At 42.9% G+C, this 144,179-nt stretch overlaps 1 protein-coding gene across 2 annotated transcripts; it reads left to right on the plus strand.

The window, feature by feature from the left end:
* Positions 1-29,131: 29,131 nt before the first annotated feature.
* Positions 29,132-109,486, plus strand: csnk1a1 (casein kinase 1, alpha 1). 2 transcript variants are annotated; one of them, XM_068043441.1, is made up of 11 exons: positions 29,132-29,471; positions 29,634-29,740; positions 39,587-39,713; positions 52,398-52,496; positions 57,933-58,016; positions 70,392-70,531; positions 74,385-74,463; positions 85,755-85,829; positions 86,728-86,834; positions 90,429-90,577; positions 105,910-109,486. In XM_068043441.1, the coding sequence occupies exons 1-11, from the start codon at positions 29,349-29,351 to the stop codon at positions 105,915-105,917; spliced, it is 1,098 nt and encodes a 365-aa protein (XP_067899542.1). In that variant the 5' UTR covers positions 29,132-29,348; the 3' UTR covers positions 105,918-109,486. The 2 variants fall into 2 exon arrangements, with proteins under 2 accessions (XP_067899542.1, XP_067899543.1); XM_068043442.1 differs by lacking the exon at positions 57,933-58,016 and having other exon boundaries at positions 29,133-29,471.
* Positions 109,487-144,179: the final 34,693 nt, after the last annotated feature.

Genomic DNA, 144,179 nt, shown 5'->3' on the forward strand with positions numbered 1-144,179 from the left:
TTTTAAAGAACAGTCCATGCTTTGTTCGACACTGATTACAGTACATCTGTCTAGTATATATTAAAAATGGGAAGTGGTTTCAACAGGTAATATCTGTAGGTGGTGCTGTGATTAAGCTTTTATGCCCTTGAATGTTACACACAGTCATGCATTGAACTCAAGCTCTTTACGATGATTCTTACTGCAGTACTTAACAATCACCATCATCATAGTGCATTTCTTGGAGAAGAGCAGACATCGTGCTAAAGGTAAAAGAAAGAACTTGCATTTATATAACACCTTTCACAACATGAGGGTGTCCCAAAGCACCTTACAGCCAATTAAGTACTTTAAGTGTTGTCACTATTACAAACATATGAACAAATGAACATGACAGGTAGGAAAAGACCAGCTGGTCCATCAAGCCTGTCCCACGCTCATGATGCCTAGAGCATCATGACTAGACATTTCCTACCTCCCATCACCCACACTTCCACAGCATGTACTCTCCTGAGAGAAGCAAAGAAACGGATGTGTGAATGATTTGGACTTACAATACAGAAGTATGATGTCAAAGTTCACAGATGATTCCAAGTTGTGGGGGGAGTAGGTGGGTTGTTGATGCGTCTTGGCATAAAAATAAGGTAGTCACTAATACGTGCGCTTTGAAAATCAGCTATATTAGGCAGTGGAAGCAGTAGTTGCAATATATCCAGTACAACATCAACATAAATCAACATAAAAGCTCAAAAATTGCTGTTGCAAATAATAATGGTCAAGCCTTTAACATATTCATATGCTGGACGGTCACAGACTGAAATATTAACTCTGCTTCTCCCTCTACAGATGCTGCCAGACCTGCTGAGTATTTCCAGCACTTTCTGTTTTTATTTCAAATTTCCAACATTCACAGAATTTTGCTTTTATCATATTCATATGATACTTTCTCTGCTCCTTTCATGGAGGCATTAATCCATTTAAAGCAAATGGGTTAACTCCTGCATGAAAATAGCAGACAGAACAATGCCATATAAATATGTTAAGTATCCATTTGCTAATATCACCAACTATAATGTCTAGGTTGTAATGAAATGGATTTCCTTGCTTTGCAACCCATGTCTACTGCACAAGAATAGACTTTGGAAGGCAGCAGCCCTTTCAAAGTGAATGCAATAGTCAATTATCTGTTTCCTCTGTAGAGATCAAAGTAAAAGGAAGCTATCATATTCGTTGCTAAGAGGTACATACCAAGAGCCTTCATAAAAGTCCTCCAACTTTCCATAATGATGATATCCAATGAGAAATCTCCACTCCATCTGATTAAATGTTCTTTCTACATCTAGGAAAAGTAGTCTAGACTATTCATATTCATATTATAAAAATGGTGTATTATGATCAAAAGTATCTCCCATTATCACTTAATAATCATCCATCATATATTTTGTTCAAATTGTCTGGAGTTATATTGAAGAAAAACAGAGTTCAATTAGAACAGTTGGGATAAACCAAATTTGCTGTTCAACAGTGACGCAAATCTGTATAATATGCAATTACAGGAGTTCTTTTTAATATTGTGACCTCCTATGTTAAGAGAGACTGTCATCCTCAATCACTTTCATCAGTATATGAAGCAGGTCACAAGATCACAAAGTCCGGAAGATAAATAAGTCAGTTGGGAAATAGGGAAATTTAAAAATCTGTAGGGTTTCTTATTTTTACAGCTCCTGAACTTCACTTGAGACTGTGAAGATGTCATCCAGGCATCAGTTAATAGTTGACCATAAGATTTTGGTCTTCTATGCAAACTATATATTTGAAACTCTTGGTTAATCATCCTGTTATCTGTGGAGACTTAACCATCAACCAGGCAATATTAGCAATAGTTTGGCGCTACTGTTGTTGACAAGCATTGTTTGGTTTGTTTCAATGTTCATTAAATCATAGAATCATAGAAAGAATTATACATGTTTACGGCACAGAAAGAGGCCACTTGGCCTAATCCCACTTCCCTCTGGGTGAAAAACTTTTTCCTCATTTCCCCTCTAATCCTTCTACCAATCGCTTTAAATGTATGCCCCCTAGTCATTGACCTGTCTGCTAAGGTAAATAGGCCCTTCTCATCCACTATATACAGGCCCATCATAATTTTATACATCTCAACAAAATCTCCCCTCAGCCTCCTCTGTTTCAAGGAAACCAACCGCAGTCTATCCAATCTTTCCTCTTAGCTGCAATTTTTCAGTCCTAGCAACATCCTCATCAATCTCCTCTGTACTCTCTCTAGTGCAATTACATCTTTTCTCTAATGAGGTGACCAGAATGGCACACTGTACTCATGTTGTGGCCTAACTAATGTTTTATATAGTTCCAGCAAAACCTCCCTGCTCTTATATTCTATGCCTCGGCTAATAAAGGAAAAGATTCCGTATGCCTTCTTAATCACCTTATCGACCTGTCCTGCTACCTTCAGGGATCTGTGGACATACACTCTAAGGTCCCTCACTTCCTCCACACCTCTCAGTATCCTCTCATTTATTGTGTAATGTTACTTTAAATCAGCTGACCACACCTTCTTCCCCAGAGAATAATAAACTTTTCAGAAATCCTTGAACTTGATTCATCGGTCTTTCTGCCATGAGGCGTAATAATTTATATTTTGATATTTCAAATTCAAATCTTTAAGTTTCAAGTTTCACTATTACATTCAATAATTTCCCTCCATAAGGATCATGAAATAATGGATTATATTTTCCTCTTAGTCCATAAAAGAGTTGATAACACTTTTAAAATTCTTATTTATGAAATGCTGCCAAAACAGGCAATCAAAATGCACTTGTAATAATATTTCAACAACTTTTAGGCACCTAATGAGTGTAACGTAATACTAACATAAATGATGAATAGTTCAGAATTGTACCTATTGAGTGTAAAACATTTGTGGACAACAGCTGAATGAAATTGAGAAAATCTTGATTTCTGCATAAGGCCCTGGATGTAAATGGAACTGTTTGGTATATTTAGATATATTTAGATGCACAGTAATACATTGCTTCCTCTTTCAATGTTTACAGTTGTTTCTTTGCCTTAGTGAAAGTTTTGTTTTAGAAGTAAGGATTCCACTTCAAACTACTTCTGATTTACAGAACCTGATCTTTTCGCCTTTTTAAAAACTTTGGTGCATCATGGGCTCTGGCTTTCTTCAGGTCTGTTGATAATTTTTTTTAAGTTCCAAAAAGGCAGACAGGAAACCCATTCCCAGGCCTCTCAGTGCCATTTTGTAAACAGCCACTTCAAGATACATGACACTGGACAGAACCTAATTGCCTCAACTTCCCATTTCCCCCACTTCTTCTATGGCAACGTCTCTCTACTTGTCACCTCCCTAATAAGTAGGTTGAGATTAGAAACTGATTGACTCCATGAGGAATCATGAGTAGAAACCTCCATCCTATGATGCACTAATATCCATGATTACAGTAAATGCTGCCCATGAATTTGTAACGACCTTTCATAGATAATTTGGTAAACCAACACAAGGTCTATCTACTGTAACAGCACATATAACACATGCACAGATATACTCTGGGTCAAAGGATAAAGAGGATAAATCTATATGCAGTAAAGTTAAATGCCACATGAGGGCAGATGTGTATAACTCTTTCAAGCAATAGATCAAAGTTACAGCTCAAATACAAAGTACAAAAACTTGCTTGCTTTGCCTACCTTTTAATATTAATAAAATTAATTCCAGTTTAAATAATCAAGTTACCTGCTACCTCATTATCCAAAAGAACAGAATATATTTTTGGAAGCTAAAGTAACAATTGCATGAAAGCAAGAAACTACAAGTACAACTTGTTCCCATTTAATCAGAATAAACTGCGATGTTGCACAAAGCTGTTTAGAAAATACGAAGGCACATTTCAGTACATTCTATTTTTAAAATGGAGCTACATGTGAGGGTGCAAAGTTGTAGTGCTATAAATTAAGTTATTGCAAATAATCTAAGAGGATAATCTAACCATACAAATAACACAAAATGTTGTTTAGTGTAACAATCCTGTTGCCTTATGGGCTGTTGCTTTCTGCATTAAACAATATTTAATATTATCCTGTTTAGGCTAGAAATGTTGTACCATCATTTATTCAACTCCATAACAACATTTATTGTGTACAAATGGATTAATTTCGGAATGGAGATATGCCAGTACTGAGACTCATCTTTTCAGGGTTGGCCTTCATACTATAAGATTTCAAAGGAGTAGTTGCATAATTACTCCCTTAATCTGAAGCCGGGAATTCTATGATGACAGACACAGAAATTGCCTGGCAACAGACGCCAAATGGGTGCTGTGAGTTGTGTCTGATTCATCCTGTTGGCATCTGCCCAGACATCACATTGGTTCGTTGTTTCATCTAAAGAGCTGTTGCACAATTTGAAGCTGTGGAAAACAGGCAGCACTGATCGAATTTTTAACCTGTAATTAAAATGAGTTGCTCTGAAAGTGGTTTCACTCTGTGAACAAATACAAATTTGGTTAAACACTGGTAATTGCTTAGAATCTACACAGAAAATGGCTATTCAGTCTAACTGCTCATTGAGCCTCAACCTACTCCAGCTACTTCTCACCCTATCCTGGTATCATAGGGACAGGAGTAGGCCATTCAGCCTGTCAAACTTGTTTTGCCATTTTATTGGATCATGGTTAATTTGTACATGAACTCCAATTATCCAGCTTTTCTCCATTTCCTTCATATTCCAAAAATCTATCAACCTCAGTCTTCAAAATTTTAATGAGTTAAGCATCCTCAGCCTTTTTGGGAGCAAATTCCAGGTTTCCAATAGTATTTGAGAAAAAATTTTCTTCCTGCTTTCACTCCTAAAACATTTGCAATTTTCCAAAGTCACTATTCACGAATATTTGGAAAATTATGATGAACACAATTGCAATATCCTACTTCTATCTTTTAATACCACAGGCTGGAAACCATCAGGCATTGGAGATTTGGCCATTTTAAGTCATATTTCTTTTGCTCCATTTACACTTGTTTTACTTACATTAAATCCAATAAGTTCCTCCTCTTGACTTTAGATTCCGTAGTAGAGCTGATATTTTTGATCAGTCCCTTTATTCCTTTTAATCATTGCATCTTGCACTGAGTTCTACATTCTTGTCACCCTGTTTAAAGAAAGCCTGCAAAAGATCAACCTTACTGAATTCTTTGAAGAATTCAAAGAAAGAGGAGGCAAGGGCAATGTGGTAGATGCTGTATACATGGACTTGTAGAGGCATTCAATAAGCTGCCACACAGAAGAGACTTATGACAAAAGGCAGTGCATGTACAGTCAGAAGTCAGGTAGCAGAATGAATTGAAAGATGGCTACAAAGTAGAAAATAGATGGTAAAGGGTAGAATGGTACAGGTGGGAAGTGGGAGCTATGCTGCAACCAAAGTTGTTCACTATATCAATATATAATTTGGACTCAGGAATTGGAGATATAGGCAGCATTTTATACTGTTGCCCATGGCGAGTTTGGCAGCGGGGAGAGCATTTAATTGGGTGGGATGGTGACAGGTGGGGACCCTGCCACCTTCCTGCTTCCACCCTGATTAAGTCTGTGGTGGGAATGACTGTGAATGACCTTCCTGCCCCACCACCAATTGAGCCCCTTAAGTGGGCAACTAATACCCAATTAAGGGCTTCTTCCCACTGCCGCCGATAGGAGGGCCTGTTGCCACCCGGGGAGAACAACAAACAAACCTGTGCGGGTTGCTTGCTAGCTCCCGGGAAGGTCCCTTGTTCAATGGCAGTGCCTGTTTGAGGGTTCGGCATCAGGAAGGGGGGGAGCCTGCTGAGAGGCACTGCCCATGCCCCTGCTGCTGACTCCACCTACACCCCCATCTCCCACGATCCCTACCCCGCAAAACCCTTCCCACCATCATTCACCTGTGGCCTGGGTTCATTGACAATCCTGGGCCTCGGCATTACCAACAGCAGCCACTGCCTCCCCGGTGGCACTGCTTAGTAAAAAAGCTGTCGCCCTCTGACTGGCTGGCAGCTCCCAGCAGGCGAGAATTCAATCCCTGGAGTCCCTAATCCCAGGGAAGGCCTGCTGCTGCCCAGTTTATTCCCTGATTGGCACGTAATGTGGTGGGCCTTCCTGTAAAGACATGAAGTGATGCATTTTGGGAAGTTAAACCAGGGCAGGGCACGTACAGTGAATGGCAGGGCCCTGGGAAGTGTTGTTGAGCAAAGAGACCTTGGGGTGCAAGTACATAGTTCCCTGAAAGTGGCAACACAGGTAAACAGGGTGGTGAAGAAGGTGTATGGCATGCTTGCCTTCATTGGCCGAGGCATTGAGTACAAGAGTTGGGACGTCATGTTACAGTTGTACATAACATTGGTTAGGCCGCATTTGGAGTACTGTGTGCAGTTCTGGTCGCCGCACTACAGGAAAGATGTGATTAAGCTAGAGAAGGTGCAGAAAAGATTCACAAGGATGCTGCCTGGTTTGGAGGGCTAGAGAGATTGGATAGGCTGGGTCTGTTTTCCCTGGAGCGAAGGAGGCCGAGAGGGGACATGATAGAGGTATATAAAATTATGAGAGGCATAGATAGGGTGGATAGCCAGAGTCTGTTTCCCATGGTAGGGGTGACTAAAACTAGAGGGCATAGATTTGTGAGAGGGAGGAGGTTTAAAGGGGATCAAAGGGGTAAATTTTTCACACAAAGAATAGTGGGTATCTGGAATGAGCTGCCTGAGGAGGTGGTGGAGGTAGGAACAGTAGCAACATTGAAGAGGCATCTGGACAGGTACTTGAACAAGCAAGGCATAGAGGGATATGGAATTAATGCAGGCAGGTGGGATTATTATAGATGGGCATTATGCTCGGCATGGACCCGTTGGGCCGAAGGGCCTGTTTCTATGCTGTACGACTCTATGACTCTATGACTCTATGACATGGGGCTCTTGCCTGTACTTCAGTCTATGGGTAAGACCCTGGTTGCCTCCATTAAAAACTGCCTATAGGGCAGAATTTTAGTGCAGGTGGGGGTGAGGTAAAGCCCTGAAAAGTGGCATTGGCTGTGGAATACAACATGATCCTGCTCATTTCCAGATTTAACCCAGGTGGGTTTGCAGGTGAGGGAGGAACCCTCATGGAGCTGTCAGGTAAGTAATTTCAATATTAAAATCCCCAATTAACTGAGGATTTAACCTAACATTCTGGCTTTAACAGCCAGCACACAGTTTTCCCGAGCTGTATGGAACTTGTCAGAGTCAACCAGGTGAGGACACAGTGGGGAGAGCTTCTTCAGTGAAACTGTCCAGCTGGGAAGCCTTCTAGGTGAAAGGCTGCTGCTCGCTTCTTGAAAGTCACTTCAGCTATCTTCGATTTCACTTACCTTGATCTGCACTTCCCTGCTGTTAGAATTCACTGTGGCATTGGAACAGCCTATGCAGGTCTATCTTGGACCTCTGAAGAGGAACAAGAGGAGAGGACCAGCAGCAGCAATGAGCAACAGGAGCTGCCTTCTCCTCAGCCGCTCCACAGGGCAGAGGGGATGGATACGGAGGTCCAGACAAAGGAGGCGAGACCCTCAAAATAGGGTAGAACAGGTAGAAGACCAGCTCCCTCGAAATATGTGAGCACTAGTGCTTCATGAGGCTCAGGCTTTCACGGTAGGTTGCACTAACATCTGCAGCCTCCTGGAACAAGACTTCCTTCCCAGTTGGGGAAGCATTGTCAGTGACCATCAAGGTAGCTATCATTGGATGGCCCCAACAATCACCCTGCCCTTCCATCCCCAGTTCTTTGCCTTTCCTTGGAGGGCATCGGAGGTAATGTTGCGGGAGTGAGAAGAGGAGCCATTGCAAGTGAAACTCTGGCTATGACTGGATAGTTAAGAATGGAACCAGGCAGGTGAAGTCCGGCCCAGCTGGACGATAGAGGAGAGACATTGGAGGAGGATGGTATGGTCAACCATGTCAAAAGCTGCAGAAAGGTTGAGAAAGATGAGGACGGATTGTTTACCACTCTCACAGTCCCATAGGATGTCATTTGTGACATTGATAAGATCCATTTTGGTACTGTGCCAGGGGTGGAAACCTGATTAGAGGGATACAAACGTGGAGAAAAATAGGCATGGATTTGTGAGGCGACAACATGTTCAAGGACTTTGGAGAGGAATAGGATATTGGAGAGCGAGCAGTAGTTTGCAAGGACAATGGGGTAAAGGATTTGGTTTTTGAGGAGAGGGGTTATGATGGCAGATTTAAAGGAGAGAGGGACAGTGCCTGAAGGGAGAGACCATTAACAATATCAGCTAACATGGGAACCAGTGAGGAAGTTGGGTTGGTCAGCAGTTTAGTGGGAATAGGGTCGAAAGAGCAGGAGATGGGTCTCATGGACATGATGAGCTTGGAGAGGACATAGGGAGAGATAGTAGATAACTAGAGAATCATGCAACTTCAGAGCTAGGGTGGGGGGGGGGGGGTGCATTTTAGAGGAAATTTGGCCCGGCGGGCTAGGGGAAGGAAGGAAAGTAGCAGTGCCAGCTGATCGAATGGTCTCAATTTTAATGACAAAGGTACCAAAACTAACATTGCAGTGTGATGATTTCCTTGGGTGGAAAATCATTCAACGGTGGAATGCAACCCACTGGCAGATAAGGCTTGTTCAAGGTCGAAGTAGCAGATTCCGGGAGTTGTGGGTGACGTGGAGTGGGGGGGAACAGGTGGCAAGTTGAGACTGGTAGCAGACCGGAAGATCTTTGTGGGACGTTGCAGAACATTTCTGCTACACCTGGCCCCACAACAATCATAAAATAAAATAAAACATTTAACCTTTTGGAGAGGCCTGCAACAGCCTCTTTAGGGACTACCCATTGGGACTCTCAATACTAGAAGAAAGTGGGACTAGCATACACCATGAATTTCTCCACAAAAATCCAATAGGCATTGAATTCTAATATTTGAACAGACTTCTGTCTGTTTTGAGTGTGAGTGTTAGGTGCCCATTTAAAGGCCTGTCTAAAAATTGATTCAAGCACAAAAATGTTCCCATCAGATCTTATGCCAGTCACACACAGAATCACACAAAATTGTTACAGCCCAGAAGGAGGCCATTCGGCCCATCGTGTCTGCACAGGCTCTCCTAATGAGCATTTCACCTAGTGCCACTGCCCTGCCTTCTCCCCATAACGCTGCACATTCTTCCTTTTCATATAACTGTTTAATTCCCTTTTAAATGTCTCGATTGAACCTGCCTCCACCACACTCTCAGGCAGTGCATTCCAGACCTTAACCACACACTGTGTGAAAATGTTTTTCCTCATGTCGCTTTTGCTTCTTTCAACTGTTACTTTAAATCTGTGCCCTCTCGTTCTCGATCCTTTCACGAGTGGGAACAGTTTCTCCCTATCTACTCTGTCCACACCCCTCACAATTTTAAATACCTCTATCAAATCTACTCTCTCCCTTCTCTTCTCCTAACTGCTCCAATCTATCTTCATAACTGAAGTTCCTAATCCCTGGAATCATTCTTGTGAATCTTTACTGCACCCTCTCTCACAACTTCACATCCTAAAGCATGGCGCCCAGAACTGGACACAATACTCCAGCTGAGGACAAACTACTGTCTTATACAAATTCAACATAATCTCCTTGCTGTTAAACTCTGTGCCCCTATTAATAAAGCCCAGGATACTGTAAGCTTTATTAACTGCTCTTTCAACCTGTCCTGCCACCTTCAATAATTTATGCACATATACACCCAGGTCCCTCTGCTCCTGCTTCCCCTTTAGAATTGCACCCTTTATTCTATATTGTCTCTCCATGTTCTTCCTGTCAAAATGAATCACTTCACATTCCTCTGCATTAAACTTCATCTGCCACCTGTCTGTCCATTCCACAAACTTGTCTATGTCCTTTTAACAGTCTACACTATCCTCCTCACAGTTCACAATGCTTCCAAGTTTTGTATCATCTTCAAACTTTGAAACTGTGCCCTATATGCCAAGGTCTGGATCATTAATATATATCAGGAAAAGCAAGGGCCCCAACACTGATCCCTGGGGAACTCCACTACAAACCCTCCTCCAGCCTAAAAAACATCCATTAGCCACTACTCATTGTTTCCTGTCACTCAGCCAATTCCGTATCCTATTGTCCCATTTATTCCATGAGCTTTAACTTTGCTCACATGTCTGTTGGAAGTCCATGTACACCACAGCAACAGCATTGCCCTCATCAACCCTCTCTGTTACCTCTTCAAAAAAACTCCAGCAAGCTAGTTAAACATGATTTCCCCTTAAGAAATCCATGCTGGCTTTCTTTAATTAATCCACATTTGTCCATGTGACTATTAATTTTGTCCTGAATTATTCTTTCTAGAATTTTCCCTGCCACTGAAGTTAAACCGACTGGCCTGTAGTTGCTGAGCTTGTCTTTACATCCTTTATTGAACAAGAGTGTAACGTTTGCAATTTTCCAGTCTTCTGGCATCACCCCCAAGTCTAAGGAAGACGGAAAAATTATGGCCAGTGCCTCCACAATTTCCATTCTCAGTTCCCTCAGTAACCTTGGATGCATCTCATCCTCTGAGTTCTGTGTAATCCTCCTTGTGTGATCTATTTATAAGGGTCATCACTAGCATTGGGTAAATGGCCTATTCCATCAAACCACGATTTAAATCCTCAGTAGTCATACAACAATGATGTATATGAAATAACTGAAAGTTCTCTAGTAAAACTTGTAAACAAAGAGAGAAACTTACAATTACCAAGGCAGCCATGTAATTTTTTTTTAGAAAAGTAAAATAATCAACCGGCTCTTCAATTATGAATAGAATTTGTTTGCCACAGTGACCTACACAGTGGCGGAAAAAGTGCTATGGGTACTTCAGAATGGGTTCTGTGCCTTGATTTCCCATGTGGTGAGTTCTGGATCTGAGCTGCCTGGTCCAGGCAGTCTGGGAAGGCATCTGGCAGGAAGAATGAACCTGCACTTATATTGCACCTTTCATGACTTCAGGATGTTCCAAAACACTTTATAGTTAATGTAGCACTTTTGAAATGAAGTCACTGATGTAACGAAGGCAACCAATATGCACACAGCAAGCTCCAACAAACAGCGTTTGTGACCACATAACCTGTTTGAGTGATGTTGGTTGAGAGATACTTGTTGGCCAGGACACCAGGGAGATCTCCTCTGCTCTTCTTCAAAATAGTGCCATGGGATCTTTTATGTTCCCCTGAGAGGGCAGATTCGATCTCAGTTTAATTTTTCATCTGAAAGACAACACATACGACAGTGTAGCAAATCCCTCAATACTGCATTGAAGTGTCACCAGGATTATGTGATCATGTTTCTAGAGTGGGGCTTGAACCCACAGTCTTCTGACAGGCAGATAATAACTACACTTTCTGTTTTTTGTTAATTTTATGAATTTCTTCTTGCAACCAAATTTGCCTTAATTTACTATAATTAAAAAGGAGAAATTTGAAACAAAATTAGATGAAAATTAGAAACTGTAAATATCAGATATACTCTGTATAGCCTGGGAAAGCAAAACTAAAATAAGGAGGGACGTGAGACAGGGAGGAGGAGTGTGAAGCTTGTATTTTGTTGAAGTATTCAGCTTTTATTTTACAGAATCTTCATGCCAAAATTAAAGTTTATGATCAATACATCAAGAAATCATTATCATATGGAGCTTTTTAGTTTTTTCAGTGTACTGTATACTTCTTTCTTTTCTTTTGGGCCTCCTTATCTCGAGAGACAATGGATACGCGCCTGGAGGTGGTCAGTGGTTTGTGAAGCAGCGCCTGGAGTGGCTATAAAGGCCAATTCTGGAGTGACAGGCTCTTCCACAGGTGCTGCAGAGAAATTTGTTTGTTGGGGCTGTTGCACAGTTGCACACTGTATACTTAATCAGGCTATTATTTATCAGGTTTTATTGGCTTAGTGCAAAAACTGAAAAGTCTAAGTAATAAATTTAGTGGCCACTTACAGACAGGAGATTTCTGGTGTTTGGTATTTATACCAAAACTGTAAAGCATTCTTAGTACACATATTTATGATTTTGCTGTGAATAACAATAGTGGAAACCTTCATCACCAGAGATCAAATTAAAATTGACATTTTCAGAGATGTATATCAGCCACCAATTCTGATTAAGGTTGATGCCTGTCCTGAATAAAACTAACGATGTGAGCGAAGATAACTTACAAAAGTGGAGAAAGTGAAATACTTCTAAAACCAAAACCAACAACAATTTTTATAACACCCCTAATAAGCAAAGAGATGTCTCATGGCACTTTACAGGGTGGTAGACAAAGGGGGGGGGGTTTATCTTGGCGATGGGGGTCTCAACCATTGGCAACGTGGTGAGAGCCCCTCATCATCTCCTCCGGAGAAGGCCCACTGAATTACGTGCCAATTGGGCACTTAAGTGGACAGCAGCCGGCATTCCCCAGGACAGAAGTCCCGATGACAGAAGTCTTTCTGAGAGTTGCGGTCAATCAGATGCTGGCAGTTCTTTAACTGAGCAGCGCCACTGCGGAAGTGGTGGCTGCTGTCAGTAGAGCACTACCAGAGGCGCTGGAACCAGGCCACAGGTAAGTCAATGCGGGAGGGGTTTTGCGGGGTGGGGATCATGGGGTAGGGGGGTGTAAGGGGGTCGGCAGCAAGGGCAGGGTGGCACCTTAGTGGGCCCTCCACTTCCCAATTCCACACCCCGGAGCCGGCAAGTGACCCGCATGGGTTTGCTTGGTGTCCTTGCCAGGTGGCGACAGGCCCACCCGCCACTTGGCTAATTCCGGCGGCAGCGGGATAAAGCCTTAAGTGGGTATTAATTGCCTCCAAACCTGACGCAGGGGAGAACATAAAATTCCTCCCCCGAGTAGGTACCAAGCAGTAGAATAAAAGGGATAAAAGAATGAATGGGGTGATAGGATGGTTAAAGAGGTGTTTGAGGAGAAGAATGGAGGCAACATAATAGAAATGTTGGTGAGAAGTTCCAGAGCATAGTCCATAGCAGCTGAAAGAATGGTTTTCACAGTAGAACAGATGGAGCAGGGAACAAAGATTAAACTGATGGAGGGTGTGTGCAGAAATGTATACTTGCTAAGCTAGGGATTTGAAGACAGGGAGGAGAACCTTAATTTGCTGGAGTGCATGGAGGTAGTAGATCACTGCAAGGTTTGGGCAATGGGGGTGTGGCCTTGATGCTCAGGAAGATATGTGCCACTCCATTTATGATGAGTTGTAGCTTGTGGATGGTGGAGGCAGCGAGTTTGATAAAGAGAGTGTTGATGAAATCAAGCCTCATGATAAAAGGATAGTTAGGGATTTTGGAAGAAGGAGGAGAGATGGAGGAGCAAAAGGAAGGATGTTAGAGACCTTGCTTTTCTTATTCTTCTACAGTAGATGTTCTACTATAATTTATTTTTGACAGTGGTCAAATGTCTATTGTGTGACTTTTAGGAGGTGAAAATGAATTGTGTTCTTTTTAGTTTGTTCTCAGGGTATGCGTGATGCTGGCAAGGCCACATTTATTGCCCGTCCCTAGTTGCCTTGAGAACATTGTAGTGGGCCTTTTCCTTGTCCAGCAGCAGTCCTTGTGGTGATCATACTTCCACAATGTTGTTAGGTAGTGAAGTTTAGAATATTGACCAAAATAATGATGAAGAAAGAAAGAATTTGCATTTATATAGTGTCTTTCAGACCTTGAGATATCCCAAAGCACTTTACAGCCAATTAAGTACTTTTGAAGTGAAGTCATAATGTTGTACTGTAGGAAAGCGACAACCAATTTGCACACAGCAAGGTCCCACAAGCAGCAATGTGTTAATGACCGGATAATGTGTTTTAATGATGTTGGTATAGGAATAAATATTGGCCCAGGACACCAGGAAGATCAGCCATGCTTCTTTGAAAAATAGTGCTGTGGGTTCTTTTGAGAGGACAGACAGGGCATTAGCTTAACATCTCATCTGAAAGACAGCATCTCCAACAATGCAACCTTCCCTCAGTATTGCACTGGACTACCAGAGTAAATTTTGTGCCCTCGTGACAGAATACTAAGTTACAATAAATATAAACAGAAAATGCTGGAAATAGGAGGCCAGGCAGCAACTGTGGAGAGAGAAGCAGAGTTAACAAATTCAGGTCTGTACCCTATTGTTAGAAATTTTGTCTCAACCTGAAACGTTGGCTGGACTTTATTCTTGCAACAGGGTTCTGGAAAAAGCGATGCTGAGATCGCTATGTCACCTCTTTTCTGGAAGGCCTGCCGAATCTAGTGTGCCAATTAGGCACTTAAGTGGACATCAATTGGCCTTCCACAGGATCGAGGACACCATCGCCAGAGGCGGTGGCTGCTGCTGGAGATGCACCTACTGGAGGCTCAGGGGTGTCGCTGGACCCAGGCCACAGGTAGGTCAGGGCGGGAGAGGTCTCGGAGGTGGGGGTCACAGGGGAAGCGGAGGGGGAAGGGGGTTGGCAGCAAGGGAAGGGGGGTACTTCTCAGCGGGCCTCCCCAACCGCTTCCCGATGCCAGGTACCTTGTTTAAGCACTAAGTGCTTTTTAACGAGAGACTTGCCCCCCTCCCCCTCCCCCCACCCACCACCAACGCCGAGAAACAGCCCACATGTTTTTCCATGCCGTGTTTCCCATACGGTGACAGGGATGAGGCCCTTAATTGGGGATTACTTGGCCAGTTAAGGGTCTCAATTGGCACTGGGGCGGAAGGTCATTCACAGGCATTCCCATCCCCAGACTAAATTTTCACAGCCTGTCAAAATGAACAAACTAGTCTTGGTTACTTACCATTAATCTCTCTGTCCCTTCCTGTCCCATTCTGCTTTTCTGTTTTACATGATTCTTCTGAAGTACTATCTGCTTCATCCTATAAAATTTTCCTGATTTGGAGATAACTGCCCTTCTGTTGGCTGCCCTGTCTTCAGATACATATTACAAGCAGGTGGAGAAGTTGCACAAACAGAGACCATCACAAGTCAAATTGTCTTGTGACAACTGCACTGTGAGAAATGGTCCGTTTTCCTGTTCCTGATTTTTTTACTGCCTTACCTCAATGCCCACAATAACAATCCTCTCCTTGAGTTTCATGGTTTATTGGATGAATTTGCACGCTTGATACAAAAATAGGTGGGAAGGCATATTGTGATGAGGACACAAAGAATCTGCAAAGACATATAGATAGGTTAAGTGAGTGGGCAGAAATTTGGCAGATGGAATTCAATGTGGGAAAGTGTGAGATCATCGATTTTGGTAGGAAGAATAAAAAGACAGATTATTTTTTAGATGGAGAAAGACTACAAAATACTGCAGTACAGAGGGATCTGGGTGTTCTTGTACAGAAAACACAAAAAGTTAGCATGCAGGTGCAGCAAGTAATTAAGAAGCCAAATGGAATTTTGGCCTTTATTGTTAGGGGGTTAGAGATTAAAAATGGGGAAGTCTTGTTCCAACTGTACAGGGTGTAGGTGAGGCCACACCTGGAGTACTGCGTACAGTTTTGGTCCCTGTACTTAAGGAAGGATATACTAGCATTGGAGGCTGTTCAGAAAAGGTTCACTAGGCTGATTTCTGGGATGAAGGGGTTGTCTTATCAAGAACGGCTAAACAGGTTAGGCCTTTATTCATTTGAGTTTAGAAGAATGAGGGGTGATCTTATTGAAAGATATAAGATTCTAAGAGGGCTTGACAGGGTAGCTGTAGAGAATATGTTTCCACTGGTGGGGGAATCTCGAACTAGGGGACATAGTTACAGAATAAGGGACCAAATATTTAAAACTGAGATGTGAAGGAATTCTTTCTCTCTGAGGGTGGTGAATCTCTGGAATTCTCTACCTCAGAGAGTTGTGGAGGCTAGATAACTAAATGTATTTAAGGAGGAGGTAGATAGATTTTTTGAAATCTCGGGGAGTCTGGGGTTATGCAGAGCAGGCCCAAAAAAGAAGTTGAGGCCTGGGACAGATCAGCCATGATCTTATTGAATGGCAGGGCAGGCTTGAGAGGCTGAATGGCCTACTCCTGCTCCTATTTCTTATGTTCTTATGTTCTTATGATACAGTGTGAATCCGCAGAGGTCATCCGATTAGGTTCATCTACTACACCGTGACATGGTGTAGCTAGCTCTATTCTGTCAACAAAAGATTGGCATTGCATACTAATTTGCTTGCGAGATAGCTAATACATTTGTGCTGCTCTCCATTGATGTTAGTATGCTTAGCTACTTTATTTATAGGGAGAAATGTGTTTTAAATTGGACAGTGTTTTCATGGCATAAGATTGGCTATACACTTTATATGCAGATTAATTTTGTCGAATGTCCATGGTGCAACATTTCGGTGCCTATCCCTGCCCCCCACCAACATCTCACCCGATTTTGTGCTCTCCCTGCCTCCAAACCTGCCGCAAGGGAGAGCATAAAATTCCCCCTGTTAAGTCATTTTCTCTTTCTACAGATGCTGCCTGACCTGCTCAGTATTTCCAGCATTTTCTGTTAACATTTCAAATTTTCAGCATCTGCCTTATTTTGCTTTTTAAATTAAGTTACAAGGATTGGTTAGAAGGACTTGAATACTTCAAGGAGGGCATTGAGCAGGCACACTATCGAGGGAAAGGTGTGAAGCAATATAAAAACGTTTCACTATTTTAAATTAAACTTGAAGTGAAGGAGACGTTGACATAAATAAACACTGTTGAAAGTAGATGCAGGACTGATTAATCACAAGTGATTAAAATATGGATGGGTTTTTGAGAAGGCTCTGAAATTATTCAAGATAAATTTAGATACTGTAATGGTGTGTACAAGATTTTCTGTGGACAATTTTTTTTTATTCGTTCATGGGATGTGGGCATCACTGGCCAGGCCAGCATTTATTGGCCATCCCTAATTGCCCTTGAGAAGGTGATGGTGAGCTACCTTCTTGAACTGCTACAGTCCTTGGAATGCAGCTACACCAACAGTGCCGTTAGGAAGGGAGTTCCAAGATTTTGAACCAGTGACAGTGAAGGAACGGCGATATAGTTCCAAGTCCAAGATGGGAACTTGCAGGTGATGGGTTCCCATTTGCTGCCCTTGTCCTTCTAGGTGGGTCGTGGGTTTGGAAGGTGCTGTCAAAGGAGTCTTGGCAAGTTGCTGCAGTGCATCTCCTAGATGGCACACACTGCTGCCACTGTGCGTCAATAGTGAACGGAGTTAATGTTGAAGGTGGTGGATTGAGTGCCAATCAAGTGGGCTACTTTGTCCTGGATGGTGTCGAGCTTCTTGAGTGTTGTTGGAGCTGTACCCATCCAGGCAAGTGGAGAGTATTCCATCACACTCCTGACTTGTGCCTTGTAGATGATGGACAGGCATTGGGAAGACAGGAGGTGAGTTACTCACTGCAGAATTCCTAGCCTCTGGCCTGCTCTTGTAGCCACAGTATTTATGTGGCTGGTCCAATTCAGTTTCCAGTCAATGGTAACGCCCCAGGATGTTAATAGTGGGGAATTCAGTGATGGTAATGCCAATGAATGTCAAGGGGAGATGGTTAGATTCTCTCTTGTTTGACATGGTCATTGCCTGGCACTTGTGTGGCACGAATGTTACTTGCCACTTATCAGCCCAAGCCTGGATGTTGTGCAGGTGTTGCTTCATCTGGACACGGGCTGCTTCAGTTTCTGAGGAGTTGCGAATGGTGCCGAATGAGTTTGTGGCTTCAAACCAGATACGTAATACAAGCTGACACTGCAGAGAAATATTGAAGTGGTGCTGCATTGTTGGAGGTGCTGTCTTTTGAAAGAAAAGTTAAAGCTAGGCTCCTTCTGCATTTCAGCTGAATGTAGAATACTGCATGGCATTTTTTTTTGAAGAACAGGGAGTCCTACTGTTGTTCCGACCAACATTTAACCCTTAAACAACACTACCAAGAACAGATTAAGTAGCCATTCAACATCTTGTTTTTTGTGGGACCTCGCTTATGAAGCAGTGATTATACTTCAAAAAGTAATTCATTCACTGTGAAATGCTTTGGGATTTCCAGAGGGCATCAAATTATTGTCTAAATGCAACTCCCTATTTTTATACAGGCTGAATGGCTACTCTTTACATCCATAAAAGATTCATGAGTAATTCTAGAACTGGTGGCATGAATCTACATCTTAATTATTGAGATTATGGACCAATGAGAGGTGTCACAGGTCCATTTCATTAAACCCTATTAATATTTCTCAACTTTGAAGAGCTGTTGTGATACATTCTTTTGGAATTCTGATGCCTTAGATGTCTCAGAATGATAGAACACAGGTCCATGTACTAAGTTCCAGATTCACCCACGGTCACAGAGAGGTGTCACTCTTTCAAGCATTAAAGTGCATGGAAACCCAAATAAGGAAAAAGGGGGAAAAAGCTTCAACTAAACAAGTATATCATAAACAACCTAAAATTATTATAATTGTTCCAACTATAGAGTTGGAATACTAGGGCACTGGCTAAAGGAACACTGCCTTTGTGGAATATTTTGAACTTTTTAAAAAAGTTGTTACAAATGCAACAGGAGTAAGTAAAAAAAAACTTGCATTTATATAGCATGACCACTGGACATCTCAATGAAATACTTTTGAAGTATAGTCACTATTGTAATGCAGGAAACATGACAGAAAGCACACAGAAAGCTCCCATAAACAGCAATGTGATAATGAAAAGATAAATCTGTTTTCGTGACATTGATTGAGGGATAAATATTGACCAGGACACCAGGGATAACTCCCTGTAGGGAGGTGATGTTAGAACTGTATAAAACACTAGTTAAACAACAGCTAGAGTGCTGCATACAGTTTTGGTCACCACATTACAGGAAGGATGAGATTCAACAACAACTTATATTTATATAGTGCCTTTAATGTAATAAAATGCCGAAGGCGCTTCACAGGAGCATTATAAAACAAAATATGACACCGAGCTACATAAGCAGATATTAGGTCAGATGACCAAAAACTTGGTCAAAGGGGTAGATTTTAAGGAGCATCTTAAAGGAGGAAAGTGAGGTTCAGAGGCAGAGAAGTGTTGGGACAGTATTCCAGAGCTACGGGCCGAGGCAAATAAAGGATTTAGCCACCAATGGTGGAGCGATTAAAATTGGGTATGCTTAAGAGGTCAGAAATAGATTCACAAGGATTTTGTCAATGAGACAAAAATTGACACAACACCAAAGAAAGAGATATTGGAGGGTTTTAAAGCAGAGGTGGAGTGATGGAGGGGAGGGGATTCCAGTTCTTAGGACCTAGATGGCTAAAGGCATGGCTGCCAATGGTGGGGCAAAGGGACTGGAGGATGCATGAATCCAGAGTATGAGAAACACAAAATTCTTGGAGGGTTGTAAGGTTGAACAAAGTTATAGATCTAGCGAGAGGCAAGGCCACAAAAATGTTTGAGCGCACGGATGACAACCTTAAACTCAAGGTGTTGGTGCTCCGGGAGGCAACTTGGTAGTACGTAGGGGTGAGTGGGACATAGTACGCAGTAGAATAGGGGGAGGGGAGCTTTGGATTTGCTGATGTTTATGCAGGGCAGAAGGTTGGAGGCCTGTCAGGAGAGCATGGGAACAGTGCAAGCCTGGAGGTAGCAAAAAGCATGGATGAGAGTTTCAGCTGCAGATGGGCTCAGGCAGACTAGATTGGACCGGAGGTGACTGGAACTCACTTTCACAGCCAAATCTCCTTCCTTAGCAATTGTCTCCGGTTCTGACTTATTCCACAAGGATTCAAATTGAAATTCCACCCTTCATATTTCGAATCCACCACAATTACAGATATCTCCCAGACATTCAGCATTCCTTGAACCACTGTTCTCGCCGCATCCTGAGATCTACAATCAATGCCATGCGCCATCACATGCACACTTTCAACCTCTCACTTCAGCAGCACCAGCTCATGATATCTCAAAGCTGTCCTGGTCTGCACTTTCATTTCATCCTTTGTCTTATCTGATGCTTTAACAAAAGATTTTTTTTCTTCCTTTGTGAAGGATCGCAAGCTTCAACAACGAGTGGGTAATAATGCCCCTCTGGAACTTTCTACCCCTTCACTTCCCTTTGACCCCATCCCTTCTTCTAACCTTACCCCTTGCAGTGTATTCACGATACTCTCTGACCTTCCACTCTCTGATCATGAGCGATCTGTCCTTAGCCAAGACCTCAGCTTCATCCCCTTACCTGTACACCCACGTGCCAACCCCACCTCCATACCCAACCTCCCACCCCTCATCTAATCTCATTGAATTCTGAGCTCAACATGATGCTGAGCTCTTCTTCTGTGCCTTCACCTCCGCCTCCACTTCTTTGCCCGAAGTCTTCCCCCACAGAGTGGACCCTTTTGCTCATCTCCAGTATTCTCTCTCCACCTGGACACCTCCCTCTGGCCTCTTATGCCCGCTTGATCTTTTCATTGAGAACTGCCAGCGTGACATTGGCTGTCTTAATTTCTCTAATACAAAAGCAAAATACTGCAGTTGATAGAAATCTGAAATAAAAACTGAAAATGCTGAAAATACTCAGGTAGCATCAGTGGATAGAAAAACAGAATTAATGTTTCGGGTCTATGTCCTTTCATCATCCCAGTTTAGTCTCCAGGACTGTCACTGACCTCATTTCCTCTGGCTATCTTCCCTCCATGGCCTCTAATCTCATAGTCCCCTAACCCCAAACAGCCTGTTCATACCTCCCGCCCAAGATCCACAAACAGGATTACCCTGTTTCAGCCTGTTCCTGCCCCACTGAACTGATTGCTTCCTATCTCAACTCTATTTTTTCCCTCTTGTTCAGTCTCTACCCACTTACATCCATTACTCTTCTGATGCCCTCCATCACTTTAATAGTTTCCTGTTTCCTGCCCCTAACCATCTCCTCTTCACCATGGACATCCAGTCACTCTACAGCACCGTCTCCTACCAGGACAGTCTGAGGTCTGGCTGCTTCTTCCTTGAATGGCGATCCAACCTGTTTCCATCCACCACCCTCCTCCGCCTGGCTGAACTTGTTCTCACATTGAACAACTTCTCCTTTAACTCCACTCACTTCCTTCAAAAAAAATGTATTGCTAATGGGTACCCGCATGGGTCCTCGCTGTCCCTGCCTTTTTTGTGGGATATGTGGAACATTCCTTGTTCCAGCCCTATTCAGGCCCCCTCCCTGATCACTTTTTCCAGTACATTGATGACTGAATAGGTGCTGTTTCCTGCTCTTGCCTTGAATTGGAAAATTTCATCAAATTTTCTTCCAATTTCCACCCTTCTTTCACCTTCACATGGTCTATTTCTGACTTCCCTGTCCTTCCTCGACTTCTCTGTCTCCATTTCTGGGGCTAGGCTATCAACAAATATTCACTATAAGCCCACTGACTCCCAGCTACCTTGGCTATACTTCCTCACACTCTGCTTCCTGTAAAGACTCCATTCCATTCTCCCAGTTTCTCCATTTCCATCACATCTGTTCTGATGATGCAACCTTCCATATCAGCGCTTCTGATATGTCTTCCTTTTTACTCAACTGAAAATTCCCCCCTCCACCACCGTGGTTGACAGGGCCCTCGACTGTGCCCATCCCATTTCCTGTACTTCTGCTCTCACCCCTTCCCCTCCCTCCCAAAACGGTATAGGCTTCTCTTATCCACACCTTCCACTGACCTGGCTCCATATTCAACGGATCATCCTATAGAGTCATTTACCACACAGAACGAAGCCATTCGGCCCATCAAGTCCATGCCAGCTCTCCACTGAGCAATCCATTCAGTCTCATTCCCCCGCTTGATCCCCATAGCCCTGCAAGTTTATTTCCTTCAAGTTGCCTTTGAAATAATTGATTGTCTCCACTTCCACCACACTTGTGAGCAGTTCGATCTGGGTTGTTATGATGGTGCTTCTATATTTTTTGTTAAGTTTTTTTTGAGGACTCATGTATTTTAGAATTATGGACATTGTTTTATTTGGGAAAACTGAAAAGGATTCCATGGATTTTTTTTCCACTGGGGTCATTGAAAGGACACTAAGAGGTCTTGTTTGTAAACAACCCTTACTGGAAGTCACCTGTCTTCAGATAAATACCCAGCAAGGGATTGTTGACTTGGTGGAGATGTTTACAGAGAACTGATAGGTCAAGAATTATTGGAGTCAGGAGGCTTGACTCTTGAGATATCGTTTTTGGTTTCACTTTGGACAGTGTGTTGGGGTGTGACCTGTTTTGAAGGGTTGGAAAAAACCAGCCAAGAGAGCAGTCACCATGAGCACCCTCTTCCCTCATTTTGAGAACTTCCTGAGAATCAAGTGTAAGAAATAGAGATCGGAGACAGAGTGAGAGAGAAAGGAGCACGGCGGGAGCGGAGGTTTAAAAAGTGCTCCAAAAACCCAGAGTCGGAGACCGGAGACATAGCGAGATAGAGAGGAGCATGGCGGGAGCAGCAGGAGCGGAGCAGGGAAAAACTGAAAAGTAACATCAGAGTGACATCACAATCAACAGAGAGAGAAGGGAAACAGAGAGCCGCCGGGGTGAGTATACAGGTAAGCTTTTAATTTAATTTAATTTAATTTAAATCAAACATAGCATCAAACATCACAGGCAAGCAGGTAGGTGATTGTAAAAGCAAAATATTGTGGATGCTGGAAATCTGAAATAAAAACAAGAAATGCTGGAAATACTCAGCAGGTCTGGCGGCATCCGTGGAGAGAGAAGCAGAGTTAACGTTTCAGGTCAGTGACCCTTCTTCAGAACTTGCATATATTAACTGAAATGAAACGTTAACTCTGCTTCTCTCGCCACAGATGCTGCCAGACCTGCTGAGGTATTTCCAGCATTTCTTGTTTTTATTTCAGGTAGGTGGTTGGTTGGGAAGAAGCTACCTGTTTGGTGAGTATCTGGGAAGTGATTAAGGTCCATTCTAATCCTAATGTTTAAAATAGTAAAGGAATTATTGGTAAGCTTAATAAAATATATTTAAAAAAGGAAAATAAAATAAATAATTGAATAAAATAATTAAGTAGTGAATTAAAACACATTAAGGATGGCAGGACAGGTGCTGCGTCATGGCTGCAGCACGTGGGAGCTCTTGGATGCCAGTGTGATCCAGGGCAAACATGTCTGCCGTAAGTGTTTACGGCTCGAAGAGCTTCGGCTCAGAGTCATTGAACTGGAGCGCGAGCTGCAGACACTGCAACATATCAGGGAAGGGGAATGTTACCTGGGCATTTTGTACCAGGAGGCGGCCACATCCCTGAGGATAGGGTCTTCTGATTTGGTCAGTGGTCAGGGACAGGAGAGTGTGGCTGCAGCTGAGGCAGGTAAAGGGACCCAGAGGTCAGGAGTGCAGGAGCCTCAGCCTTTGTGATTGTCCAACAGGTTTGCGGTTCTTTCAGCTTGTTTGGATGAGAGTGGGGGCTGCAGGATGGCTGAGCAACCTGACATTGGCACCATGGTACAGGAAGCCATTCAAGTGGAGGTAGAAAAAATGAATGTAGTGGTAGTAGGGGACAGTGTAGTTAGGGGGATTGACACTATTCTCTGCAGCAAAGAGCGAGAGTCCAGATGGCTGTGTTGCCTGCCTGGTGCCAGTGTAAACCGTGGCATGGAGTCAACTCCCCCTTGGCCCCTTTATTCCCTTCACCCACTTGATCCTGGCCGTCACGTGGGACTAAGTCCTCTTAATTCAGGCTCAGGCTGGGTGTTTGGGATATTGGGTTACAGGGGAGCCACCTTCTACCTAATCCACCGGCTACAGTTAATGGCTTAGTACAAAGAGGAGGAAACTCAGTCCTTTCTTTAACTATCAATTTACGTTATTCACGTTGTTGTACAATGTAAGAATAAGGCTTATACACGGTTAAACAAAAGCATGCAACTCAAACTGGGTTATACAGTTAATAACAAAGCTAGCTAGAATTGAGAAGCACACCCTTAGGTTCCTCTGACCTAGTCACAGAAAACAAAGGATAATACCCGAAAAAGGGGAGAGCTGACGCTGGCAAGGCGTTCCATTCTCTCTCTCTTTTACATCATTATCGTGTTGCTCACGCAGGGTCTTCCACTTCCGCGATGGTTGGTCTCCGGAGTTTCTCGCTGGCTCTATGCCCGAGATTCTCTATTCTTATTCTCTTTCTCATCTCTTCAAAACTGAGCTGTCTCTTTCCGGTTGATTTAAGCCTACTCACCTCGTTTGTATCTTCTCCTAATTGGCCCAGGCCCAAAGACCCCGGTATCACACCGTGTCCAAATAAGGCTCTTTTCCTGTGATCTCTCCTTTGTCTTGTCACATAAATTAATTAGTTCAAACTGGTTTTTACCAGCACAGGCCAGTGTCTGAGCTCCAGGTTACTATAGTTCACAAACAATCCAGCAGTTTGCAACAAATTCTGTACTTCTTGCAGCCCCTGGCCAACACCAGGGTTTAGGACATTTGCTCAGGGCTGGAGAGGAACTTACAGTGGGAGGGGGAGGATCCAGTTGTTGTGGTCCATGTAGGTAACAACGACATAGGCAGGACAAGGAAAGAAGTTCTGCATAGTCAGTATGAGGAACTAGGCACCAAATTAAGAAGCAGAACCTCAAATTGGCATACGGCAAATAAGATTACAGAAATTAATGCATGACTCTAAAGACTGGTGTGGTAGAAGTGGGTTCCAGTTCGTGGGGCACTGGCAACAGTACTGGGGAAAGTGGTGGCTGTATCGTTGGGACAGTCTACACTTGAACCATGCTGGGGCTGGTGTTCTAGCGAGCCTCATAACTAGGGAAGTAGAGTGGGTTTTAAACTGAGTAGTGGGGGCAAGGGATCAAATTTGGGAAGATATGGTAAATCAAGGAGTAGAGACAAGGCAAGAGAGAAAAGTTTTTAATATGGAAAATGATAAACTGACTGTGACAGGAAGGGACAGAGCGTACAAATCTAAGAGTAAATCAACAGATAAGGCTAGAGGTTACAAAAATAATAAAAGGACTAAACTAACGGCTCTGTATCTGAATGTACGTCGCATTTGAAACAAAACAGATGAACTGAGAACACAAATAGAAATAAATAAGAACGATCTGACAGCCATTACAGAGACATGGCTGCAGGAAGACATAAATTGGGACCTGAATATTGAAGCTTACGTGACATTTAGGAAGGACAGGAAGCTAGGAAAAGGTGGAGGGGTAGCTCTGTTAATTAATGATGATATTAACGCAATAGAGAGGGATGACCTAAGTTCAGGAGACCAGGATGTAGAAGCCGTTTGGGTAGAGATGAGAAATCATAAAGGCAAGAAGTCACTTGTGCGTGTGGTGTACAGGCCAGCTAGCATTAACCACACTGAAGGACGGGGTATAAAGGAAAAATAATGGCAGCTTGTCAGAAAAGTACAGCGATAATTATTGGGACTTTAACCTACATATAGACTGGAAAAATCAGATGGGCAGTGGTAGCCTAGATGAGGAGAACATATAATGTTTTCGGGATAATTTCTTGGAACAATACGCTCTGGAGCCAACCAGAGAGCAGGCTATAGAGTCACAGGCCGGAATTTTACGCCGCCCTATCGGGTTGGATGGTGGCGTGGGGGTGGCGTAAAAATGAGTGGCAGGCTTCGGGAGGCCTAACCGCCCCGATTTAGTCTCCGACCAAGTTTACGGAGGTCCGGCAGGGGGGCGGGGGGTGAGAAGCGACCCGCCCGCCCAAGGCTAATCAAGACCCTTAAGTGGCCACTTAACGGCCGCTTAAGGACCTTCGCCCGCCTCCACGTGTATTTTACCCATGGCAAGCGGGTGTGTTGGGGACGTAAAAGGCCGCCCAGCTGTAGCTGCCGGCCTTTCTGCTCCCGCGGTGGGGGGGCCTGACAATAGGGCACAGGGTGCCCGATTGAGGGCCGCCTCCGCCTCCCAACCCAACCCCGGGATCCAAGACGCCCCCCCCTCCCCCCAAATGATCACCCTAGCCTCACCACGGCACTACTGTCTACTATCTTCCAGTCTGAAAAACAACCATTTACTACAACTCGCTGTTTTCTGTCCTTAAGCCAATTTCTTTTATCCAATTGGACACTGACCCTCCTATTCCATGAGCCTGAATTTTGTTAATCAGCCATTTATGCAGTAATTTATCAAATGCTTTCTTAAAATCCATATAAACATCCATTGCATACCCTTCATCAACCTCCTCTGTTACTTCATCAAAAAGTTCAATTACATTAGAGGGCGGCACAGTGGCGCAGTGATTAGCACCGCAACCTCACAGCTCCAATGACCTGGGTTCGATTCTGGGTACTGCCTGTGTGGAGTTTGCAAGTTCTCCCTGTGACCGCGTGGGTTTTCGCCAGGTGCTCTGGTTTCCTCCCACAGCCAAAGACTTGCAGGTTGATAGGTAAATTGGCCATTATAAATTGCCCCTAGTATTGGTAGGGGAATTGAGGGAAGGTGGGGATGTGGTAGGAATATGGGAATAATGTAGGGTTAGTATAAACGGGTGGTTGATGGTCAGCACAGACTCGGTGGGCCGAAGGGCCTGTTTCAGTGCTGTATCTCTAAATAAAGAAAAATAAATAAATTAGTCAAGTGTGATCTCCCTTTTATAAATTCTGCACCATTTCTGCCACCTCCAGTCTGATGCCACAACCAAACACATCTTCTCTTCACCTCCCTTTTCAGCATTCTGAAGCATTCCCTCCATGACACTCTGGTCCACTCCTCAATACCCTTTCCCCTTCTCACAGCACCTTTTCATGCAAGCGCAGGAGGTGTAACACCTTCCCTTTCACCTCCTGTCTGCTCACCACGCAAGGCCTCAAACACTCCTTCCAGGTGAGACTGCGATTTACGTGTACTTTTTTCAATTTAGAGTACGGTATTCACTGTTTACGATGTGGTCTGCTGGACATTAGGGAGACCAAATGCAGATTGGGTTGCTTTGTGGAACATCTCTGTTCATCCTGCAAGCATGACCCTGAGATTCCTCTCATGCTGATCTCTCTGGCCTCGGCCTCCAGCAGTGTTCCAATGAAGCTCAGTGTAAACTCCAGGGGCAGCATCTCATCTTTCGCTTAGGCACTTTATATCCTTCCAGACAATTTCGGACCGTAACCTCAGCCCACATTTTGTTTTCTTTTTCTTTCTAGGTTTTGGCTTAATTTGTTTTTTCCTCTTGCTTTTGCTTTTGGATGGCAGCTGTTCATCATTCTGCCATTCATATCTCATCTAGACACATCTTTTGTTTCTTTACTTGTCCCATTCCTTTGTCCTTGCACCACCAACTCTTTTGTCATTTAATCTCTCCTGCCTTCCACCCTATGACTGACCTCCCCTTGTTCTTTTTCCACCCTCCCCCATTTCTTTTATTTCCCCAAAAAATTCATAACATTTGTAAAAATACATTTCATAACAATTCAAATTTGACATTACATAAAGTGCAATACAGATAAGTTTCTTTCAAAACAGCATGTGAGGTGCCTCGCTACACTTGCAATTACAGGTTACATATACAATGTACATTTACATTCCATGTCAAGCTTTTTCTGGTGCATACAGTCTGAGGGGTTTTACTTGGTTTTCAGCCCCTTGGTATACTATGGCAGGAGGGCCCTACACAGTGGCATTTCCCCATTGAGATTTTGCGGTGGCTGCCCGAACCTTTAATGCATCCCTCAGCTTGTAGTCCTGGACTTTGGAATGTGCTACTCTGCAACACTCGGTCATCGACAGCTCTTTACATCTTTTCATGAGTTGATAGTCCTCCAGAAGCAGTTGATGTTTATCTCGGTGTGCATCCCTGAGAACAGCCTATAGAGTACTGCCGTGCATTACAGAGTTGTGTGGGCTGAACCTCTCTTTCCAGACATGCTTTGTGAAGGCACATTCCGGAAGGAGGTGAGCGACCATCTCTTCCCCAATGCAGTTCATCCTCCCCCATTTCATCTGCTTCACACGTATTAGATTCCTAGTTTTTCCCAGTTCTGATGAAAGATAATCAGCCTGAAATATTAACTCTGTTTCTTTCTCCACGGATGCTGTCTGACCTGCATTTTCTGTTTTTATTTGAGGAGCCTTGTTTCCAACTAAAACAAGGAACACTTTTTCCTCATGAAGGCAGTGAACACCACCCCCACCACTTAAAGATGAGAAGTCAGAACAAGAACAAAAAGTCCCACGGTATGATGGGAGTTGTAGGCCCCTGCCCTTTTACCTCCTCTCTCCTCACTATCCAAGGCCCCAAACACTCCTTTCAGGTGAAGCTGTGATTTACTTGTACTTCTTTCAATTTAGTATACTGTATTCGGTGCTCACAATGGTCCTCTACACTGGGGAGACCAAAAGCAGATTGGGTGACTGTTTTGCAGAACACCTGTGCTCAGTCTGAAAGTACAACACCGAGCTTCCAGTTGCTTGCCATTTCAACACTCCCCGCTGCTTTTATGCCAACATTTCTGTCTTTGGCCTGCTCCAGTGTTCCAGTGAACATCTACGCTAGCTCGAGGAGCAGCACCTGATCTTTCGATTAGGCACTCTACAGCCTTGCGGACTGAACATTGAGTTCAGTAACTTCAGAGCCTGACTGGCCTTTTTTAATATTTTATTTTTTAACCATGTGCCCGTTTTTCATGTAGTCAGAGCTGCTCATTATTCTATTTACACTCTCTCTGGACTAATGCTTTGTCTTTCACCATAATCATTAACACGCCTTTTGCCTTTGTCCCAGGGCAGCTTTGTTATTTAATCTCTCCTGCCCTCTGCCTGATCAAACACCTTCCCTTTTGTTCTCTCCCCCAACCCCCCTCCCCTTCACTTGCTTAAAACCTAATTCTTTTCTAACCTTTGCCAGTTCTGATGAAAGGTCACAGACCTGAAACATTAGCTCTGCTTCTCTCTCCACAGATGCTGCCAGACCTGCTGAGTATTTCCAGCACTCTTTGTTTTTATTTCAGATTTCCAGCATCTGCAGTATTTTGCTTTTATTTTATTGTTGTAGGCCTCTCCCCTTTATTGTACTCTGGACTACAACTCCCACAACGCAAGGTGACCCCCACAGTGACGGCATCTCGTCATGACCGGGGGCGGGGCCACATCACCATGGCGATCAGCGCGAGAACGAGATGATGATTGTAAAAAAACCGGTGACGTCAGTCCTCCCCTCCCCCCCCACAAGCCTTTGCAAAGAAGAAAGAACTTGACGGTGAGAAGATGGAGCATTAGGGAGAGTTGGCGCTCGGGGAGGGAAGGAAGGAAGGAAAGAAACAGGAAACGGATCCGAATAATTCAGACAGGGAAAAGCAACACAACTGGGTGGTTTCTATATGTTCGCGACCTGCCTGTTGTCGTGCTGAGAGAAAAACATAACGAGGAGGATGGCTAGCGCCAGTGGTTCGAAAGCGGAATTTATCGTCGGTGGAAAATACAAACTGGTCAGGAAAATCGGCAGCGGCTCGTTTGGCGACATTTACCTGGCGATTAACATCACCAATGGGGAGGTGAGTGTCGGCCGGATCGGTGGGGAGGAGAGAATTCCATCTCTTTTACCGCGAATGTAACGGCTGACGTTTTTTCACCGACTGACGAGTGTTTCTTTCCCCCCCCCCTTCTCCTTCCTTCCTTTATTATTTTGCCTCTCCCCCCCCCCCCCCCGTTTCTAGGAGGTGGCAGTGAAATTGGAATCACAGAAAGCGAGGCATCCTCAGCTTCTCTATGAGAGCAAACTGTACAAGATCTTACAGGGAGGAGTCGGCATCCCTCATATCCGGTATGTTAAATCGATAAACTTTTTGTTTGTGTTGTGTGTGCTTTTTATGTAACAATTGCCCTTTTTTGGCGTTTGTGCGGTGGGCGACCTCCCTCTCCCTACCACCCATCCACCCCCCCCCCCCCCCCCCCCTCCGCAACCCCACCTCTGCTGAGTGAAGAGGCTGGTGAGAAGCATGAGGCGAAAAATACCCACTTCTATTATATAATTTGTTTTTTTTAAATCGAAACTGGTAATTGGGATTCGTGTATGACTATTATTTTTAAATAAAGATTGAATTTCACCCCAGCAATTACTTTGTGGCCTACTGACATTGTGTCTTTTTTCGAGTTGTAATTTTCTGTCGCCGTCAGTGCCTTTCGCCTTTTGAAAATCAATCCATAGACATCAGATTTTAAAAATTGTATTCTAAAGTTTTTTTAATTGTACTGTGACATGTTCAGTGCAGATAGATGCGTGGAATGGCTGCTCTTTTGTTGTGTTTTGTACGGACATGTCATAAAATGGCGGATCGACGTGATTAGGAGCAAGTTTCATCCTACTGGAGTTATATATTTTTTCCTTGGAGCCCCGGTTATTCCGTAATTTTTCCGACTGCCAGGATGTTTTCTTCTTAGCCATAAGTTTCCAAAAGGAAAGATGCCTTTTTTGTAGGTTAAATTGAAACTGTTTTTGCACTTTGCAACTTTTTGAATAAGTTTAAGGACTAAGGGAGCAACTTGGCAGTGAAGCTCCTCTGCACTTTTTGGGCAATAAGTTAGGGAAGGGACAGTATCTAGTTAAAAGACGATACTTAGAAAATTGAAGGAAAAAGTGGAAATCGAAAGGTGGGGGAGAGCTTTCTTTAAAATAAAAGGAAAACAGTGATTTTTATAAAGGGGAATTGTGATACCAAAGCAAAAGTTTTCACAAATATGAGTAGTAAAGGGGAATGTATGCCCATTAAATGCACATGCAGGAAACTATTGTGGGCAATAAGGAAATGAAAAACTTATTAAATTAGTACTTGATATCTGCTCTCAGTTGAGGAGGAGAACCAAGAGTGCAAGGAGCTTCAAAAAAAAAATCAAGAGGAGGAACTTAATGGATCTAATACAAGCTTTTTTTAAAAAAATGGAAAAGGTAATGCTTTGCTTTAAGATGGCTTCCATCCTGTGGTAATCAAAAAGGGTGCAAAATTGCAAAATCCTAGATTCAAGATTTGTGCCTATGCATTGGAAAATTGCTCCCATTGTTTAGGGAGGGAGGAAGACCAGACAATCAGGCCTGTGTTTAACATCAGTTGTTGGAAAGTTCCTGGAGTTTTCAGAGGCAAGGACTGAGCACTTGGACAAATATGAGCAGATCACACTGGCATGGATTTGTGATGAGTAAGTTGAGTTTTTTGAGGTCGTTGACATGGACTTCCAGAAGGCTTTTGTTGAGGTTCCTGACAGGAGATTGTTTGCAAATGGAAGTGCACAGAACTAGTGGGTAATAACAAACTGCTGGAAATACTCAGCGGGTCTGGCAGCATCTGTGGAGAGAGACAGAGTTAACCTCTCAAAAGTTGTCGACCTGGAATGTTAACTCTGTTTCTATCTCCACAGATGCTGTCAGACCCACTCAGTAGTTCCAGCATTTTCTATTAACGTCAGGTTTCTGGCGTTTGCAGTTTTTGCTTTTGGACTAGTGGCAACCTTGTGACATGGGTTGACAGTTGTAAAGAAACCTTCTCTTGTGATTGTTGGGATGTGAAAAGTGGTCGTCCCCAGAGATTGTGTCTTAGAAGGGATATAGAGTTGAATTTTCAGATTGGCGGATGACACCAAGTGAGGAAGCACATTAAGTTGTGTGGATGGGAGCAGAATTTACAAAATAAGTGGGCAAAACTATGGCACTTAAGTGCTCAATGTAGGACAGTATCAGGTCATCCATTTTCAATCTGAGAAATATTAGAAAGTTTTCTTAGAGATTAAAAGCTGTGGAGGAGCAAAGGGATTTAGGTTCCTGCGGAGCACACAACTAAAAGCTACTGTACAGGCAGAAAATGTGAGCAAAAATTGAAATGGAATTTTGGCTTTTATCTGGAGGGTGTTGAAGGAAGACGTGAGGAAGCGATGCTGAATTTTTGCAGTGTCTTGGTCAGTTCCCATCTGGAGTAGTATGTTCAGTTTTGGGCACCAAAGGGGTGCAAATTCACTGGAGCTTAGAGTTATGTTTGGAGGACTGGCTGCATAAACTATTTCCCTGGTTGGAGAATTCAGAGCAGAGAACATAATTTTAAAAGTCGAGCTAGACAATTAGAGTGAAACCAGGGACCATTTGTTCACACACAATAGTAGAAATCCAGAATTCTTTCACAGTCCCCAAAAAGCATTTGGATCCTAGCTCAGTTGAAATTTTCAAGACAGATCAATAATTTTGGATATGCAGGGGAATAGAGTTGAAGTGCAGATCAACCATGATCTAATTGAATGGAGTTGCAGACTTGTCTTTCTGTCTCTGCTAGTAATACCATCTTTGCAACATTTTAGATCTCAAGTGTTTTCCTGGAGGTCTGCTTTGTGCCATATTTGGATTACACATTTCTGTTGTGAATTGCTGTCCTGGGGATGGGGCAAGAGACTTGGGTGGAGGTTGCACAACATGTATTTTCAGTCTTGTACAAGGCCACATCATAGCCTGTGGGTGATACAGAATGCATTGTGGAATTCACTTAAGTTGTGACAGCTCAATGGCATTCTTTCACATGTACCTGCTGGGAAAAAATCATGAGATTAGGCAGTATGAATGTTGCCACTTGGATGTCTTGGGCATTTAGTAGGAACTGCTTGGTTGGGGAGGTTATTCAGTGACCTGGTGTTAATTTAATCTTTCAGTAAAGTTCCTGATTTGGAAAATTTGCTTTGACTTATTGGAACTCAACTCTTAACTAATGAGTTGATAACTTGGTTTATAATAATTTGGAGTAGTTGACAGTGGTAGACTGCAATAAGTTTATAGTAGATCAGCTAGATTAATTTTTTTGTCCATTTCTAATATCCAAATATGACTAGAAAACAGGGTTGCATAGCTCATCTATGTTAGCTGATATGAAGTGGAGTTGTGGAACCATTTGTAATTTGTCACTTGAGTAAAGAAAGGGGAAAAATTGGTCAGAATTTCTGAACTTAATAGATTATGCTACACTCTTCCTCCTTAAGCCTGACTACTCTTCTCCCTCCACCACCTCAAAAGATTGATAGAGCCTTCATCTGTGTCTGACCTAAACACACTTTTCCTGCCTCCATTTTTTTCCCTCATCTTGAAAGCCTCTTTCAACCCATTTTTTCAGCCGAGCCTCCAGTTAACATCGCTTCCTTGATGTGCATAACAAGTGTCGTGTCTTGTTGAAACAGCTTGAAGTGTAGCTAAACTGCTAGTTGCCAAATTTGTAGTCTATGGATATTGGGCACCATGTCATACAAGAAAGAGCTCCGCAAGTTTTACCATTCAGTCTGACAGTTTTGTTCTATTTGGGTTGATCTACATTCTGCAATGTAATGCAAATCATTTTTAAAAATCTATATTTGAATAGATATTAAACTAGATGTGCCACTCAGGTTTCATGGCCATTGTGGAGCTGTTAATAGTTGCAAAATACTGCTAAAGCATTTTTATGCACTGTTTTTGGACGATGGAAAATAGTTTGAAGAAAAAATGCTTGCAACATTCAATATGTTAAGTGTCTGGTTGTGGGTTAGTCTGTTGCTTTTTGACGAGATTTGATAGTTTGCCTTTTAAGTTTATGGTCTGGTGTTGCTTAGAGCCCATGCAATATGGATTAACTGTTCTGAAAAGAACAAAGACATAAAAGCCTGGAAGTGGGTTGCCAATCAACTTTTTCTGGTGTAATGCTTAGTGGACCCAAACACATCTCCAACATGGCCCATAAAATGTTTATATTTTAACATTTAAAATTTGTCTTCAATTCATATTGTTCATCAGGGTCTACCTTGTACTTCCTGATATAAGGCACAATTATCCGAAATAAGAACCTAATGTGTAGAATTGAGAATTCAAGTAAGTTTATGACTGGTACAGTATGTTGAGCTCTTGCACTATGCTGATATTGTTGCAATTCTAAAAGTGCTTTGAAACCTTTTCCTTGGACCGATCAAATGTAAAGATACTTTTTCAATATAGATAGGTTAAAGGAACTGCTGTATTTCTGTGCACATGCAGTTTAAGCATATTGTAGCATAGACTTTTGTTACTTTGCATGATCTAGAGACTGGATAAAAGGAAATGGTACCACCTGGTTTGAAGTGGAGTTGAACTTAAAACGCCCTTGGGGCAGTAGAGGTTCATCTGACAAACTGAATTGATTTAAGCTTTTTATCGATTTAAGAAATTGTGCTGTGTAGAAAAAGAACTTGTATTTATATAGTACCTTTCACACACCTCAAAGTCCTCTGTAGCCACTGAATTTTGAGAGTCAAGAGTACTGCAAGTTATAACTGCTACTAGTCCCTTGCAGCAAACCTTCCAATAAATGGGCTTCAGTTTAATTGAAGTACTTTGAAGTGTCACTGTTGTAATGTAGAGAACGGGGCAACCAACTTGCACGTGGCAGGGTCCACCAAACAGTAATGTGATAATTACTGAATTATTTTTAAAGGTATGTTGAGGTATACTGGAGAGATGTCCTCATCTCCTTTTTGAATCATGCCATGGGGTCCTTCGTGTCTGCCAGAGTGGGTAGATAGATTCTTGATTTAAGGTCTCATCAAAGGCGATGCCTTCAATAGTGCAAGTATGTTGACGGAGGCTTGAACCCACATCCTCTGACTCGGTGAGAGAGCTACTGCTGAGCAAAGGCTGACTGCATGGTTTAATGCATATTGTAGGTGTGCTGTAAGCTGTGACTGCAAAGCTTAATTGCTGCAATAAAATTCTAGTAATTAAACAAGCCCATTTATTGGAAGGTTTGCTGTAAGGGACAAGTTAGTAGAAGTTATAACTTGCGGTACTCTTGACTCTCAAAATTAGAGATATGAAATATTTTTCTTGCCAAATATCCCCATCAACCAGAAGGCATTGAACTTTCTTGCTGTATAGTTCCACAGGTGCTGATTACCCATGCCATTTGTAATTGCATTTTAACCTGAGTGTGGTATCTAATTCTACTATAGCGAGTGTTAGTTCGCACTATTCTTGACCAGTATATCGTTTCAACAAGGGTTACTGGATAAGGGAAGGATCCTGAGCAATTTTTAGCTCACTAACCAAGGATAGTGGGGTCATTGTGCCCATGGCCAAGAATGAGAACGGATGAACTGTACATCAAACTTCCTGTGTTATAGAAGCATTTAATTTTTGCCTCAAGCAGTAATAGCTCCTGCTGGATAAGGATGGTTAAGTCAAAATTGGGGCTTAAAAATTAAATGTATTAAATATTGGATAAAGTAATGGAACTGACTCTACACCAAATCAGCCAGAGGTTGTTTAACCTCATGCCAGTGGAATAAAACACATTGAATAGTATTAGTGAATAGTATACCAACAAACAAATTTCTCTGCAGCACCTGTGGAAGAGCCTGTCACTCCAGAATTGGCCTTTATAGCCACTCCAGGCGCTGCTTCACAAACCACTGACCACCTCCAGGCGCGTATCCATTGTCTCTCGAGATAAGGAGGCCCAAAAGAATATATGAATAGTATTCGTGTTCAGTTTCTAAAACATTGATTTGTCTTTACTATACGTGCAGATCCTTATCAGTAAAAATTCATGAAACTGGTGGTATATTACTTCGGGCTTTGAGTTGCTGATTAGATGCAATGAGTGTTGGACAACTAGTCTGTTCTCAATTAAAGATATGAAAGATATGTTCACTCCACCCAGATATGGCGCTACGTATTGGTGCTAAATATTTGAATTCCTTTTGGGTAGGTCAGTGCCAGCTGGTGAAAGTGCTGTAGTGTTATTTGCGCTCAAATAGATCAAATCAGATGTAATATAAGCCATTATGTGGAAGTCTTTTCACATTTTATTACTCCCGGTCTGGGGTTGGAATTGTATGGAAAGCAGTTCCATGTGATTTTAATGGAGAAAGGGATGGATATCCTTTGATAGTGTTATGTACTTTTTATAATAACTGGATGTCCAACTGCAGCTATTGAATCACTGCTACAATAATTGCGCTAACATGAATCCAATCTCTGGGCCTGAGCTGTCACCAGATTGAAGTCGGCGAGAAATCTTGATTTGCTTTTGTGTTGATACAGACCTCGACTGCAGATTAACTTTACACAGGGGTTGCTGCCAGTTAAGACCAAATTGCTTTGTTCCAAAGCACTAAATTAAATGATGGCTGTATCATTAGGCTGCGTTTTCTGACAACACAAACGTAGATGGCATACTGGCACATGTGTAATTGCAGCCTCATCAGCAGAAACATAACTGTCCGCGACGTCTCAGGCAGCTGCTAGTAATAAAGATGGCGCTGCTTAATTTGACACAAACTGAGTTGAACCTAAAGACACTCGCCCCTCAATGGTTGCCTCCACACCCCACCCGCAACATCACCCCGTTCCCTCTTGATTGCCGCTTCTGTTCTCCGCTCCTTCCTGCGATCGGCGCCTCAATCTCCGTGTTCGTTTTCCCACTCGCTTCTGTGTTCGCTGCTTCCCTTTGCCGCTCCTGTCTGCTCGCCACTCCACCTTGCTGCTCCGTCTCACTGCGCACATCTGTTTGTTGTTCCCTCCTGCTGCTCGCTCCCCGCCTGGAGAAGCAGTTGGGCGGTGGGGGGGGAATGCTAGCGACGAGGCAGGAAGTGAGCAGCAAGGTGGAGTGGCAAAGAGTCATGCGGGCGTGCGAGAGAATGGCGGGAGGGAGCAGGGAAGAGAAGAGGCAATTGAGGTGCCAATTGCAGGATATTGTTGGAGGGGATCGAGGCGGCGATCGCGGCCATGGAGGGATGAAGCAACACTCGGATGTCATTATGTGATGTCATTACATGGTGATGTTGATGCGTGCGTGCACAGACCCATACTGGCAAGCTGGCAAACGTTCAGATGCGTTGCTGCATTGTCAGGAGACACTCCGGTATCATTAAGACTTCGGAAGCATATATTTTATTTGAGTTATAGCTTGTCTGTAATAGGTCACTGCCCTGAAATTTGTTCTAGCCGGAGCACTTCTCTGCTTTGAAATTTCTTCTAGCGGAAATTATTTGAGATCATTTTAGAAATCTGGAGCATTAAACTTGGTGTAATTCATTTTGCAATCCCTCTATTGTCCTGTTGCATTGTTTTCTTCTGCAGCCAAAATTGAATCAGGCTCAAGCTCCAGTGTACTTTATGCAGGTTAAAATCCTTTCAGTAATTACAACTACAAAGAAATTATTTTACAAATGTGCTATCTCAACTTTACACTGGCATTTTTCATATTAACTTTAAAAATTTGGTTTGCTGGGGAGGGAGGGCTTGGCTCTGGATCAGAGATGATAGTTGTAGGAAAGAGTGTCTTGCGTAGACACTCTGGTCAGATATAAGATGGATTGGATATAGAGCAAACCTGCTCTGCAGCAGTATGCCTTGACCCCTTGAACATGCTCTCTTGCACATCTTTTCAAGTTAGGCAGATAAGAACAGGAGAAGGCCATTTATCCCCTTGAGCCAGTACTGCCATTCAATGAGATTATGGCTGAAGTTTTGATGAACCTTTGTAAAACAGTGGTTTGGCCTCTGTCTAATTCTGGGTATCATCCTTCAGAAGGCTGTAAAGAGGGCGCAGAAAAAAATTACAAGAGTGGTTCCAGGGATGAGGGACTTGAGTTACATGGATGGATTAGAGAAGCTAGGGCTATTCTCCTTGGAGAAATGGTTGGGAGGTGATTTGATAGAGGTATTCAAAATCATGAGAGGTCTGGACAGAATAGATAGGGAGAAACTGTTCACATTGACAGAAGGGGCAAGCTTCAGAGGACACTGATTTATTAAGTGATTGGCAAAAGAACCAAACGTCACGAGAACTTTTTTTTTGCAACGATTTGGAATGCACTTCCTGGAGGGTGGCATTGGTAGATTCAATCTTGGCTTGTAAAAGGGAATTGGATAAGCACCTGAAGGGAAATAAATGCTGGGCTACAGGGGAGTGGGACTAGCTAAATCAAAGCTGGCACTGGCTTGACGAGCTGAATGCCTCCTCCTGTGCTGTAACCATTCTATGCTACATGACATAACTCTTTGTTTGCCTGCCTTTTCCCCATATCTCTCAATACTTTTGGGTGACTGGAATCTGTCAATCTCGGATTTTAAATCGAACAATTGACCCAGCGTCAGCTGCTGTTTGTGGAAGAGAGCTGCAAACTTCTACCATCCTTTTACTGCAGATGTATTGCCTAACTTCACTCAAAGGCCTGGCTCTAATTTTTAGGCTATGCCCCCAACCAGCAGAAATAACTTCTCTCTATCTACCCAGGTAGTTCCCTTTTAGTTGCTTAAACTTTGATCAAATCACTTTAATTTGCTAAATTCCAGGGAATGCAACCCTGGTTTGTGTAATCTCTCTTTATAATCTAACCCTTGGAGTCTTTGTATCGTTCTGATAAATCTATGCTGTACTCTGTCTTTTGTTTAACCCATTATCAGATTTGCCCAGTTCACTGGACAGTCTGTCTCATCCTTTTGAAGTCAGGCTTTCCTGAGTCTAGAAGAACTTTAGCTGTTTAGCATTTATCCATTTCAACCACAGTATTGAACTCAAGCATGTTGGTGTCACTATTAGTTTAGTTTAGAGATACAGCACTGAAACAGGCCCTTCGGCCCACCGAGTCTGTGCCGACCATCAACCACCCATATTAGATAAATGTTCATGCACGTGACGCTGTTAACTAAATCAGGCGCATTATTACATCTAATAATGGCCTGCCTCCTTGGTTCTGAAGCGTATTGTTGCAGAACTTTACCTGAGCGCAATTAGCTACCTACTGATGAGCTCATCTGCTTATCCAATCCGTATGGAAGTTAAAATCCCCCATTAAAACCACTCGGCCTTTACTATATGTTTGTCTAATCTGTGCATTTAAATTAGCGATGATATTTGTCCTGAGTGTCTATGCCCACTAGAAAGTGGATATCAATGCCAAACATAGCTCACGTGGGTCCCTTACTTCTGATTAGACTGTTGTAGATAAAAGCATGCTGCACCGCAAAGCCGCCTTCCTGTCATCGTTGCTGTTCTTTGTGTTTGCTGCAAGAAGTTGCATGATGCTGTCTCCTGTTATTGTCTAGTTTCCAATGTATTAACCTTTTAGTGAAAGAACAGTCTGCTTTAGCTCCTTTGTTTAGATTTATATTTTCACTTCAATTTTAAAGCTAGTCGGGAACTTCTTTTGGTATATTGGTATAATGTACTAATTGTACAGAATTATTGCTTCTGTTGACTTCATACCTCAGACTGCTTTCAGCTTGGTAGTGGTAAAGACAGATCTGCTTAGTCTTACAAGAAGCCAAATTTGTGTAACTGCATACGGAATACATGTTATGTGGCACATTAATTTCATAGTAAAATATTGCTTATATTAAAAGTACCATTTTAATGTAATTGAATCGTTTTAGCTTCTAAGCATTATGCAAATGCCCTACTAGTTTTGAATATCCTGCCATTTCTTTTAAAGTGCTAAATTGAGGATGTGTTACATCATATTTAACCTTTTATTGAAAGAATATTCTAGAGTAACATTTTTCTTGGCTCATCTGTAATTTCAACAGACTTGCTTTTAATTCAAACATTTTTAATTTAGAATTGGCTTGCATAAATGTTCTGTCGTAGAATATAGAGATAAATACAAGCTAAGGATTTGTGAATTGTTCACACAGGTGGTATGGACAAGAAAAGGATTACAATGTCCTAGTTATGGACTTGCTTGGACCAAGCCTTGAAGATCTTTTTAACTTCTGTTCTCGCAGGTTCACGATGAAAACTGTTCTGATGTTAGCTGACCAGGTATGTAATCATGCAATAAATCCTGATTTGGATTTGCACGTATTTTGGATAAAGCTGCTGTGTAACAAGAGAATATACGGCACTGGAATGCTGTAGTTTTCAACTTGCGCACCTGAGAACCAAAGAAGGTTCATTGTGGTTGCTATAGTGTGCTATTCAAAATGGTATCCGAAGTATTGGAGTACCTTAATATTAAAGCATGATGCGTGGGACTTAATCGTTTGCACATATGTACGTAATAATATGAACAGCCATTTTGAGACCTCGGGGAAACCTCCTAGTAGAACCATCAAAGCAACTTTGGCACACTATGTAAAGGTGCAGCTGCAGAAACTGAAACCTCAGTGAACTCTGGTTGGGTGACTTCACTGTTCACACCAAATGTGGCTCAATAGCACCACTAACACAGCTGGCTGAATTCTGAGGGACATATTTCCCAGACTGGTCTGTGACAGGTGATGAGTGAACCAACATGAGTGGAAAAGCCTACTTGGCCTCGTCCTTACCAATCTTACCAATCTGTTGCAGATGCGTCTGTCCATGACAATATTGGTAGGAGTGACTACCGCGCAGTCTTTGTGGAGATGAAGTCCTGTCTTCACACTGAGAACACCCTCCATTGTGTTATGTGGCACTACTGCTGTGCTAAATGGGATTGCCTCATAACAGATCTAGCAGCTCACAACTGGGCATTCATGAGGCACTGTGGGTCATTAGCAGCAGCAGAATTATATTCCACAATCTCATGACCTGGCATATTCCTCACTCTACCATTACTATCAAGCCAGGGAACCAACCCTGGTTCAATGAGCAGTGTGGGAAATGATGGCAGGAACAGCATCAGGCATGCCTAAAAATGAGGTGCCTATCTGGTCACACGCAGCTTCCACAGTGACACTGACCACTCCCTGGTGTGCAGCAAAGTTAGACTTAAACCAAAGAAGCTTCATCACTCCAAGCAGAAGGGCCGCCTGCACATCAACACTAACAGAATTTCCTATCCACAGCTGTTACATAAGTTTCTAAATTCACTTGAAAAAGCCCTTCAAAACACTCCTACAGGGGATGCAGAGACCAAGTGGGCCCACATCAGAGACTCCATCTATGACTCAGCAATGACCACCTTTGGTAAATGTGAGAAGCAGAATGCAGACTAGTTTTAATCTCACTTTGAAGAGCTGGAACCTGTCGTAGCCACTAAGCGCATTGCACTGTTGAACGACAAGAAAGGCCCCAGCGAATTAGCGTCCGTAGCACTTAAAGTAGCCAGAAGTGCTGCACAAAGAACAGCCAGGCGCTGTGCAAATGACTACTGGCAACACCTATGAAGTTGTATTCAGCTGGCCTCCGACACTGGAAACATCAGAGGAATGATTGATGGCATTAAGAGAGCTTTTGGACCAACAATCAAGATTGCCCCCCCCGCCTCAAGTCTAAATCAGGGGACACGATCACTGACCAATGCAAGAAAATGGACCACTGGGTGGAGCACTACCTAGAACTGTACTCCAGGGAAAAAGTCACTGATACTGCCCTCAGTGCAGCCCAGTTTCTGCCAATCATGGCCATGCCAAGCCTGCTATACTCTCAGCACTCCATGAACTGTTTTGCCTGTGCTGGGATGAGGGAGCAGTACCACAGGACATGCGCGATGCCAATATCATCACTCTCTATAAGAACAAGGGTGACTGTGGTGACTGCAACAACTACCGTGGAATCTCACTGTTCAGCATAGTGGGGAAAGCCTTTGCTCGAGTCATTTTAAATAGACTCCAGAAGCTGGCTTAGCATGTCTACCCTGAGGCACAGTGTGGCTTTCGAGCAGAGAGATCCACCATTGACATGCTGTTCTCCCTTCGCCAGCTACAGGAGAAATGCCGCGAACAACAGATGCCCCTTTACATTGCTTTCATAGATCTCACCAAAGCCTTTGACCTCGTCAGCAGACGTGGTCTCTTCAGACTACTAGAAAAGATCGGATGTCCACCAAAGCTATTCAGTATCATCACCTCATTCCATGACAATATGAAAGGCACAATTCAGCATAGTGGTGCCTCATCAGACCCCTTTCCTATCCTGAGTGGCGTGAAACAGGGCTGTGTTCTCGCACCTACACTATTTGGGATCATCTCACTGCTGCTCTCACATGCGTTCAAGTCTTCAGAAGAAGGCATTTTCCTCCACACAAGATCAGATGGCAGGTTGTTCAACCTTGCCCGTCTTAGAGCGAAGACCAAAGTACGGGAAGTCCTCATCAGGGAACCTCTTTGCTGACGAGGCTGCATTAACATCCCACACTGAAGAGTGTCTGCAGGGACTCATCGACAGGATTGCGGCTGCTTGCAACGAATTTGGCCTAACCATCAGCCTCAAGAAAACGAATCATGGGACAGGGTGTCAGAAATGCTGCATCCGTCAATTTCGGCGACCACGCTCTGCAAGTGGTTCAAGAGTTCACCTATCTAGGCTCAACTATCACCAGTAACCTGTCTCAGAAATCGACAAGCGCATGGGAAAGGTGTCCACTGCTATGTCCAGACTGGCCAAGAGGGTGTGGGAAAATGGCGTAGTGATACGGAACACAAGTCTGAGTGTATCAAGCCTGTGTCCTCAGTACCTTGCTGTATGGCAGTGAGGCCTGGACATGTCAGCCAAGAACGACGTCTCAACTCATTCCATCTTCACTGCCTCCAGAGAATCCTTGGCATCAGGTGGCAGGACCGTATCTCCAACGCAGAATTCCTCGAGGCAGCCAACATGCCCAGCATATACACCCTACTGTGTCAGTGGCGCTTGAGATGGCTTGGCCATGTGAGCCGCATGGAAGATGGCAGGATCCCCAAGGACGCATTGTACAGCAAGCTCGTCACTGGTATCAGACTCACCGGCCGGCTATGTCTCCGCTTTAAAGACATCTGCAAACGCGACATGAAGTCCTTTGACATTGACCACAAGTCGTGGGAGTCAGTTGCCAGTGATCGCCAGAGCTGGCGGGCAGCCATAAAGGCGGGGCTAAAGAGTGGCGAGCCAAAGAGACTGAGCAGTTGGCAGGAAAAAAGACAAGTGCAAGGAGAGAGCCAACTGTGTAACAGCCCCGATAACCAATTTTGTCTGCAGTGTCTGTGGAAGAGTCTGTCACACTCGAATTGGGCTTTATAGCCACTCCAGGTGCTGTTTCACAAACCACTGACCTTCTCTAGACGCTTACCCATACTCTCAAGACCAGGAGGCCAAAGAAGTAGAATCTGGTGAGGCTGTAACACAGGACTCCATGCATGTTAAGCAGTGGAAGCAGCATGCAATAGACAGAGCTAAGCAATTCCTCAAACAACGGATTAGATCAAATCTCTGTAGTCCTGCCACTTTGAGTCGTGAATGGTGGTGGCCAATTAAACAACTAATCAGAGGAGGAGGCTCCCAAAAGCATTCCCGTCCTCAAGGTGGAGCCCAGCATGTCTGTGCAAAAGATGAGGCTAAAGCATATGTGACTATCTTCAGCCAGATTTGCTGAGAGATCCATTTCAGCCTCCTCCTGAGGTCCTCACATTCATAAATGCCAGTCTTCAGACAGTTCAATTCACTCCACATATCAATAACCGGCTTAAGGCGCTGGATACAGCAAAGGCTGCTATGGGCCCTGACAACATCCTGGCTGTAGTACTGAAGACTTGTGCTCCAGAACTAGCCCAGCCCCTAACCAAGCTGTTCCAGTACAGCTGCATCACTGGCATCTACCTGACAATGTGGAGAATTGCCCAGGTACAGACTGTGCACAAAAAGCAAGAACAATCCAGTCCAGCCATTTATCGTCCCATTAGTCTACTCTCAATCATCAGCCAAGTGATGGAAGGTGTCATCGATAGTGCTATCAAGCAGCATTTGCTCAGTAACAACCTGCTCAGTTGGGATTCCACCAGGAGTACTCAGCTCCAGATCTCATTATGGCCTTGGTCCAAACATGGACAAAAGAGCTGTATTCCAGAGGTGAGGTGAGAGTGACTTCCCTTGACATCAGGGCAGCATTTGAACTGAATATGGCATCAAGGAGCCCTATCAATATTCAAGCGAATGGAAATCTGGGGGGTTGGGGGGGGGAGAAACTCTCCACTGGTTGGAGTCATATCTAGCACAAAGGAAGATGGTGGTTGTTGTTGGAGGCCAATCATCTTAGCCCCAGGACATCACTGCAGGCATTCCTAAGGGCAGTGTCCTAGGCTCAACCATCTTCAATTGCTTCATCAATGACCTTCCCTCCATCATAAGGTTAGAAGTGGGGATGTTCACTGATTTCAGAGTGTTCAGTGCCATTCACGACTCCTTAGCTACTGAAGCAGTCGTGCCTGTATGCACCAAGACCTGGACAATATGCAGGCTTGGGCTGATGTGGAGCAATTACATTTGCGCGACACAAATGCCAGGGACTGACCATCTCTGAGAGCGAATCTAATCAATTATTTGCTATCTATATTAATGACTTAGGGGGCAGAGTGTAATATATCCAAATTTGCCGACGATCCAAAAATAGGTGGGAGGGCATAAGGAATCTGCAAGCAGATATAGATAGATTGAGTGGGCAAAAGCTTGGCAGATGGAGTTTGATGTAGGAAAGTGTGAGGTCGTGCACTTTGGTAGGAAGAATCAAAAGGCAGGCTATTATTTGAATGGAGAGAGACTTCAAAAAAGTGCAGCACAGAGGAATCTGGGTGTTCTTGTGCATGAAACACAAAGTTAGCATGCAGGTGCAGCAAGTAATTAAGGCGGCAAATGGAATTTTGGCCTTTATTGTTAGGGGGTTGGAGTTTTAAAATAGGGAAGTCTTGTTACAACTGTACCGGGTGTTGGTGAGGCCACACCTGGAGTACTGTGTACAGTTTTGGTCCCCGTATTTAACAAAGGATATACTGGCATTGGAGGCAGTTCAAACGAGATTCACTAGGCTGATTCCTGGGATGAATTGGTTGATTTATCATGAATAGCTAAACAGGTTGGGCCTTATTCATTCGAGTTTAGAAAAATGAGAGGTGATCTTTATTGAAGCGTACAAGATTCTGAGGGGGCATAACAGGGTACATGTTGAGAAGATGTTTCCACTAGTGGGGGAATCTCAAACTAGGGTACATAGTTACAGAATAAGGGGACACTCATTTAAAACTGAGATGCGAAGGAATTTCTTCTGAGGGTGGTGAATGTCTAGAATTCTCTACCCCAGAGAGTTGTGGAGGCTAGATCACTATTTGAAGAGGAGGTAGATAGATTTTTGAAATATCGGCTAGTTGCGGGCTATGAGGAGCTGGCACGAAAGAGGAGTTGAGGTCTGGAGCAGATCAACCATGATCTTATTGAATGGCGGGGCAGGCTTGAGGGACTGAATGGCCTACTCCTGCCCTTATTTCTTATGTTCTTATCTTCCCTTAACATTCAATAGCATTGTCCAGAAACTTAACTGGACCAGCCATGTAAAAATTGTGGCTGCAAGGACACGTCAGTGACTGGGAATTCTGCAGTGGCTAACTCAGCACCTGACTCCCCAAAGCCTACCCACCATCTGCAAGGCACAAGTCAGGAGTGTGATGGAATACTCTCCAGTTGCCTGGATCAGCAACACCCCATCCACCACCTTAAACATTCACTCCCTCCACCACTGGCACACAGTGGCAGCAGTGTGTACCATCTACAAGATGCATTGCAATAATTTGCTAAGGTTCCTTCAACAGCACCTTTGAGACCGGAGCCTCTACTATCTCTAAGAACAAGGGCAGCAGATGCATGGGAGCGCCACCTGACTTGGAGCTATGTCACTCCTTCACTGTCAAGGGGTCAAGATCCTAGGTCTCCCTCCCGCACAGCACTGTGGGTGTACTTGCATCATATGAACTGCAGTTGTTCAAGACGGTGGCTCACTACCACCTTCTGAAGGGCAATTTAGCGATGAGCCTTGCCAGTGATGCTCACATCCCAAGTCAAATTAAAACAAAAAAGAATCTGACTCTGATCATTGTTGGAGCACAAAGAACTGGATGTACTGCAGTATCAATGGACATGTAAGACTTCTATTACCCTAGTGGAGCATATATATGAACATACAAATTAAAAGCAGGAATAGGCCATTCAGCCCCTCGAGCCTGCTCTACCATTTGATAAGATCATGGCTGATCTGAATGCGGCCTGTCTGCCTCCATAACATTTAACTCCCTTGTCTACCAAGAGTCTTGTCTAACTCGGCCTTGAATATATTCAATGACCCAGCCTCTGCTGCTCTCTGAGGAAGCAAATCCCACAGACAAACTACTCTGTAAGGAACAAAACCACCTCATATCTGTCCCAAATGGGCGACCCTCTGTTTTAAAACTGTTTCATCCAATTCTAGTCTCGCCCATAAGTAGAAACATTCTTCCAGCATCTGCCCTATCAAGTCCCCCCCAGGATCCCATGCACCTAAGACTGTGTGTGCACATTCTAGGTTGATGAGACTGAACTATATTTAAGGCAGTTGAGGAATCCCATCTTGTACTTGTCTATTCCAATAGGAAGTGGTTGCAGCTCTGTTTTGGTAATAAGTGAAATTGTAGAGGTTGGTGGACAATATCTGCCTCTTTTCATCACTTATCAAGGTTAATAGCATTTCTGTGCACTGCCTGGAGTGGATTGGTTAGTTTGTCTTTTAGATGAGGAATTGGATGCTTTGACATGGACTGTGTTACCAATGAGACACAAAATTGATGGCCACTTAGACAAATATAGGTTCATTAAGGAAAGCCAGCACAGATTTGTTCAGGGAAAATTGTGTTTAATTTGAGTTTTTCAGTGAGGTAACGGGGTACATGGACTTCCAAAAGGCGTTTGAAGTGCCACATAACTGACTTGTCAGCAAAATTGAAGCTCATGGAAGAAAAGGGAAGGTGAAAAAATGGACACTATGTTGGCTGAGTTACAGGCAACAGTGTAATGGCAAACAATTGTTTTACAGACTAGAGGAAGATGAATAGCAGGGTTCCCCATGTGTCAGTATTAGGACCACTGCATTTCTTCAAATATATTCGCGATCTAGACTTGGGTGTGCGGGGCACAATTTCAAAATTTGCAGATGACACCAAACTTGGAAGTATTGAGAGGCTAGTGTTAGACTTCAAGAGGATGCAGACAGGCTGGTGGAGTGGGCAGACATATGGCAGATGCAATTTAATGCAGAGAAGTGTGAAGTGATGCACTTTGGTAGCAAGAATGAGGAAAGACCATAGAAAATAAAGGGTACAGTTGTAAAGTGGGTGCCAGAGCAGAGGGACCGGGGGTGGGGGGGGCGTTATATGTGCACGATGTGTTGAAGGTGGCACAGCAGTTGAGAAAGTGGTTAAAAAGGCATATGAGGCTCCTGGGCTTTATAAATAGAAGCATAGAGTACAAAAGCAAGAAAGTTATGATGAGCCTTTATAAAGCGCTGGTTTGGCCTCAAGTGGAGTATTGTGTCCTATTTTGGGCACCACAATTCGGAAAGGATGCGAAGGCATTGGAGAAAGTTCAGAAAAAGTTACATGAATAATCCGAGGATGAGAGACTCCAGTTAAATGAATAGAGTGGCGAAGCTGGGGCTGCTTCCACTTAACCTTCCACTTTTGGAGGATTAAGAGGAGATATGGTAGAGCTATTCAAAATCCTGAGGGGGTCTGGACAGAGTTAGATAGGGCGAAACTGTTCCCATTGGCTGAATAGTTGAGAACCACAGTGCTCAAATTTAGGATTTATTGAAAGGACCAGAGGTATGTGAGGAAAAATATTTTTATACAGCGAGTGTTTAGAATGTGGAATGCACTGCCTGAGTGTGGTGGTGGCTGATTTAATCCTGGCTTTCAAAAGGGAATTGGATAATCATCTGCAGAGAAGATTTGCAGGGCTACAGGGAAAAGGTGGGAGAGTGGGACTCGCTGAGTTGCTTTTAAAGAGGTGGATGGCCATGATGGGCCATTTGGTGGCCTTCTGTGCTGTAACCATTCTATGTGTCATTTAGTCAAAGGTGACGTGCACTCTTGAAAATGAAGAACTCCGTTGGGGCAGTGAATAACCAACCCTATGAAAGCCAGCTGTTTTAATAACATCAGAAATGGGATCAGACGTAGATCTTGAGCCTGCTTCGCTATTCATTACGATCATGGCTGCCCTTTTACATTAGGGTTGTCTAACCTTTTCTCATGGGGGTTGCCGGTGAGACAATTTGGGAAAGATAAAGGCATTAAAATGTATTTTGTTCATCAAAACAACATCAGCTGCATTTTTGTGAGAAGCTTTAAATGAGAAGACTAATTTATTGACTTACTTTCTGGTCACTATGTTGGACACTGATTTAGTGAAATACCTGACACTTTTGTGCTTGCACCAGTTGTTGTAGTGAGGTGGAGTATTCTGGTAGATGTCATTCTGTCAGAAGTGATCTTGATCTCCCTCCCTCCCTGTTCCTCCCCCCTTTGCCCGGGGACAGCAGTTTCTGAACGGACAGATTTGGAGTTTTTTTTTTTAAAAGGCTGCTGGAAAACCCCGAATCTCTCCGAAGTTCAGAAACTGCTGTTCCTGATCTCAGGATCTGTAGCTGTGAAACTGATTTCTGATCTTTTTTAAAAGTCAGTCTGACAATTTTGAATTTCTCATCTTCAGTCACAGACTCCTGGAGAGGATGAGAAACGGTCCAGGGAACAGTTTGTATCCACAGACCGGATGGAAACCTTTGGCAGGCTAGATCCTGGCTTGTGGGTTGTATGTTGGACAACCTTGTTCTACATCAACTCAATTTTCCCACCCTATTCTCGTAACTCTTGATTTCATTAGTGCCCCAGAGTCTGTGGATTTCTGTCTTGAATCTTCTCAAAGACTGAACATTTACAGTCCTCTGGCATACAGAATTCCAAAAGTTTGCAACCTTCCAAGTGAAGAAATTTCTCCTCTTCTCCATTCTAAATGGCTGACCCATTTCTCTCATACTATGGCACCTAGTTCCAGACTCTCTAGTCAGGAGAAAGAGCCTCTCAGCATCTGCCCTGTTAAGCCCCTTAAGAATTTTTAGTTTCAATGGAATCACCTCTCATTCTTCTAAACTCCAGTGAATATATGTCCATTTTACTTAATCTCCCCAGAGGACAACCCCCTCACCCAAGGATCAATCTCGTAACCTTTTGTTGCACCCCTTTTGAGGCAAGTATATCATTCTTTGGTTAAGGGGACCAAAACTATATACCATTCTCCAGGTGTCGTCTCTCCAAAGCAGCAAAACTTCCTTATTTATATTCTCCGCCCTTTGCAATGAAGGCTAACATACCATTTGCCTTCCTAATTGAAACAGCTTGCTCCTTCTGAATTGATCAGTTTAATAGCTTACTTGATAAAATCAATAACATTTGCAGCTTGGAAGGGTGCCATTTGGCCTTTTGTGTCAGCACCAGCTGGCGAGTGGCTGTCCAGCCTAATCTCACTTTCCAGCTCTTGGTCCATAGCCTTGTAGGTTACAGCACTTCAAGTGCGTATCTGTGCACTTTTTAAATGTTATGAGGGTTTCTGCCTCCACCAGCCTTTCAGGCAGTGAGGTCCAGATCCCCACCACTCTCTGGGTGAAAAAAATACCCCTTGAATCCCCTCTAAACCTCTTACTTATCCTAAATCTATGCCCCCTCATTATGGACCCCTCAATCAAGAGGCACAGGGCTATTTGCTATTTGGCCCCCTCATAATTTTATACACCAATTAGGTCACCCCTTAGCCTCCTCTGTTCCAAAGCAAACGACCCCAGCCTGTCCAATCATTCCTCATAACGAAAATTGTCCAGTCCAGGCAACATCCTCGTTTATCTCGTCCGTACCCCCTCTATTGTAATCATATCTCTTATAGTGCAATGACCAGATCTGCACTCAGTACTCCAGCTGTAGCCTAACTAGTGTTTTATGCAGTTCTAGCATAACCTCCCTGCTGTTGTATTTTATGCCCCAGTTAATAAAGGCAAATATCCTGTATGTCGCCTTATTGACCTGTCCAGCCACCTCCATTGTGTCCACACATCTCAGAATCCTACCATTTACTGTGTATTCCCTTGCCTAGTTAGCCTTCTCCAAATGCATTACCTCACACTTCTCCAGGTTGAACTGCATTTTCCACTGTTCCATTAACCTGGCTGGGCCATTGATAGTTTCCTGCCGTCTACAATTTTTGTATTATCTGCAAACTTCTTAACCATATCTCCTCTACGTTCAAGTCCAAATCATTGATATATACCACAAAAGCAAGGGACCTAGTACTGAGCCCTGCAGAACCCCACTGGAAGCAGCCTTCCAGTCACAAAAACACACATCGACCATTACCCTTTCCTTACTGCCTCAGCCAATTCTGGATCTAGCTTGCCACTTTGCCTTGGATCCCATGGGCTTTTACTTTTGTGACCAGTCTGCTATGTGGGACCTTATCAAACGCCTTGCTAAAATCCATATAGTTGACATCAAATGCACTACCTTCATTGACCTTCCTGGTTACCTCTTCAAACAATTCAATCGTTAGCCAGACACTGCCTTCCCATAACAAATCCATGCTGGCTGTCTTTGATTAATCCATGTCTTTCTAAATGAAGATTTATCCTGTTCAAATTTTTCCAATACATTAGGCTGACTGGCCTGCAATTGCTCATTCTATTCCTTTCTCCCTTTTTAAACAGTAGTACAGTGTTAGCTGTCCTATAGTCCTCTGGCACCATGCTTACAGCCAGAGAAGATTGGAAAATGATGGTCAGAGCCTGTGCTATTTAGTCGTTTGCTTTCCTTAACCTGGGATACATTTTGTCTGGGCATGGGGGTTTATCTGCTTTCAAGGATGCTAAACCCTTTAATACTAACTCTCAAATATTACTTACATCTAACGTTGTGGGTCAAAAGGAAATTTACACTCTAAGGTTCTTATGTCAAAAGGTGTTATTTCGAGATTCTGTTTCTAGTTCATGAGTTGATGAAAAGTGGGCTGATTTGGTCTAGAGACAAATTGGTCAGAAGATTTGTGGTTGATTAGTTTATTTGCTATAGTTTCCAGAAACCTATGCTTGGCAGTAAGCATACTGGTCATTTGGAATATCTGTTTCATCACTTGTGGACTAATGCAAAGGAAGCCTTTTGCATATGCCACCACCCTTTGACAGCCATGGTAGTCAACATTAAAAGCAGTTCTGTTTTTTGTCCTTCCAGTATTTTTTTAATGCAAGCAAATATCTGGGTCGATTTTGTTTATTTTCTCGCACCTTGGGGCAGATTTTTTAACTTGCTCAGGTGTAAAACTTGCATTGCTGATCAGCCACCTGTTATATTGAAAGTGTCCGATTTCCATTGATCATGGAGGCCACTTTTTTGTTTGGCTGTCAACTTGAAAATCAGCCCTCTTGTGTTCGAAGAGTTATAAAAGTTAGTGCTCATCAATGCTTGTGAGTAGGCCTTGATTTTCTATTTTTGCTGAATGCTTGGTTTAGTGTTCAAATGCCAGCGATTGAGCTATTTTCCTTTTATTTGTAAAATCATTACAAAAGCAATTTGTGCCATAGTCCACATCTAGTAAAGTTCTTTTTTTCTTTTTATGCAGTGACTTTCCTTGTCCAACTATTACTTAGTATTTATACATTTGTGTTGGTCATTGGTCCACCAGATGCTTTTTTGCAACAGTACTTCTAAATTAACTTTATCGTAGTTTGTGGCTTTAAATGTGGATGGAATGACATGATTTCACACATTCTATGATCGTTGCTTTCGGAAAAAAGGTATATTTAAACTGCAGGCTTTCATATGCCATGCACTTATTTCTTCAATGGTGTAGTATTGCACATTAGCATCTCTATAGGGTCGCTATAACTATTCACATACTTTGCAACTCAGTTACCTTTTTATCATCCGATTTCATTCTGTACCGTAAGAAATTCTATTAAGACAATTTGTGCACGTTGGCAAATGCTTTAGGTGATAAATTTGTGTTAGATCAGGATTGCAAAATTCAGTGATGCATGTGCAAAATATTCTGGTGGAGAAAAATAACAATTGCACGATCTGTCCTGTTTGTAACTACTTAAATTTTGGGGAATTCAACAAAGTTCTGATTTGGGTGTGTGTATTTGTATGCCTCTAGTCAGAAGTTGACAAACTGCATTCGAAAAATACAGCCTAGTGTATGCTGTTTCCTGGGTGTTACTTGGAAGCAAATAGAAATAGAAGCTGGAATGGGAAATTCTTCACTATAGCATAGCAGTGAAGAACAAACCCAGTGTGCAGAAATCTAATTGGCGTTTGCTGATATGAAGTGCATATATGGAAATCATTAAAACTACAAATACTTGAATGTTAATTAACGTCAGATATTTAAGCATCAACTTGTAAGGCTTGCTGCTTCATAAATACATGTGTTTTGGATTGGCGGAATTTTAAATGGGAAGGCAACAGGAAAGAAATGCAATCTTTAAATCTTAAACTCTTATGTTTGACTTTATAGACAATACACATGAAAGCATTTTTTTTTTTACCTTTTTTGATACATTCATGATCCATAGCCAGCTGTATACAGCTTTTAGTTCACTATTTGTGATATCCGTATGAGTATGGAATAATTTGAATCTTGGAAAGTAATATGAATCTAAATATGTTTTTGTTTAAAGCTGCAGGTTTTCTCATGTTTTATTTTGTTTTTCAGATGATCAGCAGAATTGAATATGTGCATACAAAGAATTTTATTCACAGAGATATCAAACCGGACAACTTTCTAATGGGTATTGGACGTCATTGTAATAAGGTTGGTATTAATCATATCAGGGACAGTTTAGCAGAAATCTAATTTACTGGAAAATATAGCCAAGTTAGAGCAGTTGACCTTTTTCCCCCAGCCCCAAAAAAAAACCTTTGGCCTATTTTAAATGCCTTCTCAGTTTAGAAGGAATTTGTTTCCATTAATACTGTAAATGCCTGTTTAGGGGACAGTAAATTATACTGTTCATTTTACTGTGACTCCGTTTAACTTTGCATCTCCTGTTTTAAAACATGATTATGAAAAATTGCAATAGATTTAAAGATGTGTACTTCAAAAATAAGATGCATGAAATGTTATCATATTCCTGTCCTGGCCAGTTAAATGAATGTGTAAAGCATTAGGAAGTTACATGGATTTCTTAACTTAAGGTGTATTATGTGGTTTTAATTTTACATGTCAACATACAATACAGCATGTAAAATAAATGAACAGGTCTTTCACCACCCCTTCCTCTGCGCCCCCAATAAATTGTAACACTTTATACCTGTTCATGTAATAGCATTGGGTTGTCTAGAAAGTAAATTTTCACTCTTGTTACATGTTCAGCATGTAAATATCTGCAGTGGAATTTTTGTATTACAAAATCTCTAGGCTTTTTTGTACCTAACATAGTAATGGTTTCAAGCAGAAGACCATTGGTCTATCCATAGAGCCATAGAGTTATACAGCACTCTTGTATATCCACAATATTCCCTTGGTACATTTCTGATAAACCTGAATTCCATTTGTCATTGAGGAGCTGCCTAGTTCCTTCGAGGCCCATTGAAGTTTTTTGTTCCATCACCTGTGCTGATAATCTCCACATACTAAAACCACCCTTTTAATAGAGAAGGAAGTTCCTCTTGTCTTTAATTTATAAATATGACCCCTTCTGCTGAAGTTCAGTAAAAGGCAGAAAAGCTGACTTGGATCCAATTTGCCCATACATTTCCTAATTTTAGACACTTCTATTTATATCCTCTGTTTCCACTTCTCCATAGAAGAAATACCCGGAGCAATCAGTTTTCCCTCAAACTCTGGAATTAACCATGTAGCCATTCTTGTAGGCATTTCAAGCTCAATGTCCTTTTATAAAGTAACGATCAAAACTGCATGCAATACCATGGATGTGGTCTTCCAATATGACTTATCTGAAATTGTTATACCCCTTGCTAGGTACCCCAACATTCTATTTGCTTTTTTTGTTTTAGCGACCTGGGAACATTGTGTTGATTGCTCATGACCTATCTTGTGAAATCCCAAGATCTCTTGTTTTCCATGAGGTCTCAGTGTGTTCCCATTTAGCACACGATCTGCCTCGACCTTTCATCTGCCTTATTTCCCGAATTAAATCTCATTTGCCGTTTCATCCCCCACTGAGATCCTTTTGAATTTGAGCATTGGTGTTCATAACTTCCCCCTCTCGATCATTTATAAAAAAATATAAATCACAGCCCTCTCACTGAAACTGGTGACTGATAACTGATTGCTAACCAGATACTACCCATGGACTACTATATGTTGTTTACCAACCACTTTTAATCCATTTTAGTGCACTCCCGTCTATCCTATGGGTTTAAACCTTATAAAATCCAGGTAGTTAAGTAAAAAAAAAAATGGGAGAAGATTAAGCAAACTGTTCATTTATTTCACATGGTTGTTGTGGTTGCTTGCCTCGTATCTATTTTAGATAGGTATGTGACTACAGTTAATTTGTACAAAATTCAAGGAGTTAAATGTGTGAATTCTTGAAAAATCTGTATAATGGTACTGGAATAATTAGTGATGTTAATTCCACATTCATTTCGTAAGGAATGAAGTTGAGCTTTGTATGTTTGTGTGCTTGATTGAAGTTTGTCATTTTTGAGCTTGAGCAGACAGGCAGCATTGGCAACCTTAAGCATGCTGCATTTGATGGTATATTGGATCTGTTTATAGCGACAGATAACTTTGGAGCGCCAAACAGCTTTTTAAAAAAAAAAATTTTTGAATGGTATTTACTAGTCACATTGATTATACATCAGCGAAGCATGATTTTCTTTTACCGTTTAGGTGCTGCAATCCCCTTTAAAAGTGTCTACCAGAGTCTGCCTGTATGAATGCCAACTTGGGCCTATTAATTTTTATCTTAAAGGAAGATTGTCTGCAAAGAAATTGCTTTCCCCTCTGATAGGCTATAAACTTCCTTTTCAGTTCATACCAAAGAGACTATAAGTGTGCTATTTTATTACACAGAAGCTGCTGTGCACCTTTTGGGATTTTTTTGTCTTGTGTCTGTATATGTGACATTCAAAATATTGGGGGTTTAAATTTCTGGGAATATTTAATTGTCTTTTCTCCTATGACCCTTCCAGCAAAGTGGTGACTTGTCTGGGGTACAGTTCTGTAGATGTTAGCCACTGAAATGGTGATGTGAGCCTGGGCAGAATGTGTCAACAGGCTAGTAGTTACCCGTGGTGTTTATCATTACCCCAATTTTATCTCCATCCAACGTCCATGTGTGCACTTTACTTTCCAGTAACAATTACTAGGTAGTAAGCAGGAACTGACATTTTACCCTCTGTTTTACCAGAGATACTGAGACTAGTTCTATTGCCCCTTTTTGGATCAATTAACTATGACCAGACATTGAACCTGGAACTTAAATAGTTTTTGTGTCAGTACCCTACTCGAAAGAAATGTAATTGCCAGATGAGCTACTGGCATTAATTTCTGGTGATTTTGTTCATCTTCCTAATCAAAAATCTATGCATGTTTCTGCACAATTTTGTAGATAGAAAGGGGTGTGAGAAAGATGCATTCACATTTTCTTCCTCCCTTTGGGAAGTGTATAACTTGCGTTCAGTACATGTCTCAGCAGTTCAGGTGAAGCTAGCTCTGTCTGGGAATTGCTAATCCATCACTCTGTGGGATCAGGTGGCCATGCCACCTGTTCTGGCGGTTTTCAGCTTGGATGAGGGAGGAGGTGAAATGAGCTAATTTTGAATTGTTTAAATGAAACCTTATTCCTTATGTCTGAGTATTGTAAGTTTTTGTCAGCATTTTATATTTTGTATCTCCAAAATTGTCAAAGATCAGCTGAAATTTGTGGCATTGAACAATGTGACTCATTGGTTGCTAGGCTTGGCAAATTGTTCAACCCAATTGTTTTGTTACCCAGAGTTGATATTTAAGCAACATTTTAGTTGTTTGTTTTTGCAGTCTAACGGCATATAGTATTGAAATTTGCCCTGTTAGCAACAATACAAGTATAATCTTATGTAACAAGTATATCTTAAACAGCAGCTCAGGATAAAAGGTCATATGCACCAGCAGACAGACTTCCTTTAATCACGACCATGCTTTTATTAATAAGTAAACTGGCATAATACAGTATGTACTACATGATAGATTACAGTGCGTCCCTTATTACAATCAACCTAAAAACTTAAACAGTAAAACACCTAAACTGATTCTGTATTCAAGTCCTGTCTGCAGTTCCCTCCTTTCTAACTACTTGCATATATTGCTACTATTTACGTTTGAAGTATACTTTTTGGGTGTTTTTAGGCCAGTTTTTTTGTGAGCTTTCTCAATGGTAATCATTTTTGTCCTGTTGTGATCTTAACTAGATCTTATAAGAAAGTCTAAATCAAGCAATCTGGACAGCCACATATTAACAAATAGTTATTCCTTACTATGCAGCATGTTTAAAGATAAAACACATTTTTAGTGATTTCTCTGCCTCTACCTACAGATACTTGTAGTTGAACCATACACAATAGCTGGGTTCGGGTTAACCGTGCTAAATTAGCTAATCTGAGTTAGGCAGCAGCTAAGAAGCTACAGTCAGCCTCAGCACCTTTGATTTGAAAGGTGACTATCAACCACGAATGTGCAGATATCAGGTGAGGTTGGGATCAGGCTTGGTTGAAGTACCCTCTGGCTGAATAGCCTCATGTGAACCTACAAAGGGAACAAGTGTTACTGGAGGGTGACTGCCTGTGGCGCAGTACTCCAGCTTGAAATCAACCTCTTTGAAGGGGAAGAGGAAGAAAAGTGCATTTTCAAACTCTGGAAAAAAGATGTTTGCATCCTTTTTATACAAATATTGTAAATGATGCATGTCCAGTATTGATTTTGTATTTAATACAAGGCCATAATCCTTCATAGTTTGCATTGAAGATTTTGTCCATTTCTGACACAATATTATAGGGAGATAAGGTTGACATGAGTTTTTCAGGAAATTTATTTTGGAAAAAATAAAGGTAACAAAAGCTTTTGTCATCAACAGGCTTTTTATAAATAGTATGGGAGGATTGGGTGACAAAATTACACCTGATTCTCTCAGCAAAATGAAATTGGAAATGCCAATGTAATAAGCAGAAAGCACTGTAGTCTAAGTATTGTGTAGGCATATTGTTCTTGCTAATCAATAACTTGAATTGTATGGAAATAATTGTATTTAAAGAAAAAGCAGACACAATTCTGTAGGTGTGACTTGTAAATAATGGTATGAGATCTGTGTTTAATTGAGGGGAGAAATTGTGCCAGTGATCCAGTGAAATGCTTATATTAAAAAAAATAATAATAATTTAGCATGCCTAATATTAACCATTCTGAATATTTGACCAAACTATTTTGCCTAAATGCCTTCTACCTCTTCCTTACTGAAGATCTTGACATTCGTTACATGATATATTTGGAGACATTTTCATTTTAATAAAAGTTGTAATGCTATTGTGGCCTTGAACCTATTTAGCACTGTAATCCTTGGAAATTGTAAATTCCGTAAGATTAAACATTCTCCTGTGTAGTAGCTGTTTATTGTATTTGCAATGTAGTTATGAATATCGATGAAATGCTGCATTAACAGTAATCTATTGATATCTCCTTTTCGTAATTTTGTTTTCTGAATTTGGAGATGCAACAATATTGTTGGAGCCAGAACAGCAGGATAGCACAAGTTTAAGATCATACAGAATTGTCAGCAGTACCTGCAGGCTTGATAGGTGCATGATGTTGATCATCTACCTTCTGATGTTGCCTAGGTGCTTTGTACATTAATAACTTAAGGCCATGGGTGTACTTGGCTAAGCTTGCCAAATGTCAGCTAATGTACTAATACAGGCATAGTGCTCAGTTTTCCTTTAACTGCCACTTGTTTTGCAGATGCAATCAAGTTATCTTGCTCCCCTGTTCATTGTTTTAGATTGAAATGGGGTGTTTTATTCCAATCCAGGATATCATTGTTTTTCTAAGCTTTTAATGGTTTTTCATTCATTTTGAATGCACTGTGGTGGTTTTGCTTTTAATTTAGAACACAAAATTGATAGAGCTGATGTTGGGAAGATGGATGGCATTTGGCTGCCCCTTCTTAAAAGCCTCCGTGTTGCCTGTCTGCGCTGGCCTTTCTATGTCAGCAATAATGTTCATGCACTGCCACAATCTTCATTTGTTCAGTGTTTAGAATCTCCAGTGGGGAAGAGGAAAAGAAGCATGACTGTTAGTCCTTCTCACGACCCAGCTTTCTCAGGATTAAATCAGGTCTGAAACTGTCTCCTACTCAAGCCAACCCAAAATTCATTTTTTCCAATCCGATTTAAGGCCACTATCTCTGTTGGCATTATTCAGACATAAGTGGTAAACGTGTTTGTTTTCTTGTTTGGAAATAAATTTCTTGTTCTGTTAATGACCAGATTGACCTTCAAATTCTTTTCCAGCTATGGTGTGCTATTAGAATTGGGCTGAAGTTTCACCATTTATGTATAACCTTTATATTTCTTTGTATCTGCACTCATTTTATTTTAGCCTTCCTCTCTTTGACTGAATTCTGGCTGGGAGAAAACAAACACGTTTGTTCGACCCCTTTGGCACTGGTGCTTTGTGAACCAGCTAGGTAGGAGGTGTATCCACCTTGAAGTCTGGATTTGTTAGCTTCCCACAATGATAACTGGCAAAATGGGGGCAGGTTGGAGTGTTGGCCTTCACTGGGACTCAGACCAGCCACCATTGAGGTGTTGGGTGAGTGCTACTCTACTTAGTCGTCATGTTGACTATAGTAACTTTACATTCCTTCGTGGTTCTGATAATTTAATTGTGACTTGAACTGGCATATTAAGCTTAAATGGGGATTATAGTTTCCAGTATGAAAATGCATTCAACAAAAACAATTGAAGAGAAATGCTTAGAATTGAACATTTTCTTCCCTAGACTATCAAGTTGCCTATTGAATGAGTAGTCTTTTATATCTTAGTTCCCTATATGATAATTTTTGAGGGATTAAGATGAATGTTTATGGTGGATGAGTGGTAACAGTGCCATCTAACCTTGTTTAGCCATTTTCCAAGTGTGTGTGGAAGTTAGTTTAGATCTTGTTTCTTTGTGTTTGGCAAAATGTAGGGTGTATAATCTTTTTTTATAGCATGTGAAGTATTTCATTTTGAATAAGTGGATGCTTTGTCAGGCAAGTTCTGAACAAGGATGGGAGGAGCATAGTAAAGCTACATAGAACAGGTGAACTTTGTAACCATTGTTAGGAAGAAAATAATCAGGGTTAAGCAGTGTTGGGTGAATGCTGAACATCAAGCAAATTGTACATTGGAATCCACATGTTTGTATGCTTCCAAGCCAGAAGTCTGAAGGATTGCTGCTTTTTTCCCCTCCATTCATTCTGCCTGAATTGAGCTTGCCTGTTTGGTGACTGACAAAACATTTGACTTATAATTTGTGATGTTTGGATATGTCCTGAAATTGGGGTTGCCCAGCATTTGAATTATGTAGATGAGAATTTTACAATAAAATGCAGTATGCAACACTGAATTCTGGCCATAAATACTGGACAAATGCTTTAATTCCGGTCAGTTACTTCTAATTGACCTTGTTTGCACCAGCCTATTTTATCTCCACTGGGGCTTCCTGCGAAGAGGAATCGGAAGGCGAGTAAAGTTTGTTCCTATCAATTTCTCCATTGCTTGTTCAGATTAGTAAAAGCAGTGGGACGTACTGATTGGCAGGAATCTTGCAAAGGAAGTTGCATTGTTTAATAGCCTATTTATACTGTAGGTTTGCCACTGATAAGTGGACTGTTAAAGTAGCAATGAAGTTTAAATACCATGAGGGAAGCTGTTTGAACCTTGATTGCTTGTTGTTCACCTATAACTTTAATTATAGTTGTCAGGCTTTTGATCTCAAAGCCATTCTTTGAAATGATTTGTAGTGGACATTTTATGACTCTGCAAATGGGAAACCTTATGGTATTTGGCAGAGTAGACATATTTAATGAGGTCAAAACACTTCAATTTTGAAGATGTTTGGGCTTGTAAATAAAAGGTAGAGGGGAAGGGAAAAGTAAACTGGTGAAATGCATATTTTATACAGTTTTTAAGTATACCTTTTGCCCTTAGAGTTCAGCAGTAATGATTTATTCATGTGAAGTACAGTGTTAACCAGGACTAAGCTTTAATGTCCACTGACCAATTTAATTTCATCTCATCAATCCTTATCACTTTACTGCATTAAATGCTTGACTTGCCCAAAAGGAAGACTTTGAACTATCCTGGTTAAAGACTTGCAGGTTGATAGGTAAATTGACCATTGTAAATTGCCCCTAGTGTGTAGGTAGGTGGTAGGAGAATGGTGGGAGGAAACCGGAGCACCTGGCGAAAACCCACGCGGTCACAGGGAGAACTTGCAAACTCCGCACAGGCAGTACCCAGAATTGAACCCGGGTCCCTGGAGCTGTGAGGCTGCGGTGCTAACCACTGTGCCGCCCAAATTCCAACTTTTAATTCTTGCTTGCTGTCACATTGTGTAGGTAACTAATAACTTGGTGATGGTAACAGGGATGACTGACTTGAATTGGGCCTATTTGTTATATTTTTGATCGCAAAGTTGTCTTATACCAGTGTAAAAAGAACTTGTGTTTATGTATTGGTTGATACCAAGATAGGTGACATTGTAAGCTGTGTAGATGGAGGCATCAAATTACCAAGAGATATTAATGGATTAAGTGAATGGACAAAACTCTGGCAAATGCATTTCAATGTATGTAAATGTGATGCCATTCACTTTGGACCTAAAGGGATAGAACAGGGTGCTTTCTAAATGGTGAAAAGCTAGAAACAGTGGAGGTCCAAAAAAACTTGGGGTTTCAGGTCCATTGATCATTCAAATGTCATGAACAGGTACAGAAAAGGCTAATGGAATGGTGTCCTTGATATTTGGAGGAATAGAACGCAAGCAGGTAGAAGTCCAGCTTCAGCTATACAAAGCCCTGGTCTGCCCATACCTGGAGTACTGAGAGCAGTTCTGGACGCCGCACCTTGATTTACTAGAATGATACCTGAAGTCCAAGGGTTAAGCTGCGAGGAGAGATTACACAATGTTGGCTTGTATAGCCTGGAATTTAGAAGGTTATGGGGTGATTTGATCAAAGTTTTCAAGATATTCACGGGTACAGCTAGGATAGATGGAGAGAAATGATTTCCACTAGTGGGGAAGTCTAGGACTAGGGGGCTTAGTGAAAACTTTAGAGCCAGATCTTTCAGGAGTAAAGTTGGGGAACACTTCTTCACGCAAAGGGTGATACAAGTTTGGAACTCTTTTGCAAATGGCAATTGATGCTAGATCAGTTGCTAACTTTAAAATTGAGATTGATAGATTTTTGTTAGACAGACTTGGGTATATGGAGTTATGTCACAGATCAGCCATTGAATAGCAGAGCAGGCTTAAGTGGGCTACTCTCTGTTCCAATGTTCCTATAATGTCTTTAACTTCCTCAGGAGCCCAATGGGGTACTTTCGGAAGTTGTCACTCTTGTAATGCGACAGCAAGGTTCCACACAGCACAGTTAAATCGCCAGAAAATCTGTTGTGGATGGTTGAGGGATAAATACTGGCCAAGAGACCAGATGAATTTGCTGTTTTTCTTTGAATAATACGAAGGGATCATTTGCCTCCACCTAGGGAACCTCTGTTTAATATCTCATCCAAAAGATGACACTACCTCCGTGCACTTATGTGCCAGCCTAGATCATGTGCTCATCTCTCTGGAAAGAGACTTGAACCCACAACTCTGACTTATGCTACCACCGAACCAAGAATGATACTTGTAAATGTAAGTTGTGCCTTCTGTGTTGTAAATCGAATGGCACCGAAACTAAAAAAAATGCGTGGGCATGAAGGCTCTCATTTGAATTAACACGCCTATTCAAACTACAAATTGCAATAAAATTCCTTTAGCCAATCAGACAACTCGTGTACCCTTTTCTTAAAATGCGCGTTGTAGCTCCCTAGTCAGATTATTACTAAACAATTTATGTATGAAAAAGTTGTAATACTTGGTCATGACATGTAACAACTTACGGTTACTGTCACAAGTTTACCATTTTTGTGGGGGTGGGGGCTGTGGTTGGTGACATTTGTTACATCTGTCCACAGTGTTTATGTTGGGGACAGATTGACTTTATTGCCCAGAATTGAGCAATCTATAGTGATGAGGTAACATTAGTAACACAGTTGGTAACTTGCACCCTTTAGAAAGAAAGACTTGCATTGATATAGTGCCATTCAGAACCGCAGGGCAGCTCAAGGTCCTTTCCAGCCAATTAAGTCCTTTTGTGAAGTGTGGTCACTGTTGAAATGTCGGAAAACTGGCAGCCGATTTGCAAACAGCAAACTCCCACAGACAGCAATGTGATGATGACCAGAAATTTTTTTAAACCGTCGATTGATCGATAAATATTGACTAGGAAAGCTTCCAGCTCCTTGAAATTGTGCTATGGAATCTTTAGCGTTCATCTGAAAGGCCAGATGGGACCTCTGTTTAACATATTTCAAAAATTGCATCTCTGTGCACTATCCCCCTTATTGTAGTGTCATTGCACTAGATTTTGATGTTAAGTCTCTGAATTGGTACTTGAACCCACAACCTTCTGACTTGAGCAATTGTGCATCATTAAAAGTACAACAGAAACAAAATTTGACAGTGCAGCACTAGAATAGTCTTTCAGACAGTATAGGAAGGGCTAATCTTTGGAGGAGCTAAATCAAATTTTTGACCAAAATTGAGTTAAATATTAAACTTGTAAAAAAGAAAGTTGAAAAATTTGCATACGGTTGCAGCATATTGAATGTGACCCATACAAATGTTTTTTTAGTTTAGTTTAGAGATACAGCACTGAAACAGGCCCTTCGGCCCACCGAGTCTGTGCCGACCATCAACCGCCCATTTATACTAATCTTACACAATCCCATGTTCCCTACCACATCCCCACCTGTCTCTATATTTCCCTACCACCTACCTATACTAGGAGCAATTTATAATGGCCAATTTACCTACCAACCTGCAAGTCTTTTGGCTTGTGGGAGGAAACCGGAGCACCCGGAGAAAACCCACGCAGACACGGGGAGAACTTGCAAACTCCACACAGGCAGTACCCAGAATTGAACCCGGGTCGCTGGAGCTGTGAGGCTGCGATGCTAACCACTGCGCCACTGTGCCGCCCATGTAACAGCGTTTTTATTGGGGGTGGAGGAGGGAGTCTAGAGACAGTTTTGTTAATTTTGCTATAATTCTGATAGCTATATCAGTAAATAGCAAACTGTACAATATATGGAGAACTTGGAAAGCTTGAAAACTTGCTTGTGATTTGGATTAATTGTACAAACTTTAGTTTATTACTGTAATATTTTGTATAATTATTATTGGTGTTGATGCAGGAGCAATATCCAGTGTGACACAGTGCCGCCTCACTTCTCAATTGAGGCAGCTGCAGCTATTGGGGGAGGTTTGTGGCTTGACAAAATAGACAATATTCCTGAATGCTTAATATCAATTCCTGGTTGATGCCAGGACCTTGGTACAAGTTGTTGGGTTATTGACCATATTAGATTCCTATCCTTTCCGCCCGAGGAGAAATTCCACTTCAGTTCTGTGGACCAAGTGAGCAGCAGCTATCTTTGGTTGATAGATATGGATAGTGACCTATTGGAAGAGGAAAGAGAGGCCCTTGGCACTTCCTACTATGTCAACAAGCATCTTCATGTTGTTCAAAATAAGGTCAGTTTTACTGGGGCAGCAGTGCATGCTGGTGTATAAGAGTCTGTATCCTTGTACTTTTGGACTGATTACTTTTTGGGGGGGCTAAACAGGTGGCGTCAGTTTAGTCTTGACAGAAAACCTTCAACGTGCTTTGATGACTGAACACTAAAGTTCACCCTTGGGCTCAGATGGGATAGATTCCGACAGGTGTGGTTTATCTTACTGAATTATTGCCCGTTATTTTAATTCCTGTGATTTTTCTCTGACCCAGGTTTAGACATAGTCAAATCATGCTGAACTTAACTGTTAGAGGTGCCCTGCAATGACGAGTTATTCTAAAGGTAGTAATTTGATGGGTCAATTTCTTTGCCTCAATTCCTAAAATGTAAATCCTTAACAGTTTTTAAACTTGGGACATTATTTTTCCCTTCCCTGCCTTTTTCTTTAACCTCCATTGGGAGGGCATGTCAACATTTTTGGGGTAGGAAATGGTCTCTTACCACTTAGGATATTTCCTGGGCTGGCTGTAATGGGCATCTGTATTTTTTAGAAAAACAAATTGTGGGGGTTTAGACTGACCTCATCCAATCTTTCACCCTGTGTGCACAATATTGTATGAGTACCGACTACCTTGCTGAATCTGCAAATGTCTTGGATGAAATGTACCTATTCTTACTCACTGGAAATTGATGTTTTGATGCTAGGTGCATTTTATTGAATGCAAGTGTAGCATTTTCTTACACACTGGAAATTGATGTTTTGATGCTAGGTGCATTTTATAGAATGAATCTTATTGGCAAGTCAGTATTGCATGTTTTAAGACCTGAGAAAAATATATTTAATAGCTCTATTTAAGCTTTATTTGCAAACATAATTTGAAAATGGTTTGCATTATTGTCCTTTAACTCTGTTCATTTCATGTATGTTAATGTTGCTGCATAATTGCTGGGATGTACGGTTGGAGTCAGTCATTTACAGCATAGAAGGAGGTCATTCAGCACACTAAGTCTCTACTGGCTCTCCATGGAGCAATGAGTCAGCCCCACCCTCCTCAATCCCCATAGCCCTGCAAGTCTATTTCCTTCAATTTCCTTTTGAAGTCATTGTCTCCACTTCCATCATCCTTGGGGGCAGCGAGCTCTAGGTCATTACTACCCACTGCATTTTTAAAAAAAAATAGTTCTTCCTCATATTCGCCCTGCATCTCTTGCCCAAAACCTTCAATCTGTGCCCTCTAGTCCTTGTACCATTAATTATTGGGAACAGTTTTTCCTTATTTAACTTATCCAAGTCTGTCATAATCTCATACATTTCTATTAAATCTCCCCTCGGTCTCCTTTATTCTAAGGAGAACAACCCCAGTTTTTCCAACCTAACCTTGTGAATAAAACCCCCATCCCTGGAACCATTCTGGCAAATCTCCTCTGCACCCTGTCAAGGACCCTCGCATCCTTCCTAAAGTGTGGTGACCAGAACTGGACGCAGTACTCCAGTTGGGGCCTAACCGGAGCTTTTTAAAGGTTCAGCATAACTTCCCTGCTTTTGTACTCAGTGCCTCTGTGTATGAAGCCCAAGATCCCATATGCTTTACTAACCACACTCAATATGAAGATCGATGCACATGCACCCCCAGGTCCCTCTGTTCCTGCACACTCTTTAGAACCATGCCATTAAGTATATATTGTCTCTCCAAATTTCTTCTGGGGCGGCGCAGTGGTTAGCACCGCAGCCTCACAGCTCCAGCGACCCGGGTTCAATTCTGGGTACTGCCTGTGTGGAGTTTGCAAGTTCTCCGTGTCTGCGTGGGTTTTTTCCGGGTGCTCCGGTTTCCTCCCACAAGCCAAAAGACTTGCAGGTTGGTAGGTAAATTGGCCATTACAAATTGTTCCTAGTATAGGTAAGTGGTAGGGAATTATAGGGACAGATGGGGATGTGGTAGGAATATGGGATTAGTGTAGGATTAATATAAATGGGTGGTTGATGGTCGGCACAGACTTGGTGGGCCGAAGGGCCTGTTTCAGTGCTGTATCTCTAAACTAAACTAAACAAAATGCATCACCTCACACTTATCAGTTTTAAGTTCCATCTGCCACCTGCCTGCCCATTCTGCTGGCCGATCTGTGTCCTGTTGCAGGTGGTTCATATCATCCTCACAGACACCAAACCTGGAGGTGTGGCATTGGCAAATTGAGGTTCTACTCTGTATTCCAAGATCCAAGTAATTTATATGTAGCAGAAAAAGCAGTGGTCCCAGCACTGACTCTTGGGGAGCACCACTATCTACCATCCTCCAGCCTGGAAAAACAACCATTGACTACGACTCACTGTTTTCTGTCCTTAAGCCAATTTTATCCAGTTGGACACTGATTCTCCTATTCCATGAGCCTCAATTTTGTTAACCAGCCTTTTATCAAACGCTTTCTTAAAATCCATATAAACAACATTCACTGCATTCCCTTCATCAGCCACCTTTTGTTATTTCTTCCGAAATTCAATTAGATTAACAGGCTCATTACGGCACAGAAGGAGGCCATTCAGCCCATTGTGTCTGCACCGGCTCTCCAAGTGAGCAATTCACTTAGTGCCATTCCCCCGCCTTCTCCCCATAACATTCATCTTTTTCAAGTAACTAATTCCCTTACAGAAAAATCTCATCACTCAGAAGCAAGAGTGCTACCAACTGAGCTACAGCCAACACAGCCATTTTATGTCTGGTAAGGCCGAAGATGTATAGTCAGAAAAGGTCGCAGACTGCATCCACTAGGAAGCTGTCAATTACGCCAGTTTTCCAAGCGATAATCGAACCATCTCAAAATACGGTGCAGGTTTCAAAGTGTCTGCTTTCATTAGTGACAATGCAACTTGTATGACAAAATCTTTGAAGTCTGTGCTGCCAGGTGTAATGCCTAATCACATGTAATGCACATATAATTTCTCGTCAGTGTGGTGCAGTCAAGCATGATCTGCCTTTTACAAATCTGTGCTGGCTATCCTTAATTAACTCTTAACTTCTAAGTGTGTGTTGACTTCCCCCCCGCTTATCGTTTCTAAAACCTTACCCACCACTGTTAAACTAACTGGCCTGTAGTTGCTAGGACTGACCTTACATCCTTTCTTGAATAACTGTCACATTTGCCACTGTCCAATCCTATGGCACCTCCCCCTTATCCAGGGAGGATTGGAAGATTATGGTAAGCCCTTCCGCTTTCTCCATCACCATTTCCTTTAGCAACCTGGGATGCAAGCCATCCTAGGTGACTTTATCTATGTTAAGCATAGCCAGCCATTCTAGTACTTGTGCCTCCCCTGCCTTCAATTTCTACCCTATCCATTGCTTCTACTTTCTTTGCTTCTTATATTTTGTCATTCCACATCCTTGGTGAACATGGATACAAAGTACTCATTAGGTATACAAAGTGACTCCTGACAACGCAGCAGCCCGCTGACGTCATCAGAGTGCTCCAAGCTGCGCACATGCGCAAATGGTCTCCTGCGCTCAGTGCGATGCTGCGCATGCGCAGCTTCCCACTTGCCAGGACTAATTGGTGCATGCGTGGGAGAATGTCACAGGTATTCGCTTCCCCCCACTCAGCTACTCTCTCCTGCCCTACTGGCCTCTCTTTTCTCTCTCTCTTTCCCCCCCCCCCCCCCCCCCCTCCCAGTCACTAGCACCAGGCCTTGATGCTTTCTCCCCCTCTTTCCTGGCTGATTGTTTCCGCTCCTGCCTCCCGGTCATCCCGCCTCCTGGCCGCTCGCTCTATGTCGCGCTGCTTCCCTCCTTGGCCACTCACTCCTACGTCGTACCACCCCTCACGGCGTGGTGAGGAACGATCAAATGTGTGAGAAAGTGGCCGAGAAGAGGGAAACGGCGTGGCCTGGAGCTAGTGGCTGGAGAGAAGGCGGGGGGGCGGAAGCGGGGAGACACTTTGTTTCATCATTATCTCTGTCGTCATCCAAGGAGCCCTGTTATCCGTTTCCTTATCTTTCGTCCTTATTGGAATGTACCTAGCCTACACCTGAAGCATCTTTTCCTTAAAGTTAACACATTGTTCCAGTACAGCTGTTCCTGTCAGTCTTTGGTTTCATTCTGCCCTGGCTCGATCCCTTCTCTTGGCATTAAGATTAACCCTCTTCCAATCTAGATGTTCTACCTTGTTTTGTTCCTTGCTTTTTTGCATTGAGTCTAAACCTTATGATATGATGGTCACTTTTACCCAAGTGCTCCCTCGCAGACACATGGAAATGAGGTGGGCCAAGTGGACCAAGCACAAATTTAAGTGATATAATATAAAGTTGAGGGTATTGCTAACTGAAATAATATGGCGCTGGTGGAGCTCTAGGTTTAAAAAAAAAAATGGCTGCCCAATTAAAGTTGATTATTATCTTAATTGAATTTTTGGGTGTAGAAGATTGATCAAAATTGGTATTGCATTTTATAGATATCGAAGTAATTGAGCTAAAGAATGAAAGTTTTATCAAGAAATTGTTATGGAGCTGACTTATTTTTTGCCGGACATTGTGTAAATTGTACCTCCATTGGTGTGAAACTGATTCCAGCATTGTCTTACTGGCTTATTTAGCCAAGTACCCATTCTTGGTGCAAACCTAAATGATGGTGATTGGCACGTTATTTGAGCATGGAGTGGAATTGGAACTGAGCCTAGTTCTATTCTTGCTCAATGCTCATGCATGTACCAGGATTCGCTGCTTAGTGGTTAGGAACATCATTGGGTGGCTGTTTTCCTGGACATTGTTACAAAAGTGCTTCCATTTTGAAATTTTTTTTTGAGGACTTGGGCTAAAACTGAAGATTCCGTGGATGTGTTTTTTTTAATCAAGTTAATTGAAAGGACACTTGTGATGTTTGAAAACAGCCTGTGCTGGAAATCATGTGCTTTAAGCTCAATAAACAACAGAAACCTTGGTGGCTTGGAGAAGATGTTTAGAGAAGCCATATGTTAAGGTTTATGGAGGTCAGGAAGTTGACTTTCTATTTGGGGTGTGAACTGTTTTGAAGACCGTTGGAGATCAACTCGCCAAGGAAAAACTACCCAACTCACATTTTTCTCTACGTCTTTGAAGAAACCCTGCAAAGATCCAGTGTGGGAGAGCTAAAATCCCTGGTGCTGCATCTCCTGAGAAGCTGGAAAAAACAAATTAATTCTCAATGCCCCCTGAAAAGAACTGCTTTGGAAAAGATCTGTGACTTGTCTCCCTATACCGGACGCCAGACCAAAAGGGACAACTGACTTCCTTCCAAATCTTCTCTTCAAAAATTAGCAAGTATTTGGTCAAAGTATTTTTTTGTCTTTTTTGCAACAGACCTCTGTGGAGAGAATTTCTGTTTTATTTCCAGAGCACTTTGTGTGGGGAATTTTAAAAGGGAGCTTTCATATTTCAGTCTGTGTGTTAATGCTTTGCTTCATTATGGATAAGTCTTGCTTGATAAACTGCTAATTTTGTTTATTAAAGAAACCTGGTTGGTGTATTTTATTCTGGGATAAAGAGTAGGATATATGATTGACCACATCGGTAACTAGGTAAGCATTTAAATATATGTTGTGACCCGTGGAGAAGTAGAACTAAAGGTGACTCTACAGTCCTCCCACCTCGGTTGTAACAACACTAACAACTGCGATAATTTAGTTCTGGAATTACAACCTCCAGTCTTCTGGGTTGTACAGCTTTGTGCTGCTCGCGGTAGTGTATCTTATCTGCTTAACCATCAGAGAATTAGGAAAGTGACCTTGGGTTTCAGTGGCTAACCTTGGGCAAAGGTGCTAAATCTAGAGAACAGGAATGCATGTTGAAATGTTAGGCCAATTGAGCTTGATGTGGAGATATATTACCCAAATGAATGTGAGGAAAAGACTTTTAATACACTTGCTGTCATTCCTCAGCTTGCTTAATGTTAAGAATGGATAAATGTTGAGCAATGTGAATGACCTTTGTGTGCAATTTTATGGTTTTCTTTCATTCACAATTTCTGAACATGTAACCAAACAGCACAAAGCGAAAAGTAATGGAACAATATCTGAAGTCTTATTTTGGTTACTAATTAGCTTTTAGCAGATTAAAACAGGGGGGAGAAACCGATATAAATATGATGCCTGCAAACACCAGAATTGTTGCCATCCCTCCTGGGCTGCTAAAGGAAGCCTTTGGCCTCCCCCAACCCTGATTCCTACTCACTACTACAGCTCCCACAAGCCCTGCCCATTGCCCCACCAAGCGTCCAGCATGTGTCACCACCTCTTCAGGGAGGGATGAGTTTGTTTTATTGTCACTGTAATTTGCAGTAACACTTCATAAATTTTTATTCTGGCTAATATACTCAGTTGAAAAATTGACCAATGTTATGCTTTGAACTGTTTCCAGCTTAACTTTTTTTGCAGCTAGCATCTCCATCAGTAAATGTATTTTATTTAAATTGGAAATCACATGTGCAAAGGACTTCTGTTTTCAAGGCTTGGAGGGAAACGTTTGTAATTAAACCATGTTCCTAAAAATGAAGCCTCGTGATCACTAATTTAGGTCCTTCTCTCTTGACTTGAATATCTTTTCAGATTTGCAATAATTCATGCCTATCACTCTTTTTTTTAAAAAAAAGTTATGGTGGGGACAACAAGCTATTTATGAGCAAAGGTTGGGTCTGGTTGTCAGTATGAAGAGTAAGAATTGTCAGATTTTAAATAAAGCACAAAGTCTTAATTAGAGTTTCCTATTTTGTATCTCAATATTCCTGCTGGCAAACTCCACTGTAGCCCAAGTTTTTCAGTATGATTTTGCTATTTTTATTAGTAAAATCGTAATCGTGTATTGCAAAATTAAAGCTAATGCTGGATTTCACTTTATGTTGTCTTGTACTTCATATTACAGCTGTTTCTGATTGACTTTGGTTTGGCCAAAAAATATCGTGACAACCGGACAAGGCAACACATACCATACAGGGAAGACAAAAATCTTACAGGGACAGCACGTTATGCCAGCATTAACGCACATCTAGGTATTGAACAGAGGTAAATATGTTCATTGGTATCGTTAATACAAAAATTATTGTTTGTTGGGATGGGAGGAACGGTGTTGAGCAGTGGTATTGTAGCAAATATCGGGCAAAAAATAGGAAATTGGAAATTTGGAAGTGCATATATAAATAAATTGGAGTCTTTGCAAGTTTGAATACAGGAAGAAGTGTTTGGGGGATTGTCGAAGGATGCAATTAAATAGTTGGTGATGACCTTGCCAATGATTGCCTCTTGACTCCCAGTTTCAATGTAAAATGGTGAGATCATGATAGCAATGTTGAGTTTAAATTGGCTGAAAGTGTTAGATATTTGTTACAGCTGGTAGTGACACAAGTCCACAACTAACTTTTTTCCTCGTTCATGGCGTGGGCCCCATAACCTTCCTGGATCTAGTGCGGTCAGCAATTTCTTGATATCGCATGGAGTGAACTGAATTAGCTTAAGACTGGCATCTGTGATGCTGTGGGAAGAAGTGGATCATCCATTTGGCACTTCTGGCAGAAGACAATTGCAAATGCTATAGCCTTGTCTTTTTTAGTTGAATTGTCCACCGTTCACTACTGGATGTGGCAGGACTGCAGAAATTTGGTCTGATTTGGTTATGGGATCATTTACCTCTTATCAATAGTATGTTGCTTCCATTGTTTAGCATGCTTGTAGTCCTATGTTGAACTTCAAGTTGGCATCTAATTTTTGTGTATGTCTACTAACGATTATATTTATTTTTCCCATATTCTTGAAAGTGCTTAAATAATAGAGATGTAGGTTTTTAAAATACTTTTGTAAGCAATTGTAGCAGGATGTTTTTTCAGGAAAAAGGGGGACAAGCGCAAAACATGTAATGTGAAGGAACATGAGTGGTTACTGATCAGCATTGGTATTTCTGATGAAATTAAATTTTCATTTAGTTTGGTGTTAGAGGTGAATATGAATATGGCACAACTGTACTTTTTCAATTATATTCTCCCTCTTAAACTTAACTCTTGAGCAAAATATTTGTTGAACACACAACACGAAGTAGGAGCAGGAGTAGGCCATTCAGCCCCTTGAGCCTGCCCCATCATTTAACAATTTCATGGCTGATCTGTCCCAGGCCTCAACTCCTCTTTCCGGCCTGCGCTGCATAACCCTCGACTCTCCGAGATTTCAAAAATCTATCTACCTCCTCCTTAAATACAATTAGTGACCAAGCCTCCACAACTCCCAGGTAGAGAATTCCAGAGATTCACCACCCTCAGAAGAAATTTCTTCGCATCTCAGTTTTAAATGTGTGCCCCCTTATTCTGTAACTATGTCCCCCAGTTTGAGATTCCCCCATCAGTGGAAACATATTCTCAACATCTACCCTGTCAAGCCCCCTTACAATCTTATATGTTTCATTAAGATCACTTCTCCTTCGAAACTCCAATGAATAAAGGCCTAACCTGTTTAGCCGCTCTTGATAAGGCAACCCCTTCATACCAGGAATCAGCCTAGTGAACCTTTTTCTGAACTGCCTCCAATGCTAGTATATCCTTCCTTAAATATGGGAACCAAAACTGTACACCATACTCTGGATGTGGTCTCACCAACACCCTGTACAGTTATATTTTTAAATTCTAACCTCCTAGCAATAAAGGACAAAACTCCATTTGCCTTCCTAATTACCTGTTGCACCTGCATGCTAACTTTTTGTGTTTCCTGTACAAGAACACCCAGATCCCTCTACTGCAGTATTTTGTGGTCTTTCTCCATCTAAATAATCTGCCTTTTTATTCTTCCTATCAAAGTGGATTACCTCTCACTTTCCCACATTGAACACCATCTGCCAAGTTTTTGCTCACTCACTTAACTTTTCTATATCCCTTTGCAGATTCCTTCTGTCCTCATCACAACATGCCTTCCCACCTATTTTTGTATCGTCTGCAAATTTGGATACTCTACACTCTGTCCCTTCCAAGTCATTGATATAGTTAGTAAAAAGTTGAGGCTCTAGGACTGATCCTTGTGGCACCCCATGAGTTACAGCTTTCCAACTTGAAAAAGACCCATTGATCCTGACTCTGTGTGTTAGCCAATCCTCAATCCATGCCAACACATTACCCCCAATACCCTGAGCTCCTATTTTGTGTAATAATCTTTTATGTGACAACTTATCGAAAGCCTTCGGAAAATCCTAATACACTATTCTACTGGTTCCCCTTTATCCACTCTGTTTGTTATATCCTCAAATAACTCTAACAAATTTGTCAAACATGATTTTCCTTTCATAAAACCGTGTTTGATTGCATTATGTTTTTCTAGATATCCTATTTATTATGGACTAGCATTTTCCCAGTGACAGTTGTTAAGCTAACTGGCCTATAGTTTCCTGCTTTCTGTCTCCCTCCTTCCTTGAATAGGGGCATCACATTAGTGGTTTTCCAGTCTGCTGGTACCCTACCATAGGACATGCTTTAATTATCCCAACATGCTGCTATAGACACTTGAGATTTATTGAGCTGTGGGAAGTGGTAGCTTTTTTAGAGGCATGAAGATTGCTTTTTCCACTGAAGATGGAGTTGTTGGCCGTTTTCTTAATACTATACCTAACATATCTACATAGATTTCTAGGTTGCTTTAACCATTGAGATTCTTTCTGTAAAGTGGCTTACTAACTTTTAGTCAGCTGCTGAATATAATAAAGCATTCTGGGCAGATGGTTGCTGAAGATTTTTAGCTGCACTTGTTTGCACTGACATTTAATTTTAAAAACAAAACACAGGTGTACCCAACTGCACAGTTATCAAACTGCCTCCAAAGATGATGACACAACACTAGGTGTTCAGCATATGAACCCAATACTGTTTGCATGCAATAGTTTGGGACTGATAGTCTCGTCTATGTCAGTTATGTCAACTTCGAATTGGGATCACTTTTGTCTGGTTTGAAAACGGTAGCAATTGATAGCATCTGATTTTTTTTTTAACGTTTTCCTTTGGGTGAAATATAGGGAACAAATAAAATTGATATAAAGGACACAATTTGTATTTTTCATTTGCTATCTTAGCTATAGTGAAGAAGGATGGTGGTGGGAGCAGGGGGAAATTTCATGGTGGGTTGAAAACATTTATTAAGCTTATTGACGGGATCAAAGGGTATAGTCTGTACTGACTTAAAGTTTAGAGCTACTTTTCAACTGGAAAACAACTATGCCAATTTTATAAATGCCAAAGTGAGTATAACTTGAGGTAAAAAATCAGTGACGTCAGGGAATGTAACAGTAGATAACAAAACCTAATGAGCATACTTGAGGAAAAGATTTTTAAGCTGATGTTTATCATATATCAAGGCTATGTGAGTTTAAAAAACGATGGATAATCAAGTGAGCTTTCGCTAGCATTGGTGCAAGCTAGCTGTTGTCTAATTAGAATTGAAATGAGCACAAATGCTCTGCATTTTTTGGGGGATATTTTCATTACAAAATACTCGCCTACACATCCAAAAATTCAAAAATATTGCTCGTTGTTCCTTGTATGGGATTCCTATATCTTATGGTAGTCTTTTGTTCCATGGAGCTGCTCCCATGATGTGGGTTATGAAATATCAGCTGATAAGTTGTTCTACATGGCTTGGATGCCTCTGCGTTAGCATCCAAGCTGGGCTGGACTGCTCATATTCCGGACTTGCTCAAGAACACGCTTGCAATCTATATCATTGAAGCAGCTCCTGAGTGCGAGAGAACGGAGCCTGCTATGTGATAATTGACTTGGTTTTTAATTTTTGGGAGTGGATTCAAGTACTTTCAAGGCGAAACAGTTAAAGTACTAGTCACTCCGTTTGTTTTGTATCTTACTAAGACATTTAACTTTATATTTTTTTCCACAAGTCGTCGTGATGATATGGAATCTCTAGGATACGTACTGATGTACTTCAACAGGACAAGCCTTCCTTGGCAAGGACTGAAGGTAAATCCAGAGCAGACTTTGAAAATAATTCAGTAGCAGCATAGGCCTGCCTTAATGTAAATTGCATGGGTTGAAATTATTCAGCTATTGATTTAGATTTGACCTTTGTAATCAATTCTTCAGTAAAATTGCGGTATTTTCGGTCTAAAGCAGAGGTACTTAACGTAAGAAATAGGAGCAGGAGCAGACCTTACAGTTCCTTGAGCCTGCTCCATTTAATACTCATGGTTGATTTTGACCGCAATTGTTGACAACGCAATCGGTAGGTGGCGCTGTTTTTGGCACATGCGCAAATCCAGCATGTGCCACGAAAACGTCACAGATTGCGACTGTAGCAGCTGCCAGGATTAAAGATGGCGCTGCTCAAAGAATCACAGAGATGAAACCTAACAAACACGTGGCAGAACACAATGGCCGGAGTGAGAGAGTGGAGCGGGCCGGGGAGAGCAGCGCGGGGGTGGGGGAGGACGGGGAGAAGGAGGGGGGGATAGAGGGAGGGGTCAAGGGGGGAGGGAAGAGGGAGGGTAGTGGGGGAGAGGGAGGAAGGGGAGAGAATGGGGGTGGGGGGAGAGCAGCGGAACAGAAGAGGAGTGCCTTTTTCTGTGCATGCGCCGTAAACACAACAGCAAAAGACTTACTGGCCAGTCCCTGGACCCGGTGACACCAAGGTCTTCGCACGCTCACTCCCCGCGGCTCTCTACGGCCTCTCGCTTCCGGCCCCCTCTATTCAGCCGTTCCCTCCAGCTGTGGATGCCCAATCCAGTTGCTTTCTCCCCTACCCAGTTGCTTTCTCTACTTCTCCACAGTACTTCAGGCATTGCAACTGTCTGGTCCCTGCATGGTCTCATCAGCCAGTCCTTGTGTTTATGGCGCATGCACAGAAAAAGGCACTCCCCTTCTGCACCGCCCTTCCCCCTCCCCTTCCCCCTCCCCTTCCCCCTCCCCTTCCCCCTCCCCTTCCCCCTCCCCTTCCCCCTCCCCTTCCCCCTCCCCTTCCCCCTCCCCTTCCCCCTCCCCTTCCCCCTCCCCTTCCCCCTCCCCTTCCCCCTCCCCTTCCCCCTCCCCTTCCCCCTCCCCTTCCCCCTCCCCTTCCCCCTCCCCTTCCCCCTCCCCTTCCCCCTCCCCTTCCCCCTCCCCTTCCCCCTCCCCTTCCCCCTCCCCTTCCCCCTCCCCTTCCCCCTTGAAATGTTTTCAGACCAACTTACCTTGGAACAATCTCCTCTGTCTAATAAAATGAAGCAAATGTCCAAAATGACTAAATAATTGAGATAAAATGCCCGACGAAACCTCTCCTCCTTCCATTTTCAAAAACTCGCGCCGAAGCTTTCGGAAGATTGACGCACATGCGCACACAGTCTCAGGCCCTCTGCGCATGCGCTGCGGTCCGGATAGCCAGGACCAGTTTGCGCATGCGCAGAGGCCAACCAGGCGTGTTCCCCAAGGAAGATGACGTTATGCGATGACGTCATGTGCGCATGTGTGCACCGCGGCGCATCCTGATGACGTAACGTTGTCATCAATCACTTTGGTTGATTTTTGGTCTCAACTCCCCTTCCTGCCTGATACCCAATATCCCTTGATTCTCGAGACACCAAAAATCTATTTATCTCAGTTTGGAATAGATTCAACGATGGAGCATCCACAACCCTTTGGGATAAAGAATTGCAAAGTTTCACAACCCTCAGATTTCTCCTGCTGTCAGTCCTAAATGATGGAACTTTTTATCCTGAGGCTGTGTGCCCGTGTTCTAGATTCCCCAGCCGGGGGAAGCAACCTCTGTCTACCCTGTCACGTGCTTCAGAATCTTGATGTTTGAATGAGATTAGCTCTCATTCTTCTAAACTTGAGAGTCTAGACCCTCTCATCCCAGGAACCAATCTAGTGCCTTCAAGGCAAGTTTATCCTTCCTTAGATATGAAGCTGAAAACGTGCACAGTACTTGGGTGTGGTGTCACCAAAGGTCGATACAGTTGTACCCAAGGTTTGTTTGTTCTTGTACTCCAGTCCCCTTACAATAATAAATTTGGAAATAAATTCCTTTTAAATTCTATATCTTCAAAGCGAAAGCGAAGCTTGTATATAAGTGTGGGGATGGAGTCTTGAGTAGACGTTGCATATCATATAAATTTTTATTGTAACATTCTGAATTCATTAGGTTTATTATGAATTATAGAGGAAAATAAAGAGCATAGAGTTTTTTTTGGAGTCTGTTTTAGCTGTAGGTCCTTCCTCTTACATGTATAAAGGCATTTCTCGGCTTACTGCCAGTAGGGCAAGAGCAAAGAACAGTACAGCACAGGAACAGGCCATTCGGCCCTCCAAGCCTGCGCCGATCTTGATGCCTGCCTAAACTAAAACCTTCTGCACTTCCGGAGACCGTATCCCTCTATTCCCATCCTATTCATGTATTTGTCAAGATGCCACTTAAATATCGCTATCGTACCTGCTTCCACCACCTCCCCCGGCAGCAAGTTCCAGGCACTCATCACCCTCTGTAAAGAACTTGCCTCGCACATCCCCTCTAAACTTTGCCCCTCTCACCTTAAACCTATGTCCCCTAGTAACTGACTCTTCCACCCTGGGAAAAAGCTTCTGACTATCCACTCTATCCATGCCACTCATAACTTTGTAAACCTCTATCATGTCGCCCCTCCACCTCCGTCGTTCCAGTGAAAACAATACGAGTTCATCCAACCTCTCCTCATAGCTAATGCCCTCCAGACCAGGCAACATCCTGGTAAACCTCTTCTGTACCCTCTCCAAAGCCTCCACATCCTTCTGGTAGTGTGGCGACCAGAATTGCATGCAATATTCTAAGTGTGGCCTAACTAAAGTTCTGTACAGCTGCAGCATGGCTTGCCAATTTTTATACTCTGTGCCCCGACCGATGAAGGCAAGCATGCCATATGCCTTCTTGACTACCTTATCCACCTGCGTTGCCACTTTCAGTGACCTGTGGACCTGTACGGCCAGATTTCTCTGCCTGTCAATACTCCTAAGGGTTCTGCCATTTACTGTATACTTCCCACCTGCATTAGACCTTCCAAAATGCATTACCTCACATTTGTCCAGATTAAATTCCATCTGCCATTTCTCCGCCCAAGTCTCCAACCGATCTATATCCTGCTGTATCCTCTGACAATCCTCATCACTATCCGCAACTCCACCGACCTTTGTGTCGTCTGCAAATTTACTAATCAGACCAGCTACATTTTCCTCCAAATCATTTATATATACTACAAACAGCAAAGGTCCCAGCACTGATCCCTGCGGAACAAGACTAGTCACATTCTTCCATTCAGAAAAGTACCCTTCCACTGCTACCCTCTGCCATCTTTGACCGAACCAGTTCTGTATCCATCTTTCCAGCTCACCGCTGATCCCGTGTGACTTCACCTTTTGTACCAGTCTGCCATGAGGGACCTTGTCAAAGACTTTACTGAAGTCCATATAGATAACATCCACTGCCCTTCATCAATCATCTTCATCACTTGCTCAAAAAACTCAATCAAATTAGTGAGGCACTACCTCCCCTTCACAAACCATGCTACCTCTCGCTAATAAGTTTGTTTGTTTCCAAATGGGAGTAAATCCTGTCCCGAAGAATCCTCTCCAATAATTTCCCTACCACTGACGTAAGGCTCACCGGCCTATAATTTCCTGGATTATCCATGCTACCCTTCTTAAACAAAGGAACAACATTGGCTATTCTCCAGTCTTCTGGGACCTCACCTGTAGCCAATGAGGATGCAAAGATTTCTGTCAAGGCCCCAGCAATTTCTTCCCTTGCCTCCCTCAGTATTCTGGGGTAGATCCCATCAGGCCCTGGGGATTTATCTACCTTAATGCTTTGCAAGACACCCAACACCACCACCTTTTTGATAATGAGATGACTGGAGACTATCTACACTCCCTTCCCTAGGCTCATCATCCACCAAGTCCTTCTCTTTGGTAGTCCGTAACGTTTGCTGCAGATTACGTCTGTAAGATGGTACTTCTCACCTGTTCCTTGTAGAGTATTTACCAATCAGCAAGTGATGCATAGGACTCTGGCATCTTCAGAAACATCATGGAATATGGACCAGGTGCAGCTGCGACTGATCCACCAGGCCTACAACCTGTCCCTGACTGAATTTGACTTCCTCCAACCTCAACCAATTATCCACCAAGATATGTTATCCTACCTTCATCCCCATTTCTATTCCAGTGCAATGCTGCGTTGTCTTTTTATGCATTTCCATACAATATGAATCTGGAGTGCCTTTGAGGTTGTAGCAAGCAGGGTGAATAAAAGGGCACCAGTATTTGGAATTCCAAAAGGCATTCAGTAAGCTGCCACATCAAAGGTTACTACATAAGATCAGAGCTCATGGTGTTGGGGGCAATACATTAACATGGATGGAGGATTGGCTAGCCAACAGGGAACAGAATTGGGATGAATGGGGCGTTTTCAGGTTGACAAACTGTAACTAGTGGAGTGCCATGGCGGTCAGTGCTGGGGCCTCGACTTTTACGACCTATAGTACCAACTTGGATGAAGGGACCGAGTGTATTGTAGCCACATTTGTTGTCTCTATGAAGATAGGTAGGAAAGCAAGTTGAGGAGGACAGAGCCTGCAAAGAGATACAGATAAGTTAAGTGAGTGGACAAAAATTTGGCAGATGGACGATGGTGTGGGAAAATGTGAGGTTGCCCACTTTGGTGGGAAGAATAGAAAAGCCGAATATTAAATGGAGAGAGACTGCAGAATGCTGCGGCACAGAGGCATCTGCTATAATGGAAACTTGGCTTAGAGGGGAAAAAATGGCAGCTCAACATTCCTGAATATAGAGTTTTCAGGCAGGAGAGAGGGGGATAAAAAAAGGAGGGGGTGTAGCATTATTGGTTAAAGAATCAATTATAGCTGTGAGGAGGGATGATATGCTAAATAACCCTCAAATGAGACCATATGGGTTGAGCTCAGAAATATAAAAAAAGGGGCAGCCATACTACGATGAGTGCACTGTAGACCCGCAAATAGTGGGAGGGAGGTAGAACAAATACGTAGGCAAAACAAATATGTCGGCAAATCTGAGTGCAAAACAATAGAGCAATGAAGGTTGGGCATTTCAACTACCCTAATATCAACTGGATGCAAACTGAGAAGGACACAGAGGGCACAAAATTCTTGAACTGCATTCGAGAACTTTTTTAGCCAGCACGTAACAAGCCCAACGAGAGGGGGCGCAATTCTAGATTTAGTCTTAGGAAATGAAGCTGGGCAAGTGGATGAAGTGGCAGCGGGTGACCATTTTGGAGATAGTGACCATAATATAGTTAGATTTAGCATTATTATGGAAAAGGACAAAGATAGTACAGGAGTAAAAGTTCTAAATTGGGGAAGGCAAATTTTACAATGCTGAGAGGTGATCTGGTGAAAGTGAACTGGATACAGTTACTTGAAGGAAAATTCGTGGCAAACCAGTGGGAGGCATTCAAAAGTGAGATTCTACGGGCACAGTATTGACATGTCCCCACAAAGAAAAAGGGTGGTACTGCCAAATCTAGAGACTCCTAACTATCGAGTCTCATACAGGGCAAGGTAAAGTAGAAAAAGAAAGCTTATCACAGTCACATAAAACTTGATGCTTTAGAAAGCTTAGAGGAATATAGACAGTGCAGGGGTGAAGTAAAAAAGGAAATTAGGAAAGCAGAGAGGGGACATGAAAAAATATTGGCAGGTAAAATTGAGGAAACCCCAAAGATGTTTTGTCGGTATATTAAGAGCAAGAAAAGGGTTGGGCCCAGCAGAGATATACAAGGTAACTTGTGCATGTATGTAGAAGGTGTGGGCATTGTTCTTAATGAGTACTTTGTCTCTGCCTTCACAAAGGAGAGGGATGGTGCAGACATTGTAGTTAAAGAGGAGTGTGAAATATTAGATACGATGAGTATAATGAGAGAGGAAGTACCAGAAGGTCTGACATCCTTGAAAGTGGATAAATCACCAGGGCCGGATGGATTGCATCCGAGGCTGCTCAAGGAAGCCAGGGCGGAAGCGGCTGCTCTGAGGAACATCTTCAAACCCTCACTAGAGACGGGCAAGGTACCAGAGGATTGGAGGTCTGTGAACATTGTACCATTGTTTAAAAAGGGTGCGAGTCCGACCTCAGTGGTGGGCAAATTTGTAGAATCAATTCTGAGATACAGGATAAACAGTCACTTGGAAAGGCCCGGATCAATCAGGGGTAGTCAGTGTGGATTTGGTGAGGGAAGGTAGTGTGTTATTCCTCAAAAAATTCAATTAAGTTAGTAACAAGGAGGATTGATGAGAGTAGTGCAGTGGATGTTGTCTGCATGGATTTTAGTAAGGCATTTGACAAGGTTCCGCATGGCAGACTGATCAGAATAGTAAAAGCCCATGGGATATAGGGGAACGTGGTGAGTTGGATCCAAAATTGTCTCCGTGACAGGAAACAAAGGGTAATGGTCAACAGATAAGGCTGTAGCATTTGCAACAATCTTCAGCCAGAAGTGCCGAGTTGATGATCCATCTCTGCCTCCTCCTGAAGTTTCCAGCATCATAGATGCCTATCTTCAGCCAATTCGATTCACTCCGCGTGATAACAAGAAATGACTGAAGGCACTGGATAATGCAAAGGATATGGGCACTGACAACATTCCAGTAATTGTACTGACGACCTGTGCTCCAGAACTTGCTGTGCCCCTAGCCAAGCTGTTCCAGTACAGCTATAATGCTGGCACCTACCTGGCATTGAGGAAAATTGCCCAGGTACGTCCTGTACACACAAAGCAAGACAAGTCCAACCCGGCCAATTACCGCCTTTTCATTCTGCTCTCAATCAGTAAAGTGATGGAAGGTGTCATCGACAGTGCTATCATGTGGCACTTGCTTAGCAATAACCTGCTCTGATACGCTCTGTTTGGGTTCTGCCAGGGCCACTCAGCTCCTGACCTCATTACAGCCTTGGTTCAAACATGGACAAAAGAGCTGAACTCTAGAGGTGAGGTGAGAGTGACTGCCCTTGACATCAAGACAGCATTTGACCAAGTATGGCATCAACCAAAACTGGAGTTACTGGGAATCGGGGGGGGTGGGGGGGAACTCTCTGCTGGTTGGAGTCGTACCCAGCATAAAGGAAGATGGTTGTGGTTGTTGGAGGTCATTCATCTCAGCTCCAGGACATCACTGCAGGAGTTCCTCAGGGTAGTGTCCTAGGCTGAACCATCTTCAGCTGCTTCATCAATGACCTTCCTTCAATCAGAGGTCAGAAATGGGGATGTTTGCTGATTGCACAATGTTCACCATTCGCGACGACTCAAATACTGAAGCAGTCCATGTTGATATGCAGCAGGACCTGGACAATATCCAGGCTTGGGTTGATATGTGACAAGTAACATTTGCACCACAAGTGCCAGGCAATGCCCATCTCCAACAAGAGAGAATCTAACCATTGCCCCTCAACATTCAATGGCATTACGATCACTGAATCCCTCACTATCAACATCCTGGGGGTTACCATTGACTAGAAACTGAACTAGAGCAGCCATATAAATACCATGGCTACAAGAGCAAGTCTTAGGCGAAGAATCCTGCGTCGAGTAACTCACTTGCTGACTGCCCAAAGCCTGTCCACCACCTACATGGCACAAGTCAGGAGTGTGATGGAATTCTCTCCACTTGTCTGGATGGGTGCAGCTCCAACAACACTCAAGAAGCCTGACACCATCCAGGACAAAGCAGTCCGCTTGATTGGCACCCCATCCACAAACATTCACTCCCTCCACCACCGACGCAGCAGTGTGCACCATCTACAAGATGCACTGCAGCAATGCACCAGTGGCTCCTCAGACAGCACCTTCCAAACCTGCGACCTCTACCATCTAGAAGGACAAGGGCAGCAGATGCAAGTTCCCCTCCAATCACACATCATCCTGACTTGGAACTATATCTTCGTTCCTTCACTGTCGCTGGGTCAAAATCCTGGAACTCCCTCCCTGATAGCACTGTAGGTGTACCTTCTGCACATGGACTGCAGCAGTTCAAGAAGGCAGCTCTCCAGCACCTTCTTGAGGGAAATTAGGGATGGGCAATGTATGCTGGTCTGGCCAGTGACGCCCACATCCCGTGAATGAATAAAAGAATGTTTTTGCAAATGGAAGGTGACTTCCAGTGACGTTCCACAGGACTCTGTTGGGTCCTTTGCTGTTTGTGGTATATATCAATGATTTGGACTTAAATGTGGGCGGCATAATTGGGAAATTTGCAGATGACACAAAAATTGGCTGTGTAGTTGATAGTGAAGAGGACAGCTGTAGATTCCAGAATGATATCAATGGTTTGCTTGCGTGGGCGAAAAAGTGGCAAATGGAATTCAATCCGGAGAAGTGTCAGGTAATGCATTTGATGAGGGCAAACAAAGAAAGGGAATACATAATAAATGGGAGGATATTGAGAGGGGTAGAGGAAGTGAGCGACCTTGGACTGCATGTCCAAAGGTCCCTGAAGGTGGCAGGACAGGTAGATAAAGTGATTCCTGGGTTAAAGGGGTTGTCTTACGAGGAAAGGTTGAGCAGGTTGGGCCTATGCTCATTGGAGCTTCGAAGGATGAGAGGTGATCTTATTGAAACATGAGACTGAGGGCACTTGACAGGGTAGATGCTGAGAGGTTGTTTCCCCTCGGGTGGGGGGGGTGGGTGCATGGGGAATCTAGAGCTGGGGGTACAGTTTCAAAATAAGGGGTCTGTCAGTTAAGACAGCGATGAGGAGCAATTTCTTCACTCAGGAATGTTGGAATTCTGGTCCCTAGCAAGCAGTGGAGGCTGGGTCATTGAATATAGTCAAGGTTGAGTTACACAGATTTTTGATCGACAAGGGAGCCTAGAGTTATGGGGGCCTGCAGGAAAGGAGTTAAGGCCACAATCTGATCAGCCATGATCTTATTGAATGGTGGAGCAGACCTGAGGGGCCGAATGGCCACCTATATTGTGTCTTCTGCAGTCCATGAATGCCAAAAGCATCGTCCTATTTAGGCAGAAGTAAACACGTTTCTGGCACAAATTGCTGTTTACAGTTTAAATGCAAGAAGATGGCGCGATTGTTCTGATACCGGTAACATTAAGTGAAGCTAAAAGAAGTCTGTATTTCGATGGAGCTAGAAACTAAATTTGTATGACAAAAGGATATTTTATTGAGATGTTACTGTTAAATTGATTAAAACCATCACGTGCAAGCATTTATAATTTGGAAGGGACCCTATGTTAATATTTTGTACTGGAGCTTTAACAAACCAGTTGAATCATGCAGTCCTTTTCAAAATTGCACTTTTTTATTGTCTGAAATTAATTAAAAATATTGCCATTTTATAATCTAATTTTTAAAGTTTTTAATTGAAGGCCTCACAGTGAAAAAATATTTGCAGTTGCTGGTAGCTTCCATGTGCAAAAATGGTCAATATGGCCTTAAATGTGTGGCATAACATTTCTGTAAATTGTGCTTGTTTTATTTTGAGACTAAATCATAATGAATCTGGTGTCATAAGCTCTTCCCATCACATGACAAGGCTCAATTACAAGTACTATTGCAGCTGGATATGAAATAATTCTAGTAGTCATTTGAACCAGGCAGTGATGGATTAATGTGCAACTACTGTCTGTCTTCTGCTGTAGTTTATTTCCTTTTAACTTTTATCTCCTGGTTAATAGAAGTTGATGGTGTGTTTTGAAGGTTTTCTGTTGTTGGCCACTCAGCCTGTAGAAACGCCTGTTTTGTACAAAGGTGATAATTTAAACAAGATATGTTGCTCCCTCCATTTTCTCTCCCCTCTTGACTCCGCGAGTGGCGCAGAGGATAGCACCGCAGCCTCACAGCTCCAGCAACCCGGGTTCAGTTCTGGGTACTACCTGTGTGGAGTTTGCAAGTTGTCCCTGTGACCACATGGGTTTCCGCTGGGTGCTCCGGTTTCCTCCCACCGCCAAAGACTTGCAGGTTGATAGGTAAATTGGCCATTGTAAATTGCCCCTAGTGTAGGTAGAATGGTAGGGAATATGGGATTAATGTAGAATTAGTATAAATGGGTGTTTGATGGTCGGCACAGACACAGTGGGCCGAAGGGCCTGTTTCAGTACTGTATCTCTCTGATTATGACTCTGACTCATTTCAGATGTTGTATCCCACTGTTCCCCTGCCCTAGATCAGCTAATGGCACAGACCAAGGATTAAATCAATACTTAGCGTTCTGTACAGCTCAGTAATACAGTAGTTAATTTCTCCACTGAAAATTTTAAAGATCCCAAAATGGATGTCTGTATATGGTCAGCATTAAGTGCGTATAAGAAACCTCATGAGTTTGAACTAGCTTCAATCAGTTGTTAGTTCAGCAGTGGGAACAGTTTGTATCTTTGCATCAGATTTTAATTTCTTGCATGAGCTGATGTAATTTGTTTTAGCCCCTTCACTAACTGCTTTTAAAGTTGTGACTCTAGTAATCGCTATGCAGTTTAGCAGCTTTTTTGCAAGTGATTTCTTTTTTGAAGGCATCTGCCCATGTATGGTGGTACTAGGAGGGCAGGGCAGAATGGTTGCTTGACCAACAGCTGGGCGATGAACTACAGCAGGGACATTTTTCTTGCTCCCTCCCTAACCCGGAGGTACTGATGCCATTTTGTAGCGCCGTGTTCACTACCTAGTCCAAGATTAATTAATTCAGTACACATCAGTAACCAAAATTGGAATCTTCAGGTTTGTGTGTCCCAGCACCCACAAGGTCAAGGATGAGCCACTTCACATTTAAAAAAAAAAATATTTGCTTTGCTTTCCTTCAATACTCTGATTTTCTTGCTGAAAATGTAGCTCATCTACGGATGAAATGGGGTTAGAAGTGTTTGTTTTGTATTTGTCAACAAACTACTGTAAACCTTTTCGCTTACTAGTGCTGCCCTTTTTTTAAATGGGGATCTTTCCAAGATGTTTAAGCAGAGAATATGTAACAAAAGCTAAAATGCATGCAAGCTGTGACCAGACCCATATGATTAAAATTAGTATTATGAACAGGTCCTGACTTGTTTCAGTATATAAATGCAGCATTTGAGTTTTTTAATAAATGTTGCACTTAATTTCAGTGTAACGTAAATATTTTTAAAGCCAGATTAGCTTCACGGCTAACAAACAGATGTTTTTCTAATTGAGATGTGATCATTTGGCTTTGAAAATGTTTAATGCTTGGCTTCTTAAACTTTCTGTGTAACTCATATGTATGATTTGAGCCATTCTGAAATGTTTGTTCCACAGGCAGCCACAAAGAAGCAGAAATACGAGAAGATTAGTGAGAAGAAGATGTCCACGCCAGTTGAGGTTTTGTGTAAGGTATGTTTATTTTTTTATTTAGAGATACAGCACTGAAACAGGCCCTTCGGCCCACCGAGTCTGTGCCGACCAACAACCACCAATTTATACTAACCCTACACTACCCCCATATTTTCTACCACATCCCCACCATTCTCCTACCACCTACCTACACTAGGGGCACTTTACAATGGCCAATTTACCTATCAACCTGCAAGTCTTTTTGTTTCTAAGTTTGTTCAATCTGGTATTAAAATTTTATTTCTAAATGTCGATTACGCTTAATTACATTTTCAAATCTGTTAGTGCTTTTTTTTTAATTTCACGGGATGTGGGCATCGCGGGCTAGGCCAGCATTTATTGCCCATCCCTAATTGCCCTTGAGAAGGTGGTGGTGAGTTGCCTTCTTGAACCACTGCAGTCCATGTGGTGAAGGTGCACCTACAGTGCTGTCAGGGAGGGAGTTCCAGGATTTTGACCCAGCGACAGTGAAGGAACGGCGATATAGTTCCAAGTCAGATGATGTGTGTTTGGAGGCGAACTTGCAAGTGGTGGTGTTCCCACACATTTGCTGCCCTTGTCATTCTAGGTGGTAGAGGTTGTGGGTTTAGAAGGTGCTGTCTGAGTATCCTTGGTGCGTTAAGATCAACTGGCATTTTGAAAAGAGGCGATGCTGGAGATAGGAGAGGATTGATGTCTTGCATTGCAATTGTTAACAAATCTTCCAGGCTTGTACTATTTAAGCAACTTACGAGTGAAATGGCTCCTGTATATGGGGCTGGCAAAGAAAGATATGTAGAAAATGGAAATTTATTGAATTTTTCTTCCTTTAAAAAGGGGATTTAGATTCTGGGCTTCCTGGTAAGTAGAGAAATGTATTGTGAACAGAAAGTTAACTCTCTCCACCCTTCTATATTAGGGGTTCCCTGCTGAGTTTGCAATGTACCTGAACTACTGTCGTGGACTACGTTTTGAAGAAGCACCAGATTACATGTATCTTCGACAGCTTTTCCGCATTCTTTTCAGGTGACTTGTGAAGTCATAATGCACTTCTTAGATATATCATAGTAGAATGCGTACATATCTTGCTACTGATATGTTCTGCAATTTCTTAAATGTGTACTTGGGCACCTTTGATATCTTTTTCAGCTTCCACATTTTAAAAAGAACTGCAGTTAGAATTATAGAAGGATACAATGCATTTGCCTGCTGGCTTTTTGGAACCACTATCCGATTAGTCCCACACCTCTGCTATTTCACCGTAGCTCTGCAAATTTATCCCTTTTATTCCCTATCTAATCCGTTCATCAGTCTTCAAGCTGTGCATTTCACATCACTCACTGCGTAATTTTTTTCCCTCATTGCTTCTGGTTCTTTGCCATTTACTTTAAGTCTGCAGCCTTTGGTTACTAACTCTTCTGCCATGGGAAGCAGTTTATCCTTATTTACATTAGGGGCCAAAGTGACAATCTGTGTGTGGAGCCGGAGGATGTAGGTGAGGTTTTAAATGATTACTTTTCACCTGTGTTCACTATGGAGAAGGGCAATGTAGGTGTAGAGATCAGGGAGGGGGATTGTGACATACACGAACAAATTAGCATTGAAAGGGAGGAGGTATTAGCAGTTCTAGCGGGCTTAAAAGTGGATAAATCCCCAGACCCAGATGAGATATATCCCAGGCTGCTATGTGAGGCAAGGGAAGAGATTGCAGGGGCTCTGACACAAATGTTCAAATCCTCTCTGGCCACAGGAGAGGTGTCGGAGGACTGGAGGACAGCAAATTTGGTACCATTATTCAAGAAGTGTCGTAGGGATCAACCAGGCAATTACAGGCCAGTGAGTCTAACATCAGTGGTAGGGAAACTGGGAAAAAATTCTGAGGGACAGGATTAATCTCCACTTGGAGGGGCACAGATTAATCAAGGATAGTCAGCATGGCTTTGTCAGGGGGAGATCATGTCTAACAAATTTAACAAGGTAACTAGATGTGTAGATGAGGGTAAAGCAGTTGATGTAGTCTACATGGACTTCAGTAAGGCTTTTGATAAGGTAAGTGCCCATGGGATCCAGGGCAATTTGGCAGATTGGATCCAAAATTTTGCTTAGTGGCAGGAGGCAGAGGGTGATGGTCGAGGGTTGTTTTTGTGATTGGATGCCTGTGACCAGTGGTATACCGCAGGGATAGGTCCTGGGACCCTTAGCTGTTTGTAGTGTACATTAATGATTTAGATGTTAATATAGGGGGTATAATCAGTAAGTTCGCAGATGACATGAAAATTGGTGTTGTAAATAGTGAGGAGGAAAGCCTTAGATTACAGGACGATATAGATGGGCGGAGAAGTGGCAAATGGAATTTAATCCTGAGTAGTGTGAGGTGATGCATTTTGGCAGGACTAACAAGGCAAGAGAATATGCAGTGGGTGGTAGGACCCTAGGAAGTACAGAGGGACCTTGGTGTACTTGTCCATAGATCACTGAAGGCAGCAGCACAGGTAGATAAGGTGGTTAGGAAGGCATATGGGATACTTGCCTTTATTAGCGGAGGCATAGAATATAAGAGCAGGGAGGTTATGATGGAGCTGTATAAAACGCTAGTTAGGCCACAGCTGGAGTACTGTGTACCATTCTGGGCACCACACTATAGGAAGGATGTGATTGCACTGGAGCGGGTGCAGAGGAGATTCACCAGGATGTTGCCTGGCCTGGACCATTTCAGTTATGAAGAGAGACTGGATAGGCTAAAGTTGATTTCCTTAGAGCAGAGAAGGCTGAGGTGGGACCTGATGTATACAAAATTGAGGGGCATAGATAGGGTAGATAGGAAGAAACTTTTTCCCTTAGTGGAGGTGTCAATAACCAGGGGGCATAGATTTAAAATAAGGGGCAGGACGTTTAGAGGAGATTTGAGGAAAAACGTTTTCACCCCGTGGCTGGTTGGAATCTGGAACACACTGCCTGAAGGACGGTCACAACATTTAAGTATTTAGATGACCACTTGAAGCGCCATAGCACTTGGCCCATAGCCTTGTATGCTGGAAAATGGGATTAGAATAGATAGGTGTTTGATGGCCGGCCTGGTCACGATGGGCCGAATAGCCTGTTTCTGTGCTGTATGACTCTATGTATCAAACCCCTTCATTATTCTGAGCACCTCTACTAAATCTCCTCTAACCTCTGCTCTATAGAGAACAACCCCAGTTTTTCAATCTCCATGCACCCGAAGTCCCTTATCCTTGGTACTGTTCTAGTGAATCTTTCTGCACCATCTCTAAGGACTTTTCATCCTTTCTAAATTGTAATTGGCCACAATATCCTAGCTGGAGCCTGACCAGTGTTTCACGAAGGCTTAGCGTGACTTTCTAGCTTTGTTTTATAAAGCCAAGGATCCTTTGTGTTTTTTAATACAGCCTTCTCCACTTGTTCTACCACCCTTTTAAAGGTTTGTGTACATACACCTTAGGTCTCTGATGTTGCATCCCATTTACAATTGTACCGTTTAGTTTATATTGCATCTCCCCATTTTTCCTATCAATATGTATCACACCACACTCTTCATTAAATTTCACCTGCCCTATGTCTGCCCATTTGTCCTCCAGTGTATTACTGTCCTCATCACTTAATACTATTGAGTTTCATGTCGTGCACATTTTGAAATTATGATCTGTATACCCAAGCCCAGGTCATTAATATGTCAAAAAGAGCAGTGGTTCTAATACTGACCCCTGGGGAGCATCATTGTATACCTCACTCCAGTCTGTGAAGGAATAGTTGACAATTACTCAGTCTTCTTAGTCAATTTCATATTCACCCTACCAACGTTCCTTCAATCCCAGGGGCTTCAATTTTTCTAACAAATTTATTATGTGACACCTTTTGAAAGTCACTGTACACAATATCAATGCGTTACCTTAATTGACCCCCTCTTCGTCGAGGAACTCAATCAAGTTTGATCCGCAGAATTTGCCTTTAACAAATCTATGCTGGGTGTTCATTTATCAACTTGTACCTCTCCAAGTGACAGTTAATTTTGTCCCGGGTTATTGTCTTAAAGTTTCCACACCATTTAAATTAGGTTGACTGACGTATAGTTGTTGGATTTATCCCCCACCCCTTTCTTTGAACATGGGTGTGACATTTGCAGTTGTCCAGTTCTCTGGCACCACTCCCATATCTAATGAGGATTGGAAGGTTGCAGCCTGAACCTCTGCAATTTCCTCACTTGCTTCTGTCAGTAACCTAGGATGCATTCCATCCAGACGAGGTGGCTTTTCTACTTCGAGTACTTGCCAGCCTTTTAAGTACCTCATTTATTTTTATCCCATATCTCCAATACCACCACCTTTTACTCTATCATTGGCAGCATCCTCTTTCGTGAAGACAGTTTGTGCATGACTAGGAGGTTGTAGATTGAGAAAAATTTCAACTATCAGCTATTTTACTTTTGCTATTCTTGGTGTTTTGAGTGGCTTTTTTGAAAATAGTGAATAAGCTGCAATAAAACAAAGTGGCCTTGGAAAATTAACTTCTCTGAACCTGGTAACCTAAAATGGTGCCAGAATTCTCAACATTTTAGATTTAGTCACATAGCATTTAATATGTACCTTTTTGTTCTTCCTTTAGAACTTTAAATCATCAGTATGACTATACCTTTGACTGGACAATGTTGAAGCAAAAGGCAGCACAGCAGGCAGCTTCTTCCAGTGGACAAGGGCAGCAGGCCCAAACCCCTACAGGCAAGCAAACTGAGAAGTCCAAGAGCAACATGAAAGGTAAGTAGTCAATAGCCACATGACTTGTGAAATATGAAACTGTAAATTTTAGAGCGATGCAGGTAATTGAAGACTTGCATAATTGTGTTAGATCAGGAAGGTAGCCAAAAATCAATTCAATTGCTAAATTATTTTGTGCACTGTCATTTGGAGAGGGAGGATTAAGGCTATTTTAAATTCAGTACATTGTATGAAATCTCCATCTCTAAATTGTTGCATTTGACTGTTTGATTCAACTCCTGTATGTAGACCTCAATTGTATACCTAGACCTTTCTTTCAGACAGGGACAAAAACACTTATTTCCACTTCAACTTGATGGTAATGAAGCAAATAGAAAAAACACATGATTGAGGATAAGATAGCAACAGTATAATCTTGAAAAACATCGAACAGACCGAAAAAATCAATGATAGAAAGTACAGCAGACTCTTACTTCATGGTTAATACTGTGGGAATAAATATAATCCAAAAATTTGAGCAGTATTTTCCACTGTTGCACTGCAAGTTAAAGACCACATTAGTTTTCACTGCTTTAATGGATAAAATAGTGTTTCAAGGGAAGCAGTGGGACTTGAATCTACTTCAGAATGGAATATTATTTTTATGTTTAGAAAAGGGTTTCTGTCTAGAACTCCGTTACTATTCAGAATCATAGTGGCCCATAAGCTGCAAAGCTGAGTGCATTTTAAGTGCTTTGCTTACTAACTGGATTTGTGTCCAAGAGTTTTTTTAAATGTTTTTTAAGTATCTTTTTTTCAAAATTCTAGTTTAATGGATGTTGACATCTTAATCCAGCATAAAAGACTACCTGGCAGTAAGTGCTAATGGAGCTGTTGAAAGACATTTCTCAGTACACTGATTTAAAAATAACAGCCTTCTGTTTGGGGATACATATAATTTGCACAAGAGAATTTCATTTTGTGATTTTTATCATATGTATCAACAACTATTTTGAATCGATAAAGAAAGTGAAGTGGTGGTTTCTTAGCTATTCTGTAGTGTTTTATGTCTCTAAAATGTTCATTTGCTTCTGTGACAGTAAAGAAGTAATTTTGTAAAGTAGGTCAAACAAAAGTGATCCCTAAAGTCTTTATGATGCAAATAAAAATTGCCTCGGACCAGTGTTCCCATGAAAACTTTGATATTTGGGGGAAGATATTTATGGTCCAATTCCAGATTGGTGTCCTGAGTAGGCACCTTCAAAGCTAGAATATTCCTGGTATATCTGCCCTGAGAGTTCCAGTTCTGCCCACAGGGACTCCGTCAAGTCAAAGGAAATCAAGTGTTCCCAAAAAGCGTGCAGCTCACAGGGTGCGTTGCCTTACACAGCTAGGACAACATTGTCAGAGTCTTTCATAGTCCATGTAGCCTTGAAGGATGAGGTATGTACCCAGCCTTCAAGTTTACCAAATGCACTGAGGCTCACTGGTGCTTGGTTGATTTGTACTTCTCATTGCAGTCTTAAAGCCCTGATCTGAGTAACATCAACACTTGGTATGAGATGATTTTCAACACACCAGCATGCATCCCATAAGGGAAAAGCAGGGTTTTTTCAAGCCCAGTCATTATTTTTCAGTTTCAGATTTCATATCTTTGATGAAAAGCTGAGAAGGTTGGGTGGTGTGGGTAGGGGTTTGTCTCATAGAAGCTCTCTCTAGCCAGAAGTCAGAACCACAGCATTCAAGTGCAGATCACTAATGACCAGCTTACTCAGGTAAGACTGCTGATTGTGGATAGTGTGCAGTTTTCTGCTGGATAAGCATCCGCAGATTTTCATTTACCACTTCTCATTTGACAGCCATGCCACAAGAGATATTTGCAAAAACTTCAAGTTGGCCAAGTTTTGAGTTCAAAAGATGGGTCCTGTGATTTTGTATAACCTACAGTTCATGAAAAATTATGGCAGCAAATTTCTAAAGATCCAGAAATATGTTGAGGAAGCATTTACTGGATAGCATTACGCAGTGTTTCCAATAGCAACTATGGCTTTGACAGAGAATACCAATGTTTACCATACAGGATATTTTAAAATTTGATTATTTTCTGCATGTCCTTTTTAAACACTCAAGATCAGTGCTGAAGTTAGGTGTTAATCATATAAGCAGGAGGCCACCAATTAGAACATAGAACAGCACAGTACAGGCCCGTCGGCCCATGATGTTGTGCCGAACCTTTAACCTACTCTAAGATCAAACTAGCTACCTACCCTTCATTCTACTATCATCCATGTACCTATCCAAGAGTCGCTTAAATGCCCCTAATGTATCTGCTTCTACTACCACCGCTGGCAGCGCATTCCATGCACCCACCACTCTGTGTAAAGAACCTACCTCTGACATCTCCCCGAAACCTTCCTCCAATCACCTTAAAATTATGCCCCCTGGTGATAGCCCTTTCCACCCTGGGAAAAAGTCTCTGGCTATCCACTCTATCTATGCCTCATCATCTTGTACCCCTCTATCAAGTCACCTCTCATCCTTCTTCGCTCCAATGAGAAAAGCCCTAGCTCCCTCAATCTTTCTTCGTAGGACATGCCCTCCAGTCCAGGCAGCATCCTGGTAAATCTCCTCTGCACCCTCTCTAAAGCTTCCACATCCTTCCTATAATGTGGCGACCAGAACTGAACACAATATTTCAAGTGTGGTCGAACCAGGGCCTTATAGAGCTGCAGCATAACCTCGCGGCTCTTAAACTCAATCCCCCTGTTAATGAAAGCCAACACACCATACGCCTTCTTAACAACCCTATCAACTTGGGTGGCAACTTTGAGCGATCTATGGACATGGACCCCAAGATCCCTCTGTTCCTCTACACTACCAAGAATCCTGTCTTTAAGCCGCATTCGAATTCGACCTTCCAAAATGAATCACTTCACACTTTTCCAGGTTGAACTCCATCTGCCATTTCTCAGCCCAGCTCTGCACCCTGTCAATGTCCCATTGCAACCTACAACAGCCTTCCACACTATCCACAACTCCAGCAACCTTTTGTGTCATCGGCAAACTTGTTAACCCAGCCTTCCACTTCCTCATCCAAGTCATTTATAAAAATCACAGAGCAGAGGTCCCAGAACAGATCCTTGTGGAACACCACTGGTCACCGAGCTCCATGCTGAATACTTACCATCTACTACCACCCTCTGACTTCTATGGGCCAGCCAATTATGTATCCAGACAGACAACTTTCCCTGAATCCCATGCCTTCTTACTTTCTGAACGAGCCTACCATGGGGAACCTTATCAAACTGCTTGCTAAAATCCATATACACCACATCCACTGCTCTTCCTTCATCAATGTGTTTTGTCACATCTTCAAAGAATTCAATAAGGCTTGTGAGGCATGACCTGCCCCTCACAAAGCCATGCTGACTGTCTCTAATCAAACCATGCTTTTCCAAATAATCATAAATCCTGTCTCTCAGAATCCTCTCCAATAATTTGCCCACTACTGACGTAAGACTGACTGGTCTATAATTCCCAGGGTTATCCCTATTCCCTTTCTTGAACAAGAACAACATTTGCCACCCTCCAATCATCTGGTACTACTCCAGTGGACAGTGAAGACGCAAAGATCATCGCCAAAGGCAGAGCAATCTCTTCCCTCGCTTCCCGTAATATCCTTGGGTATATCCCGTCTGGCCCCGGGGACTTATCTGTCCTCATATCATTCAAAATTTCCAGCACATCCTCCCTCTTAACCTCAACCTGTTCGAGCATATCAACCTGTTCCACGCTGTCCTCACAAACGACCAGGTCCCCCTCACTGGTGAATACTGAAGCAAAGTATTAATTTAGGACCTCACCTACCTCCTCCGACTCCAGGCACAAGTTCCCTCCACTATCCCTGATCGGCCCTACCCTCACTCTGGCCATCCTCTTGTTCCTCACATAAGTGTAGAACACCTTGGGATTTTCCTTAATCCTACCCGCCAAGACTTTTTCATGTCCCCTTCTAGCTCTCCTAAGTCTATTCTTCAGTTCCTTCCTGGCTACCTTGTAACCCTCTAGAGCCCTGTCTGATCCTTGCTTCCTCAACCTTAAGTAAGTTTCCACATCTCATGTCATCCAAGGTTCCTTCACCCTACCGTCCCTTCCCTGCCTCATTGGGACAAACCTATCCAGCAGTCGCAGCAAGTGTTCCCTAAACAACCTCCACATTTCTGTCGTGCATTTCCCTAAGAACATCTGTTCCCAATTTATGCTCCCCAGTTCCTGCCTAATAGCATTGTAATTCCCCCTGCCCCAATTAAATATTTTCCCATTCCGTCTGCTCCTGTCCCTCTCCATGACTATAGTAAAGGTCAGGGAGTTGTGATCACTATCACCGAAATGCTCTCCCACCGATAGATCTGCCACCTGGCCTGGTTCGTTGCCGAGCACCAAGTCCAACATAGTCTCCCCTCTAGTCGGCCTATCTACATATTGAGTCAGGAAACCTTCCTGGACACACCTGGCAAAAACTGCTCCATCCAAACTATTTGCACTAAGGAGGTTCCAATCAATATTAGGGAAGTTGAAGTCACCCATGACAACAACCCTGTTACTTCTGCACCTTTCAAAAATCTGCCTCCCAATCTGTTCCTCCATGTTTCTGTTGCTATTGGGGGGTCTATAGAAAACTCCCAACAAAGTGACTGCTCCTTTCCTGTTTCTGACTTCCACCCATAATGACTCAGTAGACAAACCCTCCTCGACGACCTCCCTTTCTGCAACTGTGATACTATCCCTGATTAGCAATGCCGCTCCCCCACCTCTTTCACCTCCCTCCCTATTCCTTTTGAAACATCTAAACCCCGGAACATCCAACATCCATTCCTGCCCCTGTGATATCCACGTCTCCGTAATGGCCACAACATCGTAGCTCCAAGTACTGATCCATGCCCTAAGTTCATCACCCTTATTCCTGACACTTCTTGCGTTAAAATAGACACACTTCAACCCATCATACTGGCTGCAACTTTGCCCTGTCAACTGTCTAACCTTCCTCACAGACTCTCTGCACTCGGTATCTGCCTGTTCAACAGCTACCCCATCCACTGATCCGTAGCTCCGGTTCCCATCCCCCTGCCAAACTAGTTTAAACCCTCCCGAAGAGCTCTCGCAAACCTCCGGCCCAGGATATTGGTGCCCCTCCAGTTCAGATGCAACCCGTCCTTCTTGTACAGGTCCCACCTTCCCCAGAAGGTATCCCAATGATCTACATATCTGAATCCCTCCCTCCTACACCAGTTCTGTAGCCCCGTGTTCAGCTGCACTTGCTCCCTGTTTCTAGCCTCACTAGCACGTGGCACCGATAACACTCCTGAGAATACTAATCTGCTCGTCCTGCCTTTCAGCTTCCAACCTAACTCCCTATATTCGCTTTTCAGGTCCTCATCCCTTTTCCTAGCTATGTCATTGGTACCGATATGTACCACGACCTCTGGCTGCTCCCCCTCCCCCTTAAGAATCCTGTAGTCCCGATCCAAGACATCCCTGACCCTAGCACCCGGGAGGCAACATACCATCCGGGAGTCTCGTTCGCGACCACAGAATCTCCTGTCTGTTCCTCTAACCACTGAATCTCCTATCACTATCGCTCTCCTATTCTCCCCCCTTCCCTTCTGAGCCACTGGGCCAGGCTCAGTGCCAGAGACCTGGCCAATGTGGCTTTCCCCTGGTAGGTCGTCCACCTCAACCGTATCCAAAACGGTATACATATTATTGAGGGGAACGGCCACAGGGGATCCCTGCACTGTGCGCCTATTCCTTTTCCCTCCCCTGACGGTCACCCAGCTACCTTTATCCTGTAACTTAGGTGTCACTACTTCCCTATAACTGCTCTCTATCACCCAATTATTGGGCTTTGCTTTCTAGATCATAACTACTCTGTGTAAATTTTTTTGGGTCGGCTCTGTTTCTTTTGCTAAGTACCTTAAATCTGTGTCTTTTGGTTTTCAGCCTTCTGCCACTGGAAAGTTTCTCATTTATTGCATCAAAACACTTCCATCTGAGCACCTCAATCAAATTTCCCCTTAACCCTTTCTGCTGTGAGGAGAGCAAACTCTGTTTCTCTCGTCTTTCTACAAATTGAAGTCTTTTATCCCGGTACCATTCCATCTCCTTTGCATGCTCTCCAAGGCCTTGACACCCTTTGTAAAATGTGGTGCCGAGAATTGGCCACAACTTGGCCTTTTTAACAGACTAATCGTAGGGAATTTAGACATTTGCGGCACAGGAGGAGGACATTCAGACCATCAAGTCTGTGCCAGCCAGACAAAAACTGTCCAGCCTAATCCCACTGTCCAGGTCTTCGTCCATAGCCTTGTAAGTTATAGCACTTCAAGTGCATATCCAAGTATTTTTTAAATGTGATTAGGGGTTCTGCCTCTGTGATCTTTTCAAGCAGTGAGTTCCAGACTCCAATGAGCATTTGGGTGAAAAATTTTCTCCAACTTACCTCTAATCCTTCTGCCAATTTCTTTACACCTATGCACCTTGATTATTGACCCTTTTTTGCTAAGGGAAATAGTGCATCAGAAGGACCTATGTCCAAGTCCCTCATAATTTTCTGCACCTCAAATAAATGTCCCCTCAGTGTTCCCTTGCCTTTGTCAAGTATTCCCTTGCCTTTGTTTGCTCTCCGCAAATACCCCTCTTCTCCAAATTGAATTCCATTTGCAATTTTCTGCCACCTGAGCAGTCCATTGGCATCTTCCTACAGTTTACAGCCTAAATCATTGTTATACACCATGAAAAGCAAGGGGCCTAGTACTGAGCCCTGTGGAACTCCACTAAAATCGGCCTTCCTGTCACAAAAACACCTATAGACCCTTTGCTGCTGCTACTGAGCCAATTTTTGGATCCAACTTGCCACTTTCCCTTAGATTCCATGGGCTTTTACTTTTCTGTATGATAAAGGCCTGCTCGGGTCTGCAAAAAAAAAAGCCCGATCCAGGCCTGACAGAACCGCGTCGGACCTGGCCCGAGTCCTTTCAGTTTTTCTTGCTCCTAACTATCAGTTAACTTACCTTCTGTTTTTCACTTTGTTGCCGATTTGCACAAGCTTAAAATAACTAACAAAACCACCTTTCTAGTCCAAGAATTAAATTAACATTGGGCAAAAAATTAAGAGTGGAGGAATTGGATAATCTGGTGGTATTTGAAGTTGGTAAGTCAGCAGGAGCAGAGGAGATGCATCCAAAGATACTGAGAGAAGTAAGGAAGGAGATTACATGGGAAAATTGGAAGATGATGGCCAGAGCCTTAGATACAGGATTGGTGCCAGAAGACTGGAGAATTGAACATGTTGCACCCTTGTTCAGAAAAGGGTGTAAGGATAAGCCCTGCAGCTATAGGCTAGTCTGTTTAACCTTGGTGGGAAAGATTTTAGAAATTATAATTTGTGACAACATATGAACATGCGAATTAGGAGCAGGAGTAGGCCCCTCAAGCCTACTCTGCCATTCAACATGATCCTGGCTGATTGTAACCTGAACTCCACATTCCTGCCTACCACCGATAAACTTTCACCCCCTAGCTTATCGCGAACCTGTCTACATCTGCCTTTAAAAATATTCAAAGACTCTGCTTCCACTGCCTTTTGAGGAAGCGTTCCAAAGATTCACAACCCTCAGAGAAAAAATTTCTCCTCATCTCTATCTTAAGTGGGCAACCCCTTATTTTTAAACTGTGACCCCTAATTCTAGATTCTCCCACAATGGGAAACATCCTTTCCACATCCACCCTATCAAGACCCCTCAAGATCTTGTTTCAATTAAGTTGCCTCTTACTCTTCCAAACTCCAGCAGATACAAGTCTAGCCTGTCCAACCTTTCCTCATAAGATAACCCACCCATTCCAGGTATTCGTGTCTTATACCTTCTCTGAACTGCTTCCAACGCATTTAAGTCTTTCCTTAAATAAGGAGACCAATACTGTACACGGTATTCCAGATGTGGTCTCACCAATGCACTGTATAACTGAAGCATTACCTCCCTACTTTTGTATTTAATTTCCCTCTCAATAAACGATAGCATTCCATCAGAAACAGAATCATAGAATTTCCCACATTATGCTCCATTTGGAAGATCTTTGTCCACTCACTTAACCTATCCGTATCCCTTTGTAGCCTCTTTACGTCCTCTTCACAACTTACTTTCCTACCTATCTTTGTGTCATCAGCAAATTTAGCAACCATGCCTTCGATCCCTTCATCCAAGTCATTTATATAAATTGTAAAAAGTTGAGGTTCCAGCACTGACCACTGTGACACACCACTCTTGCATCTCGCCAACCAGAAAATGACCCATTTATGCCTACTCTGTTTCCTGTTAGCTAGCCAATCTTCTATCCATGTCAATATGTTACCCCCTCTCTTTTGGGCCTCCTTATCTCGAGAGACAATGGATACGCGCCTGGAGGTGGTCAGTGGTTTGTGAAGCAGCGCCTGGAGTGGCTATAAAGGCCAATTCTGGAGTGACAGGCTCTTCCACAGGTGCTGCAGAGAAATTTGTTTGTCGGGGCTGTTGCACAGTTGGCTCTCCCCTTGCGCCTCTGTCTTTTTTCCTGCCAACTACTAAGTCTCTTCGACTCGCCACAATTTAGTCCTGTCTTTATGGCTGCCCGCCAGCTCTGGCGAATGCTGGCAACTGACTCCCACGACTTGTGATCAATGTCACACGATTTCATGTCGTGTTTGCAGACGTCTTTATAGCGGAGACATGGACGGCCGGTGGGTCTGATACCAGTGGCGAGCTCGCTGTACAATGTGTCTTTGGGGTTCCTGCCATCTTCCATGCGGCTCACATGGCCAAGCCATCTCAAGCGCCGCTGACTCAGTAGTGTGTACAAGCTGGGGGTGTTGGCCGCTTCAAGGACTTCTGTGTTGGAGATATAGTCCTGTCACCTGATGCCAAGTATTCTCCGAAGGCAGCGAAGATGGAATTGTAAAAAGTTGAGGTTCCAGCACTGACCACTGTGACACACCACTCTTGCATCTCGCCAACCAGAAAATGACCCATTTATGCCTACTCTGTTTCCTGTTAGCTAGCCAATCTTCTATCCATGTCAATATGTTACCCCCTACTCCATGAGGTTTTATTTTCTGCAATAACCTTTGATGTGACAGCTTATCAAATGCCTTTTGGAAATCCAAGAAGTACATCCACTGTTTCCTCTTTATCCACAGCAAATGCTACTACTTCAAAGAACTCCAAGAGGATTGGTTAAACATAATTTCCCTTTCACAAAACCATGTTGACTCTACCTGATTGCGTAGACTTTTTCTAAGTGTTCTGCTAAAACGTCATTAATAAAAGCTTCTAACAGTTTCCCTAAGACAGATGTTAAGCTAACTGGCCTGTAGTTTCCTGCTTTGTCTCCCTTTTTGAATAAAGGAGTTACATTCGCTATTTTCCAATATAATAATGGAATCTTCCCCCGAATCTAGGGAATGTTGGAAAATTCCCTAGGATGCAGTCCGTCAGGACCCAGGGACTTGTCAGCCCGCAGCTCCAACAATTTGCTCAGTATAACTTACCTGGTGATAATTTTCTTGTGCTCCTCCCTCCCTTCCATTTCCTGATTTACAGCTATTTCTGGGATGTTACTTGTATCCCCTATAGTGAAGACTGATGCAAAATATTGTTCAATTCATCTGTCATCTTGTTATCCATTATGAATTTCCCAGACTCACTTTCTATAGGACCAGCACTCACTTTGTTAACTTTTTTTTTTTCCTTTTTAAATATCTATAGAAACTCTTACCAGCTTTTTATATTTCTAGCTAGCTTTCTCTGGTATTAATTTTTCCCTCAATAATTTTTTAGTCATTCTTTGCTGTTTTTAATATTCGGTCCAATCGTCTGACCTGCCACCCAGCTTTGCACAATTAAATGCTTTTTCTTTAAGTTTGATACTACCTTTAACTTTTTTAGTTAACCATGGATGGTGGGTCCTCCGCTTGGAATTTTCCTTTTCATTGGAATATATCTATTCTGTGTATTATGAAATATTCCTTTGAATGTCTGCCACAGCATCTCTATTCTATTCCTTAACCTAATTTGCCAGTTCACTTAAGCCCTCTTTCATCCCCTCATAATTTCCCTTGATTAAGTTTAAAATACTAGTGTTAGACCCACTCTTCTCTTCCTCAAACTGAGTGTAAAATTCAATCATATTATGATCACTGCTACCCAGGGGCACCTTCACTGAGGTCATTAATTAATCCTATTTCATTGCACACTACCAGGTCTAGTATAGCCTGCTCTCTGGTTGGCTCCAGAATGTGCTGCTGTAAGAAACTATCCAGAAAACATTCCATGAACTCCTCATCTAGGCTACCTTTGCCCATCTGATTTTTCCAGTCTATACGTAGATCAAAATCCTCCATGATTATTGCCGTATCTTTCGGACAAACTCCATTTATTCATTTATTTATTTAGAGCACTGAAACAGGCCCTTCGGCCCACCGTGTCTGTGCTGACCAAGAACCACCCATTTATACTAATCCTACATTAATCCCATATTCCCTACCACGTCCCTACCATTCTCCTACCATCTACCTACACTCGGGCAATTTACAATGGCCAATTTACCTATCAACCTGCAAGTCTTTGGCTGTGGGAGGAAACCGGAGCACCCGGCAGAAACCCACACAGACACGGAGAACTTGCAAACTCCGCACATTTCTTCCATTGTACCCCATCCTACTGTGTGGTTACTGTTTGGGGGCCTGTTCACCACTCCCATAGGTGACTTTTTGCCTTTATCATTTCTCACCTCTACCCAAACTGCTACATCCTGGTTTCCTGAACTTGGGTAATCCCTCTCTATTGCGCTAATACCATTATTAATTAACAGACCCACCCCTCCATCTTTTCCTAGCTTCCTGTCCTTCCTAAATGTCATCGTACCCTTCAATATTCAGGTCCCAGTCTGTCATCCTGCAGCCATGACTCTAATGGCTATCAGATTATACTTATTTGTATTTGCGCTATCTGTTCATCTGTTTTGTTTCGAATACTATGTGCATTCTGAAAGAGCCTTTAGATTTGTCCTTTTTATCATTTTTGTAACCTAGCCTTATCTGTTGATTTACTCTTTGATTTGTACACTCTGTCCCTTTCTGTCACAGTCTGCTTATCATTTACCGTATTAATACCTTTCTCTTGCCTTGTCTCTACTCTGATTTACCACATCTTCACCAAATTGATCCCTTGCTCCACTATTTACTTTAAAACCCTTTTGATTTCCCTAGTTATGTGGCTCGCTAGAACACTGGTCCCAGCATGGTTCAGGTGAAGACTGTCCCCAATAGTACACTTTTCCCAGTACTGGTGCCAGTGTCACATGAACTGGAACCCATTTCTACCACACCAGTCTTTGAGCTATGTGTTCATTTAGCTAACCTTATTTGCCCTATGCCAGTTTGCATGTGGCTCATGTAATAATCCAGAGATTAACAGTCACTTGGACAAATGTGGATTAATTCAGGAAAGCCAGCATGGATTTGTTAAAGGCAAATCATGTTTAACTTGCTTTAGTTTTTAGATGAGGTAATAAAGGTTTGACGAGGGTAATGTGGTTGATGATGTGTACATGGACTTACAAAAAGTACTTGATAAAGTGCCACATAACAGGCCACCTGTTCGGCCTCAACTGGGGTATTGCGTCCAGTTCTGGGCACCACATTTTAGGAAGGTTGTGAAGGCATTGGGGCTTGTACAGAAAAAAAATTCCTGAGCATGGTTTCAGGAATGAGGAACTTCAGTTACATGAATAGGTTGGAAAAGCTGGGGCTGTTTATCTTGGAGACGAGAAAGTTAAGAGGAGATTTGAAAGAGGTGCTCAAAATCATGAGGGGTCTGGACAGAGTTGATGGGGAGAAACTGTTCCCATCGGCGGAAGGATCCAGAACCAGAGGACACTGGTTTAAGGTGATTGGCAAAAGAAGAAAAGGCAGTATGAAGAAAACCTTTATGCAGCGCGTGGTTGGGATCTGGAATGCTCTGCTTGAGTGTGATGGAGGCAGATTCAATTAAGGCCTTCAAAAGAGAATTAGATAATTATCTGAAGAGAAAAAAATTTGCAGGGCGACAGTGAAAGGACGGCGAAGTGGGACTATGAGTTGCTCTTGCAGAAAGCCGTCACGAGCACGACGGCTGAATGGCTTCCTTCTGTGCTTAACCATTCTGTGATCCTGTAAAATGAGTTTTACTTGTCTGTACTTTTTCATGCCCCCTGGTTGCTTTCCTAGTTTCATTTTTTAATATCACCCCTGCACTTTTCATATTCCTCCAGGCTTTCTGTAGCATTGATCTCTTGACAACTGACATGAGCTTCAGTTTTTTGTCTTTTCCTGCCCTGTGTGTTCCTTGACATTCATGGGGCTCTAGGTTTGGGAGTCGCACCCCTTTTTCTTTGTGGGAACCTATTCTGTTTGCTCTATTCTCCTTGAATACTTCCCACTGATTTACCTTCAAGTAGCTGTTTCCAGTCCACCTTTGCTAAACACGCCTCAGCTTAGTAAATTTGGCCTTTTTGCAATTTAAAACTTTACTCCTGGTTCATCTTTGTCCTTTTCTAAATCCAGTTTAATTATGATCAGATTGCTCTCCCACTGATACCCCTTCCATCTGCTCAGCTTCATTTCCTAAAACCAAGTCCAGAATTGCTGCCTCTATAGTTGGTTTGCTACATACTAGCTAAAGAAAAAATCTAGAATTCTGTGCTTTCAAGCCTTTTACACTGATTCTATTCCAGTTAATATAAGGGTAGTTGAAATCGCCCCACTATTACTACCATATTGTTTTTGCATTTCTCTGAAATCTCCCTCTGACTGTGGTACACTCCCAGCTGTGTGATCGCCCCTTTTCGGTTCTTCAGTTCAACCCTTATTTGATCCTTCTAGCATATAATCTCTCCTCACAGCTGTGATTGTTTCTTTAACCAGTATTGCAACCCCCTCCTTTTTTTTTTTCATTCCTTTCTATATCTCATCTGCAAACCCTGTAACCAGGAATGTTGAGCTGCCATTTCTGCCCTTTCAGCCATGTCTCATAATAGCTATACTTCCAAGTGTCTACCTGTGCCTTCAGCCTTATTCATTTGCATTGACGTATATGCCACCGGAAGTAATCCTTGTGCTCCGACCAGGTGAGAGAGGTCTAGGGTTCCCTTTCAGCATTCGCCTGGTCTTACTGTAACGGTTTTATTTGTAAACACATTTCATAGCTCCTCCTTGCTGAATCCTTGTTCACCGCTTTCCAATTATAAGGCAAAGAAACCAGCACAAACAGGCTTTCTTAGGTTTAAAGAAGAAAGTTGAAATTTTATTAAACTTTAACTTAAAAACTCTAATCGGTTAATGCCTACGGATACATGCCGCATCCCACGTTAGCATACATACATGATACGCACATGCAAATAGAGACAGAAAAGAGCAGAAGAAATAAAGTGGAAAAGTTTGAGGCAATATCTGAAGAGTTTTTTTGTTACAGGTCTTCGAGCTCACTTTATAGTTCTTGATTGTAGGTAGTTATTTTTGTTGGGGCCTAGTATTCCTCTTAAACCTTGTTCACTGTAGTAGACACTTTTTGGGGGTTCATGTGTCTTCTGTGGGTTTTTGGAGTTTGTTTATTTATTTAGAGATACAGCACTGAAACAGGCCCTTCGGCCCACTGAGTCTGTGCCGACCACCATCCACCCATTTATACTAACCCTACAGTAATCCCATATTCCCTATCACCTCCCTACACTAGGGGCAATTTACAATGGCCAGTTTACCTATCACCTGCAAGTCTTTTGGAGTTCCGTGAGAAAGAGATGGTGAGCAGGACAGGAGGGGAGGTCTTTTCAGTCCAGCGGCAAAGATTTTCTGCCAGTTCGAACACTGTCTTTACAATTTAAAACTCGCCAAGTTGGCCAGCAGGGTAGTCACGTGACTGGTATAATCACTTCTGGCTTTGTGTATTGAGTGGGTCAGGGAATGGTCTTTTGTCTACAAATACTGTCAATATACAAAAATGTCTTTCCAGCCAGGGGCCTGGTAACCACTTGTAACAGGCCTTCTCTTCCCTGCAACAAGTTGAAATTTAATGTCCATTTGGCGAAATTAATGTGCCTCAGTCTTGGCAGGTGGGGCCCTGCATGACACCTCCACACCCAGGGGACTGAAATGCGACTTGGAGAAAAAAGGCACATTTCATTAAAAGGTTGAGAGAAAATATGCAGAAAACCAGGCATTTCTCATTCATTCCCAATCATTCATAAATCCTAAAGCTTATTAAAATTGCCTATCTTTTCTTGGTGCCAATGCTGCTTTAATTTCTGCCTTTGGGCATCCCAGTAACCATGTGGTTCTTTGGGGAAGTTTTTCTTCAGTTTGTCCATTGCCATGGCTGCCTAGGGTCTTTGTTCCTGTTGAGGTCTGTCGGGGGTGCGGGTGGTGGAGTTAGGTTTAATTAGCCCCAAGTTGGAGTTTTTTTCTAAGAGTCAGTCATGGGTGGGTCTATCCTGAACGCAATTTCAGTGCTTTTCTGAGTTATGCAAAGGCTTTTGACTTTGGGGATGGGATGTTCCCTTTTTTCTCTGACTGTGGGGGAGGGTTCTTTGTTAATCTCCCCTTTGTTCTCTGGGACGCTCCTGCCTGCAGGTATTTGTGCAGACTCTTCTGCACTCCACTGTAGCACTTCAACTAGGCGAGGCATCACCCTCACTCTTTCTCTGCCCCCGGAGGTCTTTCTTTGTCTCTGCAGGTTCTGGTAAATGCTGTTAGCAACTCTGGTGGGGTGCTTCTAGAGTTTGCATTTACGTGGGAGGATGTGGGGTCTAACTTTTCAAATTTTTTGGGGTTGGCTGACTGGACAGTCGGGGTTTTCATCCGGGATTCTTCCTGGACTTGCATTAACCTGCCCTCTTGGGGGGTCATTGCTCAATGGGACTGAGATGCCTTGCCATGCCTGTATTTATTAGACTAGTATCTGATCTTATCACATGTAAAACTGACTTGTTTCTGATCTGAGAAGAAAACACTTACTGGGTATTTAAATCTGCTCTTTCCCTTGGGCTGACATCACTTCTGGCTCCCTCACACTCTCACTCCCTTGTCTCTTAATCCATATTTATTTGCCTCCTGGTGAATTGCATGAAACAGATTTGGTGTACTTATGAATATTGTGGAAGTAATGCTGCTGACTTTTTTCTATATGTATGTTGAGATGTCATCAGTACTCATATGGACGCACTTTTTATGCTGAAATGCATTTGCAGTCAAAGGATTCATGCAGTTTGTTATACAGTGAATAAAATATGCAAATCATTTAATCACTTAATCTTTGTATTTTCAACAGGTTTCTGATCTCAAGGTTGAAGCGAAGGAGCAAAGCAGCATGTGAGAGCAGGTTGCCTTTTGTCACTCCCCTTCTGATTTTTGTTTCACATGTACATGCCGTTCAGTGGACAACCATTTAACTGATGAATTAAACTCTACTGGATACTGCTGACTCTGGGAAGAGCATATAAAAACTGTACCTGCAACTGTAGCAGCCTTTAATCAAACTAATTCCTGGAAAAGCGCAATTTCATCTTTCAAAATAGAGCAACTGAAGCAGACTTGCTGGTGTTCAGTTTTCTTTATTCAATAAATGGGATGTAAGAAAGTGGTTGACACATGGAGAGAAAATTAACATTGTGCATTTCCATTTTTTTTCTTTTTTGTTTCTGCACTGCTTGGAAGTTAAATGATGTTTAAGTGGCACATGGAAGCTGTTCCGTAAGCAGTCTCTGAATATCAGCCCAAACTTGTACTTGAAAGGTGCACTGCATTACTTATCTTTTCCCCTGTATTGTGTTCAAAATCTCCTGTTGTCTAATGGAAAATGGTGAATATCTTGAGGCTGGGATTTCTCTATTAATGCACCTGCAGCCTGTAGTAGACTGATAGCAACCAAAGAATCCATGTTTTCTGTTGGAAGGACTCTGCCTGCTGTCTTATGCTAGAGTGGCACCTAATGTGAAGAAATGACAAAAGTAGTGACTACTAGATAAACCTAGAACTCTGCATTAAGTATATTGTACTTGGTTAAAAGAAAAGCTTAGTCATCGCAAGCTTAGCTAACAACTTAAGACTGACCTTGTATGTAAATTGCTTAGACAGCATTGTAATCACTGTATACATCTACTCTCTGACCTGAGATTTAGTGTTTTGAACGTCAGCTTTTTTTGTTTACATGTTAATTGAATAAGAAAACACAGTTCTTGTAAAAGAATAGGGTTATTTTATATTGCTATGCTGAACTTCCCTGTTTGCAATGCAACTTCCCTCAACTTTCACTTTTTAAAAAAAAATCAAACTTTCAAAAGCCAGTTAATTTAAAAATGTTGCATTTCTTCACAGATAGCTTTAGATTTGTAGACGGATGTACCTTTCTCCTTTTTTTAATACAGTGGTTATTTTGTAATTTTTTGGGGTGGCATTAGCTTTGTTCTTGCTGCAGTGAATTGATTGGTTATAGAAAGAATATGTATCCAAGATGGAGCCTCTGCAGCTACTAAGCAAATGCCATTGTATATTCAACAGTGGCTGAACTTTGGAGTTTCTTTGAAATTTAAAAAGCGTGTTGAAGGTTTTTTACTTTTCTTTTGATCTTGTAAAATGAATGAAAATTAACTGTTTTGCAGTCGAGGTGTACAGTGCAGACATGGCAACTGTTGCTGGCTGTGATTCTGGCCCAGCTGAAATCTTTTATTGCTGGAAGTACTTTAACAGTGTAATTTATTCCTTTTTAGCATGTAAGAATAAATTAAAAAATTACTTGTCGGAACCACCTGACCAGTCTTAGTTTTTGCCAATTCATTGTGCAAGTACTGTCAAAGGTGTAACATTCATATTTCTAAAGTAAAATTTTACACACAATCAAATTACTTAAATGTGAATTAATTTGGTTTCCTCTACAGTTTAGCACATGGTATAGTGATCTTCTTTCACCCCTCCCTTTGCCCATTAATCTTTGGAGCAGATTTTGGAAGGAAAGTTAGAGTACTTTTATTTGTACTGTCTTTGTGGAAGAAAGCATGAGTGATGAATTTCTTTCAGATTTTAGTTATTGGTAGCGTGGAGGCCTTCAAGTATGGTTTATCCCCTGCAGTACTGTCTTCAGTTAGCTTGGTATAATAGGACTTCAGAACAGCCTGTGCAGTGCTCCAGAATCAGCATACCTTAAATGTAACTTCATCTAGTTTGAAGTAGCACCTTGTATGTTATACAGGGAGCAACACCAGGATGTTCTCTCTTGATGACATGACTAGTGTGACCTCTCGGAGAAGGTTAGCTTTCTCAGTGGTCTCTGGCAATAAAAATCTTACTTTTACTGTAATTTCAAAGAAACTTTTTTATTTACTGCTATAAAAAGGAAGAGTACTTTTGAAAGCAAAGTGCTGCTCTGAGCTTTTCATTCCCCATTAAACAATTTGTGACCTATTGGCTCTTAATTTTAGACTGGACTGTTTTGTATGTTCAGTTAGATGTATTTTACAATTGTTCTGGGTACACATTCTTGTGTTGGAGTCCTGTTTATTCTCAATCCTGATCAAGTGTAGATATTTAAAAAGCAGTGACTAGCTTAAAACGTGCTTTTGAGTTTTGAGTACAACTGAGTGATGCAAACAGAAAGTTAATGCATGTCTTTAAGTTTGACTGCAGGTTGGCTCTTGCGGTCAGAAGGTATTTGACATTCTAAATACTGATGCATACTGCTGGAACCATTAATTACTTTCAGTCAAAAGTATGGAAAGAATTGTAAATCCTATGCAGGCTCATACAATCAAAACCAAACAATCTTGCATTCAAGTTGCATTTTAATGTGGGTATATTTTCCTTGCATCTTTCCTTCCCTAATACCCCCATACCCTGCAACAAAAATTGTAGAAGAGACATGACCAAGACATTTTCAGGAAAACAAAGTTTGCTAATTGAATAATTTAAAAACAATCCCGAGTCCTATGCAAAATGATAGTTGAATAAAGATGCAGTGATTTCTTATTTTGACAGTGCAATAATTGTCAAAAGTATTCAATATCTAATAGTGATACTGCCAAATAGCAATTTTCCTTCATATTCCATGTTGAAAGACTGAGCTACTGCTTTCTTAATCATTTCTTTTTGACCTACCCTAGTTATTTTTATCATTTGTTTTTCAGAATGTGAATACAATTATATGGGTTTTGTATATCAAATATCTGTATATACTGGGATATTGTGACATCTAAAGGTGAGACAGTAACATGTTTGCCAATCAGCTTTCAATGTTTGAAGTGTACAGCTGTATTACTTCTGTTGCATCTATTTGAAAGTCTGAAATAAAATATGAATTGTTTTGCATTAACATGAAAGAATTCAGATATTAACCTGTACATATTGATAAAATTATTGGTGATTCAGTACGTATTAACTTATGACCAGCTGGATTGTGTCCTTGGGTATGTGATTCTGGCAAAATAAAGTGCGACAGATAAATGTTTGTAGAGCAACATGGCTACGTGAAAATAGGATTCAAGACGACATTGAGTTGTTTTACTAAGTATACTGCCTGTTGTGCTGGCGGTAATGAGGTATCTGGTTTATCACTGCTGTGCAAAAATCACCCCTTGGTAATATAGCTTTTATTTTATGGAAATTATTATAGACAGATTGCAGGTTTCAAACACTGTTTTAACTTTCTCCACATAGCTTTATCCTGTAGTTTTTGGCAATTGTATTAAAAAAATAAGCTTGAGATTCATGTAAAGAAGAGTCTGATAAATTGCATTTATGAACGTTATGCATTTTTACATACATTGTTTGAAGGATGTGCCTGCCAGAATATTCTATATGATTCAGAATGTATTGGACATGCTGAAATATTTTGAATACAAAATCTGACTCAATAATCACTTATTTTACTTTCATCTGCCATTGAACAAAACAATTAGTGCTTTCTCTTCCAACATCTCTAGTTCTGAAAATGATCCCAGCATGAGAAATTCAAATTCATACTGGAATGAAACCAGGTCACAGGAAGTAACTGCATAGATTGTTTGCAACAAGTTTTAGTAATTCAGATGTTATACAAAGCTGTCCTCAAAATGTCAGATGGATTTGTTGAAGAAGCAGACTATTTTTGGTTTTATTCAGTACTGTAATTCAAGGAATTTGTGTGTAGTTTTAGAAGGCTTTATCTGATGTAATTCCAGCAGAATTTTGTGATATAACTATTTTAGCTAACGGTAGTTAATAACTAAGTGCTGGAAATTCTCTGGTAAGTGCTTTCTTTATAAATTGTATGTGCATTAAATATTTACCTCCAGTAACGGATAGGCTATAATATATATATATATATATATATATATATATATATATATATATATATATATATATATATTTAGATAATTTTTACCTGTAATTCAGAATATTTATGAAGGGTATAGGATTTCAAACTTGGTTCGACATGGTTGGGAGTCTACACTATTAATCCAGGGGCCTTCAAGGTCATCAGACTACTTTCCATCTGGCATCAGGCATACTTTGCACTATGAGCAGTGTCTCAAATTGCATACTGCATTTTTTATACTTTTTTATATCCATTGACTTGAATATTACTTCTGTTGCTGTATACTAATGTTTTATACTATTGTTAGCTGGTATGGTTTCTCAGGCGCTTACAGGAGTCAGTATTTACCAGGAATTCCCCCCAACATAGACGTATTCTAGTTTGATTTCTGCTCAAATTTTTATCGAGTCTTAGTAGCTTTGATAATACAGCTGCAAGCCAGTTTTGCTTCATGGTTTCTTTTATATGGGATGAACTAGTTTTTAAAAAAAAAAATGCATTTCTACTGTTACAAAATGACTATCTGGTTGAAAATTAACAGACAATTCATTGGAGCATTTTGGTATTCAGCGCTAAAGTATTTTCCATTTTGCAGAATCTGGGAAGACTAGGTTCGTCTTCAACCATTTTTTAATGCAAGTTCTTCGAAAGCTACCTGGAAACTTACCACATCAAAGGAACCAATTTGAATCTGTTAATACTGCGACTTTGAATTACGTAAGATAAAAATTGCAACATAATTAGCAGGTTAAGGGAAAAGCAATCTGAACAACTAGGATTAGTGACTTGTGCATCTCTGTCAGTAACTATATCTGGACTAGGTGTTGTAGCAAGCAAATGCTGATGTGTGTAGCATTAAATGATGAACCTTTTGCCCTTAAAACTTTTGGTAGTAATGCGCCAACAATACAACCAGTGTTTAACTGTTTTCCAAAGCGAGAAATTGCTCATCTGAAATCCTACTCTGAGGGAAATGGTGGTTCTATGTTTTAGGAGAAATCCGTAGGGGTTTTTAAAAATACATATAATCCACATTGAATTGTGTTCACTCTTGTCACTCTAGGGGGCCAAAATTCTGGGAGTCCTGCTCCATTGGAAGTATGGCAGAGCAAATCTTTCATTAGATCCTGATCCTAATTGCAGGGTTATGGTAATTATAATACCCTGAGTGGGTAGTCAGTACACAACAGTGCATATAATGATGACTCTTTTCCTATCCAGAATGGAGATGCCTGGGTAATTGCCCCCCTTCAGTCATAGCTGGAAGTTGATGGGAATTGATTACACATTCAGACACATCAAAGACACTTGCCTTAATGGATCAGAAAAATTAGAGCCACGCTGCTTAGAGGCAGTCCTGGGAAGGGCAGAAGAGGGAAGACCTTTAAATTTAAAAAAAAAAGTACTCAAGGTAGCGCATTACCTCATTGTCAATCACTCCCTTTTGAAATCGATTACTTCCCTTTTGTACAGTCCTGGTGCTTTTGTTAAGCTGAGATGAGAACTGGCAAGTTCCATTCTAGAGAATTTTTGGGGGCCTAATGGGTAATGTAAGTGGAGGAATTCCTTAGGTAGACCAAGAACTCTGGACGTGACTCCTTGATGTTTGAATGCAAAATTCTGTGTGTCCTCCTGTGCATAAAATGTAGTCACTGTTGTAATATAGGAAACAAAAAGCCGTTAATGAATATTGAGAGTTGAAACCCATGCACAGATCCCTGTGGGCCACCACTAGTCACTTCCTTCCAATTTGAATACATATCAATTATCCCTACTCTCATACTGCTTAATCAGCTCAATAATTTGCCTCCAATTCCATGAACTTCAATTTTAGTTAACAATCTCTTAGATGGATCTTTATCAAATACCTCTAGAAGGGGAGGCACAGTGGCGCAGTGGTTAGCACCGCAGCCTCCCAGCTCCAGGGACCCGGGTTCGATTCCGGGTACTGCCTGTGTGGAGTTTGCAAGTTCTCCCTGTGTCTGTGTGGGTTTTCTCCGGGTGCTCCGGTTTCCTCCCACAAGCCAAAAGACTTGCAGGTTGATAGGTAAATTGGCCATTATAAATTGTCACTAGTATAGGTAGGTGGTAGGGAAATATAGGGACAGGTCGGAATGTTTGGTAGGAATATGGGATTAGTGTAGGATTAGTATAAATGGGTGGTTGATGTTCGGCACAGACTCGGTGGGCCGAAGGGCCTGTTTCAGTGCTGTATCTCTAATATTAAGTCCATATGAACTACATCCCTAAACATTTTCCTCACCTATAGTTACTTTCTCAAAAAATTCAATTAGGTTTCTTAGACATGACCTACCCTTTACAAATCCAAGTTGGCTCTCCCTAATAAGCTCAAATTTCTCAAGTGCTCAATTACTCTGTCCTTACAGATTTGAATGACCTGCCCACTGCAGGTGTTAGACTAACAGGTATATAATTTCCTAGTATTTCATTTTCAAGAAATAGAATTATGTTTGCAATTTTCCAATCTAAAGGGGCAATTCGTGAATTGAAAGGTTTGGAAGATTATGGTTAAAGCATCTGCAGTTTCCTCACCTTCCTTTAAAATCATGGTGTGGAAACCATCGGGTGCTAGGGATTTATCAGTCTTGAGTACCATTATTTTTTCTAAGTGTTCTGTGGCTTATATTAACTTTAGTGAATTCCAGTCTTGATGTATTAGTTCCTTGGAATGCCAGGTATATTCCTCTACAGTGAAGACTTACACTGTAATTATTCAATAAGTCTGCCATTTTTTTTCTTTCACCTTCAATATGGTTTTAAAGGGCCCACATTAGCCTTGACTACCCTTTATCTTGTATAATAAAAATGCTGTGTTAATCTTGATAGCCCTTGCAGGTGTTTCGTATTATCTTTTGTAATTCTTACTTTTCTTTTGTCTTCGACTGTACTTTCTATCTCTCCCGGACTCCTGGATCCACACTATTTGCACTTTTGTTTACCCCGCCCTTTAATCTTACCTTATCGCTTACTACTTTTGTTGACCATGGTTTGTTAAGTAGTGCTCTTGCCCCTTAGGGGGTATATAGTGGCCCTGCATTAAGCTATTTTTTTAAAAACACCTCCCACTGTTCACCTGTAGTTTGACCTGATAACAGTTTTGACCAGTTTGTTGTTGTCAGAGTTTCTCATTCTGTTAACTGTACCAAAATCTAGAATTCTAATAAGTTAAGTTTCTCCTTTTCAAACATATTTGAGTTCAATCATTTGATCGCTGATAGTTCCCTTACTGTAAAATTATGAACGAAGTCTGGCTCACTTATTGTTTAATCTAGTATAGCCTGACATCTTGTTGGCTCTAGATCCTGTTCTTGAATGCATTACTTTTCTGACTTTGGTAAGAGCAGAGTACCTCAATACACATCTTTATGAAAGTTAGTCTCCCATTAAAACAAGTCTGCTTTTTGCTGCAAGCCTGTATAATCTCTGAATTACTGTAAATTGAATTCTGCCTCTTGATTGCTATCAGGAGGCCTGTAGATAACTTTACAGAACAGTTTGAAGACCTCTTATTTCTCAGTTCTGTCCATTGGAGTCTGCTGATTTTGCTTTCCCTTAAATACATCCTCTGTGACTTCAATAACTACTTACCTACTTTTTCCCCACGCACACGGTAATGGAAATTGGGAATTTGTTCTCCAAAGGCCTGTGGGTGCTGGGTTAGTCGAAATTTTCAAGACTAAGGTCGAGAGAATTTTATTAAGTACAGGTGCAGAGGAGAAAGAAAAGTGGCAGGTGAGGTAGTGATCTGCCATGATCTAATTGAATGGCGGAATAAGCTGAATGGCTTACTCCTGGTCTCGTGTTCTGTTTTCTACCTTTATGTAAACCAACTTAAGTGGCACCGTCAAAAGCCTTGCTGAAGTTTGGATAAATTGTTTGTTGAGTTCCCTTTGTTCACAAGCTTTTTAAAGAATTATAACCGTATTGTTGAGCATGATTTCTTCCACTCCCATAAATCCATATTAACTTAATGATTTTGTACTCATTGTTTCATAAAACACTTCTCGAGGATAACTCAACATTTCCTGTGACTCGGGAATACTTACTTGTAATGTTCATGTTCTCAAATTATTTTTTAGAATTTCTTCTAATGATTCCCTAAAGAACCATGATAGGACATGACAAACTTCTCTGGCCATTTCCTATAATATCCTTGTGTGCAGGTCATCTGACCACGGAACGATATCATTTTTCAGTGTCAGCAATGGTTAATTCATGTTGTCCTTAATTTCCTCATTTCCCAAAAATAGACCCTTCTGGGAAAGAGTCAGTGGCTTTGTCCATGAACAAGAACATAAAGTTGCTCAGAATATCATTTTGGAAACTGGTATGTTAAAAATGACCATTTGAAATCCAAGTCAATGTGGAAAAGTTACTTTTGGTTAATTCGATAAATCTAGCAGATATCATCAATATTTGGGGAGAAAACATCAATAATGGAGATCAGTTATTTGAACACATTGGCCAATAGACTCTCCAACCAGTACTGTGATTGTCTCTTTGGTAGGGCCATACCAAATTCATGTGAAATTTGTAAAATTTGACCGGTCACAGCATTTTAAGAATCGTGAATTTCACAATTTCATGCATTTAAATAGTAAATTTCACGGTGTCGCAACAAACCATAAAAATGATCCATTTAAAACAAAAAAGACAAGGGAGGTTTCTGATTTAAATAGCATTTATTGTATACTCAAGCACTACTGTAAAAAAAAAAAACTGACTATAAAAGGTCACATTCTTTACTCACTGAATTCAGCGGTTGAATGTGAGGCAATGGTGTAGTAGTAATGTCATGACACTAGTAATCCAGAGCCCCAGGCTAATGCTGTGTGGACGTTGCTCTGAATTCCTCCCCATGGCAGATGGTGGAATTTGAATTCAATTAATAAATCTGGGAAAAAAATTTTAGAAAGCTATTCTAGTGGTGATCATGACCATTATCAATTGTTGTAAAAACCCATCTGGTTCATGAATGTCCTTTAGGGAAGGAAATCTACTGTCCTTAATTGTTCTGGCCTACATGTGCTTCCGGACCCACAGCAATGTGGTTGAATCTTAAATGCCGTGGCAAGTCACTCAGTTGTATCAAACAGCTATAAGAGGGAATGAAACTGAACGGACCACTTGGCTTTGACCTAGGCACCGGAAACGATAACTGCAAACCCAGCCCTGTCAACCCTGCAAAGTCCTCCTTAAGAACATCTGGGGGCTTGTGCCAAAATTGGGAAAGCTGAACCGTAGAGGAGTTAAGCAACATCCTGACCGTCATACTCACAGAATCATACCTTGCAATGTCCCAGACACTGCCATCACTCTCCCTGGGTATGTCCTGTCCCACTGGCAGGACAGACCCACCAGAGGTGGCAGCGCAGTGGTATATAGTCGGGAGGGAGTTGCCCTGGGAGTCCTCAACATTGACCCTGGACCCCATGAAGTCTCATGGCAACAGGTCAAACGAGGGCAAGGAAATCTGGTTATCAGCTACCACCCCACCCCCCCCCCCCCCCCCCCCCAGCTGATGAATCATTGCTTCTCCATGTTGAACAATTGGAAGAAGCATTGACCTCAGTGTCCACCACAAAGACTGGCTCGATAGCACCACTACTGACCGAGCTGTCGGTGTTCTAAAGGATATAGCTGCTAGCCTGGGTATGCAGCAGGTGGTGAAGAAACCAACAAGAGGTAAAACCTACTTGACCTCATTCTCACTTTTTTATTTCCAAAATATACTTTATTCATAAAAATCTGTTTTTAAAAAAAAATTACATTACCAGTTTCAAACAGCACCAAGTCAAAAAATACAAACAGTGCAAAGGTGATCAGTTTCCTTCAATACAATCATGAGTTACCTCACAACCCTTCCATTTCATTTGTCATGCCATATACATTTTTACATTTTACAGCACACACAATTTTCCCGATACAGGGGTTTCCCATGGATCCAGCCCCTCAGTTCAGCTTGGTGGTCTTTCCCCATTGAGGCTTTAGTGCGTCCCTCGGTACGTAATCCTGGACCTTGGAATGTGCCAGTCTGCAACTTTCGGTTGTGGACAACTCTGCGCTGGAAGACCAGCAAGTTTTGGGCAGACCAAAGGGCGTCTTTCACCGAATTGAGAGTCCTCCAGCAGCAGTTGATGTTTGTCGTGGTGTGCGTCCCTGGGAACAGACCGTAGAGCACAGACTCCTGTGTTACAGAGCTGCTTGGGATGAACCTCGACAAAAACCACTGCATCTCTTTCCACACCTGCTTTGCAAAGACACATTCCAGGAGGAGGGGGGCAACCGTCTCTTCCCCACCACGGGGGCATTGCGCTGAGGGGCGAGACTTCGGGCGTGCAGGAAGGATCTGACGGGGAGGGCTCTTCTCACCACCAGCCAAGCTACATCTTGGTGCTTGTTTGAAAGTTCTGGTGATGAGGCGTTCCGCCAAATGACTTTGGCGGTCTGCTCAGGGAACCATCCGACAGGATCCACCGTCTCCTTTTCCCGTAGGGCCTTGATATTCCGTGCAGACCACTGCCTGATGGATCGGTGGTCAAAGATGTTTTCCCGCAGGAACTGCTCCACGAAGGATAGGTGGTACGGCACGGTCCAACTGCATGGAGCGTTCCGCAGCAATGTGACCAGGCCCATCCTTCGCAACACCGGGGACAGATAGAACCTCAGCACGTAGTGACACTTGGAGTTTGCATACTGGAGGTCTACACACAGCTTGATGCAACTGCACACGAAGGTGGTCATCAGGATTCGGGCCATGTTGGGTACATTTTTCCCGCCCTTATCCAGAGAGGTTTGAACATTGTGTCCCTCCGGACCGGGTCCATTTTAGATCCCCAGATGAAGCGGAAAATGACTCGGCTGACCGCCACAGCGCAGGAGTGGGGTATGGGCCAGACCTGTGCCAAGTACAGCAGCAACGTGAGCGCCTCGCACCTGTTGACCAGGTTCTTACCCACACATTCTCACGAATCTACCTGTCATAGGTGCATCTGACAGTATTGATAGGAGTGACCACTGCACAGTCCTTGTGGAGATGAAGTCCTGTCTTCACACTGAGGGTACCCACTATTGTGTTGTGTGGCACTTCCACCGTGCTAAATGGGATAGATTTCAAACAGATCTCGCAGCTCAAAACTGGGCATCCATGAGGCGCTGTGGGCCATCAGCGACAGCTGAATTGTATTCAACCACAATCTGTAACCTCATGGCCCAGATATCCCCCAATCTGTCATTACCATCAAGCCAGGAGACCTACCCTGGTTCAACGGAGAGTGTAGGAGGGCATGCCAGGATCAGAACCAGGCATACCTAAAAATGAGATGAAGGGTCACTGACCCGAAACGTTAACTCTGCTTCTTTTTCCACAGATGCTGCCAGACCTGCTGAGTGGTTCCAGCATTTCTTGTTTTTATTTCACATTTCCAGCATCCGCAGTATTTTGCTTTTATAAAAATGAGATGTTAGCTTGGTGAAGCTATAACACAGGATGACCGTGCCAAACGGCAGAAGCAGCATGCAATAGACAGGGCTAAGCGATCCCACAACCAACGGAGCAGATCTAAGTTGAGCAGTCCTGCCACATCCAGTCGGGAGTGGTGGTGGACTATTGAGGGTCGACAAACCTCCCCATCCTCTACGATGGGGGAGCCCAGCACATAAGTGCAAAAGACAAAGCGGAAGCATTTCATCCATCTTCAGCCTAAACCGCCGAGTGGATGATCCATCTTGGCCTCCTCCTGAGGTTCCTAGCATCACAGATGTCACTCTTCCAGGATGACTGCTAAGATGGCCGAATCTACAAACAGACATCAACCAGCTAGTCACATGACTAACCAGGTGGGCAACCTGAGTGTTTTTTTTTTTACAGACCGTTTGAGAGAGAGACAGTTTGCTCCTGGACTGTAAAGAGCTCTCCTGGCTGGCTTGCCACTGCCTCTCCTGTTTGCTCCCATCTCTTTGTCATGGAACTCCAAATCCACTGAAGACGCATGAACCCCAAAAGAGAAAAGTCTCCTACAGTGAACAAGGTTTAAGAAGAATATGAAAAGCAGGACCTACATACAATCAAAGACTCTACAGCAAGCTCGAAGAAAAGTAACCAAAAGCATTTTCAGATATTGCCTCAAAGCTTTTCCACTTTATTTCTTCTCTTTTCTGCCTCTATCTGCATGTGTGTATTGCGTATGCTTGCTAGTGTGGGCATTAACTGAATTAGAGGTGATCAATAAAGTTCCACCTTTCTTTAAACCTAAGAAAATCTGTTTGGTTTCTTTGCCTTATAATTGGAAAACAGTGAACAAGGATTCAGCAAGGGGGAGCTAAAAACAGTGTTTAAAACAACCCTGTTACAGTAAGACCAGGTGAAGACTGAGAGGGAACCCGAGACCCCTTCACACTGGGAGGTAACAAGATAATTATCCAATTCCATTTTGAAAACCAAAATTGAATCTGCCTCCATCACACTCTCAGGCAGTGCATTCTAGATCCTAACCAATCGCTGTGTAAAGTTTTTCCTCATGTCGTCTCTGGACAATCACTTTAAATAGGTGTCCTCTGATTCTCAACTCCTCCACCAATGGAAACAATTTCTTACTATCTACTCTAGCCAGCCCCCTCATTATTTTGAACACACCTCAACCTTCGCTAAGGAGAATAACACAGCTTCTTCAGTCTATCCTTATAACTGAAGTGCCTCATCCCCGGAACCATTCTAGAGTCTTTTCCGCACCCTCACTCATGCCTTCATGTCCCTCAAGTGTGTGCCCAGAATTGGACATGCTGCTCCAGCTGAGGTGAAACCAGTATCTTACACACCTTCAACAGAACTTCCTTGCTTTTGTACACTCTGCATTATATATAAACCTGAGGGGGAGCTCAAATTAAAAGGAAAGTGGCAGGTGAAACACAGGCGAGTGTCAGCTAGGCTTCGAATGCAGAATAATGTCGAGATGACGAGGTTAAGGGCACTCTTAGCTGAATGCACGCAGCATTTGCAACAAGGTAGATGATTTAAAGGCACAAATAGAGGTAAATAGGTATGATCTAATTGCCATTATAAAACATGGCTACAGGGGAAGGACAGATAAAAAGGATAAGGAGGTGGTGGGTGCACTGATCAGGGATGGGATCAGTACGGGAGGACCTCTGATCTGAAGAACAATGTGGAATCTGTTTGGGTGGAGCTAAGAAACAGCAAGGGGCAGCAAACATTGATAGGAGTGGTTTATAGGCCACCAAACAGTAGTGGGAGTGTGGGGCATGGTATTAAATCAGGAGATTAGAGAAGTGTGTAGCATGCTTAATACAGTAATCAGTGACTTCAATCTGCCTATAGACTGGCTAAATCTAATGAGCATTAATGCTGTGGAGGGCAAGTTTCTGGAGTGTGTTAGGGATGGTTTTCGAGAGTAGTATGTTGAGTAGTAATTAGAGAACAGGTTATTTTAGATGTCGTATTAAGTATAATTAATTAATGTTGTAAAAGAACCTTTAGGGATGAGTGAGCATACTATGTTAGAATTTAACATTATGCTTGGAAGTGAGGTAGTTCAATCTGAAGCCAGGGTGTTAAATTTAAACAAAAGAAATTATGACGGTATGAGAGGCAAATTGGTTGAGGTCGGTTGGGAAAATACATTAAAAGGTGGAAATGGATAGTCTTTAAAGAATTATTACATAATTTACAGCAACTGTACATTTCTTCAAGGCACAAAACCCCAAAAGAAAAGGCAGTCAACTGTGGCGAACTAAGGAAGTTAAGGAGTGTGTAAGATTAAAAGAAAAGGCCTATAAAGTTGCTAGAAATAGTAGTAAATCGAAGTATTGGGAGGATTTTAGAATACAACAAAGGAGAACCAAGGAACCGCTAAAGAAAGGGACAATAGAATATGAATGTAAACTAGCAAAAAGCATAAAAATGGACTGTAAAAAGCTTCTACAGGTACGTAAAAAGGAAATAAAAACAAGAAATGCTGGATTCACTCAGCAGGTCTGGCAGCATCTGTGGAAAGAGAAGCAGAGTTAACGTTTCGGGTCAGTGACCCCCTTCGGAACTGACAAATATTAGAAAAGTCACAGATTATAAACAAGTGAGGTGGGGGTTGGACAAGAGATAACAAAGGAGAAGGTGCAGATTGGACCAGGCCACATAGCTGACCAAAAGGTCACGGAGCAAAGGCAAACAATATGTTAATGGTGTGTTGAAAGACAAAGCATTAGTACAGATTAGGTGTGAATATACTGAATATTGAACAGCAGCAAGTGCAAACCTGAAGAAAAACAACCTGAAAAAAACTGTGGGTAAGCAAACTGAACAAACTAAGATGAAATGAAATAAATGCAAAAAAAATTGTAAAAAATGTAAAAAGGAATGTAAAAAAAAAGGAAGAAAAAATAACTAAAAATGAAAGTAAAGTGGGGGGCTGTCATGCTCTGAAATTATTGAACTCTACGTTCAGTCCGGCAGGCTGTAGTGTGCCTAATCGGTAGATGAGATGCTGTTCCTCGAGCTTGCGTTGATGTTCACTGGAACACTGCAGCAATCCCAGGACAGAGATGTGAGCATGAGAGCAGGGGGGAGTGTTGAAATGGCAAGCAACCGGAAGCTCAGGGTCCTGCTTGCGGACTGAGCGGAGATGTTCTGCAAAGCGGTCACCCAGTCTGCGCTTGGTCTCCCCAATGTAGATGTGACCACACTGTGAGCAGCGAATACAGTATACTACATTGAAAGAAGTACAAGTAAATCGCTGCTTCACCTGAAAGGAGTGTTTGGGGCCTGGGATAGTGAGGAGAGAGGAGGTAAATGGGCAGGTATTACACCTCCTGCGATTGCAAGGGAAGGTGCCCTGGGACGGAGACGAGTTGGTGGGGGTAATGGAGGAGTGGACCAGGGTGTCGCGGAGGGAACGATCCCTTCAGAATGCTGACAGGGGAAGGGAGGGGAAGATGCGACTGGTAGTGGCATCACGCTGGAGGTGGTGAAAATGGCGGAGGATGATCCTTTGGATATGGAGGCTGGTGGGATGAAAAGTGAGGACAAGGTGAACCCTGTCACGGTTCTGGGAGGGAGGGGAAGGGGTGAGGGTAGAGGTGCGGGGAATGGGGCGGACACGGTTGAGGGCCCTGTCAACCACAGTGGTGGGAAATCCTCGGTTGAGGAAAAAGGAGGTCATATCAGAAGCACCGTCATGGAAGGTAGCATCATCAGAGCAGATGCGTCGGAGACGGAGAAACTGGGAGAATGGAATGGAGTCCTTACAGGAGGTAGGGTGTGAAGAAGTGTAGTCGAGGTAGCTGTGGGAGTCAGTGGGCTTATAATGGATATTGGTAGACAACCTATCCCCAGAGATGGAGACAGAGAAGTCGAGGAAGGGAAGGGAAGTGTCAGAGATGGACCATGTAAAGGTGAGAGAAGGGTGGAAATTGGAAGCAAAGTTGATAAAGTTTTCTAGTTCGGGGCGGGAGCAGGAAACTGCACCGATACAGTAAAAAGGAAATGTTTGGCTAAGACAAATGTGGGTTTGTTACAGGCAGAGACAGGAGAATTTATAGTGGGGAATAGAGACATGACAGATTATTTTGTGTCTGTCTTCACTGAGGAAGATGCAATAAATCTCCCAGAATTAGAGATCCAAGAGACTAGGGAGAATGAGGAATTGAAGGAAATTGGTATTGCTAAGAAGGTTGTATTGGAGTAATTAATGGGGCTGAAGGTTGATTAGTCTACGGGACCTGATATTCTACATCCCAGAGTGTTGAAAGAGGTAGCTATGGAGATCGTGGATGCATTGGTAATTGTCTTTCAAAATTCTACAGATTCTGGAACAGTTCCTGCAGATTGGAAGGTAGCATGTGTTACCCCACTATTTAAGAAGGGAGGGAGAGAAACTAGGGAACTACAGACCTGTTCGCCTAACATCAGTCGTCAGGAAAATGCTCTAATCTATTCTATAGGATGTGATAAATGGACACTTGGATAATCTGGGCATAGTCAAAATGGATTTATGAATGGGAAATCATGTTTGACGAGCGTGTTGGAGTTTTTTGAGGATGTTACTAACAGAATTGATAAAGGGGAGTTAGTGTACTTAGATTTTCAGAAGGTTTTTGATAAAGCCCCCCACAAGAGATTGGTTAGCAAAATTAAAGCACATGGGATAGGAGGAAATATACTGGCATGGATTAAGGATTAGTTAAAAGGCAGCAGACAGAGCGCAGGAATAAACTGGTCATTCTCATTGGCAGGCTGTGACTAGTGGGGTACCGCAAGGATCAATACTTGGACCCCAGCTGTTCACAATATATATCAATGATTTGGATGTGGGGACCAAATGTAACATTTCCAAGTTCTCATGATAAAAAAAAGTAGGTGGGAATGTGTGTTGAGGAAGATGCAAAGTGGCTTCAAGGGAATTTGGACAGACTTAGTGAGTGGGCAAGAACATGGCAGGTGGAATATAATGTGGAAAATGTGATGTTATCCACTTTGGTAGGAGGAACAGAGTATTTCTTAAATGGTAAGAGATTAGAAAATGTAGATGTACAAGGGGACCTGGGTATCCTTGTCAATAAGTCACTGAAAGCTAACATGCAGGTGCAGCAAGCAATTAGGAAGGCTAATGGTATGTTGGCCTTTATCGCAAGAGGGTTTGAGTACAGAAGTAGCCAAGTCTTGCTTAAATTATATATAACCTTGCTTAGACGGCACCTAGAGTACTGTGTGCTGTTTTGGTGGTCTTGCCTTAGGAAGGATATTATTGCATTAGAGGGAGTGTAATGAAGGTTCACCAGACTTGTTCCCGGGATGGTGGGACTGTCCGAAGAAGAGAGTTTGGGGGAAACTGGGCCTGTATTCTCTAGAGTTCCGAAGAATGAGAGGTGATTTCATTGAAACCTACAAAATACTTAAATGGATAGACAGGGTAGATGCAGGTAAGATGTTACCCCTGGTTGGGGAGTCTAGAACCAGGGGACACAATTTCAAAATAAGTGGGAAGCCACTTAGGACAGAGATGAGGAGAAATTTCTTCACTCGGAGGGTTGTGAATCTTTGGAATTCTCTATCCCAGAGGGCTGTGGAAGCTCAGTCATGGAGTATGTTTAAAGCAGAGATTTGACCGATTTCTAAATACCAATGACAGATATGGGTATAGTGTGGAAAAAAGGCATTGAAGTGGATGATCAGCCATGATTGTATCAAATGGCGGAGCAGGCTCGATGGGCTGAATGGCCTACTGCTCCTATGTTCCAATGTTCTCAACTGCCCTGCTACCTTCAGTTTATGCACATATACTCCCAGGTCCCTCTGCTCCCTGCGTGTCCTTTTTTATATTGCCTTTCCTTGTTCTTCCTACCAAAATGCATCACTTCGCACTTCCTTGCATTAAATTTCATTTGCCCATTCCATCAGCCTGTCTGTCCTCTTGCAGTCTTTCCTCCTCACAGTTCACAATACTTCCAAGTTTGGTGTCATCTGCAAATTTTGAACTTGTGTCTGCGCACCCAAGTCTAGATCAGTAATGTAGATGCTCTAGGGACAATGGTCCCTATTGTTCTTTTGGGCCTCCTTATCTCGAGAGACAATGGATACGCGCCTGGAGGTGGTCAGTGGTTTGTGAAGCAGCGCCTGGAGTGGCTATAAAGGCCAATTCTGGAGTGACAGGCTCTTCCACAGGTGCTGCAGAGAAATTTGTTTGTCGGGGCTGTTGCACAGTTGGCTCTCCCCTTGCGCCTCTGTCTTTTTTCCTGCCAACTACTAAGTCTCTTCGACTCGCCACAATTTAGCCCTGTCTTTATGGCTGCCCGCCAGCTCTGGCGAATGCTGGCAACTGACTCCCACGACTTGTGATCAATGTCACACGATTTCATGTCGCGTTTGCAGACGTCTTTATAGCGGAGACATGGACGGCCGGTGGGTCTGATACCAGTGGCGAGCTCGCTGTACAATGTGTCTTTGGGGATCCTGCCATCTTCCATGCGGCTCACATGGCCAAGCCATCTCAAGCGCCGCTGACTCAGTAGTGTGTACAAGCTGGGGGTGTTGGCCGCTTCAAGGACTTCTGTGTTGGAGATATAGTCCTGCCACCTGATGCCAAGTATTCTCCGAAGGCAGCGAAGATGGAATGAATTGAGACGTCGCTCTTGGCTGGCATACGCTGTCCAGGCCTCGCTGCCGTAGAGCAAGGTACTGAGGACACAGGCCTGATACACTCGGACTTTTGTGTTCCGTGTCAGTGCGCCATTTTCCCACACTCTCTTGGCCAGTCTGGACATAGCAGTGGAAGCCTTACCCATGTGCTTGTTGATTTCTGCATCTAGAGACAGGTTACTGGTGATAGTTGAGCCTAGGTAGGTGAACTCTTGAACCACTTCCAGAGCGTGGTCGCCAATATTGATGGATGGAGCATTTCTGACGTCCTGCCCCATGATGTTCGTTTTCTTGAGGCTGATGGTTAGGCCAAATTCATTGCAGGCAGACGCAAACCTGTCGATGAGACTCTGCAGGCACTCTTCAGTGTGAGATGTTAAAGCAGCATCGTCAGCAAAGAGGAGTTCTCTGATGAGGACTTTCCGTACTTTGGACTTCGCTCTTAGACGGGCAAGGTTGAACAACCTGCCCCCTGATCTTGTGTGGAGGAAAATTCCTTCTTCAGAGGATTTGAACGCATGTGAAAGCAACAGGGAGAAGAAAATCCCAAAAAGTGTGGGTGCGAGAACACAGCCCTGTTTCACACCACTCAGGATAGGAAAGGGCTCTGATGAGGAGCCACCATGTTGAATTGTGCCTTTCATATTGTCATGGAATGAGGTGATGATACTTAGTAGCTTTGTACTAGCTAGTTTAATCACAATTTGTCAAAATCTGGTTGTGCCCATATTTTGCAAATTACTACCATACCCATTCAACACTTGGGGCTGCCAAAATGTCACAACGGACCTTTTAATTCAACAAAGACAAAGTGATCAAGTGTATTGGGGCAGGGAGCTAAACATACAGGGTTACACAGATGTGTGACTGCTTGTATAGTAATGAGCATGATAATTCTGATGATGCACATCGGCACTTTTTTTACAACTTCAGATTTGCTGTTACAAGCTATAATCTATAGTTTGATGGGTTTTTTTATCAATGTTGTCGTAGATATTTGGACTTCAAATTTAAAGTGAAAAATGTAATCTACAATCTGATTTGCTCTTATAAGCACACTTGGTGTTTTGATCTTGTTATTTGTGCTATTTATCACCTCTGCTATTTTTTGAGCTTCTAAATAACAACCCAGTAAGCAATGTAAATGATAAAAAATCTTGTCTAGTTTTTTAATGGTACAGAAATTCGAGGCACCAAAAGGAAATTATAATCTTTTGCATTTTGCTGTTCTTTACCTTTCAAAATATTATTTGGAGTTGTATGTTTTTTTTTAAATTGGCGCTCAACCAAAGATTTTTTTTTTGCCTTCCTAGACCATGTATGTTTGGACATTTTCAATGCAGTCAAGGAGGACACACTGGTTTTGTTCCTTGGCAGGTAATTTGAATAATGGCGGCACAGTGACACAGTGGTTAGCACCGCAGCCTCACAGCTCCAGGGACCCGGGTTCGATTCTGGGTACTGCCTGTGCGGAGTTTGCAAGTTCTCCCTGTGTCTGCGTGGGTTTTCGCCGGATGCTCCGGTTTCCTCCCACATCCAAAGACTTGCAGGTGATAGGTAAATTGGCCGTTGTAAATTGCCCCTAGTGTAGGGAGGTGATGGGGAATATGGGATTACTGTCGGATTAGTATAAATCTCTGGTTGTTGGTCGGCCGAAGGGCTTGTTTCAGTGCTGTATTTCTAAATAAAAATAAATAATGAATAAACCATGAAAATTAAGGACAATTGAGAGGAGAGGAAGCTAAATAGAGTGCAATGCATACAAGGAATGGCTGACTTGCTGTCTGAATATTTGATTATATTGTCATGCAGGCCCCCACCTGCCAAGAATGAGGCACACATTTTGCCACATGAACATTAAAACTTAAAATTACTGCTGGGAAGAAAAGAATGCCTATTACAAGGGATTGCCAAGCACCTGACTGGAAAGACATTTGCATAGCAACAGACAGTACTTGGGACGAACAAAGGGGCCACTCCCTGCTCCAATTTAATCCACAATGGATTGTTGATTACCAGACGTTGAAGGTAGAGAGGCTAGCATTCCAGGTTAACTGCTAAAATGGCTGAATACACAAACAGATGTGGTCAGGCCAGTCAGTCACATGACTGACAAGTTGTTTGAATTTGAACTTACAACAGAGAATTTGAACTGAGAAAGCTGTTTACTCCTGGACTGAACATCTCTCTCCTGTCTGCTCCCATCTCTTTCTCACGAAACTGAAGACACATGAGCCCCAAGAGAGAAAAGTCTCCTACAGTGAACAAGGTTTAAGAAAACGGCCCCAATGAAAAACAAGAATTGCCTACAAAAGGACTACAGTGCGCTCCAAGTACAGTAACAAACTCTTGATATTGCCTCAAACACCTCCATTTTATTTTTCTCCTTTTTTTTTGTCTCTATTTGCATGTGCGTATCGTGTATGCATACTAGTGTGGGGCGCGGTGTGTGTCCATAGGCGTTAACCGATTAGAGTTCAAGTTTAAGGTTTAATAAATTTCACTTTTCTTTAAACCTAAGGCGACCTGTTTGTGCTCATTTCTTTGCCTTATAATTGGAAAGCAGTGAACAAGGATTCACCAAGGGGGAGCTCAAAACAGTGTTTAAGAATTAAACCCTGTTACAATAAGACCAGGTGAAGACAGTAAAAGACCCCTGACACCTTTCTCAACTGGTCGTAACGACACAAATTAGATTTATCAACCATTGCAAACTTACTTATAGTTATTAACTGAAATTAAGATTCAAACAGCTGTTTGTTCAGTATAAAATCAGTAGCTTTTTGTTTATTGTATTAGAAACAGCTAACTACAAAGATCTAAACATTTTATTGACCATATTAAATATCTTGGAGCCAAAAGTATTCTGTGACGAACATGTCTGAGACAGTAGCCTTGTATTGCAAGAGGACTGTTTATATCCAAGGAACTTGTGTAAGCACTAACTAGTGACCTTTGGCGTGCTTTGAAACTGCCGTTAAATTTATTGGATTTTTACTTCTTGATTGCTAACCTTATCATTGCATTTAAGGTTTGCAAAGAGCTACAGTTACTGTGCAACTGAAGAGCTGTGTTTTTTGAGTCTACTGTGGCGTTAGCTGACTGAATTGGGAAATCTCTCATCTCACTGATCAGCTTTAGCTTCCTGTACTGATTTTTGTTTCAATTGAGATGTTTTGAATTACAAAATTTCTATTAATAGAAAAAATTTACTTTTTCTCTGCTGGTCTGAGACAAAAACGAAGCTACTTTACCTTGATCACACTTTGTACTGGTCCCATTAATTCAGTGACGAGGCATAAGAGATTAGATAGTTTCAGGACTTGGCCCAAGCTTAAATGTGAGTTTTGTTTATCTGCAAAGTTGAGAGGAGCCTCTTTCAAAGTGTAATTTGTTTGATTTTTTTTCATTCATGGGATGTGAATGTCACTGATAAGGCCAGAATGTTTTTTCCCATCCCTAATTGCCTTTGAGATTGAGATGGTAAGCTGCCTTGTTGAACCGCTGCAGTCTGTTTGGTGTAGATACAGCCACACTGCTGTTGGGTAGGGAGTTTAAAGATTTTGACCTAGTGCCGATGAAAGAATAGTGAGGTATTTTCAAGTCAGGATTGTGCGTGCCTTGGAGGGAGCTTGTAGGTGATGGTGTTCCCATGTGCCCCCTGCCCTTGTCCTTCTAGTTGGTAGAGGTAGTGGGTTTGGGAGGTGCTATCAAAGAAGCCTTGGCATGTTGCTGCAGTGCATCCTGTAGATGATACACACTACAACCACAGTGTGCCAGTGATGGAGGGAGTGAATGTTTAAGGTGGTGGATGGTATACAAATCAAGCAGGCTACTTTGTCCTGAATGGTGTTGAGCTTCTTAAGTGTTGGAGCTGCACTCATCCAGACAAGTGGAGACCATTCCATCATACTTGTAACTTGTGGCTTATAAATGGAAAGGCTTTAGGGAGTCAGGAGGTGAGACACTCACCACAGAATACACAGGCTCCGACCTGCTCATGTGGCTGGTCCAGTTATGTTTCTGGTCAATGCTAACAGCCAGGATATTGATGGTGTGGGATTCGGCAGTGGTAATACTGTTAAATGTCACTGGGAGATGGTTAGACTTTCTCTTGGAGATGGTCATTGCCTCGCACTTGTCTGGCACGAATGTTACTTGCCACATATCAGCCCAAGCTTGAATGCTGTCCTGGTCTTGCTGCATGCAGGCATGGACTGCTTATCTGAGGATTTGCTAATGGGACTGAACACTAATCATCAGCGAATATCCCCATTTATGACCTTATGCTGAAGGGAAGATCATTGACGCAGCTGGAGGTAGTTGGGCCTAGGACACTGACTGGATTAACTCCTGCAACAATGTCCTAGGGCTGAGGTGATTGACCTCCAACGACAAGCCATCGTCCTTCATGCTAGGTATGTTTCCAGCCAGTGGAGAGTTTCCCCCGATTCCCATTGACTTCAATTTAACCAGGACTCCTTGAGCCTACACTCAGTCAAATGCTGCCTTGATCTCAAGACCACTTACTCTCACCTCATCTCTGGAATTTAGCTCCTTTGTCAATGTCTAGACCAAGGCTGCAATGAGCTCTGGAGCCCAGTGCTCCTGGCAGAACCCAAACTGACCATCAGTGAGGTAGTTATTGGTGATTAAGTACTGCTTGATAACATCGTTGACAACACCTTCCATCACTTTGCTGATTGAATGTAGGCTAGTAGTCTGGTAATTGGCTGGATTGGATTTGTCTTGGATTTTGAGTACTCGACATACCTGGGCAATTTTCCACTTTGTTGAGTAGATGCCAATGTTGTAGCTGTACTGGAACAGCTTGGCTAAAGGAGCAGCTAGGTCTGGAGCACAAGTCTTCACGACAGCCAGAATGTTGTCGGCATCCTTAGCCTTTGTTTTATCTGTTGCACCCAGCCATTTCTTGATATCACATGGAGTGAATCAACTTGGTGGAAGACTGGCATCTATGATGGTGGGGATCCCGGGAGGAGACAGAGATGGATCATCCACTCAACACTTCTGATTAAAGATGGTTGCAAATGCTTCAGCCTTGTCTGTTACATCCACGTGCTGGACTCTGCCGTCATTTGAGGATGTGGATGTTCATGGAACCACCTCCTCTTCCCATTAGTTGTTTAATTGTCCACCACCATTCACAACTGGATATGGCAGGACTACATCTCTTGGATCTGGTTCTTTGGTTGTGGGGTCACTTAACTGTCTACAGCATGCTTCTTCAGTTTAATGTGCATGTAGTTCTGTGCAGGAGCTCCACCAAGTTGGCACCTCATTGTTAGATATGCCTTGTATTGCTCCTGACCTGCACTCATGGAACCAAGGTTGGTCCTTTGGCTTGCTAGTAATGGTAGAGTGAGGGATATGCTGGGCCATGAAGTTACAGTGCTGCTGCTGATGGCCCACAGTGCTCATGGATGCTCAGTTTTAAGCTGCTAGATCTGTTCTGAACCTATCCCATTTAGCACAGTGGTATTGCCACACAACCTGGACCATGGCCTCAGTGTGAAGACGGGACTCTATCTCCAAAAGAACTGTATGGTGATCACTCCTACCACTACAGTCATTGATGCAACTGCAACAGGTAGGTTGTTGAGGGGAGGTCAGATAGGGTTTCCCCCTCTTTCTGGTGTTCTCACCACCCGTTGCAGGCCCAGTCTGGCAGCTATGTCCTTCAGGACTCAATTAGCTCAGTCAATAGTAGTGCTACTGAGCCACTCTTAGTGAATGATGTTTAACTCCCCACCCAGAGTACATTCTTTGCCCTTGCTGCCCTCGGTGCTTCTTCAAAGTGGTGATCAACATGGAGGAATACTGATTTATCAGCTGAGTGAGGGCGGTAGATGGTAATCAGGAGGTATCCTTGCCCATGTTTGACCTGATGCCGAGAGACTTTCTGGGGACTCCCAGGGCTGCACTGTCCCGACTGTATATCACTGTTCTGCCACCTCTGGTGGGTCTGACCTTCTGGTAGGATAGGACGTATTCAGGCAGTGATGGAGGAGTCAGGACATTGGCTGAGAGTATGACTGTCAGGCTGTTGCTTAACTGGTCTGTGGGACAACTCTCCAAACTTGGTCCATTCCCCAGTTAATGAGGAGGACATTGTAGCTCAACTGGGCACGGTGTGATTTTTTTCGTGTTCAGTGCTTGGGTCGTTGCTGAGCAGTACATAAGGTTTTATTCAACTTTTGTGTAGTGTTTTGATGCAACTGAGTGGCTTGCTCGGCCATTTCAGAGGGCAGTTACAAGTCAACCACATTGCTGTGGGTCTGGAGTCACGTGTGGGACAGACCGGGTAAGGATGTCCGATTTCCTTCCCTAAAGGACATTAATGAATCAGATGGGTACAATGGTCAGTTACTTTTAAATCTAGTCAACAAGTTATTCAAATGCAGGAAGTTCTGGTAACTCTTGGAAGTATTTAAGAAACTGTTCAAATTTGAGAATTAGTGTGGAGCACCACTGCTCCAGTGGGCTATGAAATACAGCAAAAGGAGCACTCATTTTAAAAAAGAGTCGCAAGGTATTTAGATTGCAACCTTCTCTTTCATGGAGCTATGTAGAAGGATTTATACCATAGATATTCACTTGTTCATAACTTGAAAAATAAATTCATAATTTTCTTAAGGTTGTCGCATGCAAAGGCGGATGTGATGCTTTGCTGATTGAAAATGAAGAGGTCCTATGAAAATGTTGAATAATTCCAACAGTTGGAAGAATTAGAGGAAAAGTTTTTTTTATTATTGAGCAGGACGTCAAACTTTCCTCCGCATCAAAGCTAGTAAAGGTACTGTCAAAGGCGCAGGTAGTTTGAACTTGGCTATGACAGTGATCTAATTGCATAGGATCCAAAACATTTCATCAGAACAGACCCAAAATGCTCTCAATTGGTCAATATTTTGAGACTAATAATTATGTTTTGTCCACATAATTCAACATTTATCTCAACATTGAATTCATATTTCATCAGTGTAATACATTCTATGTGACTGTTCGCCACTAGAACAATGGACTCTTGTTTTGGGTCATATAGAATAAATACTGTTTACTGCAGCTTCCTGCTGAATGTTTAGTTGATGTCATTATAATGTTGAATAATTTGGAGATTTCCATTCTTCCACACTTATGCATGATTACACAAGTTTTTTTTCTGGTTTGATTTAAGTATCTGTTTACATTTTTACAAATGCAGAAGGGATTGAACATGAGTCAGCTCAGTGAACTCTGGAATCTGAGAGCAAATGCGCCAGCAGGGTAAGGGTCTGCAATAATCAGTTGGACTAAATTGTTAATTTTGCATTAATGAGCAGTCCCACACAAAACCCACAAGAATAAATAACGTTGAAAATGGGAAATTCACATTAATACAGTAGTAGTTACTTGGGCTGAATTAATGCATGTTTCATGCGCGTAGAGGGAGCTTTGTTCATCCAACTTGCCATCTATCCTGAATGTACTCAATCCTAGGATTATATGCTAATAGAAAATTGTTCCATTCTTCAGTACTGGTGCCCTTCACCTTGTGAAGTTATTTTCTATGTGATCTGTTTCAATAATTCCTTGCATGTGATGTATTCAGAAACAAATGGAACATGCTGGGAAATATGTAATTTTGGCTAAAATGTACATCAGAATGCATATTCATTTTGCAAACTAATATATTTCCAAGATGCATTTGTAAAGTTAGATAAATGTATAGATACCTTGAAAGTGATTGGATATTTCAATACTATTTGTTTGTTCACATACCATCTTTATTTTACTGGAGGCTTTATTATTCACTTCACCTTCCGATCCCCACCTCCTTGTACCCTAAACCGAATGCAGAAATCTGATTTGAGAATGGTCTTAAAGCTTTGAGTATTATGTGATGGGGATCAGGGGTTGGGGGGTGTGGAGATTTTTTTTTTACTTTCTTTCCACCCCCTCAAGACTACAGAACTTTACTGGCGACCACCAAGAAGACAGATAAAACCTCTCTTCGGCCTTCTGGAACCAGAGAAGCAAGCCTGAAATTGTGCACATAGCCCCAGTGAGAACTCCAAGACTTTAACTTCAATTAAGGACATTACAACGCAGTAGTTGAATTCCATTTATTACAGACTTTATTTCAACCTCCCAACTCTTTCTTCCCCTCTGTATATATTTGTGTGTGAGAGAGCTTGGATGTGTCACATATTCTAGTAATTTTAACAAGTTTAGAGTGGTGAGGTTAACAAACTTTCATAGTTCTTGCTTAGACTCAAGAAAACCTGTCTGATTTCATTAATTTGTAATTATATTCAAGGAATCGTGAACAGGGGCTCATTGAGGTGGTAAGCTAAAAATCACTGTTTAAAAAGATAAACGTTTTGGCCAAACCAGAGAAGGGGCGAGAGGGGAGCCTGTGCCCCCTTCGTCACCTGGTCATAACACCATGCGCACACATACACACACATACACACACATGGGGGAAAAAAAATACAGATATTCTCTCTGCAGAGGTCTTGCAAAAAAAATAAAAAATACTTTGGCCAAATACTTGTTTTTTTCTTGAAGAAAAAAGAGAAGATTTGGAAGGAAGTCAGTTGTCCTTTTTTTGGTCTGGCATCCAGGTATGTGGAGACGGGTCACTGGGATCTTTCCAAAAGCAAATTGTTCTGGAGATGTCGAAAAGTCATCTGGTAGGCTTTCCAGGACATGGGGCATTAGGAGTTTCAGAAAACAGATACTTGAATCACAGGGCTTTTCCAAAGACAGGAGGAATGAGGAGCAGACATACTGGCCTTTTCAGAGGTGCAGGCAAAATGAACTGGGATTTCTCTTTCCTTGGAGGTCAAAACCCCAGCTATCTTCAAAACAGTTCACACTCCCAACTGAACTGAAAAACAATATCCAAACAGAAAGTCAACCTCCTGACCTCCATAAACCTTGGCATGTGGCTTCTCTGTAAACATCTTCCCCAGGTCACCAAGGTTTATTGAGCTTAAAGCACATGATTTCCAGCAAAGGTTGTTTTCAAACAACATCTTGTGTCCTTTCACTGAACTTTGTATTTTTAAAAAATTTAACAAAAATGGAAGCACTTTCTTAACGTCTCCATTACAAAGAGTGGAAAAGAAACACAAGATGAGAGAATAAAAAAACACATACACACTCATTCACTGTTTACCTGTAACTAGCACAATTCTGCTTTGCACCATCAGATAACTCAAAGCAAAGTTAAATCCTAGACAAAGCATCTGCCATTGCATTATGCTGTCCCGCAATGTGGATAAGTTTTAAGTGATAAGCTTGTAATAGTAAACTCCATCAGAATAGTCTGGCATTCTGGTTTTTGAATTTTTCCACAAAGGCTAGGGGGTTATCATCAGTATATACCAGTGTCTCTCTGTAGTCGTGGTGGACATAGACTTCAAAATGCTTAAGTGCTTGTAATAAGCCCAGGGTTTCTTTTTCCACTGTTGAATTTCTTTTTTGTTCCTGATTTAGCTTTTTGGAAAAGTAGCCACTGGCCTTTCTATGCCTGACTCATCATCCTGTAACAGGACTGCATTGACCCCCAGGTCAGTATCATCAATTGTGGAGAGAGACGCAAAGTTAACATTTCAGGTCTGTGACCTTTCATCAGAACCATTAAAGAAAAAATAAACTTTTCTCTGCAGAGATCTCTTTATAACAAAAGACAAAAAATACTTCGGCCAAAAAACCCACTTGGTTCGCGAATGTCCGCTAGGCAAGGAAATCTGCTGGCCTTTCCTGGTTTGGTCTACATGTGATTCCAAACCCACAGCAATGTTGACTCTGAAATATCCTCTAAAATGACCTAGCAAACCACTCAGACTTTGTAGCAGTTTGATATCACTAAGAAAAGGAATGAAACTGGACAGACCACCTGGCATCAACCTAGGCACTGGAAACTACAATGGCAAACCCAGCACCATTGACCATACAAAGTCCTCCTTATTAACACCTGGGGGCTTGTGCCAAAATTGGGAGCGCTGTCCCACAGACTAGTCAAGCAACAGCCTGACATTGGCTGCAAGGTATGATTCTGTGATTATGACTATGTCCCATGACCACCACTATCACCATTCCTGAGTCTGTCCTGTCCCACCAGAGCTGGCGGCACAGTGGTTTATAGTCGGGAAGGAGTTGCCCTGGAAGTCCTCAACATTGACGCTGGACTCCATGAAGTCTCATAGCACAGGTCAAACATGGGTCAGGAAACCTCGTGCTCATTACCACCTACCACCCCCACGCCCCCTCGGCTGATGATTCAGTTCTTCTCCATGTTGAACACCAATTAGAAGAAGCACTGAGGGTAGCAAGGGCACAAAATGTACTCTTGGTGGGGGACTTTAATGTCCATCTCCAAGAGTGGCTCGGTAGCACTACTACTGACCGAGATGGCCAAGTCTTAAAGGCCATAGCGACTAGACTGGGTCTGCGGCAGGTGGTGAGGGAACCAACGAGGGAAGAATCGACTTGACCTCGTTCTCGACAATCTACCTGTCGCAGATGCATCTGTTCATGACAGCGTTGGTAGGATTGACCACCGCACAGTCCTTGTGAAGATGAAGTCCCATCTTCACATTGAGGGTGCTGTCAAGAAAACCCTATGTGCCAAATGAGAAATATTAATTTCATTGGTTGGAAACTTGCATTAGACTTTTAATGGGAAAAATCTACAATAACAAAAAAAAACTAGCAGCCAAGATGGCCACTGCTATTTACATCTGAAATACCAGGAGATTGAACTGGGGACAAAAGTCTAATATGAAGCCCAGCCAGGACAATGGCTTGCTTTAAGTGATTGAATTACCCTAATTAGCAAGGCAATCCTCACATATTAACTTTAAAAGAGCAAATGCCCTCCAAATGTAAATTGACATCCCGGGGCATGTGGAACCTTGAATTTCATCAGAAGGTTCCAGAAAAATCTGAAACAACCATGTGATTGTCCCTCTTGGGGAAGTTTTGTTACACAGACAAGAGACAAGCAGTAACAGTGTGCAGCAGCAGAAAGCTGCGTACTACTCTTTCTCTCTCTCTCTCTCTCTCTCTCTTTCTCTTTTTCCCTCTCCCCAGAAAACCTCAAGTTTGAAAACCGTCTGCAACTGGGGGACCTTCCAAGCCTACAGACTGCTACAGCCCGCAACCAGGGGAATAGAGCCAACTACAGATTCTGCCTTCAGGAAAACCCTGAGCAAAGCAAGCCAGCCAGAATACACTTTGACCAACCAAGAAGTTCAAGAATACAACTTCAGCCGAGGACTACTGGATCATCTGCTTCACAGACTGTATTTAAGTTCCATTTAATCGGGACTTTAATCCAACCACCAAGTCCATTTTTTCCCTGCTGTGATCAATTTGTGTGCGCGTGATTCTCATGTGAATGTGTAGCATATTTTTTAAATCAGGTTTGAGTATTAAGTATAATAAACTTACCTCTTTCTTGTTTGAACTCGAAAACCTGTCTGATTGGTTCTTTCGCAATCGCAGTAAAGGAAAAAGGTAAAACACTGAGGTGGTAAGCACAACCACTGTTTAAAAGGAATAAACCCTGTTGTGGTCAAATAAGAAGAAAGAGGAGCATGAGACCCCCTCCGCACCTGATTGTAACAGAAATTTTGGGGCTCGACTGGGATCATAACCCAACAACAAATGAGAAATTGGAAGTCAGAAACCCAGTAAAATATTTTTTTTCAAACTTCAAAACAACTTTTCTTGTGTTTCACTGCTAGAATACAAACATGTCCACACTTGTGGCCAGTACCTTCCCAAGCCAGGGTGAAGTAACTTGGGATAGGTTAAAGGCCTATCTATTGAAGAGTTGAGGAATATAGCTGGGCAGTTAGGGATTACTTTCTGTGCAAAAGCTAAGAAATATGAAATCCTAAGATTTGTGGCCACCCATTTTTCACTTGAACCTGGAGATTCAGAAACAGGGTTAGAGTCAGAAACAGATAGGGTAATGTTAGCAAAAATACAATTAGAACAGATGAGACGAGTTGGAATTCCAGAGAGAGAAAGAGCAGAGTATCAAGGAAGGGAAAAAGAGAGAACTTTCCAGAAGGAGGAAAGAGAGCTAAGGCTGCTTGAATTAATTAGGGGGCGACACAATACCCCCAGTGCAAGCATGACTAGTGAGGAAGCTACCCTTAGTGCAGGGCCATGTGCTGAGCTCTCAAAGCTCGCCCAGTTGATTCCAACGTTCAATGACCAGTGGATAAGGGCGCTTCAGGTACAGCCCACATATGGAAAGCTCAGAGGTGATTCTTCTCGAGGAAGTTAAAAACTCACTTCCCCTTTCTATTAAAACCCACATAGAGGAACACAAGATTCAAAGAGACCGGCAGGCCGCAGTTCTGGTTGATGAATTTACCCTCGTACATAAATCCTTACCCCAAAGGAAACCCTTCCCTAGTCACCCCCACAAACCCAAAAAGGATAAAATGTGGGAAGGTGATCAGAGCCTGAACAGCCCTGGGTGAGAAAGCAAAGCTGGACACACGGGGCCCTCCTCAAACCAAAAAAGACAGTGCTGAGAGCAGGAGTAAGACCTGAAGACCTGTGTGTTTCCACTGTGAAAAGGCAGGTCACCTTTAAGCTGACTGCGGGAAATTACGGGGAACACCTGTGGGATTAACCAGGGCACACAAGACCAGTGCAGGAGAAGGAACCCTGATGGGAAGCACAGCAGAACAGGCTATGACTTTAACTGCAGTAGTAAGACCCAATAAACATACTGCTGTGAGTGTGGGAAAATTTAACAAAATCCCTGAAGGTTATCAGGATTTTGTATCCCAAGGAAAAGTGACCCCATACCTCTCGAGTGAGGCAAGCAAGCCCATAGTCATACTCAGGGATACAGGTGTCACCAGATCCCTTCTGCTGGGAAAAGGCATGACCTTTTCCCCAGAGAGTGCAGTGAATGCTAGGGTGTTAGTGAATGGTATTGGAGGGCAGTGTATGCCCGTACCTTTATATTGGGGACTCTTGGAGTACAACCTAGTTTCGGAGCCAGTGACTGTGGGGATTGTCCCTAGTTTGCCTGTGGATAGGGTCGACCTGCTCCTGGGTAGTGATCTGGCAGGGACGAAGGTGGTAGCTTCCCCAGTTGCGGTAGAGAAACCAAAAGAGGTCAGAGAGACGGGGCAGTTGCAGGAGACGGTCCCCAGCATTTCCCCTGACTCTGTGGTGACTCGGTCCTTGGCCAAACAAGCTGCATCAGAGGGGGCTGAACTGGCACTGCAGATAGATGCCCCTGTCTGAGATCATTGGGAAGTTAGTGGACCCAAAGGACGGGTTAGATAGATCTTCCCTAGTTGAGGCTCAGCAAACCGACCCAGTATTAAAGAAGTTAGCACAGATTGCCCAAACTGAAATTGAAGCAGAGGGAGTCCTTGAGTGCTACTATTTAAAGATTGACATGCTGATGAGGGAGTGGAGACCTCCTCACAGAACTGCAGACAGAGTGGACAGTGGTTCACCAGATAGTGGTGACGCTGAGGTACCGTAAAGAAATATTAAGAATGGCCCACAAGCTTCTAATGGCTGGACATGTCGGTGTATGAAAAACCAAAGCCTGCATAAAACAGCATTTTGACTGGCCAAAACTCCATAAAGATGTGGTGGGAGTTCTATAAAACCTGCCTCACGTGCCAGGTTGTGGCAAAGCCTCAACCTGCAGTAAAACCGGCACCCCTAATTCCTGTACCTGCTTTTGGGGAACCCTTCAGCAGCATGCTGGTGGATTGTGTGGGACCCCTGCTGAAAACAAAAGGGGATAGACATGCACAGGTCTGTCAGATGGTTGGGGAGGAAGGGACGAAAAGGATGGTGAGAACAGATTAGCAGAGGGCATGGATGGTGGTGGACAATTAAACAATTGACGGGGAGAGGAGGGTCCATAAATATTCCCGTTCTGAATGATGGGGGAGCCCAGCACATCAGTGCAGAAGCCAATGCTGTAGCATTTGCATCCATCTTCAACCAGAAGTGCCGAGTGGATAATCCATCTCAACCTCCTCCTGAGGTCCCCAGCATCACAGATGCCAGTTTTCAGCTGATCCGATTCCCTCCATGTGATATCAAGAAACGGCTGAAGGCACTGAATACTGCAAAGGCTATGGGCCCTGACAACATTCCGGCAATAGTACTGAAGACCTGTGCTCCAGAACTAGCCGTGCTCCTAGCCAAGCTGTCCCAGTACAGCTACAACACTGGCATCTACCCAGCCATACGGAAAATTTCCCAAGAATGTCCTGTGCACAAAAAGCAGGACAAATCTGACCTGGCCGATTTCTGCCCTATCAGTCTACCCCCAATCATCAACAAAGTGATGGAAGGCATTGTCAACGGTGCTATCAAGCAGCACTTCCTTAGCAATAACCTGCTCACTGATGCTCAGTTTGGGTTCCGCCAGGGCCACTCAGCTCCTGACCTCATTACAGCCTTGGTCCAAACATGGACAAAAGAGCTGAACTCCAGAGGTGAAGTGAGAATGACTGTCCTTGACATCAAGGCAGCATTTGACCGAGAATGGCATCAAGGAGTCCTAGCAAAACTGAAGTCAATGGGAATCGGGGGAAAACTCTCCACTGGTTGGAGTCATACCTAGCACAAAGGAAGATGGTTGTGTTTGTTGGAGATCAATCATCTCAGTCCCAGGACAATACTGCAGGAATTCCTCAGGCTCGTGGCCTTGGCCCTACCATCTTCAGCTACTTCATCAATGACCTTCCCTCCATCATAAGGTCAGAAGTGGGTATGTTCGCTGATGATTATACAATGTTCACCATTTGCGACTCCTCTGATACTGAAGGAACCCGTGTCCATATGCAGCAAGACCTGGACAACATCCAGGCTTGGGTTGATAAGTGGCAAGTAACATTCGTGCCACACAAGTGCATGGCAATGACCATCGCAAACAAGAAAGAATCCAACCATCTCCCCTTGATATTCAACGGCTTTACCATTGCTAAATCCTCCACCATCAATATCCTGGGGGTAACCATTAAGTGAGTTCAAGATGGCCCCTGGGCTGGAAGCTCCCTAGGAAGCTCCCTTGCTGTTCAACTCTATCCATGGCCATCTGCTCCCATCCCTAACGTTTTCTCCCCCAATCTGCCCTCTTAAACTGTTTAAATTCCCCTGGCTCTTTAAATCAGTTCATTTTAGCCCTATCTAAAGGCTAACAGTTAGTTTAGTGTATGTAACCTGGGCCCACTGCCCTCCCCCAGCCACACCTGCTCTTTGTTTTCTCAATGAAATTGATCCGGTTGAAACTGACGAGCACAGCTGCCGATACTTCAATCTCCGATCCTGCTGTCTTCACAGTCCAGAGTGTCTGCAGCCACGGCATGCGGTAAGTCCATTGAGGTGAAGAAGGAGCAGCGGGACCCGAGAGAAGTCCTGAGAAAAGGTGCCCCGAACACCCAAAAAATCCACGAACGGCCCCCCCAGCCGCAACTTCAAAGCGCCCGCGGGAGATGGCTCGGAGAGCATCTGCAGCGCACTGTCGGCAATGCTGCATGCCTTTATTTAAACCACTGCAAAAAAAAACCCTTAGCAAATGTAATCACCTCTAAGTCTGCCAAATGATGCTTCACCTCCCGAAGGACGTGGATGAGCTTTCCGGTCGTCGATGGTGGGCACTGAGGAAATGGCATATTACCTGCACCAGCTTCCCCCCCCCACTCCCCCCCCCCCTTTACCCCCCTTCCACCCCCCCCCCACACCCCCGTCCCCTTCCCTGCTCCACCCTCTCAGCTCACCCCCTCACAACCCCGTCCCAGCCCGCCCCCCCCTCGCACCATCTTCACCCCGCACCCCCTTCCCCTGCACCCCCCCCCCACCCCCTCCCTCTACCCCTCCCCCTTGCATCCTCTCCTCCCACCGGCACCATCCTACACCTGTGTAGGGGCCCCAACATCCCCACTGCCTTGTGGGCGTCTCGGGAGAGACCAAGGCTAAGGGAGTAAACCCGAACAGAAAATCCGGAGCGGAACCCCGTAGGCGGTCATGTGTCACCTTTGGCATGTTTCCGGCAGTTCCTGCAGCCATACTGGTGCCAAATGTCGTGTCCTGCACTCCTTTGGACCCCACCTGAAAGGCCGAGAGGGGGGTTTTGACGACTGGGCAACTCTCAACCTCCATAAATTTGCCCAGGCATGCGCCATGGAGAGGTCACTCCATAGTTGCCTCACAGCGACTAAAACAACACGGAAGGCAGCAGTTACGGGTTATAAGTCCAGATAAATTGGCGTAGAAACTGGGCGCCACGGGTTGCCTTTGTCGGTGGGAGAGGTCATTGCACCTCACTGGACAGCTACCGCCCGCCTCAAACCGGGCAGCCCCCGGTCAATAAGGTTCTGTCCCACCACAGTCTACCTGCTTCAATGGGTGCTTGGAGCTCAGGGTCATTGCCCGAAAGGTGGACTGATACACCGCACCAAACAACATGAAAAAAGGAAAGAAGGTACCAGCCCTTCGCTTTGCAAGCTGGAAAGTCAGAACTATGTGTCCTGGCTGTCGGAAGACCTTACACAAATCAACGATTCTCGGAAGACCGCCATCATTAACAACGAGCTCAGTAGATTCAATGTGGACATTGCAGCACTTCAGGAGACTCGCCTCCCCGTGAGTGGCTCTCTAGCAGAGCAAGACTACACCTTCTTCTGGCAGGGCAGGGATCCTGAAGAACCAAGACAGCATGGAGTGGGCTTCGCCATCAGAAACTCCTTGCTCAGCATGATAGAGCCTCCCTCAAATGGCTCGGAACGCATACTGTCCATCCGACTGCTCACCACCTCTGGTCCAGTACACCTACTCAGCATCTATGCTCCAACACTCTGCTCCCCACCTGAAGCTAAAGACCAGTTCTATGAACAACTCCATAACATCATTAGCAGCATCCCCAACACCGAACACCTATTCCTGCTGGGGGACTTTAATGCCAGGGTTGGGGCCGACCATGACTCATGGCCCTCCTGCCTTGGGCGCCATGGCGTTGGAAGGATGAATGAGAACGGGCAGAGACTGCTTGAGTTGTGTACCTATCAGAACCTCTGCATCACCAACTCGTTCTTTCACACTAAACCCTGTCACCAGGTTTCATGGAGGCACCCAAGATCACGTCGTTGGCACCAGCTAGACCTCATTGTCACAAGGCGAGCCGCCTTAAACAGTGTTCAAATCACACGCAGCTTCCACAGTGCGGACTGCGACACTGACCACTCCCTGGTGTGCAGCAAGGTTAGACTCAGACCAAAGAAGTTGCATCATTCCAAGCAGAAGGGCCACCCGCGCATCAACACGAGCAGAATTTCTCACCCACAGCTGTTACAAAAATTTCTAAATTCACTTGTAACAGCCCTTCAAAACACTCCCACAGGGGATGCTGAGACCAAGTGGGCCCACATCAGAGACGCCATCTATGAGTCAGCTTTGACCACCTACGGCAAAAGTGCGAAGAGAAATGCAGACTGGTTTCAATCTCATAATGAAGAGCTGGAACCTGTCATAGCCGCTAAGCGCATTGCACTGTTGAACTATAAGAAAGCCCCCAGCGATTTAACATCCGCAGCACTTAAAGCAGCCAGAAGTACTGCACAAAGAACAGCTAGGCGTTGCGCAAACGACTACTGGCAACACCTATGCAGTCATATTCAGCTGGCCTCAGACACCGGAAACATCAGAGGAATGTATGATGGCATGAAGAGAGCTCTTGGGCCAACCATCAAGAAGATCGCCCCCCTCAAATCTAAATCGGGGGACATAATCACTGACCAACGCAAACAAATGGACCACTGGGTTGAGCACTACCTAGAACTGTACTCCAGGGAGAATGTTGTCACTGAGACTGCCCTCAATGCAGCCCAGCCTCTACCAGTCATGGATGAGCTGGACATACAGCCAACCAAATCGGAACTCAGTGATGCCATTGATTCTCTAGCCAGCGGAAAAGCCCCTGGGAAGGACAGCATTACCCCTGAAATAATCAAGAGTGCCAAGCCTGCTATACTCTCAGCACTACATGAACTGCTATGCCTGTGCTGGGACGAGGGAGCAGTACCCCAGGACATGCGCGATGCCAACATCATCACCCTCTATAAAAACAAAGGTGACCGCGGTGACTGCAACAACTACCATGGAATCTCCCTGCTCAGCATAGTGGGGAAAGTCTTTGCTCGAGTCGCTCTGAACAGGCTCCAGAAGCTGGCCGAGCGCGTCTACCCTGAGGCACAGTGTGGCTTTCGTGCAGAGAGATCGACCATTGACATGCTGTTCTCCCTTCGTCAGATACAGGAGAAATGCCGTGAACAACAGATGCCCCTCTACATTGCTTTCATTGATCTCACCAAAGCCTTTGACCTCGTCAGCAGACGTGGTCTCTTCAGACTACTAGAAAAGATCGGATGTCCACCAAAGCTACTAAGTATCATCACCTCATTCCATGACAATATGAAAGGCACAATTCAACATGGTGGCTCCTCATCAGAGCCCTTTCCTATCCTGAGTGGTGTGAAACAGGGCTGTGTTCTCGCACCCACACTTTTTGGGATTTTCTTCTCCCTGCTGCTTTCACATGCGTTCAAATCCTCTGAAGAAGGAATTTTCCTCCACACAAGATCAGGGGGCAGGTTGTTCAACCTTGCCCGTCTAAGAGCGAAGTCCAAAGTACGGAAAGTCCTCATCAGAGAACTCCTCTTTGCTGACGATGCTGCTTTAACATCTCACACTGAAGAGTGCCTGCAGAGTCTCATCGACAGGTTTGCGTCTGCCTGCAATGAATTTGGCCTAACCATCAGCCAACACAGAAGTCCTTGAAGCGGCCAACACCCCCAGCTTGTACACACTACTGAGTCAGCGGCGCTTGAGATGGCTTGGCCATGTGAGCCGCATGGAAGATGGCAGGATCCCCAAAGACACATTGTACAGCGAGCTCGCCACTGGTATCAGACCCACCGGCCGTCCATGTCTCCGCTATAAAGACGTCTGCAAACGCGACATGAAATCGTGTGACATTGATCACAAGTCGTGGGAGTCAGTTGCCAGCATTCGCCAGAGCTGGCGGGCAGCCATAAAGACAGGGCTAAATTGTGGCGAGTCGAAGAGACTTAGTAGTTGGCAGGGAAAAAGACAGAGGCGCAAGGGAAGAGCCAACTGTGCAACAGCCCCGACAAACAAATTTCTCTGCAGCACCTGTGGAAGAGCCTGTCACTCCAGAATTGGCCTTTATAGCCACTCCAGGCGCTGCTTCACAAACCACTGACCACCTCCAGGCGCATATCCATTGTCTCTCGAGATAAGGAGGCCCAAAGAAGAACCATTAATCAGAAACTGAACTGTCCCAGCCATATAAATACTGTGACTACAAGAGCAGGTCAGAGGCTGGGAATTCTGTGGCAAGTAACTCACCTCCTGACTCCCCAAAGCCTGTCCACCATCTACAAGGAACAAGTCAGGAGTGTGATGGAGTACTCTCCACTTGCCTGAATAAGTGTAGCTCCAACAACACTCAAGAAGCTTGACACCATCCAAGACAAAGCAGCCCATTTGATTGACATCGCGTCCACCACCATTAACATTCACTCCCTTCACCACCAATGCATAGTGGCAGCTGTGTGTACCATCTACAAGATACACTGCAGCAAATCACCAAGGCTCCTTCGACAGCACCTTCCAAACCAACGACCTCTACCACCTAAAAGGACAAGGGTAGCAGATGCATGGGAACACCACCAATTGCAAGTTTCCTTCCAAGCCACACACCATCCTGACTTGGAACTATATCGCTGTTCCCTCACTGTCGCTGGGTCAAAATCTTGGAACTCCCTTCCTAACAGCACTGTTGGTATACCAACACCCCAAGGACAGCAGCAGTTCCAGAAGGCAGCTCCACCACCTTCTCAAGGGCAATTAGGGCTAGGCAATAAATGCTGGTATAGCCAGTGATGCACACATCCCCCGAATGAATAAAAAAAATCCCTTGATATCTTTAATATCTAGAAATCTATTGATCTCTGTCTTGGATATACTCCATGACTGAGCCTCCACAGCCCAT

The sequence above is a fragment of the Heterodontus francisci genome, chromosome 12 (genome assembly GCF_036365525.1).
Source record: "Heterodontus francisci isolate sHetFra1 chromosome 12, sHetFra1.hap1, whole genome shotgun sequence".
Classification (NCBI taxonomy): domain Eukaryota; kingdom Metazoa; phylum Chordata; class Chondrichthyes; order Heterodontiformes; family Heterodontidae; genus Heterodontus; species Heterodontus francisci.

Coding starts and splice junctions, on each gene's coding strand:
- csnk1a1 (XM_068043441.1), top strand. CDS start 29,349: ATGGCTAGCGCCAGTGGTTCGAAAGCGGAATTTATCGTCGGTGGAAAA. Junction 29,472..29,633: donor TTAACATCACCAATGGGGAG/GTGAGTGTCGGC, acceptor CCCCGTTTCTAG/GAGGTGGCAGTGAAATTGGA. Junction 29,741..39,586: donor GTCGGCATCCCTCATATCCG/GTATGTTAAATC, acceptor TTGTTCACACAG/GTGGTATGGACAAGAAAAGG.